The sequence below is a fragment of the Dendrobates tinctorius genome, unplaced genomic scaffold, assembly GCF_039654945.1.
Source record: "Dendrobates tinctorius isolate UK_male_01 unplaced genomic scaffold, ASM3965494v1 ptg000202l, whole genome shotgun sequence".
Taxonomy (NCBI): Eukaryota; Metazoa; Chordata; class Amphibia; order Anura; family Dendrobatidae; genus Dendrobates; species Dendrobates tinctorius.
Window position 1 is genome coordinate 9,617,255 of NW_027361869.1, and position 116,206 is coordinate 9,733,460.

A 116,206-nucleotide genomic window follows, 5' to 3' on the forward strand; every position below is an offset into this window, starting at 1 on the left:
GATCGGCAGACATTCCATACATTATGCATACACCCTGTGTGTACAACAAAGACTATAAAGCCTTTACAACCAGTAATCCCAGTCATCAGCCACTTGTGACAATGAGGAATTCAAGAGGTCACCCACAGACAGGATCCAACACTATCTCTATAGTGCCCCCCCATACAGTCACACTAGTATACACAGTGCCCCCCCCATACAGTCACACACTAGTATACACAGTGCCCCCCCATACAGTCACACACTAGTATACACAGTGCCCCCCCATACAGTCACACAATAGTATACACAGTGCCCCCCCCATACAGTCACACACACACACACTAGTATACACAATGCCCCCCCATACAGACACACACACACACTAGTATACACAGCGCCCCCCCATACAGTCACACACACACACACTAGTATACACAGTGCCCCCCCATACAGTCACACACACACACCAGTATACACAGTGCCCCCCCATACAGTCACACACCAGTATACACAGTGCCCCCCCATACAGTAACACACCAGTATACACAGTGCCCCCCCATACAGTCACACACCAGTATACACAGTGCCCCCCATACAGTCACACACTAGTATACACAGTGCCCCCCCATACAGTCACACACTAGTATACACAGTGCCCCCCCATACAGTCACACACTAGTATACACAGTGCCCCCCCATACAGTCACACACTAGTATACACAGTGCCCCCCCATACAGTCACACAATAGTATACACAGTGCCCCCCCATACAGTCACACACACTAGTATACACAGTGCCCCCCCATACAGTCACACACGTGTATACACAGTGCCCCCCCATACAGTCACACACGTGTATACACAGTGCCCCCCATACAGTCACACACACGTATACACAGTGCCCCCCCATACAGTCACACACACGTATACACAGTGCCCCCCCATACAGTCACACACACGTATACACAGTGCCCCCCCATACAGTCACACACACGTATACACAGTGCCCCCCCATACAGTCACACACACGTATACACAGTGCCCCCCCATACAGTCACACACACGTATACACAGTGCCCCCCCATACAGTCACACACACGTATACACAGTGCCCCCCCATACAGTCACACACAAGTATACACAGTGCCCCCCCATACAGTCACACACACAAGTATACACAGTGCCCCCCCATACAGTCACACACACACAAGTATACACAGTGCCCCCCCATACAGTCACACACACAAGTATACACAGTGCCCCCCCATACAGTCACACACACAAGTATACACAGTGCCCCCCCATACAGTCACACACACAAGTATACACAGTGCCCCCCCATACAGTCACACACACAAGTATACACAGTGCCCCCCCATACAGTCACACACACAAGTATACACAGTGCCCCCCATACAGTCACACACACACACACACACTAGTATACACAATGCCCCCCCATACAGACACACACACACACTAGTATACACAGTGCCCCCCCATACAGTCACACACACACACTAGTATACACAATGCCCCCCCATACAGACACACACTAGTATACACAGTGCCCCCCCATACAGTCACACACACACACACACACACACACACTAGTATACACAGCGCCCCCCCATACAGTCACACACACACACACACACACACACCAGTATACACAGTGCCCCCCCATACAGTCACACACACACACACTAGTATACACAGTGCCCCCCCATACAGTCACACACACACACACACTAGTATACACAGTGCCCCCCCATACAGTCACACACACACACACACACACACTAGTATACACAATGCCCCCCCATACAGACACACACACACACTAGTATACACAGTGCCCCCCCATACAGTCACACACACACACACTAGTATACACAATGCCCCCCCATACAGACACACACTAGTATACACAGTGCCCCCCCATACAGTCACACACACACACACACACACTAGTATACACAGCGCCCCCCCATACAGTCACACACACACACACACACACACGTATACACAGTGCCCCCCCATACAGTCACACACACACACACTAGTATACACAGTGCCCCCCCATACAGTCACACACACACACACACTAGTATACACAGTGCCCCCCCATACAGTCACACACACTAGTATACACAGTGCCCCCCCATACAGTCACACACACACACTAGTATACACAGCGCCCCCCCATACAGTCACACATTAGTATACACAGCGCCCCCCCATACAGACACACACACACACCAGTATACACAGTGCCCCCCCATACAGTCACACACCAGTATACACAGTGCCCCCCCATACAGTCACACACTAGTATACACAGTGCCCCCCCATACAGTCACACACCAGTATACACAGTGCCCCCCCATACAGTCACACATTAGTATACACAGCGCCCCCCCATACAGACACACACACACACACACCAGTATACACAGTGCCCCCCCATACAGTCACACACACACACTAGTATACACAGTGCCCCCCATACAGACACACACACACACTAGTATACACAGCACCCCCCCATACAGTCACACATTAGTATACACAGCGCCCCCCCATACAGACACACACACACCAGTATACACAGTGCCCCCCCATACAGTCACACACCAGTATACACAGTGCCCCCCCATACAGTCACACACACACACTAGTATACACAGTGCCCCCCCATACAGTCACACACACACACTAGTATACACAGTGCCCCCCCATACAGTCACACACACACACACTAGTATACACAGCGCCCCCCCATACAGTCACACATTAGTATACACAGCGCCCCCCCATACAGACACACACCAGTATACACAGTGCCCCCCCATACAGTCACACACCAGTATACACAGTGCCCCCCCATACAGTCACACAGCAGTATACACAGTGCCCCCCCCATACAGTCACACACTAGTATACACAGTGCCCCCCCATACAGACACACACACACCAGTATACACAGTGCCCCCCATACAGTCACACACCAGTATACACAGTGCCCCCCCATACAGTCACACACTAGTATACACAGTGCCCCCCCATACAGTCACACACCAGTATACACAGCGCCCCCCATACAGTCACACACCAGTATACACAGCGCCCCCCCATACAGACACACACACCAGTATACACAGCGCCCCCCCATACAGTCACACACACCAGTATACACAGTGCCCCCCCATACAGTCACACACACCAGTATACACAGTGCCCCCCCCATACAGTCACACACCAGTATACACAGTGCCCCCCCCATACAGTCACACACCAGTATACACAGTGCCCCCCCCATACAGTCACACACCAGTATACACAGTGCCCCCCCCAGTCACACACCAGTATACACAGTGCCCCCCCCAGTCACACACCAGTATACACAGTGCCCCCCCCAGTCACACACCAGTATACACAGTGCCCCCCCCAGTCACACACCAGTATACACAGTGCCCCCCCCAGTCACATACCAGTATACACAGTGCCCCCCCAGTCACACACTAGTATACACAGTGCCCCCCCAGTCACACACTAGTATACACAGTGCCCCCCCCAGTCACACACTAGTATACACAGTGCCCCCCCCAGTCACACACTAGTATACACAGTGCCCCCCCCAGTCACACACTAGTATACACAGTGCCCCCCCCAGTCACACACTAGTATACACAGTGCCCCCCCCAGTCACACACTAGTATACACAGTGCCCCCCCAGTCACACACCAGTATACACAGTGCCCCCCCCAGTCACACACTAGTATACACAGTGCCCCCCCATACAGTCACACACCAGTATACACAGTGCCCCCCCCAGTCACACACTAGTATACACAGTGCCCCCCCATACAGTCACACACCAGTATACACAGTGCCCCCCCATAGTCACACACCAGTATACACAGTGCCCCCCCATACAGTCACACACCAGTATACACAGTGCCCCCCATACAGTCACACACCAGTATACACAGTGCCCCCCATACAGTCACACACCAGTATACACAGTGCCCCCCATACAGTCACACACCAGTATACACAGCGCCCCCCCATACAGACACACCAGTATACACAGCGCCCCCCCATACAGTCACACACCAGTATACACAGCGCCCCCCCCAGTCACACACTAGTATACACAGTGCCCCCCCAGTCACACACTAGTATACACAGTGCCCCCCCCAGTCACACACTAGTATACACAGTGCCCCCCCCAGTCACACACTAGTATACACAGTGCCCCCCCAGTCACACCCTAGTATACACAGTGCCCCCCCATACAGTCACACCCTAGTATACACAGTGCCCCCCCATACAGTCACACCCTAGTATACACAGTGCCCCCCCATACAGTCACACCCTAGTATACACAGTGCCCCCCCATACAGTCACACCCTAGTATACACAGTGCCCCCCCATACAGTCACACCCTAGTATACACAGTGCCCCCCCATACAGTCACACCCTAGTATACACAGTGCCCCCCCATACAGTCACACCCTAGTATACACAGTGCCCCCCCATACAGTCACACCCTAGTATACACAGTGCCCCCCCATACAGTCACACCCTAGTATACACAGTGCCCCCCCCATACAGTCACACCCTAGTATACACAGTGCCCCCCCCATACAGTCACACACTAGTATACACAGTGCCCCCCCATACAGTCACGCTAGTATACACAGTGCCACCCCCATACAGTCACACACTAGTATACACAGTGCCCCCCCATACAGTCACACCCTAGTATACAGTCATGGCCAAAAGTTTAGAGAATGACACAAATATTATATTTTCACATGATCTCCTGCCCTCTGGTTTTTATGTGTGTTTGTCAGATGTTTTTATCACATACAGAAATATAATTGCAATCATATTATGAGTAGCAAAAGGTTATATTGACAGTTAGAATGAGTTAATGCAGCAAGTCAATATTTGCAGTGTTGACCCTTCTTCTTCAGGACCTCAGCAATTCTCCCTGGCATGCTCTCAATCAACTTCTGGATCAAATCCTGACTGATAGCAGTCCATTCTTGCAAAATCAATGCTTTTATTTTGTCTGAATTTGAAGGTTTTTGTTTGTCCACCCGTCTCTTGATGATTGACCACAAGTTCTCAATGGGATTAAGATCTGGGGAGTTTCGAGGCCATGGTCCCAAAATCTCTATGTTTTGTTCCCTGAGCCATTTAGTTATCACCTTTGCTTTATGGCAAGGTGCGACATCATGTTGAAAAAGGCATTGTTGATCGCCAAACTGCTCTTGGACGGTTGGGAGAAGTTGCTCTTGGAGGACATTCTGGCACCATTCTTTATTCATGGCTGTGTTTTTTAGGCAACACTGAGAGAGAGCCCATTCCCTTGGCTGAGAAGCAACCCCACACATGAATGGTTTCAGGATGCTTGACAGTTGGCATGAGACAAGACTGGTGATAGCGCTCACCTGGTCTTCTCCGAATAAGCCGTTTTCCAGATGTCCCAAACAATCGAAAAGGGGATTCAGAGAAAATGACTTTACCCCAGTCCTCAGCAGTCCACTCCCTGTACCTCTTGCAGAATATCAGTCTGTCCATGATGTTTTTTCTGGAGAGAAGTGGCTTCTTTGCTGCCCTCCTTGAGACCAGGCCTTGCTCCAAGAGTCTCCGCCTCACAGTGCGTGCAGATGCACTCACACCTGCCTGCTGCCATTCCTGAGCAAGCTCTGCACTGCTGGTAGCCCGATCCCGCAGCTGAAACACTTTTAAGAGACGGTCCTGGCGCTTGCTGGTCTTTCTTGGGCGCCCTGGAGCCTTTTTTGGCAACAAGGGAACCTCTCTCCTTGAAGTTCTTGATGATGCGATAGATTGTTGACTGAGGTGCAATCTTTCTAGCTGCGATACTCTTCCCTGTTAGGCCATTTTTGTGCAGTGCAATGATGACTGAACGTGTTTCTTTAGAGATAACCATGGTTAACAGAAGAGAAACAATGATGCCAAGCACCAGCCTCCTTTGACACCACTGGACACTTTAATTCTTACTTAATCATGACAGATTGATCTCCAGCCCTGTCCTCATCAACACCCACACCTGTGTTAATGGAGCAATCACTGAAACGATGTTAGCTGGTCCTTTTAAGGCAGGGCTGCAATGATGTTGAAATGTGTTTTGGGGGATAAAGTTCATTTTCTAGGCAAATATTGACTTTGCAAGTAATTGCTGTTAAGCTGATCACTTTTTATAACATTCTGGAGTATATGCAAATTGCCATTAGAAAAAATGAAGCAGTAGACTTTGTAAAAGTTAATATTTGTGTCATTCTCAAAACTTTTGGCCATGACTGTACACAGCGCCCCCCCATACAGTCACACCCTAGTATACACAACGCCCCCCATACAGTCACACCCTAGTATACACAGCGCCCCCCCATACAGTCACACCCTAGTATACACAGCGCCCCCCCATACAGTCACACCCTAGTATACACAGCGCCCCCCCATACAGTCACACCCTAGTATACACAGCGCCCCCCCATACAGTCACACCCTAGTATACACAGCGCCCCCCCATACAGTCACACCCTAGTATACACAGCGCCCCCCATACAGTCACACCCTAGTATACACAGCGCCCCCCCATACAGTCACACCCTAGTGTACACAGCGCCCCCCCATACAGTCACACCCTAGTAAACAGCGCCCCCCCATACAGTCACACCCTAGTATACACAGCGCCCCCCCATACAGTCACACCCTAGTATACACAGCGCCCCCCCATACAGTCACACCCTAGTGTAAACAGCGCCCCCCCATACAGTCACACCCTAGTAAACAGCGCCCCCCCATACAGTCACACCCTAGTAAACAGCGCCCCCCCATACAGTCACACCCTAGTATACACAGCGCCCCCCATACAGTCACACCCTAGTATACACAGCGCCCCCCCATACAGTCACACCCTAGTATACACAGCGCCCCCCCATACAGTCACACCCTAGTAAACAGCGCCCCCCCATACAGTCACACCCTAGTATACACAGCGCCCCCCCATACAGTCACACCCTAGTATACACAGTGCCCCCCCATACAGTCACACCCTAGTATACACAGCGCCCCCCCCATACAGTCACACACTAGTATACACAGCGCCCCCCCATACAGTCACACCCTAGTATACACAGCCCCCCCAGTCACACCCTAGTATACACAGTGCCCCCCATACAGTCACACTAGTATACACATCGCCCCCCCATAGTCACACACTAGTATACACAGCCCCCCCAAACAGTCACACCCTAGTATACACAGTGCCCCCAATACAGTCACACCCTAGTATACACAGTGCCCCCCCATACAGTCACACCCTAGTATACACAGCGCCCCCCATACAGTCACACCCTAGTATACACAGCGCCCCCCATACAGTCACACCCTAGTATACACAGCGCCCCCCATACAGTCACACCCTAGTATACACAGCGCCCCCCATACAGTCACACACTAGTATACACAGTGCCCCCCCCATACAGTCACACACGTGTATACACAGTGCCCCCCCATACAGTCACACACGTGTATACACAGTGCCCCCCCCATACAGTCACACACTAGTATACACAGCGCCCCCCCATACAGTCACACACTAGTATACACAGCGCCCCCCCATACAGTCACACACTAGTATACACAGTGCCCCCCATACAGTCACACACTAGTATACACAGTGCCCCCCAGTCACACACTAGTATACACAACGCCCCCATACGGTCACTAGTATACACAGCGCCCCCATACGGTCACTAGTATACACAGCGCCCCCATACGGTCACTAGTATACACAGCGCCCCCATACGGTCACTAGTATACACAGCGCCCCCTGTAAATACATTTCTTAGCTGCAGCTCTCACATTAACGCCTTCAGCGCTGGATAGGGCCGGTTATTCTCTTTCCAGCTCCGTGCTGCAGCGGCGGCTGTGGGCTCGGTACCGCTAGCAGTGAGCCAGCCTCCCGCTGCTCCGGCCCCAGGGATAAGGGAGGATAACAGCCGGCATTAGTCCCGTTATACCGCACCTAAGGTGGACGTCCTTCTGTCGCCACACACGCTCCATCTTATCTCCGTGCCACACTTCTCTGCTGAGGCCACAAAACGCAACCTCCAGCCGGACGGCCAGCTCAGCCCGGAGTCCCGGCCCTCTAAGTACTCAGCCTCCCATCGGGGCCCCGCCCACAGCAGGAGGAGGGGCGTCACGTGACGGGCAGCGGCCGCCATGATGCTTGTGGTCACTTAGGGCAATTCCTAATAATCATGTACACTGCTAAAAACCCAGTGAAACTGTAGTGTCGGTGGTGGGGTGCCGAGCTGGGGGGGGTGGTCCTACTTTTATACCGCGCAGAGATGACAACAGAGACACGATGGAGGCAGATTCTGGGTGCAACAGGTCCAAGTTTATTTCTTCACTTGCCGTCCGACTGACGGCACACCTCGCGGCCCTCCGTTTCCAGAGCCGCTTCTCACACCATACACTGGAGACGTGTCTGCACACACCGTCCCCTCCTTTACTGTCGACGCTCCTGACAGTTCCGTCACTGTGGCCGCCTTAGGCCCGTAAACCAACAGCGCTTCTACTGCTCAGTCGTCGTGTCACATACGGTGTCTTATACCCAGAGCCTTGTCTCTGCTGCGGTCCTTTCCTGTCAGGACCACCCCCCTGACGTCCTCTCTCCTCAGTCCCCCTGGTCTGGATTCTCCTCAGAGTGCACAGACTGTCGTAGTCCTCCTGTCACTTGAGCTCCCCCTGGGGACTGGAATCTTCTGGAACCCTCCCTCAGTATTTATAACTCCCCCGGTTCCTTGAAACTGTCACTCTAACTGTCACCACGCCCCCCCATGACCAACGGTTTCTAAAGCCCTAAGCTGCTGTAAAGTCCTTTGCTCACACTCCACCCTGCCATCTAATGGTCATCCCAAGGTACTGCAAGTCCACTACACTTTCCTAGTTGTTTCCCCACTGTAATCACTGACTCCTACCTACACTGTGCAAACCTATCTTTCTTCACTCTGACTAGTCCGTCCGTCCGTCAGGTCACCTTCCCTACACTCCCCCTTCCTTTGTCCATTGTCGTCCTTGACAATCGTCATCCCTGCCTTCGTCGTTCTGAATCTACACCTACATTCTGTTGTCGGACCAGAAGTTGAGCCAAACCCACTATCTGCGGGGGCCGAACTATACTGGGAGCACTATGCTCTGAGCAGCCTACTGCTACTCACCAGCGCGCACGCCACATGACAACGTCTTTCAAATTGGGCAAGGTACACCCGTATTCTCTCTACGGCATGTATCTTTCCCCTACTCTCCCCTACTGTTACCTTTCACTATCCGGTACGCCATGATCGAGGCCACTCACCTACCAGATCATTGCCGGCGCCCGCCTTTCCTTCTTCAGGGGTGTCCGTGGTGTTGGGGACCTGACCTAGGACGGCTGTCTTTCTCACGTCTTCCAACTCATTTTCCTTCTTTTAATTACATGTCATGGTCGGCGTCCCGGTCTCCCAGACCTCCTCAACTCTTAGATCCCTACCGGATCTCACACTTTCCTTTGGTCCCGCAGACCTTCCCTTACCCGGACCTGTTGCATTTACTTTGGCATATTATACATTAAACAACTTTATAATAGCACAAGTACCCATTTTTATATTATTTTTTTTTTCATTTTCTTTTGCTTTAAAACTCAACGTTCAACAATAAACATCGCCAGTACTCCTTTTCCCTCCCCCTTCCTTGGACATGAACACTCCCTCTTGTCTTCGTATCCCCGTTCTGTCAAGTTTCCAAATCAGTAAAATAACATCCTGTAAGAGGAACATTCTTAAAAAAAACAGCTTAATCACATAAAACATTTTTTTTTTTTAAACTAGAACTGTTCTTTCAGACTCTGACAGTCCAGGCCATCTCCTGATGGCCGGTAGCAAGGGGCCCACAGCCGTGGAACTCCTGGGGTGAAGGGAGTGTCCAATACAGTCCTCTTTACGGGGGTTCGCGTTCCTCAGGTACCGCCAGTACCGCCACCGCATAATACCCGCGGGGGCAGTATTCTTTATAATAAGAGACAAAGTCCCCTATTTCCAGGGCACGGCCGTGGCGTATGGAGGCTACGTTCACGTATACCTTCTGACCAGTCTGATCACATATGAAGCCATACCCCTGGGCCACATTGGTGTACACCAGCCGCCCCCGGGATCTTTCCACCGCCATGCCAGCCTCCCCTTTTGAATGAAGCAGGCTCCATACCTCCTGCTCTCGAACCTTCTTTTGTTTTACCACCTCCGCAAGCCAAACGGAGGGTACCGCGCCAGTCCCAGAGTCCGGTGGGCGGGACCTTGCCGAGAAGGGGCGCGGGGCAGAGGCGGTCGATGATATCTGTGGCCCAGCAGCCGCTGGGGCCGGGTAGCGGATGGGAGCAGCCGTGATTCCGGAGGGCTGGTCCACAGGGCCCGTTAAACAGACCCTAGCCGGTTCCAATACTGGCATTACCGCAGCCGCAGGGTAGGCCGCATCCACAACTTCCAGCAAAGCCGGAGTAACGGTCGGTTCGGGTGATGAGGCTGACACCGGCCGAGGGAGCGCAACCGCGCCTTCTGTAAATAAGCTCCGCCCTGGTGACTCCGGGCGGGAAGGCTCGGGAACGGGAGCTAGGGCCTTGCTCAATTCCACGTATAGCATAGGGCCCTCCGCAGCCGGGCCTTCCGGTACACTGGAGGCTGCGTGTTGTGGCAAAATGATAGGGGCCGCTTGTGAAGCCGCCGGCAGGGCCAGGGGAACTCTCACCTTCCCCGGCGCCACGGCCTCCGTCACACCACCGCACGGCTCATCCCGCAGCCTCCGCTCTCCAACTCGCTGCTCAGCGGGCCTAGCTTCCAGACTCAGGGGCTCCGCGGGGAGACTCTCCGCTGGTATCAATGGCGGCCGCTCCTTCTGGTTCCGCACGGGCTCCGCACAGATTCCTCTTCTTGCCCATGGACCCGAAGATGACGTCTTCTGTCTCAGCTCGTTCTCCTGCCGCCACTGCCATTCTAGGCGGCCGATGCCCCGACACCTGCAGAGTCTCATACCGTCCGTTGGGCAGCACTCGAATGGCATCAGACAGCCGCAGCCAAGTTTTTCTTCTGTGCCACTCCCTCTGTGAGGTGAGGTGTCGGCAGGCCTCTCCACCATCCTGTCAGGGTCCAATATATGGAAGCGTCGATTTCCAGGCACATACTGCTTCCTTTTGGGGTACGTTGGAGGGGGTCCCAGTCCATTCAACACGACTGCAAACACCCGGACCTCTCCTCTGCGCTGAAGCAACACCGCCATACTGCACAGTACCTGGTACCGCCCCGGATCCTCTGCTGGCCACACAGATCCGCCACAGCGCTTCCCATTTGTATTCCACAGGTAGGTCATTTGTAATCCACAGGTAATTGTAATCCAAACAGAGTAGTCCAAGTCCTTTTCCATTCTTTGAGGCAGGTGTGCCGCAGAAGATGGGGTATTAGCGGCGGCGATCCTGCCGACTACGCCAAATGTAGTGTCGGTGGTGGGGTGCCGAGCTGGGGGGGTGGTCCTACTTTTATACCGCGCAGAGATGACAACAGAGACACGATGGAGGCAGATTCTGGGTGCAACAGGTCCAAGTTTATTTCTTCACTTGCCGTCCGACTGATGGCACACCTCGCGGCCCTCCGTTTCCAGAGCCGCTTCTCACACCGTACACTGGAGACGTGTCTGCACACACCGTCCCATCCTTTACTGTCGACGCTCCTGACAGTTCCGTCACTGTGGCCGCCTTAGGCCCATTAACCAACAGCGCTTCTACTGCTCAGTCGTCGTGTCACATACGGTGTCTTACACACAGTACCTCGTCTCAACTGCGGTCCTTTCCTGTCAGGACCACCCCCCTGACGTCCTCTCTCCTCAGTCCCCCTGGTCTGGATTCTCCTCAGAGTGCACAGACTGTCGTAGTCCTCCTGTCACTTGAGCTCCCCCTGGGGACTGGAACTTTCTGGAACCCTCCCTCAGTATTTATAACTCCCCCGGTTCCTTGAAACTGTCACTCTAACTGTCACCACGCCCCCCATGACCAACGGTTTCTAAAGCCCTAAGCTGCTGTAAAGTCCTTTGCTCACACTCCACCCTGCCATCTAATGGTCATCCCAAGGTACTGCACGTCCACTACACTTTCCTAGTTGTTTCCCCACTGTAATCACTGACTCCTACCTACACTGTGCAAACCTATCTTTCTTCACTCTGACTAGTCCGTCCGTCTGTTAGGTCACCTTCCCTACAAAACCACAGCACCAAGAAGGAAAAGACGCGTCATTACAGCGTGTTACTGATATATGAATGATGAAAAATGGAAATAAGTTCAATACATCTCAGTTTATTCAGTATGGAGTATGAGCGCAACCAGGGCTGGTTTTAGGCAAAGTGGGGCCCTAGGCAAAAGTTTAAAATGGGGCCCCAAATGCTAACATATTGCAAATCACCCAGAAGCATTTCGGTTGTAGTTATGTGCGCTGTGTTCAGGCCGCTAAGCGAGTGTGATCAACAATATTGAAGTTGTTCGCTTGTTTCCCAGCCTCTTTACACCAACTGAGAAAGAATGATGGGAATCGAACAATCACGATTAGATCCCCATACAGTATCATGTTATCAGTAGCACATCTACAGTTTAGGCTAGTTTCACACTAGCGTTACTGGGTGCAGCGCACGGCCGCGCCCCCTCCGGTCAGCTCCTCCTCTGATCGCATGACGTTGCATGCGATCAGCGTACCCTATATTTAGCATTGGATACTCTGGTCATGCGCTGGCACACTTTTGCCAGCACATACGCCGAGCGCACAAAAATGCAACACAGTGCATTTGGCGCACGTCAGCGCAGCGCCAAAAGGGCGGATGCGCCGGCAAAAGTGTGCCAGTGCATGACCAGAGTATCCAATGCTAAATATAGGGTATGCTGATCAGAGGAGGAGCTGACCGGAGGGGGCACAGCCGGGGGCGGAGCTTAGCGGCAGCCGTGCGCTGCGCCCAGTTACGCTAGTGTGAAACTAGCCTTACAGCGGCAATGTGCTGTTGAGAACAATGATTTTTGTTCCAGCATAAACAATCCAATCACTTGATGAATATGCAGCATTTTTCTTGTTTAGTGTAATACACCCCATAGTCCTCCATATAGTATAATACACTACCTATAGGCCTCCATATATTAAAATACACTCTGCAGTCCTCCAGATAGTATAATACACTCCTCATAGTCCTCCATATATTAAAATACACTGCTCAGTCCTCCATACAGTATAATACACTCATCATAGTGCTCCATATAGCATAATGCACCGCCATAGTTATCCATGTAGTACAATTCATTTCCCATATTATAATGCACCCCATAAGTCTTCATACAGTATAATGTATTCCCCATAGTCCTCAATTCAGTATAATGCAGCCGACATATAGCATAATGCAGCCACCTCATAGAGCATAATTCAGCCACCCCACAGAATATAATGCAGCCACCCCACAGAGTATAATGTAGCCACCCCAGAGTATGCAGCCCCCATAATAGTAATAAATAATAATCTTTATTTTTATATAGCGCTAACATATTCTGCAGCGCTTTACAGTTTGCACACATTTCATCACTGTCTCCGATGGGGCTCACAATCTAAATTCCCTATCAGTATGTCTTTGGAGTGTGGGAGGAAACCGGAGTGCCCGGAGGAAACCCACGCAAACACGGGGAGAACATACAAACTCCTTGCAGATGTTGTCCTTGGTGGGATTCGAACCCAGGACCCCACCGCTAACCACTGAGCCACCGTGCTGCCCATAGAATATAATATGCCCCCATAGAATATAATACAGCCCACCTCCCCATAGAAAATAAATTACCTCCCCATAGAAAATAATTTACCTCCCCATAGAATATAATACCCCTTCTTCCAAGAGAGAATGTTCTTACACTTTTGTCCAGAAAAAAGTTACCGTAGGTTTCCTATTCTAACAGAGTGATTGGGATTTTTTAAATCTGATCCAAGATCTGCTTATTTTTTCCTGGTAGATTTGATGGACACAAGGGGCTAGGGGAGACAGGCACAAGGGTGACATAGGGTGGCTAGGGAGCAAGGGAGACAGGCACAAGGGTGACATATGGGGGCTAGGAAGCAAGGGAGACAGGCACAAGGGGACACACAGGGACTAGGAGGAAGGGGATAAGGGCACAAGGGGGCACACGGGGACAAGGGGGCAAGGAAGACAGGCACAAGAGGACACAAGGGGACTCCGAGGGCAGAGTAGGTAGGGACGTACGGGGAGACGGGGCTGCAAGGGGATATGGGAAGATGGGGGGAATCTTGGGAGCAGGGTATGAAGGGAGCACAGGGATTACAAGGACAGGGTAGATGGGGACACGGTGAGAAAGGGTCGCAAGGGGAAGAGAGAGACGAGGGAACAAGGGGATGCAGGGGAGACTTGAGAACAGGGCAGACGGGTCACATGGTGACAAGAGGCAGGGAATGCATGGGGGGTGCAGGAGGACTCAGGGCATGAGAGATGGGGAGCATTGGGGGACCAGGGGAGGAGGGAAAATGCTCGTAAAGGGACCCGGAGGAGCACAATGACCTGAACCTGGAGACTTATGAGGACATGGGGAACGGGAGAGAGCATGGAGCAAAGGCAGAGCATGGAGGAAACAGGGCTTGTGTCACAGGGGCCAATCTGTAAGATGTGGAACATATAGAGACACATGAATGGCCCGGGTATCAGAAAGCATGTATTCACCGTGTGTGCAAAATTACATGTATCATGTAATACAAAATCATTGGTCCAGTGTATATAATGCTGCACAGGACAGCTACGGAAGTTACATTGCTGTATAGCCAAGCACACATACATATGTATTAAGATATACACACACATAATATAATATATATATTATATATACACACACACACACTAAGTATATAAATATTTATATATACACACAGTGTATATATTTATTCATTACATTCAAACATACACGTATAACATACATACACAGATATAACATATATATATATATATATATACACATATGCACTGATATGTACAAACATACACACACTATATATAAATTGACACCCACATATATTCATACATATTTGTTGTTGTTCAGCATGGTGGCTGCAGTACCTTTATCAGATTCTCCCCTCCTCAGCAGACCCCGGGTACTGTGTCCGTGACCTCATCTGTACATGATGTCTGCGCTCCCCGAGTGTCGCGTCCTTCGTATATGTGGGCCCCCCGCCAGGGGGAGCGGAGAGGTGAGAATACCCCCTCTGTAGCTGCCTGTTTAAGGTCCCCGCTGCAGCCACAGGCTCTGCCAATATGGCGGCCGCCATCACCTGTGCAGATGCTGCACTGCCTGGGCCCGGCACACAGCGGACGCACGATGATATGACGTCATCGCACACCCGCTGTGTGGCAGAGGGGAATGCTGGGAGAGGGAGCGTCAACTGACACTCTCTCCTCCATCATTGCCTCCTTCAATGCGGTGGCGGGGGGAGTCGGCCCTGGGGGCAGGCGAGCCTTCCTGACCCACTGGCACCATAGTGGCTGCGGCCACTGGCTGGGGGCCCCTGGGGGGGCGGGGGCCCTAGGCAGCTGCCTGGTCTGCCTGCCCTTAACGCCGGCCCTGAGCGCAACGTGCAGAAATCCTGTTATTTACAGCCTTGGCGGCTATCAATGGGGTTGTTAATGGTTGTCTGAGGACTGTTCTACGGTGTTGATCACATTTGAACAACTCATCAAGATCATCTGCTGGCAACTGCTTTGTAATTGGCGACCTGTGACGTCACAGAAGTGCTCGATGGGAGACAAGTCTGGAGACGCTGCAGCCATGGGAGCACGCACAGACCGCTCACAGTAGTACGAGCAATGAGGTTATGTTGAAAAAAGGCAACTGGGAGACTTTTGAGAAATGGTTGTACCACTAGTCCCACCACCAATCAATGACAAGCCGATCTGTAACTGGTGAGAAGACTAGAGGGCGTCTGGTCACCGTACATGATAACACCCCCAGCATACTCCTGGGAATAGGACCGATGTGACGTTCCCTTCTTAATGGTGTTCCCCACGTGGTCTCCACACCTGCCTCCGGCTACCATTGAGTCCGACTTTGGTCTCGGACTCATCGCTGAAGAGACCAGACCTCCATTACAGCCTCCATTGCCGTCTTCCTCTACACCATGATTGCTTTTGAGAGCGATAGCATGAGGTCAATGAAGGAGCCTTCACTGGGGAACGTCACACCAGGAAACGTCACACCGGGGATCATCACTTCAGGGAACATCACATCGGGGGGCATCACTCCGGGGAGGGTCACATTGGGGAGAGTCACTACGGGAAACGTCACATCGGGGAGCATCACTCCGAGGAACATCACTCCGGGGAACCTCACTCTGGGGAACCTCACTACGGGAAACGTCACATCAGGAAACGTTACTCTGGGTCCATGCCCAAGATACAAGTTAAAAACATCTTACCTACCCCAAAATGGTATCAATAAAAACCACAGCTCACAACACAAGAAAAGCAAGTCCTTACACAACTCCACTGATAGAAAAATCCATAAAAGTTACGAGTCTCGAAAAATGGCAACACTAATAAAAAAATTTTGTTTTTAAAAAGTTCAAAAAAAATTTTAGACACTGAAAAATAAAAAATTAACCTTATTAGTTTGATATTGCTGTAATCATACTGACCTGGAAAATCATTTTGGTAGGTCATTTTTACTGGACTATGAACGCCATAAAAAAACAAAAAAAACAAAAAACAATTGCAGAATTGTGGGTCTTTTCACTTTTTAATATAATTGGATTTTTTGATTCCCGTGTTTCAGTACATTACAAGATAAAATGAATGGAGTCACCTTAAACTACAGCTCGTCCTGCAAAAAAATATGGCCTCATAAATAAAAATAATAATAATAAAAAAGCCCTCATACAACAATAATAACAGGAAAAAAAAGTTATGATTCCTGGGAGAAGTGGAGTGAAAAGACAAACCAGAATGTTTCTCTTCATTGACAGCAAGCAGAGAGCTTGGAAATTATGAAACAAATTTGAGCACAGTATTTAGGAAATTTCCCATATCATGCCCAATGGTAAAATAGACTCCGTTCATCTCATGTTTTTAGGTTTTATTTTATAAGACATTTCAGTTTTGCATCTTTCAAAGATTCTTGGCGGTTTTGTTACAGTCCGGTTATTTTCTCCATTTCTCGGGTCTTGATGGGTTTTTACCGGCGGTGCTCGTGTGCTGGCGATTTCCAGGAACTGCTGTTCTGGTTTTGCCAGGTGTGATTTCTCCTGGACCTATGAAATGACGAAAAATGAGTATATAGTATAATGCAAGACATATTACAGACAAGGGGGTTATCTGACAATCAGAACCCAATTTTAGGTCCAAGGGTCTTGTGATAATTAAAGGCTAAGGAATGAATGCGGGAGACCCCCCATATATAAGGATCAGCACTGATATATTAGTGCAGCACTAAATAAACGTAAATCAATCGCCTGCGGGTGGCGCTAGACGAGGAATAATGCAGAGGATCGGTCCACCAGGGCTCGTTCATATGAGCGTATGATTGGTCCATGTGCCGTCCTGCGAGCCCCATGGACCGTACACATTGAGCATGAAGACCCTGACCCATGATGGCCAGTGTCCTGGTGACCACAGAGCTGCAGACCTGACTGTCCCGGGTTTTAGTACAGCGGTCTGAACCCGGCATTATGTACTTACATTTCAAAACGGATCTGTCAGCAGATTTCACATTACAAACTAAATAGATCTCTTAGACCTGATGAGGCGGGTGTACTAACTTTTGAAAATCCACATCAGACTAGTTGTATAATTTGTAAATGATTTTTTTAAGCATGGACTCAGAAAATACTTATTACTATTCTTCAATGGAAATAAGTACACCGGCCTCATGAGGACTAAGAGATCAATATAACACCTTAACCCTCCATGACGGATATCCGTTACAGAATAGTTCGGGGGGTGCAGCGCGGTCTCAGGAGGTGATAGTGGTTGGTTCCTAGAGGATTCTGAACACTTTGTTTAGTAAGAAGACTCTAGTTAATACTAACAAAATGTTTAATAACATTTTCCTATAATACTTTACTATTTTCCGTCATTACATTTCTCATAAGAGGTTATTTCCTCATGTTCTCCTTTCCACAAACTTTCTCCCCAAATAAGAAGAGAAGAACCCTCCACCAACCACTTATCAATCTAATTACTTTGTAATAAGTAGTAATTCTTTGTTGTACTTTGTTACATTTTGTTTGGCTGTTATTTGCTCTGTATTACAGGTTCTTTAGTCTAATTCATAGACATTGTGACGTACATACATACTCTATACCTTTAGGCTATGTGCACACGTAGCTTTTGGTCCTGCAGATTTTTCCGTGCGGGATTTAGAAAAATCTGCAGGTAAATTCTCAGGTCAAAAGACCTGCGGATTAGCCTGCGGAATCCGCACAAAGAATTAACATGCTGCAGATTTGAGCCCACAGCAAATCCGCGCGGAAAAATCCGCAGCATGTGCACAGCGTTTTTCAGTTTAACATTGAAAACAATGGTACTGTACAACACACCTAAATCTGCTGCGGACCCGCAGAGCCTGAAACGCTGCGGATCCGCAGCAAAATCCGCACCGTGTGCACATAGCCTAAAGTGAATCCAAAACAAACTTCTACTCTTCACGGTTTCACCATGAGCATTAAACTCATGACATATAATGTAAGGGTGTGTGCACACGCTGCGGATTCTGCTGCGGATCCGCAGCGTTTTTGGCCCTGCGGATCCGCAGCAGTTTCTGCTGCGTTGTACAGTACCTTTATTTTCTATGGAAAATGAAAACCGCTGTGCACATGCTGCGGATTTTTCCACACGGATTTTCTGTGGTTTTAAATCCGCAGCATGTCACTTCTTTGTGCGGAATCTGCAGCGGTTTCACATCTGCTCCATTACCAGGTGTCAAACCGCAGGGGGAAACCGCAAGCTAATCCGCAGATAAAATGCGGGTCTTTTGACCTGCGGATTTACCTGCAGATTTAGCCAAATCCGCGTGGAAAAATCCGGAGCACAATCCGCAACGTGTGCACTTACCCTAAAGGTGCTTGAATAGTCCAAAAATAAAAGGTTTACATTGTGGAGAGAAATAAACAAGTCACGTGCCGACTTAATATGCATCCTAGAATCCAAATTTATGAAAGATAACAACCATCCTAAATTCTCCCACAAAAACTTTCCCCACATTTTTTAGTCTAAAAATCCCAAAAAGAAAAAGGGGGGTTCTCACTATCATTAAAAAACACTATCTCATTCAAATTCGTTGAAGAACACAAAGATACCAAGGGAAGAGTCCACATACTAATCTGTCACTTAAACAATCGACTGTGTACGAAAGTCAACACTTGTGCCCCCAACAATGGCCAGCTAAGGTTCATGGACAAACTTCTAAAGAAGGTCACCTCAATCAAAGGAGACTTAATCAGGAGACTTCAGCATAGTCCCTGACGGCCACCTAGATTCCTCACCAACAAACAGACACAAGTCCACCACCCTCAACAATTGGTTGCCCCAAAACAAGCTCTTTGACATCTTTAGGTCCATCAACACCACATCTATTGAATACACACACTTTTCTGATGTTCATCAGTCGGCTTCACGCATTGATCTGATGATTACAGATATATTCACCCTGCCAAAGTTTAAAAAAGTTCCCATTGAAACCAAAACAACTTCTGATCACTCCCCAGTTACAGGAGAATGAAGACTAGGTGCCCCTTTCTTGTGTAACTCTAATCTTTTACATAATCCCACCCATAAAGATACTATTGAATCTTCCTTAAAATACTACTTTGAAGACAATAGCTCTGAAACAATTGATCCATTATTCGATGGTGTGTCCACAAAGCCGTCACAAAGAGGTATAATAATGCAGCTATCTTCCAGAGGAAAAAAAAATATCAGGGCCAAAATCGTTAACCGTCAATCTCGAATAAAAATTAAAGAATCAACACAACGTAATCTTCTCTCCCCTTCAACAGAGACACAATCGAAAATCCTGAAACTCAGGCAAGAACTAAAATCTACAATAGTCTCATTTTATGATTTGACAATAAAATCATCCAAATACAAAATGTATTCGTCCCTAAACAAGCCAACCAGATTCATGACGAATCGAATTAAGAAGAAAAGACAAAACAATAGAATAAATAAAATCATATCCCCAAATGGCACATCCCTATCACACACCAAGATATAGCAGACACATTTGCTAATTATGACCACAACCTATATAGCATAAATCTACACCCATCCTCCCCCCAACCAGATAAAACACCTATTGAATCCTTTTTGTCATCCATTAATCTTCCCAAACTACCCCCCGAAAGACCTGGAATCATTAACATCTCCTTTCACAATCGAAGAAATAGAGGAAAATATTCAACACTTAAAACCTTTCAAATCCCCTGGCCCTGACGGCTTCAGCAACGAATATTATAGAATTTTTAATAAGATTTTATCCCCTCACTTATTCCAAATTTTTTATCTGGCATCTTCTTCAGGATCTTTCCTTGCAGAGATGCTGGAGGCCACCATTATTCTGATCCCCAAACCCAAAGGAGATTTGGACAAAGTTACTAACTATAGACCAATCTCCTTAATTAATTCAGATATAAAGATCTACTCAAAAATCATGGCTAATAGACTAAAAGTTCCCCCCACAATTAATCAACAATGACCCAATCGGTTTTGTTAAAGGACGTCAATCTACAGACTGTATGAGAAGAATTATTAACATTATTACATTGATAAACTCTTCTAAACTTCCCACAGCCATATTCACTCTCGATGCTGTAAAAGCATTCAATCGACTCAACTGGGACTTTTTAAAACTATCACTTGTCAAATTCATCTTCAACGAGAAATTTATATAATCTATAATGGCTTTATACTCTAATCCTAGAGCCAGAATCTATTCTAACAATCATATTTCTAACCCATTTTCAATCACCAATGGTACCAGGCAGGGTTGCCCCCTCTCCCCCCTGCTATTTATAATAGCCATGGAACCTCTGGCCCAATCAATTAGACCAAATCACAACATAAAAGGAGTTGAGACACCATCACATCAGTGTAAAATTAGCTTATTCGTGGACAACTTAATTTTAACCCTATCTGACCCAATAAACTCAATTAAAGAGCTTCAAAACGCCCTTAAACTCTTTTCAGACTTATCCTATTTCAAAATAAATGAGGATAAATAAAAAATCCTCCACTTTCACCTAAGCGACATCCAAATCAAAGATAAGTCATCTTTAAAGGGAATCTGTCACCCTTTTTTTTGGACTATGAGCTGCCGGCACCGCCATCAGGGGCTTATCTACAGCATTCTGTAATGCTGTAGATAAGCCCCTGATGTAACCTGAAAGATAAGAAAAAGGGTTAGATTATACTCACCGGGAGGGCGGTCCGGTCCGATGGGTGTCTCGGTCCGGTCCGACGCCTCCCATCTTCATATGATGCTGTCCTCTTCTTTCCTTCCTGTCGTGGCTCCGGCGCAGGCACACTGCTCTGCCCTGTTGAGGGCAGAGCAGAATACTGCAGTGCGCCGGCGCCAGACCTCTCCCGACACCTGCGCACTGTAGGAATCTGGTCTGCCCTCAACAGGGCAGAGCATTGCGCCTGCGCCGGAGCCATGACAGGAAGGGAAGAAGAGGACGTCATCGTATGAAGATGGGAGGCGCCGGACCGGACCGGACGGTGACACCCACGGACCGGACCGGACGCAGGGGTGAGTATAATCTAACTCTTTTTTCTAATCTTTCAGGTTACATCGGGGGGCTTATCTACAGCATTACAGAATGCTGTAGATAAGCCCCTGATGTCAATGTCGGCAGCTCATAGTCCAAAAAAAGGGTGACAGATTCCCTTTAAGCTGGGCAGACAAAGAAATTACATATCTCGGTATTACGATTGCAAAAAAATCCCAACTCTTTAATTCCCTCAAACCTGAACGCCCTAATTAACACCATTACTAGGGATTTCTCCATCTATGGAGATAGAGATCTCTCATGGTGGGGCAAATCCTTAACAGTTAAAATTTTTATTCTTTAGAGCCCTTCCTCTTACAATTTCAACCTCTTACCTAACAAGCATCCAGTCCTTAATCAATTCCTTCATTTGGAACATTTAAAAAAGCCAGAATTCTTACTAATATCCTTTACAAAAAAAACTATTTGGGGGTCTAGGCCACCCAAATATCTCGGAATATTATTTTGCTAATCTTATCAAACAAAGTATTTACTGGCTGTCCCACGAAGAACCTCCGGCATGGCTAGACTTGGAAATTGCATTAAATAATAACAGACCTCGGCGAGATTTATTATTTAAACATGTGCTACATAAAAGCCCTTATACGCACAACCACCCCATCTTCCCCGCCTCCCTACACGCGTGGAAAAAATTATCCCATCCCAAGAAAGGAACAGACAAAATTAGCACCCTGAAAAAAAACTCCCATTATCTCTCATACTAGCTTTTCACAATCTCATGCTCCCTTCACTTTGGCCAGAACATGGCATAAAGAAACTAAAAGACATTTATGACGGGATAAATTTCTATTCCTTTGGCGACTTAAAGACCAATTTTAATCTTCCCTCATCAGCATTCTTATAAAATGTGATACTAAAAAATCAGATTCAGGACTTTCTCCATTAAAAAAAACCTAATTTTTGGAAGCAACAATAAACCTTTTAAGCAACATCAATCATAATATTTTCTGGAGCTGTAAGAGCATAATACAATTGGTTCAACAAAGACAATGAGGTGGTTAAAAATTCTTACAAGGCGGGGGCGAGGCCTAAGACTGTCATGGAGTGAGAGGTGCAGTCTATGAGCTCTGAGGAACTTTTCCCTAAAGCGACATCCATTCCTGCAAACAAGTGATTTTTATTATCCATCCATTCAAGAGACATCACAAGCTCATCATCTAGAGCAAAATAAGCCCAATATTGTGCAAATTGGTAACGTTTGGACTTAAGGTACTGTCACACTAAGGCTAGTTTCACATTTACGTTTCGGGGCGCAGCGACGGCCAGCGCACGGCCGCCGCTAAGCCCCACCCCTGCCGCGTCCCCTCCGATAGCTCCGCCTCCGGGCGCATGACGCTGCATGCGTCCCCTATCTTTATCACTGAGGATGCAGGCCGTGCGCAGTATGCGTTTGGCGGCACCTGCGTCCTTTTGACGGTGCACCGACCAGAGCCAAATGCAACCTGTTGCAATTTGGTTGCGCTCGGCGCACCATCAAAAGGATGCAGGCGCCGCCAAACGCATACTGCGCACGGCCTGCGCCCTCAGTAATAAAGATAGGCGATGCATGATGCGTGCAGCGTCATGCGCTCGGAGGCGGAGCTATCGGAGGGGGCGTGGCAGGGGCGGGGCTTAGTGGCGGCCATGCACAGGCCGACGCTGCGGTCTTTAACGCAAATGTGAAACCGGCCTAAGCGATATCGCTAGCAATATCGCTATAACTTGTGACGTTATAGCGATATTGCTAGCGACATCGCTGTGTCTGATACTTACCTACGACCCGCTCCCCCGCTGGTTATCAATGATCGCGCCAGAACGTTCAGGACCGCTTCTCGTCGTCAGCTTCCTGTGGAGAGACGTGCGACACGTGGAGCCGGGCGGGAGGACGCATGATCGCCTGGTGTGACAGGTAAGTAGCGACCCCCGTCCTCTGCGATGTCGCTGGTGAGATCTGCCTGTGTGGCAGCTCACTAGCGACCTCTTAGTGATGTACCAGCGATCCTGACCGCACCATATCGCTGGTCGGGATCGCTGGTGCATCGCTAAGTGTGACAGTACCTTTATACCGGCTCCAGCCTGAGGGAGGCCTGCTAGGCCGCATTTCTGAGGCCTAATTACCTCATATGCTACAGCAGCCCTTTATTGTACCTATGAGCCTGCCAGAAGTTTACATCTAAGTTCCTGACATAGTGAACACCAACCGCTGTCATCAGTGAGCTCCACTCAGAAGCAAGTAAACCCCCGCCTGGGCCTTGCGTTCCCCGGTTTAAATGGGGTAGTGACCCCTGTATTCTGCTGGGGATATAAGCGCACATCTATAGAAACAGCTGAGAAGAGTCGCAACTGCTGTTAAAAAAGTGGCTGATAACTGCGAGACCATAAGGAAAACAGCTTTCTCATACAGTAGCGGTATCAAATTTCAATAAGCTCAGGATAAGAGGGGTTACTGCCACAATCATCTCTACCAATATATATGAGTGCACTATATAAATAACCCCTCAATACCACCGATATTGCTTTAAAATCACTTAAAGGGGACGCACTTTTTATAGTTTTATATTCACAAGGAAAAGTGGCTGATAACTGCGAGGCCACAAGGATAATAGCTTTCTCTTACAGCGGAGGTATCAAATTTCAATAAGCTCTGAATAAGGCCGCTTTCACACTTCAGGCTTTCGGTATCCGGCATGGTGCGGCGAAAAACCGGACTGCCGGATCCGGCACCTGTTACGACCAGATCCGGCTTTTTCCACGTGCTGTTTCATTGCTGCCGCAATACGCCGGAAGGCAATGCGGTGCGTCCGTTTTTTTCCGGATCCGAAGAAAATAACAGGTCCGGCGTCTGGAAAAAACGTTGCATGCAACGTTTTTTCCCAACGCCGGAACGGTTTTTCACACTGCGCATGCCCGGAAGACCTTCTCTGCCAGGAATATATCCGGCAGAAAGAAGGATCCGGTGTCTGCGTATGCGGCCGGATCCGGCAGTCCGGTTTTTCGCCGCCCCATGCCGGATACCGAAAGCCTGAAGTGTGAAAGCGGCCTAAGAGGGATTACTACCACAAACATCTCTACCAACATATATGAGTGTACTATATAATTAACCCCTCAATACCATAGATACTGCTGTGAAATCATTTAGAGGGGGCGCACCTTTTATAGTTATATATTCACAGGATCATTGACCCCTTGAAATCTCTATCTCTGAGTCAAAGGGGTCATTTATCCTAAAAAATTTAAGACATAATTTGTCTTGTATAGAACACCAGACCTGACAAAACCCACAAATTGGATTTCATCTTTCATATTGGATCCATTTAAAGGGGTCATATTATCTACAACAACTCATTTATTTTTGAGCACGTGAGCGCTTCGTTTTCTTATCCATAGGCTATCATCACTGAATACAGTTTGAAAGCAGCAAGACTCAGTCTGTCTACCGCATCTACCTACTACCACAAGATAGAACACATCTGGATACCCAGGTTAATCCTTTGTTTTCAGGTTTCTCTGCAGAGACTGCGCTCAATTTCTAATACCATACCAATTGGTCCCCTTAACCCCCTAAAAATTCTAATACCATATTAATTGGACAACCCATTTTTATTTATTCTTTTTATTTTATTATTATAATACCATAATAGTTGGTCATTTGTTTCCACGTTGGTTGATATATTCACCTAACCTTATACCAAACTAGTTGGTCATCTGATACCATATTGCTTGGTTTAAACTTCTAATACCGTATTGACTGGTTCTAGGCTTGATTCCCTCATACCCGCAAACAGTAAATGTCCCAGAAAAATTCAAAATCATCCATCCCTTTAAGAGCTCAAAAGCAAAAAGGCCTTTACCGCAATCTTTCAATGGATGCAATTAACACTCTGAGCCCTACCAAATCAAGGTCTCCCATAAAAGGAGATGAAAACCTACTCTCTAACAAAACTTTAAAATCAAATCAGACAAATAACAGTGGTAAAACACCAAATGAACGAACCAAAGCAACAATTTCTTCCTCCAAAATAACAGATGACATGGACACCTCCATTTCATCAAAGAGAAAAGTCCCAGGAGAATGGGGGGTAAAACCTCTCTTACAATATAACTCAACAAGTGAAGAATCGGATAACTCTTCTCTCTCTTCACCAAACCTCAGCCCTGAAAAATCAAAGTTTAAAAAAGGAGAGCCAGAAATTGAATACCCTAATTCAAATGACAAAAATTCCATTGAGCTATATATAGCTAGTCTCGCTGACAAAATCAATAATAGCCTAAAAATCACATTGAATAACCAAACTAAGATTTTCCAAGAAACACTTGAAATATTCCACAAAAAATTGGAAAACCAGGAAACCAGATTGATAGATGTAGAGGAAAAATTAAACTCCACCCAAAAAGGAAACCAAGAAATAAAGAAAGAGTTACTCAACCTAAAAACAAAATTGGCAGACTTGGAGGACAGAAATCGGAGAAACAATTTAAAAATTAGAGGAATTCCTGAGTCTGTCTCTCCCAATAATTTCGCTGACTACACAAAGAAAGTGTTCAAGAAAATTATCCCATCTTTAACTGACCAGGACCTCATAATTGACAGGATCCATAGACTTCCTAAACCGCCTAACATCCCTAAGGAGGCACCAAGAGACACAATAATGAGAGTTCACTTCTTCCACATAAAAGATCAATTGCTAAATTGTGTCAGACAAAAAGGTGGGTTCCCTGAACCCTATAACCACTTGAGATTTTATGCGGATCTCTCCAAAGATACAATTGAAGGTAGGAAAGCATTCAAGATCATAATGGTACCTCTAAGAGACAATAGGATTTCATATAAATGGGGTTTCCCCCTTAAGCTCCTTGTCCATTTCAAGGGAAAAACGACAGCCCTACTTTCTCCAAAAGATGGTATGGAATTCTTGAAAGCAAACAAAATCCCTCATCGCGACAAAACTACAGCCTCTGACGACTCCAAAGGCACCACCTGAAATAATCTTGATTCTCCTCAAGGCCTAATCTTGTCATTCAGGCTATCAGTCTTAAAGTTTCACATGAGGTTCTAAAGTCTCTTTGTTTCTACTGTTAGAGAAGTTCCTTAGAGCTTGCTACCAAAAACTTTCCCCCACACTAAAGTAGAATCCACAGGAGTGGATTCCTTCTGGAGGACCTTGTTCGGTTTTAGTATTATTTGCTAAAGTTATATTTGCTTGTCATACTGTATATATTTTATCTGAGCAATTTCAGATACAGTTTGATTTAAATTTTCAGGTTTTTTTTTTATCCAAAGTAGTCCATCAGGTGCAATCTACACAAAATGAAACTAAAATTGATGACGTACAATGTCAGAGGGCTTAACAGCCCAAGAAAGAGATTCATAATTCACAATGAGTTGAATTGCTCTCATTCTGACATTGTGTGCCTTCAAGAATCGAAATTCAAGCATAATTCTCATCCCAACTTTCTAGACAAAAACTTTCCTAACATTTTTGAATCTTCCGGTCCAAAGAAAAAGGCAGGGGTAATAACATTAATTAAAAACTCTCTTTCCTTCGAACTTTTGGATGAGGTCAAAGACGAAAAAAGGTCATTTTCACATCCTGATTTGTAATCTAAATCAAGTCACATATACAATAGCGAATGTATACGCCCCCAACAGAGGCCAAATTAAATTCCTTAATAAGCTTATGAAAAAAATAAATGCAATTAAAAAAGGTACTCTACTAATTGCTGGCGATTTCAATATCGTTCCAGACGGCAAAATGGACTCCACAGCAACAAATAGAAACAAATCTGAAACGCTCAGCAAATGGTTGCATACAAACGAATTGTTCGACGTTTTTCGATGTCTAAATTTGACCTCAATTGAATTTAGTCATTTCTCTGACCCACATCATTCAGCCTCTAGGATAGACTTAATTTTGTCAGATGTTTTCTCTCTCCCTAAGTTCTCAAGTATTTCTATTTCGCCAAAAACGATATCTGACCATTCTCCAGTCATTGGTGAATTTTCAGAAGGCGCTCCAATCAGCAAACATTGTCTTTGGAAATGTAATTCCTCACTTTTCAATTCCCCTACCTTAAATATTGAAATTTCCACAGCAATTAAAAACTACTTCAATGAAAACGACTCAAACCTTGTGGACCCATTCATTTGTTGGAATGCCCATAAGGCAGTTCTGAGGGGAGTCTTAATCTACATCTCTTCTAGAATGAAAAAACATAAACAGAGAGAAAATTGTCAATATACAAAATCAAATCAAAACCAAAGAGTCAAACCAAGCAAAAAGATCATCTCCCTGCCCCATCATTCAATCCGAGCTTTCAAAACTCAGACAAGACATGAGAGCCATAATCTTCTCATTCTATGATTCTGCCTTAAAATCATCAAAATTAAAACAATATGAAAATCTCAATAAGCCTTCAAAATATATGACGAACAGACTTCAAAAGCTCAGGATAAGAAGCAGAATAAAATAACTTCTCCAAAAGGTGAGTCACGAAATCATCCCCAAGATATTGTAAAGTCATTTGCAAACTACTATCAAGACCTATACAACATCAACCAGACTAGCCCCCATCTCCAACCAAACAAATCCGAAATTGATGCATTTTTAAAATCAGTGACTCTCCCTAAACTTAACAGCGATGACACAGAATACCTCACCTCTCCTTTTACTGACAAAGAAGTCTTGGATACCATATATAACCATCTTAAATCGCCAGGCCCAGACGGGTTCAACAATGATTATTATAGAACATTTGGTAATCTATTAACCCCTCATCTAGCAAAAGTCTTTAACGCAGCCTCGAAAAGTGGTCGTTTTCCTGATGAAATGCTGGAAGCAACCATCATAGTTATCCCCAAGCCTAATTCGGACACAACCCAAATGAAAAATTACAGGCCTATATCCCTTATCGATAGCAATCTGAAACTTTGCGCTAAAATAATTGCAAATAGATTAAACCAATTTTTACCCAAGCTTATACTAAATGACCATATTGGTTTTATAAAAAAACAAACAGTTGACGGCACAAGAAGGCTTATCAATCTAATAAAATTAATAAAATCTACTAAAACAAAAGCCACTATAATATCCCTAGATGCCGAAAAGGCGTTTGACCGCCTCAATTGGAAGTACCTTCAAGCAGTTCTACATAAATTCGGTTTTCATTCCCAATTCTTAACAACCATAATGGCACTTTACTCAAACCCCAAAGCAAGAGTTTATGCCATTAATAACCTCTCTCAGTCATTTAAAATAACTAGTGCCACCCGTCAGGGTTGTCCCCTATCGCCCCTACTTTTTGTCCTGGCCATAGAGCCTTTGGCCCAATTGATTAGGGATGACACAGAAATTAGAGGTTTAAAGGTGGACACTAGAGAGTTTAAAATCAGCCTTTATGCTGATGACATAATCATTTCTATCTCTAATCTCATGATTCCCTGATAAAAATCCAAAAGCTTCTCCAAGCCTTCTCAAAAATGTCCTACTTTAGAATTAACCAAACAAAATCAAAAATTCTCCCTTTCAATTTATCAATTCTGAGATAGAGGAGATAAAAAAAAAATCAATCCCTGGTCTTGGACAGATAATAATCTCACATATCTTGGCATAGACTTTTGCAAAAATATTGACTCCTTAATTCCCAACAATCTTGACTCCTTGCTTAAAAATATCTCGGATGGCTTCAACATATATAGAGATGGGGAACTATCATGGTGGGGGAAAATCATGACTTTTAAGTCATATGTATTGCCGAAGATTTTATATTTGCTCAGGTCACTCCCAATAAAAATATCGACTTCTCTTCTAACTAGTTTACAAAATAAAATCAACTCCTTCATCTGGGGAAACAAGAAACCCAGAATTGCAAAAAATATTCTATATAATAGTAAAAGATATGGAGGAGCTGGACTTCCTAATATCTCGGCATACTATTACGCCAACTTAATAAAGCAGAGTCTTCATTGGTGGCCGCATTTAGAACCCCCTGCCTGGTATGACCATTTCAATAATAACAAATCTCTAAATCTACTCATCCTAGACCAAATACTACTAAGAAAAGACATTACAAACTCTCATCCTATCTTCCAACCCATACTGGGTGCATGGAAAAAATTCTCTAAACCTAAAAGGGGTCACAATAACTTTGATTCTCTAAAAAATCTTACACTTAATGTCATTTGCTCGTCATTGAAACACATCATAGACCCTCTATGGGAGAAATTAGGGATAAAGAAACTCAAAGACTTGAGTGAAGGACCGGCTTTGTCACCCAATTAGTCTCCTAAAAAAACAGTTTAACATTCCTTCCTCTTCATTTTGTCAGTATCTGGTTTTGAAAAATCATATTGATAAGTTTCTTCTCAAAAATTCTCGTATCTCTGAACCAGCAGTAAACTTGGTCAATAATATTGATCACAGTATATTCTGGAGTATGGAATTCATATATAAATGTTTAAACAAAAGCTATGAATTTGACAAAAACCCATAACATAATAAAATGGGAGGCTGAACTTCACTTAAGTCTTGATCCTTCTGAATGGGAAAAAGCTTGTACCATTTCTTACTCTGCCACAGCTTCAATGTCCTTACAAGAATGCCACCATAAAATTCTTACTAGATGGTATTATACACCTGCCAAACTTTCCAAAATAAACCAAGAACATTCTTCAACCTGTTGGAGAAACTGTGGGCAATATGGGAGCTTAATTCACATCTTTTGGCATTGTCCTATTATTAAGTCGCTTTGGAAAAATATTAATAAACTCAAACTCAATACTTTCAAAAAAGATTCACCTCTCTCCTCAATTGGCACTTCTATCGTTGAACTCAGATCAGATAGACCCTACCTTAAAACCTCTTGTTATCCACATCTTATTAGTTACTAAAAATGCTTTGGCCTATTACTGGAAAAAGCCTGACCCGCCATCGAATCAAAATATTATTGAAAAAGTTAGCCTTCACAAAGAATTTGAACGTAAGCTAGCCATGTTAAACAACTCCTATGACAAATTTACAGTATAAAGAAATGGACTCGTTGGATAGAACTATATCCTTGAACCCCTATGGGCTACAATATATATATTTTTTTTTTAAATATATATACATATATACCATGTTAGTTGGTCATTCGATTTAACATTGGTCGATATATTCACCTAATCTAATACCATATCGGTTGGTCAACTACTATTTATATATTAGAATTGATATAGAATACGTGTACATATGTAGACATCGTCTCTATTCATTTTAAGCCATTCTGCGTCATGGCATGTTTGTATTAACAATGTTTAAAAAAGTTTGTTCCCTATTCCCTCCTGGTACTCCCTTGTTCCCCCCTCTTGCCCTCCCTCTCCATCTCCCTCCCAACCCCCCCTTCTCCCCTTCCTTTCCCTTATAAATTCCAAAACCAATAAAAAAAGTTTGGAAAAAAAAAATTCTTACAAGGCAAGATGGGAGTCAGATCTAAAAGTGTTCTACCAACCTGAAAAATGGGAGAATGCGTTAACCTATTCATACGCTTCAAATATTTCAATGTCACTCCAAGAATCGTGTTTCAAACTTTTATCTGGATGGTACTACGCCCCTGCCGGGTTATCCCACATAAACCCAAATCACTGCCCTTCATGTTGGAGAAATTGTGGCCATTATGGGCCCAAACCGTGGGCCCAGAAATCCATCCCTGTGATAAGTATAGCGTGGCACTACCGCAGGGTGCACAAGTAGGTTACCCAGACCCAAATGAATAGCAAATAGTAACTTGGCACTCAACTTGAATGATCCTTTTTGAAAGAAAATTTTATTATGTGCAGTCTCAGAAACGTTTCGGCCCACAACAGGCCTTCGTCGGTCTGCCGACTGATGTCACAGTGTGGTGACTAAATGCAGGTCCAAAATTTCATATATATTGATTCCTGCTATCAAGGTTGGTGCAAGTGTGCACTGTGCACTCACATGATACTCTTTGCGTTTGGGCTGGTAAACTAGCCTGACTCAATATATATTGATTTTGGTGCGGTATCTAACTCCTTGGATTCAAATTAGGATGACAGCTGTCATACAAGCGGTGGATACCGCGTATTGATCTACACACCCCAACCGACCTCCACAAGTTTAAGGGGTTACCACTACATTGATTACACCGCTTATCTTGTGCTCCCTCTCAGCTACAGTCCTGGATGGACCTCTGGTTCAAGAGCACTTAGTTTTTCATATCAAACGCCTGTCTTATATGGCCAAGCATCTCACAAGGTGCATCATCCTAATTTGAATCCAAGGAGTTAGATACTGCACCAAAATCAATATATATTGAGTCTGGCTAGTTTACCAGTCCATACGCAAACAGTATCAAGTGAGTGCACAGTGCACACCTGCACCAACCTTGATAGCAGGAATCAATATATACGAAATTTTGGACCTGCATTTAGTCACCACACTGTGACATCAGTCGGCAGACCGACGAAGGCCTGTTGTGGGCCGAAACGTCTCTGAGACTGCACATAATAAAATTTTCTTTCAAAAAGGATCATTCAAGTTGAGTGCCAAGTTACTATCAGAAATCCATCCCTGACCCATCACTCGAGTATGCACCTTACTGTTTGAATCACTTGATTTGCTCTAATTGTTTTTCTCATGTAACATCATTGCACATAATTATCATTATTTCTCATACAGTGTAGATAAACGTCATGAATCTCTGAGTTCTCCTTTAGTTGTGACCCTCCCCTCCTCTCCCAATTTTCCCCATCCCCCCATCTCTCCCCTTCCCAATTACCTCATAATGTCTATATGTCTTGTTAATAATAAAAATATTGGAAAAGGAGGTGATGGTGGTTGTGATATACAGTCGTCAACAGCGGACTTGGATCAGATTTCTGCCATTAACCCCTTAGAGTGGAGCTGTCACTCACTGACAGCAGCGTTTAAGCCAAGAGATCAATCACTGACAGCAGCATTTAAGCAATGCGGATCCTGCCCCAGAGTCTCAATCCGGGCACCCATCACCTCCCCTCCCACCCTCGCATTGGATGTGTTGTAGCAGATGAAAGACCCCCCCCATGGACACTATCTTGGCTCTGCTGTGATTAGGACTATATTATATTAATAGAATACTTAAGTTGTAGTATTTAATACAAGTGATCAAACAATTGCAGGTTCAAGCCCCCCCCCCTCTGTGAGGACTAAAAATAAAAAATGAACAGTAAAAAAAAAAAATATTTGATTAAAAAAATCCAAATCACCCATTTTTCCCCCAGTTAAAAAAAATAAAATACATAATAATAATAAATAATAAATTAAGCACATACAGCATTACTGATCTGTGAACATTAAAATGGTTCAATGTGAAAAAAAAGTTTTATCGTAAAATTTTTTAAAAATATTTTTTACATATTTTCGGCCTATTTTAATTTTTTGTTTTTCAAAGTTTTCAGTACATTGCCCGGTAAAGTGAATGGACTCATTAAAATCTTCAAAACACAGGTCCGTATACGTTTCTGTAGATGGTCGCGGAAGAAGGGAAGGAAAAAACGAAAGCGTAAGATTGAAGGGGTGGGGGAGCCTTGTCCTTCAAGGGTTAATGTCGCATACAGTTTATATGGTGGAACAAAAATGAATGGTTTCTTGATCGTTCCCTAGGACTTTTTTGGCCCACGTCAGTTCCTCAGGAGTTTATCGTATGCATTACATAATGATAGTCGGGACAAAGACTTTTAAGCCGCTTAACACTGGAAACATCTGTGAGCGTCATAATAACTCCGGGGACGCCGCTACCTGTGTCATAAAATATTCACAGCCCTGGTTGTTGTTTTCAGGGGGTTTTATATTGATTGGCGTCACGGATCTATTAGGAGATTAACAGTAAGGAGAAAGCTTACATGTTCAGTGGCGGAGCGGATTTACACATCCATTGTGCCATGATCCTAATTAATATTTAAAGAGTATCCGTCGTTTCATATTTTTAATCACAAATTAAGAAAATAAATTTTATAATATCACTTATCAGAGAAATCTTCTTTCTTCTGCTGGATTGATCATCCATTCGCAAATCAAGGGTAAAATGTGTATTCAGTGAAAACAGATTTTCCCATTATTGAGGTAGGAGATGACAGTTGGTGCTTATAAGATTTTATGAAGAAGGAGGAGCCAGAGGAAGAAACAAACATTATGCAGCAAGTTCTCCTGACACTAGACACACTTTAAATGAGCTGTCCAGCTTTAGGGATAATCTTCCAGTCATTTTTTTTCTTACTGAAATGCACGTATTTGAAGCCAAAAGTCATTTTTGACATTGGGTTTCACAGAAATTTTTGCACAATTTGCTTTCTGCTGGATGTTTGTTTTTCTGCACATTCAATTTTTATTTGTTGATGTCCTCTCCAGCGCTGCTGCTCTCCTGCGCTTTGTCTCCCCAGTGCTGCTGCTCTCCTGTGCTTTGTCTCCCCAGTGCTGCTGCTCTCCTGTGCTTTGTCTCCCCAGCGCTGCTGCTCTCCTGTGCTTTGTCTCCCCAGCGCTGCTGCTCTCCTGTTCTTTGTCTCTCCAGCGCTGCTGCTCTCCTGTTTTGTCTTTACAGCGCTGCTGCTCTCCTGTGCTTTGTCTTTCCAATGCTGCTGCTCTCCTGTTCTTTGTCTCCCCAGCGCTGCTGCTCTCCTGTGCTTTGTCTATCCAGCGCTGCTGCTCTCCTGTGCTTTGTCTATCCAGCGCTGCTGCTCTCCTGTGCTTTGTCTTTCCAGCGCTGTTGCTCTCCTGTGCTTTGTCTTTCCAGCGCTGCTGCTCTCCTGTTCTTTGTCTCTCCAGCGCTGCTGCTCTCCTGTTCTTTGTCTCTCCAGCGCTGCTGCTCTCCTGTTCTTTGTCTTTCCAGCGCTGCTGCTCTCCTGTTTTGTCTTTACAGCGCTGCTGCTCTCCTGTGCTTTGTCTTTCCAATGCTGCTGCTCTCCTGTGCTTTGTCTTTCCAATGCTGCTGCTCTCCTGTGCTTTGTCTCTCCAGCGCTGCTGCTCTCCTGTTCTTTGTCTCTCCAGCGCTGCTGCTCTCCTGTTCTTTGTCTTTCCAGCGCTGCTGCTCTCCTGTTTTGTCTTTACAGTGCTGCTGCTCTCCTGTGCTTTGTCTTTCCAATGCTGCTGCTCTCCTGTGCTTTGTCTTTCCAATGCTGCTGCTCTCCTGTGCTTTGTCTTTCCAATGCTGCTGCTCTCCTGTGCTTTGTCTATCCAGCGCTGCTGCTCTCCTGTGCTTTGTCTTTACAGCGCTGCTGCTCTCCTGTGCTTTGTCTCCCCAGTGCTGCTGCTCTCCTGTGCTTTGTCTCCCCAGTGCTGCTGCTCTCCTGTGCTTTGTCTTTCCAATGCTGCTGCTCTCCTGTGCTTTGTCTCCCCAGCGCTGCTGCTCTCCTGTGCTTTGTCTCTCCAATGCTGCTGCTCTCCTGTGCTTTGTCTCCCCAGCGCTGCTGCTCTCCTGCGCTTTGTTTTTCCAGCGCTGCTGCTCTCCTGTGCTTGGTTTTTCCAATGCTGCTGCTCTCCTGTGCTTTGTTTTTCCAACGCTGCTGCTCTCCTGTGCATTGTCTCCCCAGCGCTGCTGCTCTCCTGTGCTTTGTCTCCCCAGCGCTACTGCTGTCCTGTTCTTTGTCTCTCCAGTGCTGCTGCTCTCCTGTGCATTGTCTTTCCAGCGCTGCTGCTCTCCTGTGCTCAGACTCTCCAGCGTTGCTGCTCTCCTGTGCTTAGACTCTCCAGCGTTGCTGCTCTCCTGTGCTTTGTCTTTCTAGCGCTGCTGCTCTCCTGTGCATTGTCTTTCCAGCGCTGCTGCTCTCCTGTGCATTGTCTTTCCAGCGCTTCTGCACTCTTGTGCTTTGTCTATCCAGTGCTGCTGCTCTCCTGTGCTCAGACTCTCCAGCGCTGCTGCTCTCCTGTGCTCAGACTCTCCAGCGCTGCTGCTCTCCTGTGCATTGTCTCTCCAGCGCTGCTGCTCTCCTGTGCATTGTCTTTCCAGCGCTGCTGCTCTCATTTCTCTGGCTCCCCAGCGTTGCTGCTTTTCTGTGCTCAGACTCGCCAGAGTTGCTGCTCTCCTGTGCTCTGGCTCACCAGCGCTGTTGCTCTCCTGTTCCCTAGCTCTCCAGCATTACTCCTCTTCTGTGCTCTGTCTCTCCAGCACTGCTCCTCGCCTGCGCTCCAGCTCTCCACTGCTACTCCTCTCCTTTGCTCCAACTCTCCAGCTCTGCTCCCCTCCCATGCTCAGACTCTCCAGCGCTATTGCTCTCTTATGCTCTGGCTCTTCAGTACTGCTCCTCTCCTGTGCTCCAGCTTTCCAATGCTGATAGTCTCCGGTGTTCCGACTTTCACCCGCTGCTGCTTTCCTGTCCTCTGGCACTCCTGTAGCAGGATGAGACGCGACAACTACAGAGTTTTCATCATGGTCACAGACAAGTCTCGTCTCTGGAGAACACGCTAAACATGGCTGTGGCTTTCTCAGTGGGCGTTTACTGTTTCCCCTCTATGATGAAGCTGTGTTTTAATTGGCAAGCATCATAGAGGAATTCCTCTGGTATACGCCTGGTTGATTGATGGTTATATTTTCATATTGGGTGCCCCTTATTACCAGAGGGCATAACTTTTGAATGGAGGGGCATAGGAAAGAAAATTACTCCAGGATCAATGGTACCTAGTTTAAATGAAAAAAAACAAAAACAAAACAGTGATGGGTCCTTTTTACACCAAGAAAATTGACAAATTATATAATAGGTGATTTTTGTTTTTCTTAATGTTTTCAGATCACATGCATGCTCGGGCAATCTGAGCGTCGCTTGCATGGTTCGGGAAAGATAGCTGCCGACCAAATGAGCTAATTTAATAGAAGCAAATGCGGTCAATCAGAACATAAAGTGAAGGATAACGATTCTCTGACCTTTCACTCTCTTCTGTAGCACTGGGCCTTTTTCTATTCCAGCATTGATCTGCTGGATCATACTGGGAGGTGTCCGGCTGACCTGAAGAACTTGAATAGGGCCTTCCACTGAGAAGATAAATAAATCATATATTTATGTATTTGTTCAGAGTTTCTTGTAAAAATCTGCCGAAATTACATCCACAGTGTCTCTAGGAGCTAGACCCCCCCTGGCTCACACAGCCCCCCTATAGCTGCGCTCTCCATACATAACAGTCTATCATGAGGCTCATTACAGACCGGAAGGAATGAACTGACCGGATTGATCATCGCTGTTCTCCTGCATCCGGGTAGGTGGTGGCACCATCTCAGGAACACTCGTCTTCACCTTGGGCCTCACATAGGTCTTAGTATTTAGCACACTCTTGTCTTTAGAGGTAGTCCTTGTTGGTTTGGTTGGAAAACCAGAAGAAGGTGATGTCTGGTGACTTCTATCAGGGTTTACTCTGCGTATACTGTGCGGCTGTACGTGCGTCGTCTGAAAGAAAGTTTCAGCCACACAGAGGTAGTCACAAGAAGCCATCATACATTACATATGGGTCATTTCTAGAAAGTTCTTAGGAAAAAGCCCACCTCTGGGACCTATAAGATCAACAGGACGAAGGGGCAGCAATATTTATAGCGCCTGTACTGAAAATCAGACACTAAGTGAAGGGAGGGTCAGCGTGGTGTTCTGCGATCATTGGAGGTGCCGAGGAATGGGAAACCTGCCATATACTGGCTGCTAGTCTTTTTCCATACACTAGAGACATGTCTAGACAGAGAGTTGATGATAGATACAGTTGTGCTCAAAAGTTTACTTACCCCGGCAGAATTTTTGCTTTCTTGGCCTTTTTTCAGAGAATATGAATGATAACACCAAAACTTTTTCTCCACTCATGGTTAGTGGTTGGGTGAAGACATTTATTGTGTTTTCTCTTTTTAAATCATAATGGCAACCCAAAACATCCAAATGACCCTGATCAAAAGTTTACATACCCAAAAGTTTTCGTGTTATCATTCATATTCTCTGAAAAAAGGCCAAGGCGGCAAAAATTCTGCCGGTGTATGTAAACTTTTGAGCACAACTGTAGATAGATAGCTCAATAATAGATAAATAGATAGATAGGTAGATACATGGGCTTAGCCACCGTGGGGCAGAGGTGGGCAAGTGCCCCCCCTAGAAACATGGGCGTGCCGCACGTGCACCTATCATGATAAGGCCACCCGGTCTGCCGGCCCTTTAAAAGGTGCTTGGCTGCGACGCACATACAGTAGGGGTAAGGGGTTAAGAACGTTCTTTGTCTGCGGAGAGAGCGCGCTCTGCTCTCCCGCCCCTGGCTGCAGGTCTGCTGCAGCAGTTGGTTGTGAGGTGTGAGCGCTGCAGCCTCCCTACCCGCGTGTGCCTGGTGCCTGCCCTGCCTGCTGCAATCGCGAGGCGCAGGTATAATCATCACATTCTGATCAGTGACGACGGTCTCTCTGGGACTGGGTGAGTGAGTCACCCAGACTGAGTGTATACTATAATACTAATAATTGACAGTAAAATACATCAGCCCAGCCCCCAGCTGTAAATACAGGTGCTGGGCAGGAGTTGGTGACGTACAGTCATGGCCAAAAGTTTTGAGAATGACACAAATATTGTATTTTCACATGATCTGCTGCCCTCTGGTTTTTATGTGTGTTTGTCAGATGTTTTTATCACATACAGAAATATAATTGCAATCATATTATGAGTAACAAAAGGTTATATTGACAGTTAGAATGAGTTAATGCAGCAAGTCAATATTTGCAGTGTTGACCCTTCTTCTTCAGGACCTCAGCAATTCTCCCTGGCATGCTCTCAATCAACTTCTGGATCAAATCCTGACTGATAGCAGTCCATTCTTGCAAAATCAATGCTTTTATTTTGTCTGAATTTGAAGGTTTTTGTTTGTCCACCCGTCTCTTGATGATTGACCACAAGTTCTCAATGGGATTAAGATCTGGGGAGTTTCCAGGCCATGGTCCCAAAATCTCTATGTTTTGTTCCCTGAGCCATTTAGTTATCACCTTTGCTTTATGGCAAGGTGCGACATCATGTTGAAAAAGGCATTGTTGATCGCCAAACTGCTCTTGGACGGTTGGGAGAAGTTGCTCTTGGAGGACATTCTGGTACCATTCTTTATTCATGGCTGTGTTTTTAGGCAAGACAGAGAGAGAGCCCATTCCCTTGGCTGAGAAGCAACCCCACACATGAATGGTTTCAGGATGCTTGACAGTTGGCATGAGACAAGACTGGTGGTAGCGCTCACCTGGTCTTCTCCGAATAAGCCGTTTTCCAGATGTCCCAAACAATTGAAAAGGTGATTCATCAGAGAAAATGACTTTACCCCAGTCCTCAGCAGTCCACTCCCTGTACCTCTTGCAGAATATCAGTCTGTCCATGATGTTTTTTCTGGAGAGAAGTGGCTTCTTTGCTGCCCTCCTTGAGACCAGGCCTTGCTCCAAGAGTCTCTGCCTCACAGTGCGTGCAGATGCACTCACACCTGCCTGCTGCCATTCCTGAGCAAGCTCTGCACTGCTGGTAGCCTGATCCCGCAGCTGAAACACTTTTAAGAGACGATCCTGGTGCTTGCTGGTCTTTCTTGGGCGCCCTGGAGCCTTTTTGGCAACAAGGGAACCTCTTTCCTTGAAGTTCTTGATGATGCGATAGATTGTTGACTGAGGTGCAATCTTCCTAGCTGCGATATTCTTCCCTGTTAGGCCATTTTTGTGCAGTGCAATGATGACTGCACGTGTTTCTTTAGAGATAACCATGGTTAACAGAAGAGAAACAATGATGCCAAGCACCAGCCTCCTTTTAAAGTGTCCAGTGGTGTCATTCTTACTTAATCATGATAGATTGATCTCCAGCCCTGTCCTCATCAACACCCACACCTGTGTTAATGGAGCAATCACTGAAACGATGTTAGCTGGTCCTTTTAAGGCAGGGCTGCAATGATGTTGAAATGTGTTTTGGGGGATAAAGTTCATTTTCTAGGCAAATATTGACTTTGCAAGTAATTGCTGTTAAGCTGATCACTCTTTATAACATTCTGGAGTATATGCAAATTGCCATTAGAAAAAATGAAGCAGCAGACTTTGTAAAAATTAATATTTGTGTCATTCTCAAAACTTTTGGCCATGACTGTATACAGGTGTTGGGCTCAGGGCTGGGCTGGTGGCATATACAGGTGCTGGGCTGGGGCTAGTGACTTATACAGGTGCTGTGAACATAAGGATGAGTGACCTCATGGAGATCAACATCCAACACTGCGGAGACACCATCACATGTTTCTCAACGCAGTGATCTAGAGCAATGCCCCCATCCCTTATGGGAAATATGCAAAAGCATGTAAATCAACAGCCGCGGAGACACCATCACATGTTTCTCAACGCAAGCAATGACTAGCCAGGTCTTTCCCCGGGAAGGAACAACCACGGGAAGGGCAGTCTCCAATGAAGGAAACTACCTATGCCAAAACATGGTATCCATCCACAAACAGCTGTTTCGGGGTATTGCCCCTCATCAGTGTGGAGTAGGAAACTGGCTAGTAGGAGCAATGCCTAGTGAAAGGCTATGAACATAAGGATGAGTGACCTCATGGAGATCAACATCCAACACTGCGGAGACACCATCACATGTTTCTCAACGCAGTGATCTAGAGCAATGCCCCCATCCCTTATGGGAAATATGCAAAAGCATGTAAATCAACAGCCGCGGAGACACCATCACATGTTTCTCAACGCAAGCAATGACTAGCCAGGTCTTTCCCCGGGAAGGAACAACCACGGGAAGGGCAGTCTCCAATGAAGGAAACTACCTATGCCAAAACATGGTATCCATCCACAAACAGCTGTTTCGGGGTATTGCCCCTCATCAGTGTGGAGTAGGAAACTGGCTAGTAGGAGCAATGCCTAGTGAAAGGCTATGAACATAAGGATGAGTGACCTCATGGAGATCAACATCCAACACTGCGGAGACACCATCACATGTTTCTCAACGCAGTGATCTAGAGCAATGCCCCCATCCCTTATGGGAAATATGCAAAAGCATGTAAATCAACAGCCGCGGAGACACCATCACATGTTTCTCAACGCAAGCAATGACTAGCCAGGTCTTTCCCCGGGAAGGAACAACCACGGGAAGGGCAGTCTCCAATGAAGGAAACTACCTATGCCAAAACATGGTATCCATCCACAAACAGCTGTTTCGGGGTATTGCCCCTCATCAGTGTGGAGTAGGAAACTGGCTAGTAGGAGCAATGCCTAGTGAAAGGCTATGAACATAAGGATGAGTGACCTCATGGAGATCAACATCCAACACTGCGGAGACACCATCACATGTTTCTCAACGCAGATTGATCTCCAGCCCTGTCCTCATCAACACCCACACCTGTGTTAATGGAGCAATCACTGAAACGATGTTAGCTGGTCCTTTTAAGGCAGGGCTGCAATGATGTTGAAATGTGTTTTGGGGGATAAAGTTCATTTTCTAGGCAAATATTGACTTTGCAAGTAATTGCTGTTAAGCTGATCACTCTTTATAACATTCTGGAGTATATGCAAATTGCCATTAGAAAAAATGAAGCAGCAGACTTTGTAAAAATTAATATTTGTGTCATTCTCAAAACTTTTGGCCATGACTGTATACAGGTGTTGGGCTCAGGGCTGGGCTGGTGGCATATACAGGTGCTGGGCTGGGGCTAGTGACTTATACAGGTGCTGGTCTGGGGGCTGGGCTGGTGACCATGGTTTGCTCTCCCCTAGTTTTGATCCTGGGTATGCCCATGGATAGATAGATAAATATTAGATAGATAATAGATAGATATTAGATAGATATAAGATAGATAATAAATAGATAATAGATATATATAAGATAGATAGATATAAGATAGATAATAGATAGATGATACATAGATAGTTACGCAGAGGCATTGTGACGCGTGTTACGCAGAGGTATTGAGGTCTTGCCTCCACTTTATGACTTTTTTATCACCTGGAAGCTTCTTTTTATTGTATCTGAGATGTACATAATAACAGAAATCCTTTACCGGTCAGTAATAAATAGCCATGTCCCTAATGGCGGTGTCAGGCTGTCAGCCATTGTTTTTTTATTTATTAACTTGAATTAGTTGAATGAACTTATGTGAAAAGAACGACCTGAGAAATCGCATATACATCAAGATCTTTACACCTTTGCTCCACTCTGGTGCCGCTTATCTAAGAGAAAAAATACATTTTCTAATGTTTTCTTGACAGTATCTGCGACCTCTTGGTGCGGAGTAAGTAATTAATAGGGCCCTTTGGCTCCAATGTTGCTACACTGCTACCAGGAGGTTTTTCCCAAGGTGACCCCAAAGGGGTTGTCCAGGAATTTGATACATGGATTTTTGTGATAACTCACCGTAAAATCCTTTTCTCCGAGACGCTCATTGGGGGACACATACTGTGGGTGTATGCTTCTGCCGCTAGGAGGCTGACACTAAGTGAAAAAAAGAGGTTAGCTCTTCCGTCATATACACCCTCGACCCTATTGCGGGTGGAACTCAGTTTGGTGCCAAAGCAGTAGGAGGATAACAAAATCAGCCTTAATACAGGTACAACATGTCCAGAAAAGGACCACCCTTATCACATAAATAAATGCGTATTAACTAAACAAAAACAGAGCCAACTGGCTAATAAGGTGGGTGCTGTGTCCCCCAATGAGCGTTTCGGAGAAAAGGATTTTACGGTGAGTTATCACAAAAATCCATGTTTCTCCTTCGCCTCATTGGGCGACACAGATACTGTGGGACGTCCTAAAGCAGTCCCTGGGTGGAAGACTGACTCACCGATCCAAGCTACATGCACCTCTTGTTTTAAAAGGTGCGCCACCTCTGCTTGGAGAATCCTTCTACCCAGGCTCGCATCCGCCGAGGCCAGACTATGGATATTATAATGTTTGGCAAATGTGTGCAGGCTGGACCATGTTGCTGACTTGCAAACCTGTTCCGTCGAAGCCTGGTGCTGAAGCGCCCAAGAGGCGCCCACTGCCCGGGTAGAGTGCATTCTGATCCCTGCTGGAATCGGCGTGCCTCTAATGCGATAGAACTCCTGAATAGTCAAACGAATCCATCTGGCTATGGTCGATTTTGAGGCAGCGAGTCCCTTCCTGCGCCCTTCGGGGAGCACGAACAGCGTGTCCGTCTGACGAAAGGGTGCCGTCCACGACACGTACCTCCGGAGGGCTCTTACCAGGTGTAACGTGTGAAGAGCCCTTTCCCACACGGTGTACCAGTGCTGGACAAAATGAAGGCAAAATAACATCTTCATTATTCTGACAAGAGGACACAACTTTTAGCAAAAAAGGAGGGGCTGGTCTGAGCACCACCTTATCCTTATGGAAAGTGAGGAACGGAGCTCGACAGGATAGGGCCGCCAGCTCTGAAGCCCGCCTGATGGAAGTGATGGCCTCTAGGAACACCACTTTCCAGGAAAGGTACCTCAAAGATATATCCTGAAGCGGTTCAAATGGAGCTTCCTGCAGAACACTTAGGACCATGTTAAGGTCCCAGGCGTCCATAGGCGCCTTATAGGGAGGTACCAAGTGGGAGACTCCCTGAATGAAAAAGTCTTCACCTGCAAATTGGTAGCAATTCTGCGCTGGAACAGGACGGATAAGGCCGATATCTGTCTCCTGAGGGAACTTGGGGCAAAGCCCAAGTCTAATGCTCTATTGACTGAGCTATCCGGGCTCTCTAAGCCCGACTGGAGAAAAGCCAAGATGTTGGGGATCGAGAATCTCAGTGGAGAAACACCGCGGCCTCGTTACCAAGCAAAGAACACCTTCCAGGTGTGGTGGTAAATTCGTGCTGAAGCAGGCTTCCGGGCACTAATCATTGAGCGACCACCTCGCTCCCGAACCCTGCCTGGGTTAGAATCCAAGATTCAATGGCTATGCCGTCAAACACAGGGTCCCTGAGTTCGGGTGGCAAATCGGCCCTTGAGACAGTAGATCTGGGCGCTCTGGTAGGCACCAAGGAATGTCGGCGAGCAGCTGCATTAGATCTGCGTCCCACGCTCGACGGGGCCAGTCTGGGGCCAGCAGAATCGCCGGCACCCCTTCCGTCTTGATCTTTTTATGACTCTCGGAAGTAGTGGCAGTGGGGGAAATAGATATGGCTGGCGAAACTGGTTCCATGGCAGAACCAACGCGTCCACCACGCATGCCTGCGGGTTCCTGGCCTGAGCGACATATGCGGGCACCTTGACATTTACTCTGGAAGCCATCAGGTCCACATCCGGAGCTCCCCACAGTTGACAAATCTTCTGAAAAACTTTGGGATGTAGAGACCACTCTCCGGATGCAAGACCCTGCCGGCTGAGAAAGTCTGCTGCCCAATTTTTTACGCCCCGGAATGTGGACAGCCGAAGTCACCGAGTGGTTTGCTTCGGGCCCCTGAAGAACGAGCCCCACCTCACACATGGTTGCTCTGCTGTGGGTGCACCCTTGAGGATTTATGTAAGCCACCGCTGTGGCGTTGTCCGATTGAATCCGGACGGGGCGGCCTGCTAGAAAGTGATGAGACTTCTGCAGAGCCAGCCGAATAGCTCGTATCCCCAATAAGTTGATCGGGAGGCGTGCCTCCTGTGGCGACCACCGTTCCTGGGTTGTGTGGTGGCGAAACACCGCTCCCCCATCGTCGGTTGTCATTACCAGCCAATGATCTGGGGGGAAAGGTTTCCCCTGGGCCGGCGAGGAACTGGCTATCCACCGTCCGAGCGACTGCCTGACTTGAGAGGACAGTCGGCACTGCCGATCGAGCGTGAAAGGATTCTTGTCCCAGGCTGACAAGAGGGCGTGCTGCAGGGGGCGAAGGTGGAACTGGGCGACAGGAATCGCTTCCATTGCTGCCACCACTTTCCCTAGAATCCTCATCCTGGATCGGATGGTATGAGGGACTGGTTGGCGAAGTGTCCGGATTCCCTGCCGGAGAGCTAGTGCCTTTCCCTGAGGGAGAATTACCAACCCTCGGCAAGTGTCGAAGATCATTCCTAGGAAGGAGATCCTCTGAGCTGGCCCAAGGGATGACTTCTTTGCATTGCCAACCATCCTAAGCGGGCAAGAGTATCTAGCGTGATGTTGAGCTTTTACTCGTATGCCCGTATTGATGGCCCCTTGACCAAGAGGTCGTCCAGATAAGGCAAGGCGACTATGACCTCAAGAATGCATTGTGGCCATGACAACTGCCATAACCTTTGTAAACACTCTGGGAACCGTGGCTAGCCCGAAGGGTAGCGCTATGAAACGTTGATCGCCGATGGTGAAGCGTAGAATCCTCTGATGAGGAGAAAAAATGGGAATATGCAGATATGCGTCCTGGATGCCCATTGAGGCCAAGTATTCTCACTGCTCCATGGCCGATATGACTGCACGGAGAGACTCCATCCGGAAATGTCTGATCCTGATGAATTCGTTCAGAAGCTCCAGGTCCAAAACAGGCCTGACACACCCGTCCTTTTTGGGAACCGCAAAAAAGGTTGGAATAGAACCCCTGAGCTCTTTCGTGTTCCGGCACTGGAACAATGACTCCGTTGTGCTGGAGCAATTTGATGGCTCCCAATAGAGCCCTTGCCTGGGGTATCCACCCTGGGAATCCGGGAAATAAAAAACCATCTTGGAGGATATCTGACAAATCCTATCTTGTAACCTGAGGCCACCAATTCCTTTCCCCATACGTCGTGAGCGACATTGACCCCCGACGTGGTTAAACCCGAGTTGGCGGCTGCCCACCTTGCCGGTGTCGTCTGGCAACGGCCTCAAGTCATTTGTCCGACGATCTTTGGGATCTGGATCCCCTCGATCTGGGCTGCTGAGTATGCACATTCTCCCCAATGGGTTGGCTCTATATGAGACCTGCCGCTCCCTATCGTGGTTGGGGCGGCCTGAGGCGGCGGAATTGGCCTCTGTAGTCCACCCGGGGTTGCTAAAAGGCCTGAAACGTGCCTGAAAACGGGTGCCGAAAAAGCGTTTTGACCTTTTGTTGAAGGAGAAAACCCGCTCTTCCCTCCTGTGGAGATGGAGATAAGTTGATCCAACTTCTCCCCAAATAGGTGGCCACACTGATAAGGCAGGGAAGTCAAGGACTTCTTAGAAGTAGAATCAGCTCGCCATGTCCTTCACCATAGGGCTCTTCTGATAGAAATTGCATTAGGGGCAGCAAGTGCCAAGCAATTGTCCGCATCCAAAGAAGCATTGATTACATAATCTCCGGCCATCGCCATCTGACCTGCGACCTCCGAAATCTCTGCAGGTAGATTCTGCTCCTGCGCCACCTTGTTTAATGCTTCTGCCCATGATATCATAGGCTTGGCTACCCAAGTTGCTGTGAATGAGGGAGCGAGCGCTGACCCTGACGCCTCATATACTGAATGAGCTAAGCTCTCTATAAGGCGATCCGTGGGATCCCTAACTGACGAAACACTAGGGACGGATAGCAGGGTCTTATTGGCTAGGCGCGAAACCGGAGGATCCACCATCGGGGATTCCATCCATTTTTTACGGAGGTTCGGAGCAAACGGATACCCTGTTTTGAGTGACGCTGGAGTATCCAGGTCAAGGGGCTCGTCTGAGACGCAATCTGAGGTCTGCTCGCTATCAACCACTGGTGACGGGGAGCGAGAAGCAGAACTTACGGATGCCGAGGCACTGGATGGACTGGGCGACACCGTGTGGACTAGTTTCCCTCGGGTCTGCCTGGAGTGAGAGCGGCCCCTGCAGGCCGGATCTCTTGTGAGGTGGAGGTCCCCTCTAAGGCCGGCGAGCCACTGTCCCTGCTCCCACCTGAGGTCTGAAGGGACTCAATTGCATGAACTGAGACCGTGATAGGGCCCACTCTGGGGGGCTTGGCACATTGGTCGTGGTCGCAGTGGAGGACGGACACTGAGGTTCTGTTAGGCGTCGTGTTCCGGGCGCTGCACAGCGGGAATCCCGAGCCTTGTCCTCTGCGGTCTGCCCACACCATTGTGGGTTCGGTCGCAGGGGAGGGCTCCTGGGCGCGTTCGGAGTCACAGGTTTCACATAATTTTTACCTCTGCGCTCGTGGAAAAACTGGCCCAACAGGAAATGCATGCGGCATAAAAGGAACGTGTACGATTTCCCTTTTCCGGTCATATTGCTGCCAAGCTCAATAACCCCCTCTGTTTTCTATAAGAGGGTTGAGAGATGGGAGGAGGAGGAGGAAACAAACCCCCTTTTATCGCACGTAGCGCGGCTCCAGGGTCGGGGGGGTCGCACTTACCCTGATCCTGTGTCCCCACGTGCTCCTGCCTCTGCGCTGCGCTCCTTTCTCCCGAGTAGGCCGAGACATCCTCCCGGTTGCGGCCTACCCTGTGATGAGACTGGGGGCTCAATTTGTTCGCGTCTGCCCTAGCCATGGGGGGGCGGCGCCGGAAATGACATCATGCCGGAGGCGGTACTTCCACCCGTGGCCTAGTCACGGCTGAAGCCACGGGCTAAATTTCTACCCCTGCGCGCTGGCGGCCCCGCAACCATGGCGATCCTGTCGGCCCTTCTCTGACCCGCTCCATGGGCCGACATCCGTGCTGGCGGCCCCAGCCTGGGGGGGTAGGAGGGAGGAAAGGAAATGCTGGACCAGGTGAGCACAACCTTCCGCCTGGAGCCTTCTCAATGGAGCTCCCGGAACGCTGACGCAGGGCCCTCCCCAGTCCTCCATACCTGCGATAACCTCCGCTACAGATCCAGCGCACCAGGTAGAGGGGATGGGGTAATTTTCTGGACGTGCAGGCACCCTAACTCCGTCCCCCCTGCAGGGGCGAGGAGAGGGACCGTCCGCCGCCATGCAGCACCGCCGTCTAGCGTTGGTGCAGCAGTGGGGGCCGCACAGACTAGTCTTGTGCCTCTGTGCAAGCCCATGGTTTCAATACCTAGGGGTGGACAGGGCTAAGTCCGGCATTATGTCCCACGTCGCGGGAGAGGATACGTGGAGGGACACTCGCACGTGCTCGCCCGTTGATGGTTTGGGGAAATCGGACCCTTTCAATAGGATGTGTTGCCCCTTTCTTATCTTCATAAAATAAAAAAGAAAAAATAGAAGTCTGGGGAAAAAGACCCAGATATGTCCCACGGTGCGGGAAAGGATACGCAGAGACGATACTGAACGCGGGCTCGCCCGTTGATGGTTTGGGGAGATCGGACCCTTTCAATAGGATCCGTCGCCCCTGTCTCATCTTCATGGGAAGAAAAAAAAAAAATAGTCACATCCAGACGTGTGTGCCTCTTAAAGACACTAAGCAAAAAACTGAGTTCCGCCCGCAATAGGGGCGAGGGTGTATACGACGGAGGAGGCGCTAACCTCTTTTTTTCACTTAGTGTCAGCCTCCTAGCGGCAGAAGCATACACCCACAGTATCTGTGTCCCCCAATGAGGCGAAGGAGAAATCGATGGCCTATTCTAAGTATAGGTTATCAATATTAGATTGGTGGGGTCTGAAATTTCTGGACCACCCCTTTAATCTCACAGTTGCGGTACACTTTAGTGTACTTACCTTTGAAGAGGCAGCACCAAAGGAACGTGACCTTTTTCCCCAAAGGCTTTTTTTGATATGGAGTCTTTTGGGGCTGGTTAATGAGAGAAGCTTGGCGTCCTCATCTTTCCTTGGAGCGATGACGGTCAGGCTCTCGGCGCTCGCAGCCTTCCTGACCGGTGGACGAAGTACAATCCTTGGGGTCCGAAGCACGTTCAGCGAGGGGAGGGCGCTCTCTTTCTTTAGGATGAATGAAGACTCAGTGCTGGCAACTTTTGATCGTCTTCTCGCCGCAACCAGGGAAATACTTTTAGTTCCGGCTGTGATTTCTTCGAGGGCGTCAGGGCTGAGGGGCAGGACTGACAGTGAACGTTTCCGATCAGTTTCAAAGGAATTTGTGAATGCCATGGTCACCGGGCTTTCTTTAAAAGGATTGCTAACTGACTAATGGAAGAACAGGAAAAATAATAGACCAGTATTTTGTCATCTGCAAAATCATGCAATAAGGCAAAATTAATATATGCTGTTCCTGGGACCCCCATAACAAATAAAAAAAATGTTCCCCACCCTGGTGCTGGTTTGTACCAACTCAACTCATTCATCAGTGTATAGTGGGACACCTGTCCAACTGTTCCTGCACCAGTTCTTCTCTTACCCCATTTGCTAATGTTGCATTGCTGCACTGCCATACACCGAGGGATCAGATTACAGCTGCCTATTAAAGTCTATGAACAGGAAAAAGCACAAAGAGGCACAGATATACACCTCAGTGCTGGATTCACAGTTACATTGCTCAGTACAGGCAAAAAGTGACCTCCATGCTGCTGCTGCTTCTCTACATGTACTACATAGAGACAGGAGAGCAGGAATCCCTCATGTCTGGGTGTGCTCACATGGCGGCTAGTTTTCCCCAACAAATTCAGAGATAAAAAAGCTGTTTAGCTCACCCCAGTGCTGGATTCACAGTTACATTGCTCAGTATAGACAAAAAAGTGATCTCCATGCTGCTGCTGCTGCTTCTGAACATTCATTACATAGAAACAGAAAAGCAGGAATCCCTCATGTCTGTGTGTGCTAACATGGCAGTTGGTTTTCACCCACAAACTCAGAGACAAATAAACTGTTTAGCTTATGCCAGTGCTGAGTTCACAGTTACATTGCTCAGTGCAGGCAAAAAGTGACCTCTATGCCGCTACTGCATTGGAACTTGTACTACATGTCTGGGTGTGCTGACATGGCGACTAGTTTTTACCCACAAGCTCAGAGACAAAAAGGTTGTTTAGCTCACTGCAGTGCTGGATTCACAGTTACATTGCTCAGTACGGGCAAAAAGTCACCTCCATGCTGCTACAACTGAACATATGCTACATAGAAACTGGAGAGAAGGAATTCCTCATGATTGTATGTGCTGACATGGCAGCAAGTATTCCACATCTCAGGGACAAATACACCAAGGTTACTTACCGGTAGCCGGTTTTTCCGGAGCCCATGACGGCACACATGAGAGAGGGGATCCGCCCAGTCAGGACAGGAACCCTACTGAAGATAAAAGGGCGGTACCTCTCCCTCACTTCAGTTGGTTTACAGAGCATGAGAGGCCCCCTGGGTTAGTACACATGGTAAAACTATCACCACATTATATCTAACTAAAAAAACACCCAAACTATAGTGCACACCAAAGAAGTGAAAAGGGGGGGAATATACAGGTGCCGTCATGGACTCCGGAAAAACCGGCTACCGGTAAGTAACCTTGGTGTTTTCCCGTCTCCCATGACGGCACACATGAGAGACTTTTGTAGAATAAGACACCTTAGGGAGGGACCACCGCTTGCAGCACCCTTCTACCAAAGGTTAGGTCAGTAGAGGAAGACAGATCAAGTCGGTAGTGCTTAAAAAAGGTGGAAGGTGAGGACCAAGTAGCGGCTTTACAAATTTGTTCAATTGATACTTCAGCCTTCTCTGCCCAGGAGGTAGCCACGGCTCTGGTGGAGTGAGCCTTGATGCCTTCTGGAACCGGAGCGCCACTTGCGGAGTAGGATAACATAATGGCCTCCCTGATCCATCTGGCAATGGTACTCTTAGCTACCCCGTACCCTTTTCTACTACCCTGAAAGGCTACAAAAAGGGACTGATCTTTCCTCCACTGACTAGTTACTGACATATATTGTAATATGGCTCTTCTTACATCTAATGTATGGAACTTTTGCTCCCCAGGGTTTCTAGGATTGTTACAGAAAGATGGCAAGGAGATCTCCTGAGTCCTATGAAACTTTTGGACTACCTTGGGGAGATAGGCCGGGTCTGGTCTTAGAACCACTCGGTCCTCCAAGATCTGTGTATATGGAGGACACATAGACAGAGCTTGAAGGTCGCTGACTCTTCGGGCTGATGTTAAGGCTACCAGTAAGACAGTTTTAAGTGTAAGTAGCTTTGGTGACAGTTCTAGTAGTGGTTCAAAGGGGTCTTTGGTTAAGGCCTCTAAGCAGCGTCGGACTGGCCCACCGGGGAACCGGAGGATTCTCCGGTGGGCCCTGGCATCTGGTGGGCCCTGGCACCTGCAGGCATACAGGGCCAGCAGTTGCCTAGGGCCCCCGCTGCTCCAGGGGCCCCCAGCCAGTGGTGTGTCGCACACCATGCATCTGCTATGGGGGCCCCTGCCAGCGGAGCAGCAGCGGGTGACAGGAGGCAGGAGCCCCTGTCCCCGCTGCTAAAGAGAAATGAATATTCACTGCGAAGCAGTGAATATCATTTCAGGTCTCCACCCCCAGAGGCCCCGCCCCCAGCCCAGTAAGCCGCTCTGCATCAGGGCCGGCGCCGCCCTCAGTCCTCTCTGCTCCTGGCTCACATCGCGCACCCGCTGTGTGTCTGGCAGAGGGGGCAGCTCCTGACACTGAAGCCGGGATCAGCGTGGGAGCGAGGAGGAGAGGTGAGTATTGTGTTTTGTTTTGTTTTTTTATATCTCTCGCTCTCTCTATCTATCTCTATTTCTCTATATATCTCTCTCTCTATCTCTCTTATATCTATCTTTCTATCTCTATCTATTATCTATATCTAACTATCTCTATATCTATCTCTATCTATTATCTATATCTATCTATTTCTATATCTATCTCTATCTATTATCTATATCTATCTATATCTATATCTATCTCTATCGCTCTATCTTTATATCTATCTTTCTATCTCTACATCTATCTCTATATCTATCTATCTATCTATATATCTATCTATATATATATCTCATCTCTATATCTATCTATCTCTATATTATCTCTATATTTATTATCTATCTAGCTACCATCTATATCTATCTATCTTTATCTATATATATCTCTATCTAATATCTATATCTATCAATCTCTATACCTATCTATCTATTTATCTATCCGTTATCTATCTCTATATCTTTTCTCTGTATCTATCTATCTCTATATCTATATCTCTCGCTATCTATCGCTCTATCTCTATATCTATATCTATCTCTATATCTATCTTTATATCTATATCTATAAATCTATCTCTATCTATCTCTATATCTATCTCTATTTCTCTCTATATCTATCTCTATATCTCTATAGCTATCTATCTATATATCTCTATCTATCTCTATATCTATCTCTCTGTATATCTATCTATCGCTCTATCTCTTTATCTGTCTTTCTATCTCTGTCACTGTAAACAATGTTTCTGTTTGTTTTCACTTTCACCCCAATAATCCTTCACTTTCTGCTAATTCCCCTAATCCCTACTCCTAGTAAGGAACTGTTCATCTCTTCTTCAATCCTCCCCATCCACCTCACCTCCGCCTCAAAACTGTTCCTTAACATACAATCCTCTGTCGCCAAACACAGACAGCCCCCTCATGCCCTCTCCTGCTCCCACCTGCTAACACTTTCTCTGCTCCTTCTCACTGCTGGTGATATCTCTCCAAATCCTGGTCCTCCTCACCACATTCCCACAGTCATTTCTACCTCCCATCCACGCTCTATCACAACCTTCCGTAACCTCTCCAACCTTATACCCATTCACCCAGCCCCCGCTTCCCCAGTCCCACTAACAGGAGCTCTGTGGAACGCTCGCTCTGTCTGCAACAAGCTTTCCTACATCCATGATCTTTTTGTTACTACCAAACTCTCCTTCCTCGCCATCACCGAAACCTGGCTCACCCCTTCTGACACAGCCTCTCCTGCTGCACTTTCGTATGGCGGCTTCCACCTTTCTCACACCCCCCGCCCCAGCAGCAAACATGGTGGAGGAGTTGGTTTTCTCCTGTCAGATACCTGCTCCTTCACCCCAATCCCACTGCCACCCTCTGTTACCCTCCCTTCCTTTGAGGTGCACTCTGTGCGCATCTACTCCCCCTCCAACCTCCAACTGGCTGTCATCTACCGCCCCCCAGGGCCAGCCACCACCTTCTTTGACCACTTCACCACCTGGTTACTTCATTTCCTTTCCGTGGACATCCCTACTATCATCATGGGCGACTTCAACATCCCCATTGACACTTCCCTCTCAGCTGCCACTAAACTTCTATCTCTCACTTCCTCCTTCGGCCTCACTCAATGGTCTTCTACAGCCACCCACAAAGATGGTCACACACTGGACCTCATCTTCACCCGCCTCTGCTCCCTATCTAACCTCTCTAACTCACCTCTTCCTCTCTCTGACCACAACCTGCTCACATTCTCTTCCCTCTTCACTCCATGTCTACAATCCCCACCCCACAAACTTTCACACCCTCGCAGGAATCTTAAACACCTTGACCTACACTCATTCTCCGAATCCCTCCTCCCTCTTACAGATATAAGTTCCTTACACAATGCGGATGACGCTGCCGCTCTATATAACACCACAATAGCTGAAGCTTTGGAATCCGCTGCCCCACTTACACATACCAAAACTCGCAAAATCAACAGACAGCCCTGGCACACCAGCCTGACCAAAGAGCTGAGGCGAGCTTCCAGGGCTGCTGAGCGCAGATGGAAAAGATCCCACTCCAACGAGCATTTCATCGCATTCAAACAGTCCCTCACTACTTTCAAGACCACACTCGCCACAGCTAAACAAACCTACTTCTCATCTCTCATATCCTCCCTGTCTCACAACCCTAAACAGTTATTCAACACCTTCAATTCTCTCCTCCGCCCCCCAGCACCTCCTCCCTCCCCACTCATCTCAGCTGAAGACTTTGCCTCATTTTTCAAGCAGAAAATTGATAACATCAGGGACAGTTTTGGTCAACAACCCCCAGAGCCCTTCCTCCCGACTTCCCAGCCCTCCACCTTCAAAACCAACTTCTCCACCATTACAGAAGATCGACTCTCCACTCTACTCTCAAGATCACATCTTACCACCTGTGCACTCGACCCGATCCCATCCCACTTCATCCCAAACCTCACCACAGTCTTCATCCCAACCCTAACCCATCTCTTCAACCTATCACTAACAACTGGTGTTTTCCCCTCAAGCTTTAAACATGCCTCCATCACACCTATCCTCAAAAAGCCCTCTCTTGACCCATCCTCTGTATCTAGCTATCGCCCTATATCACTTCTCCCATACGCCTCCAAGCTACTGGAACAACACGTCTACCTTGAACTGTCCTCCCATCTCTCTTCTTGCTCCCTCTTCGACCGCTTACAATCTGGCTTCCGGTCACACCACTCCACTGAAACTGCCCTTACTAAGGTCACCAATGACCTCTTAACTGCCAAGAGCAAGCGACACTACTCTGTCCTCCTCCTCCTGGACCTGTCGGCTGCCTTTGACACAGTGGACCATTCCCTATTATTACAGACCCTCTCATCCCTCGGCATCACAGACTTGGCCCTCTCCTGGATCTCATCATACCTAACAGACCGGACATTCAGCGTCTCCCACTCACACACCACCTCCTCACCTCGCCCCCTATCTGTCGGAGTCCCACAAGGTTCAGTCCTAGGGCCCCTGCTGTTCTCTATTTACACCTTTGGCCTGGGACAGCTCATAGAATCTCATGGCTTTCAGTATCATCTTTATGCTGATGACACACAGATCTACATCTCTGGACCAGATATCACCTCCCTACTAACCAGAATCCCTCAATGTCTGTCCACTATTTCATCCTTCTTCTCCACTAGATATCTGAAACTCAACATGGACAAAACAGAATTCATCATCTTTCCCCCATCTCACGTGACCCCCCCTACGAACCTATCAATTACAGTAAATGACTGCCCACTCTCCCCAGTCCCACAAGCTCGCTGCCTCGGAGTAATCCTTGATGCTGATCTCTCCTTCAAACCACATATCCAAACCCTTTCCACTTCCTGCCGACTTCAACTCAAAAATATTTCACGCATCCGTTCATTCCTCACCCAAGAATCTGCAAAAACCCTAGTCCATGCCCTCATCATCTCTCGCCTTGACTACTGCAACCTCATGCTCTGCGGCCTCCCCTCAAACACTCTCGCACCCCTCCAATCTATTCTAAACTCTGCTGCCCGACTAATCCACCTGTCCCCCCGCTATTCCCCAGCTTCTCCCCTCTGTCAATCCCTTCACTGGCTCCCAATTGCCCAGAGACTCCATTACAAAACCCTAACCATGACATACAAAGCCATCCACAACCTGTCTCCTCCATACATCTGTGACCTCGTCTCCCGGTACTTTCCTGCACGCAACCTCCGATCCTCACAAGATCTCCTTCTCTACTCCCCTCTTATCTCCTCTTCCCACAATCGCATACAAGATTTCTCTCGCGCATCACCCCTACTCTGGAACTCTCTACCACAACATATCAGACTCTCACCTACCATCGAAACCTTCAAAAAGAGCCTGAAGACCCACCTCTTCCGACAAGCCTATAACCTGCAGTAACCACCGATCGACCAAACCGCTGCACGACCAGCTCTACCCTCGCCTACTGTATTATCACCCATCCCTTGAAGATTGTGAGCCCTCGCGGGCAGGGTCCTCTCTCCTCCTGTACCAGTTATGACTTGTATTGTTTAAGATTATTGTACTTGTTTTTATGTATACCCCCCTCACATGTAAAGCGCCATGGAATAAATGGCGCTATAACAATAAATAATAATAATAATAATAATAATATCTATATATCTATCTATATCTATTTATCTCTATATCTTTTCTCTGTATCTATCTCTCTCTATATCTATCTATCTCTATATCTATTATCTCTATATCTATATCTATTTCTCTCTATATCTCTCTCTATATCTATCTATTTATCTCTATCTCTATATCTATCTCTCTGTATATCTATCTATCTTTCTATCTCTATATCTATCTATCTTTCTCTATCTATTTATCTCTATCTATTATCTATATCTATCTCTATCTATCGCTCTATCTCTATATCTATCTTTCTATCTCTACATCTATCTCTATATCTATCTTTCTATCTATATCTATCTATATCTATATCTATCTATTATGTCTATCTAGCTATCTCTATTATCTATATCTACCTATCTCTATATCTTTCTATCTTACTCTATCTCTATATCTATCTGTTATCTCTATATTTATTATCTATCTTTATCTATCTATCTCTATCTATTATCTATATCTATCTCTCTATCTATTTATCGATCTCTGTATCTATCTCTCTCTATATCTATCTCTCTATCTACCGCTCTCTCTATCTCTATCTATCTCTATATCTATTATCTCTATATCTATCTACCTATCTATCTCTATATCTATCTCTATATATATATATATCTGTTTCTCTCTATATCTATCTCTATATCTCTCTCTATAGCTATCTATATATTATCTCTATATCTATCTATCTATCTATCTCTATATCTGTTCTCTATATCCATATCTATCTTTCTATCTAACACTATATCTCTATATCTATCTCTACATCTCATTATCTATCAATCTCTATCTCTAGCTCTTTATCTATCTATCTATCTATCTATTGATCTATCCATCTATCTCTATATCTATCGCTATATCTATCTATTATATCTACCTATTATCTCTATTATCTATATCTATCTATCCATCTATCTATCTATCTCTATCTATCTCTATATCTATCTTTCTAACTCTATATCTATCTATCTCTATACATATCTCTATATCTAGCTATTATTTCTATATCTATCTCTATATCTATCTGTCTCTATATCTATCTCTATATCTATCTATCTATCTCTATATCTATTATCTCTATATCTATCTATCTCTATATATCTCTATATCTATTTTTATTTATAGCCATCTATCTATATATATTTATCTCTATATCTATCTATATATGTCTATATTATTATTATTATTATTATTATTATTATTATTATTATTATATCTGTATATCTCTATCTATTATCTATCTCTATCTATTATCTATCTCTATCTATATATCTATCTATCCCTATATCTTTCTATCTATAGCCATCTATCTCTATATCTATCTATCCATTATCTATTTTCTATCTATCTCTATATCTATCTACCTATCGATCTATCTATCTATATTTCTTTCTATATCTATCTTTATATCTATCTCTATCTATCTCTATCTATCTCTATGAATCTTTCTATCTCTATCTATCCATTATCTACTTTCTATCTCTATATCTATCTATTTCTACATCTATCTTTCTATCTATATCTATCTAACTCTATATCTATATATCTATATAGCATTATACCCTATGAGGAGGCAGCATTATTCCCTATGAGGGGGGCATTATTATACCCTATGAGGGGGGCATTATTATACCCTATGAGGGGGCAGTATTATACCCTATGAGGAGGCAGCATTATACCCTATGAGGAGGGCAGCATTATACCCTATGAGGGGGTGCATTATTCCCTATGAGGGGGGCAGTATTATACCCTATGAGGGGGGCAGTATTATACCCTATGAGGGGGCAGTATTATACCCTATGAGGAGGCAGCATTATACCCTATGAGGGGGTGCATTATTCCCTATGAGGGGGGCAGTATTATACCCTATGAGGGGGCAGCATTATACCCTATGAGGGGGCAGCATTATACCCTATGAGGGGGTGCATTATTCCCTATGAGGGGGTGCATTATTCCCTATGAGGGGGTGCATTATTCCCTATGAGGGGGTGCAGTATTATACCCTATGAGGGGGGCAGTATTATACCCTATGAGGGGGGCAGTATTATACCCTATGAGGGGGTGCATTATACCCTATGAGGGGGCGCATTATTCCCTATGAGGGGGGCAGTATTATACCCTATGAGGGGGGCAGTATTATATTCTATGAGATGGCTGCCTTATATTCTATGAGATGGCTGCATTATACTATGTGAGGGGGCTGCTTTATATTCTATGAGGGGGCTACCCCAACTCCTGCTACATAATTAAGACATGTACAACCTTATACCCGGATATTAGTGTGTTTTACTGCATAATTGGTGGTCTGGTATTTAACTCTATGCAGCTACATAGTGGGCCCCAAGAATGATTTTCTCTGGTGGGCCCAAGGTGTTCCAGTCCGACGCTGCCTCTAAGACTAGGTTGAGGTCCCAGGGTGGTATCTTTGGGATAATGACCGGCCTTGACCTGCCACAGGACTTTATGAATCGGGACACCCACCTATTGGCTGCTTAGTTGCAGTTATATAGGGCCCCCAAAGCTGAGACTTGAACTTTGAGTGTGGTAGTGGCTAACCCCAGTTGTAGCCCCGACTGTAAGAACTCTAGGATAGGTCCCACTGGCGCTACATCCCCCAAGGGTTCCCCCAGGAAGTCTAGGAACTTTTTCCACTTTCTACCGTAGATTTGGGATGTTATAGGTTTCCTACTTTTCAACAGGGTGGAGACTAACCCTGGAGAGAATCCCTGGCAACTCAGTAGCGCCCTCTCAAAATCCAGGCTGCCAGATGGAAGCCCCCCACCTGAGAGTGGACCACCGGTCCCTGGGAAAGTAGGTCTGGAACCTCTGGTAAGAACCATGGATCCGTCACTGACAGGAGTCCCAGAAGGGAGAACCAAGGTCTCCTTGGCCAAAACAGAGCTATAAGAATTATTCTTGCTCGATCTACCCTGATTTTCCGGACTACTACGGGGATCTTTGGTATCAGGGGGGGAACTTATAGGCCAGGGAGAACTTCTAGGGTATTTGTAGGGCATCTACTGCGAAGGGATTTTCTTTTGAATTCAGTGAGCAGAACTTCCTGACCCCGCTGTTGCGTGAGGTGGCGAACAGGTCTATTTCTGGTTTGCCTCAAGCCTGAACTATTTGTTGGAAAACTTGGGGGTTTAGGGACCATTCCCCCTGTCTTAGGTGTCTGCGACTCAGGAATTCTGCTTGTATTTTCGACACCCCTTATATGCAGTGCCGTGATGGACAACAGATGTTGTCCAGCTAACTGGAAAAGTAGATTTGGTATTTTCATGAGGCCCCGAGATCTTTCCCCTCCCCCGATGGTTGATGTAAGCTACCACTGCACGATTTCCTGTCATGACTCGGGTGTGGCGGCCCCGAAGCAAGGGGAGAAAAAGTTTCACGGTTTTCTCTACTGCCCATAGTTCTTTTACATTTGAACCGTGATCCTTTTCTAGCGAGGACCAGGTTCCCTGTATCGAGTGGGATCTCAGGTGTGCTCCCCACCCTGTGGCACTTGCGTCGGTTGTAATGAAGTCCTCGATTGGTTTCTGCCACGGGACACCGGCTGTTAGATGCTCTTCTATAGTCCACCAGAGTAGGAAGTTTCTTACCTCCATGGAGGGACATAGTTTGCCCTCTAAACGCCCTTTCAATTGTTTCTGCACTGACAGAACTTCCCACTGCAGTTGTCTTAAGTGGTACTGTGAAATGAAAAAACACAAAAAGAATTGTCCTAAAGCCAAATTGGATATAATTCCACACCAAACATAACAAAGAGGGTGGACAAAAGTATTGGCACTGTTTGAAAAATCATGTGATGCTTCTCTAATTTATGTAATTAACAGCACCTGTAACTTACCTGTGGCACCTAACAGGTGTTGGCAATAACTAAATCACACTTGCAGCCAGTTAACATGGATTAAAGTTGACTCAACCTCTGTCCTGTGTCCTTGTGTGTACCACATTGAGCATGGAGAAAAGAAAGAAGACCAAAGAACTGTCTGAGGACTTGAGAAACCAAATTGTGAGGAAGCATGAGCAATTTCAAGGCTACAAGTCCATCTCCAAAGACCTGAATGTTCCTGTGTCTACCGTGCACAGTGTCATCAAGAAGTTTAAAGCCCATGGCACTGTGGATAACCTCCCTAGATGTGGCCAGAAAAGAAAAATTGACAAGAGATTTCAACGCAAGATTGTGCGGATGTTGGATAAAGAACCTCCACTAACATCCAAACAAGTTCAAGCTGCCCTGCAGTCCGAGGGTACAACGGTGTCAACCCGTACAATCCGTCGGCGTCTGAATGAAAAGGGACTGTATGGTAGGAGACCCAGGAAGACTCCACTTCTTACCCCGAGACATAAAAAAGCCAGGCTGGAGTTTGCCAAAACTTACCTGAAAAAGCCTAAAACATTTTGGAAGAATGTTCTCTGGTCAGATGAGACAAAAGTAGAGCTTTTAGGGCAAAAGCATCAACATAGAGTTTACAGGAGAAAAAAGAGGCATTCAAAGAAAAGTACACGGTACCTACAGTCAAACATGGCGGAGGTTCCCTGATGTTTTGGGGTTGCTTTGCTGCCTCTGGCACTGGACTGCTTGACCATGTGCATGGCATTATGAAGTCTGAAGACTACCAACAAATTTTGCAGCATAATGTAGGGCCCAGTGTGAGAAAGCTGGGTCTCCCTCAGAGGTCATGGGTCTTCCAGCAGGACAATGACCCAAAACACACTTCAAAAAGCACTAGAAAATGGTTTGAGAGAAAGCACTGGAGACATCTAAGGTGGCCAGCAATGAGTCCAGACCTGAATCCCATAGAACACCTGTGGAGAGATCTAAAAATGGCAGTTTGGAGAAGGCACCCTTCAAATATCAGGGACCTCGAGTAGTTTGCCAAAGAAGAATGGTCTAAAATTCCAGCAGAGCATTGTAAGAAACTCATTGATGGTTACCGGAAGCGGTTGGTCGCAGTTATTTTGGCTAAAGGTAGTGCAACCAAGTATTAGGCAGAGGGTGCCAATACTTTTGTCCGGCCCATTTTTGGAGTTTTGTGTGAAATGATCAATGTTTTGCTTTTTGCTTCATTCTCTTTTGTGTTTTTTCATTTAAGACAAATTAAATGAAGATAATAATACCAAAGAATTTGTGTTTGCAATCATTTTCAGGAAGAAACTGAATATTATCTGACAGAATTGCAGGGGTGTCAATACTTTTGGCCATGACTGTATATCTCTGTCTGAGGAGGCTTCTGAGGACTGAGTACAGGAAGGCTCCTCAGATGCACTCGTGACACTTTTCCTGGACGTGTCAGAGTCAAGCTGGTCGTGTTTACAACTGCCGCTCCTACCACTTGAGCGGCTACTTCTGGCATGCTGGCGGCTCGGCACTGCATCTGGCGAGAGCTTTTGCTGCTGCTGTCGCTGCTCTCTTGCCCCACTTCCCTTGTGAAGTTTTCTGGGCATGAGTGCGTCTTCTGTGTTCATCCCTCTATCCGAGAGGGATCCACTGCACTCTCAAGCCTCCTCCGGTGCCCATTCACAGCCCCTCACCCCTCCTGCCACGCCGCTGGGATGATCTTTTGCCGGCCAGCGTTTTCCTCATGGGCGCCGCCATCTTGGATCCCAGCGCCGCCCCCTACGTCACACGGGCACTCCCAGCGTGCCTTGCGAGTGACGTCAGAGGGGCGTGACCCAGGAGCGGCCGCCCCTCCTGGAGCTCCTGGACATCGGCAGAGGGGGGAGGGCGGCGCAGCAGCCACGGAAGAGCCCCTGGACCCCTGACCGTGCTGCGCTGACGCCCGCTCGGACGCTGAGCCCCCGGGGGACCCGCGGACGGCGCTTCCACCCCGGACGCCCAGCGCACAGGCTCTGCCTGATCTTCCACGCTGGCACGGGGGTGGGCAGGTACAGACATCTTGACACGCCGTCTTCAGCACACGGGTCCCTGTCAGGACAGGAAACCCAACTGAAGTGAAGGAGATGTACCGCCCTTTTATCTTCAGTAGGGTTCCTGTCCTGACTGGGCGGATCCCCTCTCTCATGTGTGCCGTCATGGGAGACGGGAAAAAGTTGGTCATAATACCCCTGAGTAATTGCTCATTTTTACTGACTATAACACATCAATGGTTACAGGAGTAACCTGCATGTCATCTATGACCTTGGATGCTCTCACCTAGCTCTTAGGCAATATATACACCAATATGGATCTCAACAAATACTTATTTCAATGTTCTTATCCAAGGCAAACCCCCCTATAACTGACCGGATGTATCGGGGTCCTCAAATGGTGAAAAGGTGTCAGGCTCAAGGAAGAATTCTGTCTTGGGGGCTTTAATCCAGGGGTTGATTTTGACGTCCTACAGTCACTGGAGTAAAAATATAGACATGGTAACTTTTCATGTTGATTTATAGTGGAAGGGATTTCAGCACTTGGTCATCATCTAAAAACACTGTAGTTGTAGTCGTCTTTCAAGATGATGAGGGATTAATATGTGATATAGGTGCAGTAATCTCCTTGTTATATTATGGCACTACAGACCCTGAAAAAGATCAAGATGATGCTTGCAATAAAGGGATTATCAGCGATTGGAAACACATTATCTGCATTTCTCCAAAAACAGCACCACTTTCACACACAGGTTGGATGTGGTATTACAGCTCAAAATCATTGCACTGATCAGGACTGGACTGCAATATGGCACAAAACCTCTGGACAGGTATGGTGGTTTTTTTTCCAGAAAACATACATATACAAGCAGATGTCCAACATCTGCTAAATGGGGGACATGAATTGTACAGTAAATGGACACTAAAGATACAATATGAAAAAACTATGACTTGATAAATTATTAAATGGAATGTGCTCATAAAGTAGGACATTTTAGAAATAAGGTACAATACAGTATATGATCATAAGTATTGGGACCAACCACATTACAAATGACCTCCCATTCTACATCCAGAGACATTAATATGGAGTTGGTCCATTTGTAGATATAACCGCTTTCGCTCTTCTGGAAGGATTTCTATAAGATTTTGGAGGTGTCTGTAGATATGTTTGGCCATTCACTCAGAAGAGCATTTGTGAGATCAGACCCTGATACTGGAGGAGATGTTGTGCTCACAATCTCTGTTCTAGCTCAACCCTAGGGTGTTGGATGGTGTCTGGTCTCTGTAGAGCCGGTCATGTTCTTCCACCAATCCCCCAACCATGTCTTTATTGACCTTGTGCATTGGGCACAGTCAGGGGAAGCAGTAAAGGACCTTCCGCAAACTGTTCCCACAAAGTTGGAAACTACAGTTGTCAATAATATCTTGTATTAAAATTTTCTTTCACTGGAACTAAGATGCCGTGGCCGACCCCTGAAAAACAACCCAAAGCATTATCCCTCCTCCATCAAACTGCACAGCAGGCACAAAGCATTCAGGCAGGTAGCGTTCTCCTGGAATCACCAAACCCAGACTCCTCCCTAAGATGCCAGATAGAGAAGCTTGATCCATCACTCCACAGAACACATTTTTCCAGTGGAGCCAGCCTTCTTCAGCCAGTGAGATTTGTCACCACTCCTGGGAGACTGCGAGACATCCCCTTTTTTTCGGTAGCCATCTTGACAATTTGAGGGAGTTAGCAAGTATTGGCTGGACTGGTCCACCAGAGGATCCTCTGGTGGGCCCAGGAGCTGACACAATACTAAGCCACAAAGGTTCCATAGAAGATGAACACATTTTAGCAATTTTTGGAGACAATCAAATGCCACTAGGGTCTTCTCAGAAAATTCACAAATAACCTTACAGATGATATAAGCTGCTTAAAGACTACTCATTTGGACCAGAGGATTCACAGATCCACCTCGACAGGTGGGATGAATTGCACAGGAGGTGCACATGGCATAATCCTAGACAGGGAGAATAATAAGTGTCATACCTGTCTGAGTCCATGGTATAAGGAGACAGGTTGTATCTTGTGCGGTTATCGCCACTCTTCTTCCGGTCACTGACTGATCTTTCCGGCTGTTCTATATCCAGGTGCAGCAGTGACCCCCCATAAATCTCTGGGTCAACCCCATTTTGCACAGAATCATCCTGTAAAATAAAAACACGGTTATCGGGCATGTTATCAATAGCCAGGGACTAGCATTGGCATCAGGTGGCAGAAGCCATGGCCCATTGGGCTTTTTGGGCGTAACTATAGTGGGTAGAGGGATTGTGGTCGCACTCAGGATTTGGAGCCTTGGGGGACCCTAAGGTCCTTTTTGTCCATTCAAGATGATCAAAATTATTCATGACCTAAGATGGTTTGGAGGACCTGTTGGTGATTTGAAGTTGCAGCCCAGAAGCTTCAAGTTACGCCACTACATGGACATCTATGTAAACCTGTCAAGCTGAGTGTATGATAAAACAGAGGAGCTGCTGTGACTGATACAATCACCGGGAGGTGGCCCAAAACCGGGTGATCGATCAGACACCCTAAAATGGATAGGATTTATTCCCAAATGAATAATATAGGACCTGATATACAAGACACGGTGTCTACGATCATAATGATATACCTCCACTCTGCCTGATAACAGAGAGTGCAGCTCCTCCAGCCGGCTGATCGTCATCTCCATGGAGCATAAATGATGAAGCTTCTCCAGCAGCTCCGGCCCATGAACCCTATCATCTATAGGTATGAAAATGAAATGAAAAATCTGTAAATGAGGAAAATTATTATTATTTTTTTTTTTTTTGCATGTTACAGAGAAAATACCATGCAATGGGTCAAGGAAGATGAGACATTTGGAGTGGTTTGATGGGGTCCCCTTAATGAGCTTGTCCATGTCCAGTGAAAACAAGTTATCACCTATCCTGCCGATAAGCGAAAATTTACTGATTGTTGGGGTCCGACAGGTGGGACTTGCACCAATTGGCAGATTGGGAACATTTTACCTCTCTAACAAAATAGAGCAACAGATCAGATGTCTAACCGCCGTGTCATTCATTCCCTATAGGGCTGCCGCAAAAAGCCAACCACAGCAGTTGGCAGCCCCAAAGAAAATGAATGGAGTGGCAGTCTAGTATGTGCTCTGCTGCTCCATTCTAATGAGGATTAAAGTGCATCGTTCTGCCGAAAGGTGCAGGTCTGGGACTCCCACTGATCAGTAAGATATTGCCTATTCTATTCTGTGGCATCACCTATCCTGTGGCATCTCCTATCCCATGGCATCACTTATCCTGTATCATCACCTATCCTATGGTATCTGCCCCCCTTCCAGTTGACCAGTACTGTGTGCCCTATATTCTCAGGATATGTGGAGTTTACAGAGGTTGCTTTCCCACTGATTGTAAAGTGATGGTATATCCTAGTGATATGAGAGAACTTCTGTAATTTTCTTTTACGTGGCCTGATCTCCCCCATCATACCAGTGGCGTGTGGCCAGCATTAGCCGGTCTTCTCCTACCACCTTATTATTTTATACAGGTTCAAGTTCCAGATCATTAGTTGTCACCTTCTATCAGCGCCTTTTGCAGATGGATGATTTTCTCACATAAGGATCTGTACTGCTGATGGCTCAGGATCACAAAGTCCTTCTGGTACAGGACGCTATTATCTTTGCAGTCACTCTGGGCCCAAAGTTCTGTATTTGAGACCTGCAACTCGTGAAGTTTGCGCAGCAACCTAAAGATCTCGTGCTGATCAGTAGTAAGGTGGTCTAGGATCATCTGCTCCAACTGAGACGTTCTCATGTTAGCTCTTGCCCAATGTTCTTCCAGTTTTTCCTAGGGATAGAGAAAAAATATTAATAATAGTCTACATAACAGCAGTATCACAGTGATATCAATGGAAAATTAATTTATTGGTCTCCATTTTTGGTTTAAAAAAAAAGATGCCCTCTCACACTAGTGTAAATTGCACCTAAAAAAACATTGGTAACAGAGCCAAGCTTACATTTCCCAAAATCTGTTCTTCACGAGTGGAGTGAACCACAAGGATCCAGATGGGAGGCGAGAACCAACCTGATGGTCAAGTCGGAAGGGAGGATGAGCCAGTACTTTGACCTCCTGACAAGGGATGGAGGTGGGCAGAGTGTCCTACCGTGATGAGACCATCACTCCTATAAGGTGGGTTTGCCAAGTGTATGACCACATGGCATGGCACACATATGGCTATGACATTGTGAACCAGATAGTCTTCCTCTCTAAGTAGACTCAAGAGGTCTAAAACATGGATTTTTGTGATAAAATCACCGTAAAATCCTTTTCTCCGAGACGCTCATTGGGGGACACAGGTACTGTGGGTGTATGCCACTGCTGCCTGGAGGCTGACACCAAGTGAAAAAAAGAGGTTAGCTCCTCCTCCGCCGTATACACTCTCGCCCCGGTTGCGGGCGGAATCAGTTTGATGCAAAAGCAGTAGGAGATCAAACAAAAATCAGACAACATCAACCTTAATGCAGGTAACAACATGTCTAGAAAAAACACCACCCTAATATCATTCAAAAAAGTATATTAATTAAACAAAACAGAAGCCAACTTGGCTAACAGGGTGGGTGCTGTGTCCTCCAATAAGCGTCTCAGAGAAAAGGATTTTACGGTGAGTTTATCACAAAAATCCATGCTTCTCCTTCACCTCATTGGGGGACACAGGTACTGTGGGACATCCTAACGCAGTCCCTGGGTGGGAAGTTGACTCACTGATCCAAAACTACATGCACCTCCTGTCTAAAGGTGCGCCACCGCTGCTTGGAGAATCCTTCTACCCAGACTCACATCTGACGAAGCCCGAGTATGGATATTGTAGTACTTTGTGAATGTGTGCAAGCTGGACCAGATTGCAGCCTTTCAAACCTGTTCCGCCGATGCCTGGTGCCGAAGCGCCCATGAGGCACCCACTGCCCGAGTAGAGTGTGCTCTGATTCCCCCTGAACTGGTGTGCCTCTGATGCGGTAAGACTCCTGAATAGTCAAACGAATCCATCTGACTATGGTCGATTTTGAGGCAGCGAGTCCCTTCCTGCGCCCCTTGGGAAGCACGAACAGCGTGTCCGTCTGACGAAAGGGTGCCGTCCGTGACACGTACCTCCTGGGAGCTCTCACCAGGTCCAACGTATGAAGAGCCTTTTCCAGACGGTGTACCGGTGTTGGACAAAAAGAGGGCAGGATAATATCCTCATTAATGTGAAACGAGGAAACTACCTTCGGCAGAAAAGGCGGGGCTGGCCTGAGAAACACCTTATCTTTGTGGAAGACCAGAAACGGAGCTCAGCAGGATAGAGCTGCCAGCTCTGAGACCCGTCTGATTGACATTATCGCCACAAGAAATACTACCTTCCAAGAAAGGTAGGTTAAAGAGACCTCCTGTAACGGCTCAAATAGAGCCTCCTGTAGAACACTTAGGACCAGGCTAAAGTCCCAAGCGTCCAGGGGCGCCCTATAAGGAGGTACCAAGTGGGAGACTCCCTGAATGAAAGTCTTCACCTGCAGATTGGTAGCAATCCCGCGCTGGAACAGAACGGATAAGGCCGATATTTGTCTCCTGAGGGAACTTGGGGCCAAGCCTGAGTCTAGGCCAGACTGGAGAAAAGCCAAGATGCTGGGAATACAAAATCTCAGTGTAGAACAACCATGGTTCCGACACCATGTGAAGAAAACCTTCCAGGTGTGGTGGTAAATACGTGCTGAGGCCGGCTTCCGGGCGCTAACCATTGTAGCGACCACATTGCGGCTAAACCCAGCCTGGGTTAGAATCCAGGATTCAACGGCCAAGCCGTCAAACACAGGGCCCCTGAGTTCGGGTGGTAGATTGGGCCCTGGGACAGTGGGTCTGGGCGCTCTGGCAGATGCCAAGGAACGTCGACGAGTAGCTGTACCAGGTCTGCGTACCATGCCCAACGAGGCCAATCTGGGGCCAGCAGAATCACTGGCACCCCTTCCACCTTCATCTTCTTGATGACCCTCGGAAGTAGTGGCAACGGGGGAAATAGGTATGGGAGGCGAAACTAGTTCCATGGCAGAACCAGGGCATCCACGGCAATTGCCTGCGGATCCCAGGATCGAGCGACAAACGCTGGTACCTTGGCGTTCACTCTGGAGGCCATCAGGTCCACATCTGGCGTCCCCCATAGTTGGCAAATCTGCTGGAAGATCTCGGGGTGAAGTGACCATTCCCCGGATGTGAGACCCTGCTGGCTGAGGAGGTCTGCAGCCCAGTTCTCCATGCCCGGGATATGGACTGCCGATATCGTCAAGTGGTTTCTCTTGACCAAATGAAGTACATGCCCTACCTCGCGCATGGCTGCCCTGCTGCGGGTGCCCCCCTGATGATTTATGTAAGCCACAGCTGTGGCGTTGTCTGACTGAATTCGAACGGGTCGGCCTGCTAGAAGGGGATGAAACTGTCACAGAGCTAGCTGAATTGCCCGTATTTCCAACAAGTTGATTGGGAGGCATGCCTCCTGCGGCGACCACCGTCCCTGGGTCGTGTGGTGGCAAAATACCACTCCCCAGCCGAGGAGGCTGGCGTCGGTTGTCACCAACAACCAATGGTCTGGGAGAAAAGGCTTGCCCTGGAGAAGTGAGGCACTGGCTGTCCACCACCCGAGTGCCTGTGTGACCCGCGTGGGCAACCAGCACCGGCGAACGAGAGAGAATAGGTTTTTGTCCCAGACTGATAACAGGGCATGCTGCAGGGGCCGAAGATGGAGCTGGGCAAACGGAATTTCCTCCATTGCTGCCACCATCTTTCCTAGGATCCTCATGCAGAAGCGGATGGTATGAGGGGCCAGTTGTCGCAGCTTCCGGACTTCCTGTCGGAGAGCTAAGGCCTTGTCCCGAGGAAGAATTACCAACCCTCGGGAAGTGTCGAAGATCATTACTAAGAAGGAGATCCTCTGAGCTGGCAGAGGGGATGACTTTTTCAGATTGACCAACCACCCTAAGCGGGAAAGAGTATCTAGCGTGATGTTGACACACTCCTCGTATGCCCGAAAAGAAGGGCCTTTGACCAAGAGGTTGTCTAATTAAGGAAAAACAACCATGCCCCGGGAGTGCAGAGTGGCCATGATGACTGCCATGACTTTTGTGAATACCCTGGGAGCGGTGGCCAACCCGAAGGGCAGTGCTGCGAACTGAAAGTGTAGACCCCATCTTTTTTGGGCACCGTGAACAGGTTGGAGTAGAACCTCTGATATTTTTCGTTCTCCGGTACGGGAACAATGACTCCGTTGTGCTGGAGTAAATTTTATGGCCTTGAGTAAAGCCCTTGCTCGGGCGATTACTTTTGGAGGATGGGAAAGAAAAAAACCATCTTGGGAGGTATTTGATGAATTCTATCTTGTACCCCGAGGACACCAGCTCTGTTACCCATGTGTCGTGTGAGACGGAGATCCAGGCGTGGCGAAACCAAAGCAGGCGGCCACCTACCTTGCCGAAGTCGCCTTGAGATTGCCCCGCGTCATTTGGCTGCAGACCTCTGGGACCTAGGTCCTCTTGATCTGGGCTGGTGGGTACGCATTCTCCCCAACGGGTTGGCTCTATATGAGACCTGCCGATCCCTGTGCTGGCTGGGACAACCTGAAGCGGCAGGATTGGTCGCTGCAGCCCACCCGGGGATGCGAAAGGACCGAAACCGTGTCTGAGGTTGGTGGCGAAATGGCTGTTTAACCCTTTGTTGAGGGAGGAAACTGCTCTTTCCACCTGTGAAATCAGATGAGCTGATCCAACTTCTCCCCAAACAGACGCCCGCTCTGATAGGGCAAGGAAGTCAGGGATTTCTTGGAAGTTGTGTCTGCCCGCCATGTCCTCAACCATAAAGCCCTCCTAATGGAGATTGCATTTGCCCCAGTGAGAGCCGCGCAGTTGGCCGCATCCAAAGATGCATTAATTAGGTAGTCCCCGGCCAAAGTGATCTGATTTGCGATCTCTGATACCTCTGCTGGTAGGTCTATACCCTGCAGGGCTCTGTTCAATGATTCTGACCAAGCCATTATGGCCTTTGCTACCCAGGTTGCCGCAAATAAGGGGGAAAGTGCTGAACCTGATGCCTCAAATACTGAGCGAGCTAGGCTCTCTATGAGACGGTCAGTGGGGTCCTTGATGGAGGACCCACTAGGTATGGATAACAGGGTTCTAGAGGCCAAGCACGACACGGGTGGATCTACTGTTGGGGACTCTGCCATTTCTTATGGAGATCAGGGGCGAACGGATACCTCGCCTCGAGCGCCTTTTACCTTGAGAACCGTTTGTCGGGCCGCTCTCTGTGTTGTTGTACTATGTCCTCAAACTCTGGGTGAGAACTAAACATTCTATGCGGCCGCTTTGCTTGCTTAAATGAGACCTTGTGACCTGAGGCCAAGGTGGAATCATCTTCGATCCCAAGGGTCTGGTTGACGGCCTCAATGAGACTGTCAATTGTTTCCCGGTATTCTGGAGTACCTGAATCAAGCGGCTCACCCGAGTGGTAATCAGAGCTCCCGTTAACGACCCTTGGTGAAGGTGAGCGAGAGGCCGAACTTAAGGATGCCGAAGCACCAGATGGACTGGGAGACGCTGTGTGGGTTCGTTTCCCCCACGTCTGCCTGGAGTGAGAGCGGCCCCTGCAGGCCGAAGGCTCCTGTGAGGTGGAGGACCCCTCTAATACAGGCGAGCCGCTATCTCTGCCCCTATCTGGGGCCCGAAGGGACTTGATTGCTCTCGTAAGTGATGCCATGGACTGCGACAGAGCCCATTCCAGGGGGCTCGGTACACTGGGCTCAGTCATAGGGGAGGGCTCCTGGGCACGTTCGGAATCGCAGGCTTCGCAAATCTGCTTGGTTTGCACCCGTGGGAAGGCGGACTGACAGGAGGTGCACGCAACATATAAGAATGTGTGTGCCTTAGCTTTTCTGGACATGATGGCTGCTAAGTAATATGCCAAGGAGCAAAATGCTGCTTAGCCTCTGGAAAACACACAGAGGGTGGCCTTCCTCCAGGGGTAGCACTTACCCCAGTCCTGTGTCCCCGGTCCTGGACCTGTCAGACGTCCGTCCCGCCGACCAGCAGTTCCTTCTTTAAAAAACAGCACGCTCCGGTGTGTGGGCGGGTCTCCGGACGAAGAGGCGGCCCCGGGGCATCATGGGGCGGAACTTCCGTCCGCGGCCTAGTCCCTGGCAGAAGCCGGGGACTAAATTTTTGCCGTCCGTCTGAGGCCCCGAGGGGCGTTTCCACTAGAAGTGGCCGTGTCACGGGGGCGGGACTTCCGCCCGAGGCCTAGCTCCCGGAAAAGCCGGGGACTAAATTTCCGGCGTGCGCCCAGACTCGGGGCGGGACCGCTGGACACCAGGCCTGGCCCGAGGAAGCCTGCGCCACCAGCTGCCACGCTATGTGGCGCACCCAGGGAGCCCGGGGATGCCTGAAAATGGCGCCAGGAGGCCAACCACTGGGGTCCACAGGAGCCCTCCCAGCCCACCTCCTTCCATGCCTCACCCCTTGACGTCCATCTTGATCCTCAGGTTATGGGGAGTATGGGGGGGCCGAAAAAAAGTTTAAGGACGGTGCAGGCACCCTAGCTCCATCTTCCCTATAGGGGATGAGGAGAGGGACCGTCCGCCACCTTCCATCACCAGGTAGCCTTGCCTGTCATGGTGGCTTATTAATATGATTTTAAAACCTTCCTAATAAATGTGAGTTTTATCTTTTTTTCACTATTTTTGGTGCTGGAGACCCCCTCTTTTTTCCTTTGGATTTGGATTTATAGTGCCAGTTGAACCGCACTGGATATCTCCTGGCATCAGACCGCTTATGGACACTGATGTACGGTAGGCTGAAAAGATTTTTTCCTCTTTTTTTGCTACCATCCATCACGGCTGTCTGGCATTGGTAATGCAGTGGGGGCCGCACAGACTGTTCACAGGCCTCTCTACAGCCTAGGGTTTCACTACCTTAGGGTGGTCAGGGCTCAGTCCGGCATCATGTCCCACGTAGCGGGAAATGATATGCGGAGGTGACACTCGCATGTGCTCGCCCATTGTTGGTTTGGGGAAATCGGACGGTTTCAATAGGATCCGTTGCCCCTGTCTTATCTTCAGGGAAAAATGACAGAGTCTGGAAAAAAAGACCAGACGTGTGCCTCCAATGGACACTAAGCAAAAACTGATTCCGCCTGCAACTGGGGTGAGGGTGTATACGGCGGAGGAGGAGCTAACCTCTTTTTTTCACTTAGTGTCAGCCTTCAGGCAGCAGTGGCATACACCCCACAGTACCTGCGTCCCCCAATGAGGCGAAGGAGAAATGCCATGTTAGGCGTCGGGTTCCTGCCACTGCACAGCAGGAATCCTGAGCCTTGCACCCAGCGATGTCTCATTCTTCTTCGGCCGCAGAGTAGCTTGCTCAGCAGATTCGTCGGTCCCGGCGCTCTGCCCAGGCCAACTCTGTGGGTTTGCTTGCTGCTGCCACCTCTGGCACAGCTATGACAATGCATGCTGCTCAGCAGCGAGATTCTCCAGGGACTAAGTCCTCATGTCGGGCCACTGAGCATGCCCGTGGAGTGATCTCCCATTGGAGATCGAGGGTCACGTGCTCAGGTCCTGCTCGTGTTCGGATTGGCCCATCCGAGAAGCCAGGAAGGTCCCGGACGCCCGTGGCTATAAAAGGTTTGCATGGCCGCTCGCCCATGCGCTAGTATAGACTGTATTTACAGACTATGTCGAGTGAGTGATGTATGCATGTATGAATATCTCTGGTGAATGACTCATTAAGAAACCCCTACCCTTGGTATGCATGTGTTGTGCAGCCTAGCCTGCTAGCGCCCAGGCTTAGGCGTAGGTAGGTCTGAGGTTGAGTCAGGCATCTGGCCTCACCAGGGACTCGGTACACCTCAGTGCACGTGCTCTATAGCCAGCGTCTATAGCGGCGCTCGCGCCAGCGACGCCGCGCGTTTAGTGGGCCTAGAAGGACTCTAACCCCATGTCCTTGGGGTAGAGTTCTGTGGCCGTACACTGTGCGCTCTTTTGGCCGAGCTCTGTGAGTTAACAGGCTCCGGCATCTACTTTCAGCGGTGGTGCGGCTCTGTGCAGAAACAGAGTTCGCCCTGTTCACATTGGGTGACGTAACCCACGTGTGACTGGTCTCACACCGCTTAATTCTTCCGCCATTACCTAGCAGCACTGTACCACCTCTGCACGGTGGACCCCGGGCTGCGAACGCACCTACTATTATTTTATAATTTGGTGCATTCCGCCAGCCCTAACATGCCATTGTTCCTGGTCATTACTTGACCAGTTCTTAGTGCTATGTGAAACGCACAAGTTTAACCCCAATTTTATATCATCCATATCTTCTAAACCAGTGGTTGTCACAATACACAGGGAATAACATGCCAAAGCTTTAAGGGGTATGCACAGGAACCGAAAAAAAACCCCTAAATCTCCCTTTTCTCCATGGGAACCAGCAAGGTAAGAATATTGATGGCAGATAAGCCACCGCCACTGAAGCAGCTCCAAAAGCCCGTCCTCCTGTGGCACCTTACCTCTGCATTTTGGGGCACTGAAAATACCGAGAGGGCATGTGTGCTGGGGTGAGTTGGAGGTGAGAGGGGCATTAGAGGCTAGTAGTTGCAGCCACTTGGGTGAGATGGAGGTGAGAGGGGCATTCAAGTCGAGACTGGTAGTTGCAGTCACTTTGGTGAGAAATTCTGTTCTGGTGTGAGGAGCAATTTGGAGTTGAAGATATTGTAAATTCATGTAGGGCTGATCAATATCGTTCATGTGGCAAGGGCCTTGCGCTGCATGGGAGGAAATAATGGGCAGTGGTTATACTGTGAGGGTCTGTTTTCTTGGTGGAGAATTGTGCAAGGTGGTGGTTACAGTTACCGCAGTTGGGGCCTGTGCGGTGGAGGTTGGATGGCCTTGGTGATATCAGTGTAAAGCAGAATCTGGCCTGGAGCTCACATTTATTTATGAGGTCCACTGAGAGGTCTCTATCCATTTTGGGGGTCTACTGAAAGGGGCTACATGTACTGTGTGTGACAGTGTCATTTAGCAGCAACTGCTAAATAAATGGTCAGAGTTTATAATATGACTTTCTGTGGCGTGCTACAAGCTCACTTTTTCTCAGCAAATCCGTGACACCCAACAGGTGCCAATGCCGCCCCCTATTTATAATAGAGCTTATTGAGGGGCTAATATGGTGACCAATGCATAATTTAGATGGGAAGAATGATACTGCATGCTGCACTCGAATCACAACTCCCTGCTGACGGGGATCCAAACAACTGAGCATTGCCTATACTTTGTTAACATTTCTAGACAATGGGAGGTGTGCTTGATTGGAACGTCACAACATTAGGGGGTACTTGGCTTAAAAAGGCTGAAGACCACTGTTTCATACCATCATAGATGAAGTTTTCTTCTGCTCAGCAAGAAGTGTATTAATTTCTTCTCTGGCTAGTATGATTCCTGGAGGCTCAGCTACATTCGCCTCGTCATCATCCTCTTCGTCCTCTGAACCTATCACTATGTCTTTTTTCCGCCTTGTAGAATCCCAAGCTTTCTCCTTTTCCCAGCTGTATCATAGAGGTACAAAAAAAGGGACAAGATGTCTAATAAGGTAAAATATACCATGAACTGATTTGCAGTAATGATACAGAGTTTTACAGTAAGTTATAGTTGCAACATCGGACAACCCTACTTAAGTGTTACGTTCCCCAGTAAAATTATAAAAATAACAGATACTCACCTCCGGCTTTTGCTCTGTCCCAGCGATGTGGGCACAGAGTCTGAGCACTGCAGACAATCAGTGGTCACATCTAACACTTACTTAGGTCATTTGAGGTTTGGAAGGAAGTGTGAGCATTATTAGCAGCAGATTGTTTATGCTACATGAGCACTGTAGCAAATGTCACGCAAGCCCTGAGATACCCGGCTCCAATTTTGCTGGAACAATTGGAGATGTTTATTTTTTTTATTTTATACCGGGCAAAATAGTATTTTTCTGGAAAAAGGACAACTCTTAAGTAGAATTAAGGATAAAATGTACAATAATCAATGATAACAACATATAAAAAAATGATCAAATCCTGTGTGGTACACAAGTTCATGTTATGTGCAAAATACAAAAAAGAACTACATATCTAATATTAAAGGAAAACATGGTAAAAAGATAATTATCTGAATTCCATAATCATAGTCAAATGGGCAAATAGTCATAAAAAATATGAAAGATAAGGCCCCCATTAAACAGTATAGAGCCATGAGATCATGTGTAGATGGCGTCCTGTAGTAAAAATAAAAGGAGCAAACACTTCCTTCACTCTCTAGGAAGTATACAGTAGAAGGGAAAATAGATGATAGGAAGGAGAGAGATGCTACAGCAGTTTCCATCTCTATTTTATTGCACCTCTACTTTATTGCACGTCTACTTTATTGCACCTCTACTTTATAGCACCTCTACTATAGTGCACCTCTACTTTTTTGCACCTCTACTTTATAGCACCTCTACTATAGTGCACCTCTACTTTTTTGCACCTCTACTTTATAGCACCTCTATTACCAGGTTTCCATATGTAACCATATGTGAACTGTATAATATCCACTAAAACACAAAACTACTCACTCAGCAATTGTAGCCAGATGTCTGACAGCATCCAGGCGCATCTCCATATTAGCATTGTTCAGCTGCAGGAGGCTGCGTCTCACTTCCATGTGCTCCTGAAAGGCATTGATGAGATGGTCTTCTAAATTGATATGATCTTGATCCGAGAAGTCATTCTGATGCTTATGCTCTGTCAAACATAATAAATTACATGTATCTGGAATTGTTCCATAAAATCTGCATATTTATGGCCCTAAAGTTTCTTCCCTTTATTTATTTTTTTTTTATTATTCCTGGGGAACTCATTGGAGGTAATATGAAGAGGACACATAAAAACGGAGTTTTACTGGTGAGGATACCTTTCCTATCTTGGATCTTTAGTCCTATGTTTTTGAGCTGTCTCAGCTCTCGCTCGTGTTGTCTGATGTTGCTCTGCAACTGACGAATCTCTTGTTGAAGGTTGGACATTAATCCACCGTAGTGAGTAATGTGTTGTGTGACGCTCTCATAGTTTCTCTTCACCTGGAGGACGGAGGTTTCAGCAAAGATTTATTTATAGGAACGTATAAAAAGAACACAGTATAATGATCTGCAAGTCTACGGAATACGTATACGGTAATAACAATGTGATCTTACCCCGAGAAACCAGATTTTTGTCTTATTGCAGTCTCCAACAGGCAAGTCATAGCTAGTGATTGACTAGTAATAATATCCAATATCCCATAAAAAATATTTAACTTCAGTCATATCAGAGTAAAGTTTTCCTTTTTATGCTTTAAAGCTATGTGCAAATTTCCAATCATTTTTTTTTCATACCTTCATTAAAAGTCTATTTAGTGTACACAGCTCCTATGCAAAACTATGAACACCACGTTGATGGCTTGATTCCCTGGCCACAAATAATCCCTGTATGTATACTGATTCTGCAATCTTGTGTGACTCCCCTGCTTCTTGCAAATTTCCTTCTAGGTATTGTAGAGGTTCCTGAGGTCCCACCAGATCAGAGTTTTTAACATATGGCTTGTTAGATATTCTTTTTTTCAGAAAAATCATACTTTACACAGCCATGTCAGTGAAACAGAGGGGAAAAATGAGAATAAATGAGTTTATAGGTTATAGCATGGAGAGAAGAGAAAAAGGAGAAAACCAGCTGAGCCCTGAACTTGCAGCTCCACAAGCAGCTATGTCAAAGAAAGCAGTAAAATATTTTTTTCCAATGAAAAAGGTGCACATACCCTATAACATGTGATCCTCTATCCCTTCATTGTGCGTTGCAGTTGATATGGCTTACCCTTGTCTTGATGTTCTTAGCTCTGCTGGCGTAGATCAGTGTGGTGCGGGATTCCTCAAATGCGGCAGCTGCGGGGCTGATGTGCACGATCATGACTGTTCTGCTGTTCCCACCTAGCGCATCCTGTAATAAAGAAAGCATTCGCTGCCATTAGCATTTGTAATGAGAATTTTACAGATCTACATTGTATCTTCCATTTAATTAAATATCCATAATTATTATAAATTGGTCCCGGCTGGGGGATATTCATGGATTATTAATAAAGATTTGTTTTACTGTCTTAATAGCATCAATATTCTGTAATGAGCCAACCGTGGGTTATAGGAAATTGTAGAAATGTATTCATGTGCATCCGCAGCTTGTGGGCCATCAACGGTTGTGAAACTACAACTCCCAACAGGCCACAAGGCATAAAGTAATAAAGTATTTAATTTAAAAAAAAAGTCCTCTTATTATAGTCAGAACATAAATGCTAGATCAGCGGGAGTCTGACCACTGGGACTCCACCGATTGCCAAAATATGGGACACGGGTTATCCTTCCTCCTTGTTGCTAGACCACGGCTAGGAGAAAGTGCTCACCTATTTCCGTAAGTGGCAGAAACTCAGAAAGGCACATGCTCTGTCAGTGTACCATTCAAAGTCTTCCTAGCCTTGGTCTGGAGGCCTGAGGACCTGGAGAACTCTCACAAATTTAGCATTTGGCTGATCATGGGAGAGGCTCACTGAGCTCTGAACTTGCAGCTGCACAAGCTCCTCCACCATCATCTCTGAAACCCCCAAACCAGCCCCTTTGGTACAAAAATTTGCATAAACCATGCCCCTTTATGAATGTTATCCAGTATGACTATTTCTGTTAGTGGCACCGACGCAGAAGGGCACATGCTCTATCAGTGCACCATTCATCAAAGTCTTCATAGCCTTGGTCTGAAGGCCTGGGGATCTGGAGGTCTCCCACCAATTTAGCATTTGACTGATGGTAGGAGAGGCTCACTGAGCTCTGAACTTGCAGCTGCACAAGCTCCTCCACCATTATCCCTGAAACCCGCAAACCAGCCCCTTTGGTACAAAAATTTGCGTAAACCTTGCCTTGGAAAGAGATATTCTCGCCAAAAGCATTTATCACTGGCATTATCGTCCCATGCTAAGTTCTCATATAGGCGGTCACTTTCATTTCCTAGACCCTCTAAATGACTAATAGTGGAAACAGGACCTCGGGAAAGCTAGTTGTCAATCAATGTGGGAAATATAATGTTGGCTACTTAAGTTGTCAAATATGTCGGGTATACTAGTTTTTCGTAGACCCTCTGACACCAGAGAATTTTACCTTTAAGAGTCGCGTCAATTTGCTGTCTCGGTAGTTGATGTGATGAGTATGACTTCCGCCTCGCTCGCTCAGGGCCGTTATACAATTTCCAAGTGCTAGCAGGGAGCGGTTAATGTGCGCCCCTTCTTTCATCCTCTGGCCTCGGTTTTGTGTCTGGGGCGATAATACAAAAAACGAAAATGAGTAAGTACGTAAAACTCCGGAGCAGGACTAATAGAAAATAATAGTGGCAATGTATTATGGCCAATACAAGTCTATGATTTAGGGTGACAAGAAGGAATCATTCTGGGATTTTTACAATTATATAACCAGTAGATGGCACTGTTTAATTGTGTTTATGGGGTTATTGTAATTTAAAATGGGGTCTTCCCCCATGATTATTGCCACAATCAATTGTCTCGGTGTCCCCCTTGTAACCAATGACGTCCCAGGTATCTTAAAGGGGTTTTCTGATCCCTTAAAGTGATTATTGAAGAGGGGTCCATATTCTGGGATGCCAACCAATCCTGAGATTACCATTTGGTCCCTTGGTTGCACCAATGGCATGTCCACTCCTGGTCCAAGTGCTGTCCAGGTGATGAAAGCACATAGACCAAAAATAATGTCTGTGTGAACATAGCCATAGAGATACAGTCCATTGGAGTCTTATTGGTATACAATCTGCAAATACCTGGGCCGCTCTCTCTGACCCGGCAAGATCTACCATAAACAGCTTTCCGGTTCTCAGCTCATCATGGACCTTTTGTGATTTACTCCTGTGCTTCACAATGACTTGCAACACTGCGTGGGATCGGGAGGACGTCTTGTTGGCGGCAGTAGGTTCTCGTGTCCGATGTCTATTTCCCTTTTTTAACAAGACTATGGCCTAAGAAAGAAAAAACTAATATCACGGCAAGTGCATGATCACGGTGAAAGACAACACCTCTGTAACAAAGCCGGAGGTCGACCGCACCAGGAACTCTCCAAAAACACTCAATGGTTAAAAAATCTGAGACTGCATCATTTTTAGAATGAATTCTGAGAAGTAACTTCTTATACTACTAATTCATTTTGCAAATAAACCTAATTTAATTAATTATCCAATGAGAACGGTGTCATGGAAAGTATAGAGATAAGTGAGGTTGTCCCATTGTAGCCCAGTGGTGCATCGTGGACAGTTGGTACGTTTTGCAACCAAGAATTTAAATATCTCTCTCCAGACACTAGGGATGGAAATATCAACATACTAGACAATAGGGAGGTAATAAGGCCCAGGAACATATTTATTGACCCATTAACAAATATTTAAATCTTTAAGATTAGATATTAAAAAAAAGTTTTGACAGTGAGATAGTGAGGGTGATCAATGAGTGGAACAGGCTGCCATGAGTGGCGGAGAGTTCTCTTTCAATGGAAGTCTTCAAACAGAGGCTGGACAGACATCCGTCTGAGATAGTTTAGTGAATCCTGCTTTGAGCAGGGGGTTGGATACGATGACCCCGGACAGGTTCCTTCCAATTCTAACATTCTATGATTTGTGTAGCTAATCATTAATCCTGAAATTATCCTAACATTGTGCTAAACCTTTAGAAGTGTCTGATCACACTTGTACAACCTCCGATTTGTGGCTCCCATGCACAAATTGTCAATGGTTACATATTTTTTTCTGGGGCTCCAGTCGATTAACTGTGACGGCCTCTCCAGAATATTACAGGACTACTACCTCTTGATCACCAAACCATCGCCATGCTTCACCAAAAGCATCAACAAGCCAGTGCCATGCTTCACTGTAGACATCACCGAGCCACTGCCATGCTTCACCATAGGCATCACCGCAGCATCATGGAGATACCACCCTGCTTCACTGTAGGTATCACTGAACCACCACCATGCTTTACTGTAGGCAGGATATTCTTTTTAGCATATTCTTCATTTTTACTCCTGCAAAAATACCACTGATCCATTGGTACAAAAAGCTTTATGGGTGAAAACATTCAACGGTCTTGAGGATATTGGAGTCAACTTTTCTTGTGCTTTTTTTGTGACATCTTGGAGTTTATGCATGGAGACATTCAATATGCTCCTTACTATGCAAACTGAAACCTCAGTTCTCCTGCTGCCACCAAATCTTTCTACAAATGTTTTTCAGTCGGTTGAGAGTTTTGACCATCTATTTCCTCAGGAATCTGGTGGCAGTCGATGACAACTTCCTCTTCCTGTCACATCCAGGTAGAGCAGCTGCTGGTGTTCCCATAACTTTAAACTTGAGATCTCTTTCATCAAAATCTCTATGAACATTCAATGCATTTGTATATCTTATTGTCCTTTCCTTTGTTTGTGCAATGCAGTGATCTCTTAACTTTTTGGATAGAGAATTGGATCATTCTGAGACTGAGGTACTGTTATTTGTGATGAATGGGAAGAAATGACAGTAGCCTCTAACATACATTTTCATCACAGGTCACTGCAGAGTGTGTGTATTACATCTGTCTGGAACACCAGCCGCCGGAGTGAGATCCGATTACTGCTGCAATAAAATGTCTCACAGTGGAATTTTAACTGACAATAACTGACAGCGGATTTTAAAATGACAATAACTGATGTCGGAATTTAAACTGATGACAAAATTTAAACTGACAATAACTGAAGGTGCAATATAAACTGACAATAACTGACACCAGGAATTTAAACTGACAATAACTGATGCCGGAATTTAAACTGACAATAACTGACGGCGCAATATAAACTGACACCAGGAATTTAAACTGACAATAACTGATGGCGGAATTTAGACTGACAATTAACTGATAGCAGAATTTAAACTGACAATAACGGACACCAGGAATTTAAACTGACAATAAGGGAAGCCAGAATTTAAACTGACAATAACTGAAGGCGGAATTAAAATGGTCAATAACTGAAGGTGGAATATAAACTGACAATAACTGATGGCAGAATTTAAACTGACAATAACTGACGGCACAATATAAACTGACAATAACTGACACCAGGAATTTAAACTGACAATAACTGATGGCGGAATTTAGACTGACAATAACTGATAGCAGAATTTAAACTGACAATAACTGACACCAGGAATTTAAACTGACAATAAAGGACGCCAGAATTTAAACGGCCAATAACTGAAGGCGGAAATTAAACTGACAATAACTGACGGCGGAATTTAAACTGACAATAAATGATGGTGGAATTTAAACTGACAATAAAGGATGGTGGAATTTAAACTGTCAATAACTGACGGTGGAATTTAAACTAACAACAACAGCAGAATTTAAACTGATGCCAGAATTTAAACTGACAGTAACTGACGGCGCAATTTAAACTGACAATAACTGAAGGCAGAATTTAAACTGACAACAACTGATGGCGGAATTTAAACTGACAATAACTGACGGTAGAATTTAAATTGTTAATAACTGACAGCGGAATTTTAACTGACAATAACTAATGGCAGAATTTAAACTAACAATTGACAGCAGAATTTAAACTGACGCCAGAATTTAAACTGACAATAACTGACGGTGGAATTAAAATTGTCAATAACTGAAGGCGGAATTTAAACTAAGAATAACTGATGCAGAATTTAAACTGGAGGCAAAATGTAAATTTTCAATAACTGACGGTGAAATTTAAATTGACAATAACTGACGGCAGAATTTAAACTGACTGCAGAATTTAAACAGAACAGTTGACAGTGACATGCACTTGCTCCCTTCAGCCCCATGACTAATTGCAGGGAGTTACTGGTTTACCATGGCAGCTGAGGTCCTGCTGAAGGCCCCATGGTTGCCATCTTAGTCCTACTGTGAAGCTCTGACAATTACACTACATATAGTATAAGTGATCAAACGATCGTAGGTTCAAGTTCCCAAAAGGAACTAAAAAATAAAAAAAAATGTAAAAATTTAAATTGCCACTCTTTTCCTCATCCCCCTATCATTATGTCAGAAAAAGTCCAATCTAACAAAATATAACATTTAAAACATACAATAAACACTGAAAAGGAAATAAAAAGAAAAAGCCAGTATTGCCTTTTTGTGGTCATTGCACAAATATTTTATGTACACCAAAATTGTGTTGCTAAAAACTAAAGCTTGGCATGCAAAAAGCCAAGCCCTCATCCAGCTCCATGGAAAAATAAAAAAATAATGTCTCTCAGAAAAAAATATAACCACTATAAAAAATAAAATCCTATAAGTTTGGTATCGCCGTAATAGAGCTGACCTGAAAAATCCTATTGTTATATTTCACTCAATGAACGCTTTAAAAAAAAAAAAAAAGATGGTGGAATTGTGAATTTTCTTCATTATGATATTTTTCCCATTTTTCAGTACATTGTACGATAACATGAAGTGTGCTGTTCAAAACTACCACTTGTCCAAAAAAAGGTTCTAATATATATGGCTATGTCAATGGGAAAATACAACAAAAAGATATGACTCTTGGAACAAGGGAAGAAAAAAAAAATCAAAGAACAAAAAGAAAAAAATGTCTGGGTCCTTAAAGGGTTAAATTGTTCTTGTTTGATTGGTTTACTGCAAATATCACAAAGCTTTTAAGTTTTGAGAATAAACCGAATTTGCAATTGGGGGGGCGAGGGGAGTGTGAATAATTTTTAAGCAGTTGTATAAAATTTTCATGTTTTAGATCAATAATCGACTACAACTTTAATGGGTCAGAGCGACGTCAGCAGCGTGATCAGGTTATGTGATCATGCTGCTGACATCTTTCCCCGGCGCCCAAAGCAAACACTGGTGGTAAGTGTGCTCCACTGTGGAGCTGAAGAACCACTGAAGATGGGAGATGGGGGGGTTAATGAGTGGAGGTGGGGGGGTTAATGAGTGGAGATGGGGGTTAATATGTGGGGGTTAATGAGTGGAGATGGGGGTTAATATGTGGGGGTTAATGAGTGGAGATGGGGGTTAATATGTGGGGGTTAATGTGTGTGGGAGGTTAATGAGTGGAGATGGGGGTTAATGTGTGGGGGGTTAATATGTGGAGATGGGGGTTAATGTGTGGGGGTTAATGTGTGGAGCTGGGGGTTAATGTGGGGTTTGGAGTTAAAGTGTGGTGGTTAATGAATGGGAATGGGGGTTAATGAGGGGATGGGGATTAATGTGGGGATGGGGGGTTAATGTGTGTGGGGGGCTAATGAGTGGGGATGGGGGTTAATGTGTGTGGGGGGTTAATGAGTGGGGGGTACATAATGAGTGGGGGTACATAATGTGTGTGGGGGATTTGGGAGTAGGGACGGGGTTATTGAGTGGGGATGGGGGATACTTAATGTGGGGGGATTTGGAGTGGGGATGGGGGATTGAATGTGTGGGGGGATTTGGAGTTGGGTTGGGGGGTACTTAATGTGTGGGGGGGATTGGGGAAGGGGGATTTGGAGTGGGAATGGGATTTAATGTGTGTGGGGAGATTTGAGGACACAAAATGAAGAGTATGTATGAGGGCATGTATGAGGAATACTGTAGAGAATGGGGTGCTCACTGCCAATTTAGGTGCTCAGAGATAAAAGACATATATTGTACAGTAGAAAAACCTTGGCACACAAAATTTATAAAATATAATTCCCAACTTTATAAGACTAAAGCAATTCTGATAGTTATTTCAATACATACAGTCATATGTTAAAGTTTGGGCACCCCTATTAATGTTAACCTTTTTTCTTTATAACAATTTTGGTTTTTGCAACAGGTATTTCAGTTTCATATATCTAATAACTGATGGACTCAGTAATATTTTTGGATTCAAATGAGGTTTATTGTACTAACAGAAAATGTGCAATCTGCATTTTAACAAAATTTGACCGGTGCAAACGTATGGGCACCCTTATCATTTTCTTGATTTGAACACTCCTGACTACTTTTTACTGACTTCCTGAAGCACTAAATTGGTTTTGTAACCTCATTGAGCTTTGAACTTCATAGCCAGGTGTATCAAATCATGAGAAAAGGTATTTAAGGTGGCCACTTGCAAGTAGTTCTCCTATTTGATTCTCCTATGAAGAGTGGCATCATGGGCTCCTCAAAACAACTCTCAAATCATCTGAAAACAATTCAACATAGCTTTTCAGGGGAAGGATACAAAAAGTTGTCTCAGAGATTTAACCTGTCAGTTTCCACTGTGAGGAACATAGTAAGGAAATGGAAGAACACAGGTACAGTTCTTGTTAAGCCCAGAAGTGGCAGGCCAAGAAAAATATCAGAAAGGCAGAGAAGAAGAATGGTGAGAACAGTCAAGGACAATCCACAGACCACCTCCAAAGACCTGCAGCATCATCCTGCTGCAGATGGTGTCACTGTGCATCGGTCAACAATACAGCGCACTTTGCATAAGGAGAAGCTGTATGGGAGAGTGATGCGAAAGAAGCCGTTTCTGCAAGCACGCCACAAGCAGAGTCGCCTGAGGTCTGCAAAAGCACATTTGGACAAGCCAGTTACATTTTGGAAGAAGGTCCTGTGGACTGATTAAACAAAGATTGAGTTGTTTGGTCATGCAAAAAGGCGTCATGCATGGAGGCTAAAAAACACAGCATTCCAAGAAAAACACTTGCTACTCACAGTAAAATTTGGTGGAGGTTCCATCATGCTTTGGGGCTGTGTGGCCAATGCCGGCACCGGGAATCTTGTTAAAGTTGAGGGTCGCATAGATTCAACTCAGTATCAGCAGATTCTTGACAATAATGTGCAAGAATCCGTGACGAAGTTGAAGTTACGCAGGGGATGGATATTTCAGCAAGACAATGATCCAAAACACCGCTCCAAATCTACTCAGGCATTCATGCAGAGGAACAATTACAATGTTCTGGAATGGCCATCCCAGTACCCAGACCTGAATATCATTGAACATCTGTGGGATGATTTGAAGCGGGCTGTCCATGCTCGGCGACCATCAAACTTAACTGAACTGGAATTGTTTTGTAAACAGGAATGGTCACAAATACCTTCATCCAGGATCCAGGAACTCATTAATAGCTACAGGAAACGACTAGAGGCTGTTATTTTTGCAAAAGGAGGATCTACGAAATATTAATGTCACTTTTATGTTGAGGTGCCCATACTTTTGCACTGGTCAAATTTTGTTAAAATGCAGATTGCACATTTTCTGTTAGTACAATAAACCTCATTTGAATCCAGAAATATAACTGAGTCCATCAGTTATTAGATATATGAAACTGAAATAGCTGTTGCAAAAAACAAAATTGTTATAAAGAAAAAAGGTTAACATTAATAGGGGTGCCCAAACTTTAACATATGACTGTATGGTCTTGTGACAACGAGCTTCTCATCCTGCTTTCAGTTTTTTACTGAACATTGAGAGCATTGTGCAAGTCGGATATGTACTTGGGGGGGGGCGCCGAACCAAGTTCTAACCCCGGGTGCCAGAAAGCCTAGATACACCTCTGCCCGGCGGTCAGAGCTTCAATTGTACTGGCATATGTGTAGACGCCAGTACAATTGCAGTCTGGGAGCCGGCACGGCCTCCTTCTCTGCACCGGCTGTTGACAGCCGTCAGAGAGAACAGCCGACTTGAAGGACAGGGAGCCGCAGAACGCAGCCGCCGGTGGGAGACACTGCAGACCGCTGCATTAGGCGGCCCGACTGAGCCCCTCTGCTGGCTGCGCCCGGGGCAACTGCCCCGACTGCCCCCCCTGGATACACCTCTGACTTTATGATGGGAGATGTGCTTTGGGCAGCAGCTGGAGATACACAGGTAATGTCCCACAGCTTCACATTCAGTACTCCTCACATTTTCTTTGCACACAGTGCCAACTGCTGGATAAGTATGAACATTACATGCCTTTACACTAAACTTGTGTTTCTAGTGATACCCACCTCCGCCGCACTGTAAGTGTAGAATTCAGTAATGCCGGCAATTTGTACGTTTCCTTTCGCGTCTTCTCTAAGTTCCAAAACCCCAGAAGAAGGGTTTAACAGGTCACGGATTAATTCATTGTAGATCTGAAAATTAGAAGACACTGCCTCAGTCTAGTACCATCTATATGCTGTATGCTTATTACATCCAATTATACATCTCTTCTCCAGGTCACACCCTTGCTATTCTAGAAAGTACCCGTGATTGTCCACATGATCTCATTCTTTCTGAAACGGAATCTTCCCAAAACTGATCTTTTTGCATTTCTTCCCACTATTAACCTGCCTATACCCGATATTGCCATTATCATGTGTGGTTCTACTATAACATATCCAGAGTTCTCCCCTTTTCTCACCTTCAAAAGTGCAAAAACACTTACCGCCACAATTATTCATTCTGAAATTGACTTCTACTAATCGTTCTCCCACTTACTAAACTCTCCTCTCTCCAATCTATCCTGAATGCAGCAGTCAGGGTCATATTTCTGTCCAGCCGCTACACAGATGCCTCTTCCCTGTGCCAGTCATTGCACTGGTTGCCTGTCTGTCTACAGAGTACAAAATAAATGGTCAAGCTCACCAACAAAGCTCACTACAGTGCTAAATCTCCTCCGCATCTCTGTCTACCACCCTACCCATAATATAGTCACTCTTCTGCTAATGATCTAAGACTAACATCCTCAATAACCCCAAGATCCTCTCCGATCTCGAAGGTCTTTCTTGTGCTGCCTCAGTTCTCTGGAATGCGCTACGCCTGACAAGGTGGTTAATTCTGAGGGTCTACAGTTTCAAACTTGCCATAAAAAAAAATCTTTTTCAGAAGACCTATAAAATCATTAACTAATCTAACTTTTACCAGCTCTTTCTTTTGATCCCATATTTCATCTGATTACGCACCCTCCCCTCCATGCACCCAGTAGCACCTTATATCCGGACACATACAGATACTGGCTGGTGACCACGTTCATACAGATTTACATAAAAACTTTTATTTATTATAAAAATGGACTGAACCCTAGAAGACAAACACTTTTTACCTTCTATGTCACCCGTATTTGTCATAGATTGTAAGCTCTTGTGATCAGGGCCCTGACGCCTCTTGTGATGAATTATAGGTCACTTTGTAAAGTCTAATATTGTCTATACGTGTCCTCTCTGTATTGTACAGTGCTATGGAATATGTCAGTGCTATATAAATAAAATCTATTATTATTATGCTATTAGATTGTTAAATGGCTATCCAGACCACATGCTAGTACATTCCATTTTCATTTTGGGATTTCACCCCACTTGGATTTTTCCACCCAGTTTCCAGTATATTATGTGGCAAAATGAATGGTGTGCTTCAAAACTTGAAATCGTGAGGCAAAAAAAAAAAACCTTAAAAGGCTATGTCGACTGAAAATGGTAAAAGTTATGGCTCTTGGAAGAAAAGGAGGAAACAAAGAAAGTGCAAAAATAAAAAATCTCTGGTGATGAAGCCTCAAGTAATTGGTGTATATATCGGAATATGTGATATATATTACCTCTAGGTAGGACACTGATACAGAGTAGTCCATGCTGTCGCTGATCTCCTCGATGGTCGTGAACAGATCATTCAAAGTTCGGATAAATATTCCCGGCTCGCCATCCATTCCCAGCATTGTGTATGTCTTACCTGTGCCTGATGTATATATAACAGGTATTACATGCATCGAAGTGGAAGGAACGTCCAAGAAGGTTACTGTGACCGCTCTTGAACAATGGAGCATACAAAAAAAAAATCAGTCCACGTCACGTTTTTGGCCTACGGTTAGCGAGTAGAGAACAACCGACACACCCGCTAGTCGTGTTAATAAAGCTCATGTCAGACAAAGGACAGTTCTCATAGGCTAAGAAAAAGTCCAACTTTTTGGCCTCCTTTTCACTCATAGACAGATAGGAACAAATAATAGAATAGAGCCGCCTCTGTGATGTGCAAACAATGAATATAAGAATTTTGGATGGAATTACAGCTGTAGTCATATGTTAAAGTTTGGGCACCCCTATTAATGTTAACCTTTTTTCTTTATAACAGTTTTGGTTTTTGCAACAGCTATTTCAGTTTCATATATCTAATAACTGATGGACTCAGTAATATTTCTGGATTCAAATGAGGTTTCTTGTACTAACAGAAAATGTGCAATCTGCATTTTAACAAAATTTGACCGGTGCAAATGTATGGGCACCCTTATCATTTTCTTGATTTCAACACTCCTAACTACTTTTTACTGACTTCCTGAAGCACTAAATTGGTTTTGTATCCTCATTAAGCTTTGAACTTCATAGCCAGGTGTATCAAATCATGAGAAAAGGTATTTAAGGTGGCCACTTGCAAGTAGTTCTCCTATTTGATTCTCCTATGACGAGTGGCATCATGGGCTCCTCAAAACAACTCTCAAATGATCTGAAAACAAAGATTATTCAACATAGCTTTTTGGGGGAAGGATACAAAAAGTTGTCTCAGAGATTTAACCTGTCAGTTTCCACTGTGAGGAACATAGTAAGGAAATGGAAGAACACAGGTACAGTTCTTGTTAAGCCCAGAAGTGGCAGGCCAAGAAAAATATCAGAAAGGCAGAGAAGAAGAATGGTGAGAACAGTCAAGGACAATCCACAGACCACCTCCAAAGACCTGCAGCATCATCTTGCTGCAGATGGTGTCACTGTGCATCGGTCAACAATACAGCGCACTTTGCATAAGGAGAAGCTGTATGGGAGAGTGATGCGAAAGAAGCCGTTTCTGCAAGCACGCCACAAACAGAGTCGCCTGAGGTATGCAAAAGCACATTTGGACTGATGAAACAAAGATTGAGTTGTTTGGTCATACAAAAAGGCGTTATGCATGGAGGCTAAAAAACACAGCATTCCAAGAAAAACACGTGCTATCCACAGTAAAATTTGGTGGAGGTTCCATCATGCTTTGGGGCTGTGTGGCCAATGGCGGCACCAGGAATCTTGTTAAAGTTGAGGGTCGCATGGATTCAACTCAGTATCAGCTGATTCTTGACAATAATGTGCAAGAATCAGTGACGAAGTTGAAGTTACGCAGGGAATGGATATTTCAGCAAGACAATGATCCAAAACACCGCTCCAAATCTGCTCAGGCATTCATGCAGAGGAACAATTACAATGTTCTGGAATGGCCATCCCAGTCCCCAGACCTGAATATCATTGAACATCTGTGGGATGATTTGAAGCGGGCTGTCCATGCTCAGCGACCATCAAACTTAACTGATCTGGAATTGTTTTGTAAACAGGAATGGTCACAAATACCTTCATCCAGGATCCAGGAACTCATTAATAGCTACAGGAAGCGACTAGAGGCTGTTATTTTTGCAAAAGGAGGATCTACAAAATATTAATGTCACTTTTATGTTGAGGTGCCCATACTTTTGCACCGGTCAAATTTTGTTTAAATGCAGATTGTACATTTTCTGTTAGTACAATAAACCTCATTTGAATCCAGAAATATAACTGAGTCCATCAGTTATTAGATATATGAAACTGAAATAGCTGTTGCAAAAACCAAAATTGTTACAAGGAAAAAAGGTTAACATTAATAGGGGTGCCCAAACTTTAACATATGACTGTAGAATATACTATAACAATTAAGGAACTTAGCGCATAAATTGGCTAATTTATGAGAGCCCACCAGCCGTGACAAGGTGTACCTTTCTTTGCATACATCTTAGTGCTTACAGAGGTGGCTGTTTTCTTTTCTTTGCATATTATGCAGTCATAGGAGTTTGCACCTGCTCACACTTGCTTTATTCTGTTCAGACGGACTGGTCAGAGATTGGACCCTAACATCTCACAAATAAAGGTACGCCTTGTCATGACTGGTGGGCACATGCGCATTGGCCAATATGTGAGCTAAGTGCCTTAGTTTTATAAATATATTCTATATAGCATTAGTGCAGTTTGTATTTCATATATTCAATGATTGCATATATCCTGGTATGCACAGTGGGTGGGAAGGAAGGTAGGAAGGAAGGAAGGGAAGGGGAGGAAGGAAGGGAAAGAAGGAGGAAGGAAGGAAGGGAAGTGGAGGAAATAAGAGAAGGGGAGGAAGGGAGGGAAGGATAAAAGAATGGATGCAAGAAAGGAAGGGTGGATGGATGGATAGATGGAAGGAAGGGTAAAAGAATGGATGGAAGGAATGAAGGGAAGATGGAAGGGAGGAAAGGAGGGAGTAAAGAAGTAAGAAAGGAAGAATAAAAGAATGGAAGGAAGGAAGGATAAAAAAATGTATGGAAGGAAGGGAGGGAGGAAGGAAAGAAGGATAAAAGAATGGAAAGAAGGGAGAATGGAAGAAAGAAAGGAAAGATAAAAGAATGGATGGAAGGAAGGAAGGGTGAATGAAGGAAAGAAGGAAGGGAGGAAGGGAAAAATGGGAGGATTGGAGGGAGGGAGGGAGGAAAGGAAGGTAGGACGGATATAGTGAAGATAGATCGATTTTGCCTGGAGTACTGCCCATCTTGGAAGATTTAGATTGATCAAACAGATAAAAGTGAGATACACAGATTACCTGTAGGGCCATAAGCAAAAACAGTGGCATTGTACCCAGAAACAATTCCTTCCACCAGGCTTTTTGTAGTGGACTCATACATCTGGTCCTGTAAAGGAAACAGGTTCATTAGCTCTATAGTACTAATTACATTGCACAGCGGTGGTTGGATCCGTGCAGGTCTCTTCAAAAGATGACGGACAGGAGAGTTACCTGGGAGGCGCACTGGTCCAACACCTCATCAAATATGAAGGTCCTCTGCCTGGCACGACTCGCTCTATAGTCATCGGCATCTTCATTCGGATCCTTCAGCAGTAACATCTGAAATAGAAAGAAAGACTCAGGTGACATCCGGCCATTTATACATTATTCCTTCCATCCCCAGTAAAGCGATATACGCACCCAATCACAGCGATTTGTCACTAATTACTAATATTATGACATATTAGGAATCAATATAGTTTCAGATCAAGCTGCACACAGAGAAAAGAACTCAGAGAATAGGTAGCACCAATGCAAAATCTAAGCAGGCACATGGACACAACCAAAGCCAGAGGCTTCATGGGCCCGCTCAGGTAACAAAAACCCTGTGCAGTCAGGTCTCCTAGACCTATTACAGTGGCTTGCGAAAGTATTCAGCCCCCTGGAACTTTTCAACCTTTTCCCACATATCATGCTTCAAACATAAAGATACCAAATGTAAATTTTTGATGAAGAATCAACAAGTGGGGCACAATTGTGAAGTTGAACGAAATTTATTGGTTATTTTAAATTTTTGTGGAATTCAAAAACTGAAAAGTGGGGCGTGCAATATTATACGACCCCTTTAACTTAATACTTTGCTGCACCACCTTTTGCTGCGATTACACCTGCAAGTCGCTTGGGGTATGTCTCTATCAGTTTTGTACATCGAGAGACTGAAATTCTTGCCCATTCTTCTTTGGCAAACAGCTCGAGCTCAGTGAGGTTTGATGGAGATCGTTTGTGAACAGCAGTTTTCAGCTCTTTCCACAGATTCTCGATTGGATTCAGGTCAGGACTTTGACTTGGCCATTCTAACACCTGGATATGTTTATTTGTGAACCATTCGATTGTTGATTTTGCTTTATGTTTGGGATCATTGTCTTGTTGGAAGACAAATCTCCATCCCAGTCTCAGGTCTTTAACAGACTCCAACAGATTTTCTTCAAGAATGGTCCTGTATTTGGCTCCATCCATCTTCCCATCAATTTTAACTATCTTCCCTGTCCCTGCTGAAGAAAAGCAGGCCCAAACCATGATGCTGCCACCACCATGTTTGACAGTGGGGATGGTGTGTTCAGGGTGATGAGCTGTGTTGCCTTTACGCCAAACATATCATTGGGCATTTTGATGTTGGTTTCATCTGACCAGAGCACCTTCTTCCACATGTTTGCTGTGTCTCCCAGGCAGGGCCGCAGCTATAATGAGGCAAGTTGAGCCAGGTGCTGAAGCGGCAGGCAGCAGGGGGCGGCATTATGCGCTCCTCTACCCGCAGCACCTACAATTTAGCCTCTGCACACTGGTGCTACGGTCATGCAAGAGGCTGTAATTGATGAGATCACAGGAGGGAATGAGTCAGGGCCCCCTGATCATGTGACCCCAGACTCCTCCCCTCCCGTGACCTCATCACAGGTCCTGTAGTCGTTCCTCTCCTCATGTGTAACGTCTTCAATCCGGATATCATGTGACCCTGACTCCTCCCCTCCTATGACCTCATCACAGTTCCTGTGCGCATCAGCCCTTGTTTTATGCAGGACTCTGCTGTATGTGCTGGCTGTCATCATCCTGGATGAGGGAAGTTTATTTGTGGGGTCAGGGGGGTTTACAGGGTGTATGTAGCAGAGCCGCGAGTGTGTGAGGTGTACAGAGCAGAGCCGCAAATGTGCGAGGTGTACGGAGCAGAGATGTGTACGGAGTGGAGCTGTGTGTGTGTACGAGGTGTACGGAGCAGAGATGTGTACGGAGTGGAGCTGTGTGAGTGTACGAGGTGTACGGAGCAGAGATGTGTACGGAGTGGAGCTGTGTGTGTGTACGAGGTGTACGGAGCAGAGATGAGTACGGAGTGGAGCTGTGTGTGTGTACGAGGTGTACGGAGCAGAGATGTGTACGGAGTGAGGCTGTGTATGTGTACGAAGCAGAGCCGCGAGTGTGTGAGGTGTACGGAGTGGAGCTGTGTGTGTGCGAGGTGTGCGGAGCCGTGTGTACAAGGTGTAAGGAGCAGAGCCGCATGTGTACGAGGTGTGTGGAGCGGAGCCGCGTGTGTATGCAGTGTAAAGAGCAGAGCCGCGTGTGTACGAGGTGCACGGAGCAGAGCTGCACGTGTACGAGGTGTACGGAGCAGAGACGCACTTGTACGAGGTGTACGGAGCGGAGCCGCGTGTGTACGAGGTGTACGGAGCGGAGCCGCGCGTGTACGAGGTGTAAGGAGCTGAGCCGCGTGTGTACGAGGTGTAAGGAGCTGAGCCGCGTGTGTACGAGGTGTAAGGAGCGGAGCCGCGTGTGTACGAGGTGTAAGGAGCGGAGCCGTGTGTGTACGAGGTGTAAGGAGCGGAGCCGTGTGTGTACAAGGTGTACGGAGCGGAGCAGCACGTGTGAGAGGTGCACGGAGCAGAGCTGCACGTGTACGAGGTGTACGTTGTAGAGATGTGTACGGGGTGGAGCTGTGTGTGTGTATGGAGTGGAGCTGTGTGTGTACACGGAGCGGAGCCGTGTGTGTACGAGGTGTACGGAGCAGAGCCGCAAGTGTGTGGGGTGTGCGGAGCTGTGTGTGCAAGGTGTAAGGAGCAGAGCCGCATATGTACGGAGCAGAGATGTGTACGGAGCAGAGACGTGTGTGTGTACGGAGCGGAGCCGTGTGCGAGGTGTACGGAGCAGAGCAGTGCGTGTGCGAGGTGTACGGAGCAGAGCAGCGCGTGTGCGAGGTGTACGGAGCAGAGCAGCACATGTGCAAGGTGTAGAGAGCGGAGCCGCACGTGTACGAGGTGTATGGAGCAGAGTCGCGTGTGTGTGAGGTGTATGGAGCGGAACCGCGTGTGTACGAGGTGTACAAGGTTTACAGAGCGTGGCCACGTGTGTACAAGGTGCACGGAGCAGAGCCGCATGTGTACGAGGTTTACGGAGTGGAGCCATGTGAGTACTGAGTGGAGCCGTGTGTGAGCGAGGTGTACGGAACGGAGCCGTGTGGTATGAGGCATAAAAAGCGGAACCGTGTGTGTATGATGTATGCGGAGCCATACGTGTGCAAGGTGTATGGTGGGGAGCATTCATACCTCCCAGCGGGACAGTCCCGATTTTGATAGAGATTCTGCCCCACTGCCCCGGCTGGGAGCTTACTTTTCCCACGGACACAGGAGTGCACGACGGAGCCCCGAGGAGCACTTTAAAATTCGCACGTGACGTTCCACCAGAAGTGACGTGCTAGAAGCTGACTGGAAATGAGGTAATTTCGGGAGGAGATTGTGACGGAACCATGGAGGCACTTCAGGGAATGCTTCAGATCATCACCGTATCCTCCCCCAACAGCGCGGACAGCAGGATCGCCGTGGACTCGGGATGCCGGCCATGTGAGCGGATCATGATATGTCCTGCATCGGGAGGCTCAGGTGGGCACTACAGTGGGAGCCGGGCTGCTGTAGTATCTTTATAGAATCTTTCTCTCTCTGTTTCTTTCCTTCTTCTTTCTTTCTCTGTTATTTCTTTCTTTCCCCTCTTTCTTTCTCTCTCTCTTCTTTCTTTCTCTGTTTTCTTTTTCTCTCTGTTCTCTTTCTTTCTTTTCCTCAGTACCAGTCAGTGTGCCCACAGTACCAGTCAAATAAGAGGGGTAGGAAACTAGGTGGCACTGGTCACATTGAGCCTCTCATACTTTTTACTGGTGTATAATCATATGCCCTGAGCACCCCCATAAAGTGGGCCAGCGCCAGACAACAGGGTACAAACAAATCACTATTACTATCAGGCCAAGTGGACAATTATATAGGTAAAGTTAATGATGTCCCTGTGCCAAGCACTGCGGAGTATCAGAATACACTGAGGAGACCAGAACAGCGGGGTTTGGGTAGAAGAATTATATGGGGCCTATCACACTGTATGAAGTAATATATGGTGCCCATTCTTCTGTATGCAGTAATATATGGTGCCCATTATGCTGTACGAAGTAATATATGCTGCCCATTATGCTGTATGAAGTTATATATGGGGCTCATTATGCTGTATGAAATAATATTTAGGGTCCATTATACTGTATGAAGTAATATATGGTGCCCATTATACTGTATGCAGTAATATATGGTGCTCATAATACTGTATGAAGTAATATATGGGGCCCATTATACTGTATGAAGTAATATATGGGGCCCATTATAATGTATGAAGTAATATATGGGGCCCATTATACTGTAAGAAGTAATATATGGGGCCCATTATGGTGTATGAAATAATATTTGGGGCCCATGATACTGTATACAGTAATATATGGGGCTCATGATACTGTATGAAGTAATATATGGTGCCCATTATGCTGTATGAAGTAACATATGGGGTCCATTATACTGTACAAAGTGATATATGGGGCCCATTATACTGTATGAAGTAATATATGGGGCCCATTATACTGTATGAAGTAATATATGGTGCCCATTATACTGTATGAAGTAATATATGGTGCCCATTATACTGTATGAAGTAATATATGGTGCCCATTATACTGTAGGAAGTAATATATGGTGCCCATTATACTGTACGAAGTAATATATGAGGCCCATTATACTGTACGAAGATTAATATATGGTGCCCATTATACTGTACGAAGTAATATATGGGGCCCGTTACACTGTATGAAGTAATATATGGGGCCCATTATACTGTATGAAGTAATATATGGGGCCCATTATACTGTATGAAGTAATATATGGTGCCCATTATACTGTATGAAGTAATATATGGGGCCCATTATACTGTATGAATATATGGGGCCCATTATACTGTATGAAGTAATATATGCCGCCCATTATACTGTACGAAGTAATATATGAGGCCCATTATACTGTACGAAGTAATATATGGGGACCATTATACTGTACGAAGTAATATATGGGGCCCATTATACTGTATGAAGCAATATATGGGGCCCATTGTGCTGTATGAAGTAATATATGGGGCCCATTGTGCTGTATGAAGTAATATATGGTGCCCATTATACTGTATGAAGTAATATATGGGGCCCATTATACTGTATGAAGAAATATATGGGGCCCATTATACTGTATGAAGTAATATATGGGGCCCATTGTGCTCTATGAAGTAATATATGGTGCCCATTATACTGTATGAAGTAATATATGGGGCCCATTATACTGTATGAAGAAATATATGGGGCCCATTATACTGTATGAAGTAATATATGGGGCCCATTATACTGTATGAAATATATGCTGCCCATTATACTGTATGAAGTAATATATGGTGCCCATTATACTGTATGAAGTAATATATGGGGCCCATTATACTGTATGAAGTAATATATGGGGCCCATTATGCTGTATGAAGTAATATATGGGGCCCATTATACTGTATGAAGTAATATATGGGGCCCATTATACTGTATGAAGTAATATATGCTGCCCATTATACTGTATGAAGTATTATATGGGGCCCATTATACTGCATGAAGTAATATATGCTGCCCATTATACTGTATGAAGTAATATATGGGGCCCATTATGCTGTATGAAGTAATATATGGGGCCCATTATGCTGTATGAAGTAATATATGGGGCCCATTATGCTGTATGAAGTAATATATGGGGCCCATTATGCTGTATGAAGTAATATATGGGGCCCATTATACTGTATGAAGTAATATATGGTGCCCATTATGCTGTATGAAGTAATATATGGTGCCCATTATGCTGTATGAAGTAATATATGGGGCCCATTATACTGTATGAATATATGGGGCCCATTATACTGTATGAAGTAATATATGGTGCCCATTATGCTGTATGAAGTAATATATGGTGCCCATTATACTGTATGAAGTAATATATGGTGCCCATTATACTGTATGAAGTAATATATGGGGCCCATTATACTGTATGAAGAAATATATGGGGCCCATTATACTGTATGAAGTAATATATGGTGCCCATTGTGCTGTATGAAGTAATATATGGTGCCCATTATACTGTATGAAGTAATATATGGGGCCCATTATACTGTATGAAGAAATATATGGGGCCCATTATACTGTATGAAGTAATATATGGGGCCCATTATACTGTATGAAATATATGCTGCCCATTATACTGTATGAAGTAATATATGCTGCCCATTATACTGTATGAAGTAATATATGGGGCCCATTATACTGTATGAAGTAATATATGGTGCCCATTATGCTGTATGAAGTAATATATGGGGCCCATTATGCTGTATGAAGTAATATATGGGGCCCATTATACTGTATGAAGTAATATATGCTGCCCATTATACTGTATGAAGTATTATATGGGGCCCATTATACTGCATGAAGTAATATATGCTGCCCATTATACTGTATGAAGTAATATATGGGGCCCATTATGCTGTATGAAGTAATATATGGGGCCCATTATGCTGTATGAAGTAATATATGGGGCCCATTATGCTGTATGAAGTAATATATGGGGCCCATTATACTGTATGAAGTAATATATGGTGCCCATTATGCTGTATGAAGTAATATATGGTGCCCATTATGCTGTATGAAGTAATATATGGGGCCCATTATACTGTATGAATATATGGGGCCCATTATACTGTATGAAGTAATATATGGTGCCCATTATGCTGTATGAAGTAATATATGGTGCCCATTATGCTGTATGAAGTAATATATGGGGCCCATTATACTGTATGAATATATGGGGCCCATTATACTGTATGAAGTAATATATGGGGCCCATTATACTGTATGAAGTAATATATGGGGCCCATTATACTGTATGAAGTAATATATGCTGCCCATTATGCTGTATGAAGTAATATATGGTGCCCATTATGCTGTATGAAGTAATATATGGTGCCCATTATGCTGTATGAAGTAATATATGGGGCCCATTATACTGTATGAATATATGGGGCCCATTATACTGTATGAAGTAATATATGGGGCCCATTATACTGTATGAAGTAATATATGGGGCCCATTATACTGTATGAATATATGGTGCCCATTATGCTGTATGAAGTAATATATGGTGCCCATTATATGACGACAAAGTATAGCAAAAATTCACTGATCGGGGTGATGAGTGCTATAGTTTGTGGGCTGGTGGGATTTGTGTGGCAGGGCTGCATTTTTGTCCCAGTCCGGCCCTGTGCCAGGCCTACCATTGCCATTATTGACCCTTGTTCTGGATACTTCTGTGTTGTTCTTGTATGTGCGTGTGATGGCGCTGACATCCTTGTGTTTGGACACCTTTTTTTTATATTTATCTAAATCAAAATGTCCACTATTGTACTCCGTTTTACATGAAAATTTACTTTGTGTGCGGGGGGGGGGGCGTCATTTTGCTGTTCGCCTCTGGCAGCAGAGAGGCTAGGTTCACCCCTGCAGGTGACTTGTTGCAAACTTTAAACAACACTTTTTATGGATATATTTGAGAAATGGCTTTCTTCTTGCCACTCTTCCATAAAGGCCAGATTTGTGCAGTGTGCGACTGATTGTTGTCCTATGGACAGACTGTCCCACCTCAGCTGTAGATCTCTGCAGTTCATCCAGAGTGATCATGGGCCTCTTGGCTGCATCTCTGATCAGTCTTCTCCTTGTATGAGATGAAAGTTTAGAGGGACAGCGGGTCTTGGTAGATTTGCAGTGGTATGATACTCCTTCCATTTCAATATGATCGCTTGCACAGCGCTCCTTGGGATGTTTAAAGTTATGGAAATCATTTTGTATCCAAATCCAGCTTTAAACTTCTCAACAACAGTATCACACACCTGCCTGTTGTGTTCCTTGGTCTTCATGATGCTCTCTGTGCATCAAACAGAACCCTGAGACCAGCGTCGGACTGGCCCACCGGAGAATCCACCGGTTCTCCGGTGGGCCCTGGCACCTGCTGGCATACAGGGCCAGCAGTTGCCTAGGGCCCCCGCTGTTCCAGGGGCCCCCAGCCAGTGGTGTGTCGCACACCATGCAGCTGCTATGGGGGCCCCTGCCAGTGGAGCAGCAGCGGGTGTCAGGAGGCAGGAGCCCCTGTCCCCGCTGCTAAAGAGAAATGAATATTCACTGCGAAGCAGTGAATATCATTTCAGGTCTCCACACCCCCAGAGGCCCCGCCCCCAGCCCAGTAAGCTGCTCTGCAGACTACAGCTGTAAATCAGGGCCGGCGCCGCCCTCAGTCCTCTCTGCTCCTGGCTCACAGCCAGTGCGCGATGACGTCACTACATCGCGCACCCGCTGTGTGTCTGGCAGAGGGGGCAGCTCCTGACACTGAAGCCGGCTGCCGGAATCAGCGTGGGAGCGAGGAGGAGACGTGAGTATTGTGTTTTGTTTTTTTATATCTCTCTCTCTCTCTCTCTCTATCTCTATATCTCTCTCTCTCTCTATCTCTCTTATATCTATCTATCTTTCTATCTCTATCTATTATCTATATCTATCTATCTCTATATCTATCTCTATCTATTATCTATATCTATCTCTGTCTATCGCTCTATCTTTATATCTATCTTTCTATCTCTACATCTATCTCTATATCTATCTCTATCTTTCTATATATATATCTCTATATCTATCTATTATGTCTATCTATCTCTATATCTATCTATCTTACTCTATCTATCTCTATATCTATTATCTATCTAGCTACCATCTATATCTATCTATCTTTATCTATATATATCTCTATCTAATATCTATCTCTATACCTATCTATCTATTTATCTATCCGTTATCTATCTCTATATCTTTTCTCTGTATCTCTCTCTCTCTCTCTCTCTCTCTCTCTCTCTCTATATCTCTCTCTCTCTATATCTCTCTCTCTCTATCTCTCTCTCTATCTCTCTCTCTATCTCTATCTATATATCTATCTATCGCTCTATGTCTATATCTATCTTTCTATCTATATATCTATCTATCTTTCTCTATTTATCTATATATCTTTTCTCTGTATCTATCTCTCTCTATATCTATATATATCTATTATCTCTATATCTATTTCTCTCTATATCTATCTATTTATCTCTATCTCTATCTCTCTGTATATCTATCTTTCTATCTCTATATCTATCTCTATATCTATCTATCTTTCTATCTCTATCTATTATCTATCTCTATCTATCGCTCTATCTCTATATCTATCTTTCTATCTCTACATCTATCTCTATATCTATCTATATCTATATCTATCTATTATGTCTATCTATCTAGCTATCTCTATTATCTATATCTACCTCTCTCTATATCTTTCTATCTTACTCTATCTCTATATCTATCTGTTATCTCTATATTTATTATCTATCTTTATCTATCTCTATTATCTATATCGATCTCTGTATCTCTCTCTCTCTCTATCTACCGCTCTCTCTATCTCTATCTATCTTTATATCTATATCTATCTCTATATCTATTATCTCTATATCTGTTTCTCTCTATATCTATCTATCTATTATCTCTATATCTATCTATCTATTATCTCTATATCTATCTGTTATCTCTATATCCATATCTATCTCTATATCTATCTTTCTATCTAACACTATATCTCTATATCTCATTATCTATCTCTATCTCTCTCTTTATCTATCTATCTATTGATCTATCCATCTATATCTATTATATCTATCTATTATCTATATCTATCTATCCATCTATCTCTATATCTCTCTCTATATCTATCTATCTTTCTAACTCTATATCTATCTATCTCTATACATATCTCTATATCTAGCTATTATCTCTATATCTATCTCTATATCTATCTGTCTCTATATCTATCTATCTCTATTATCTCTATATCTATCTATCTCTATATATATATATATATCTCTATATCTATTTTTATTTATAGCCATCTATTTATATATTTATCTCTATATCTATATATGTCTATATTATTATTATTATTATATCTGTATATCTCTATCTATTATCTATCTATCTCTAGCTATATATCTATCTATCTCTATCTCTATATCTATCTATCCATTATCTATTTTCTATCTATCTCTATATCTATCTATCTATATTTCTTTCTATATCTATCTTTATATCTATCTATCTCTATCTATCTCTATGAATCTTTCTATCTATATCTATCCATTATCTACTTTCTATCCATTATCTACTATCTATCTCTATATCTATTTCTACATCTATCTTTCTATCTATATCTATCTAACCCTATATCTATATATCTATATAGCATTATACCCTATGAGGGGGGCAGTATTATACCCTATGAGGGGGCAGCATTATACCCTATGAGGAGGGCAGCATTATTCCCTATGAGGAGGGCAGCATTATTCCCTATGAGGGGGTGCATTATTCCCTATGAGGGGGGCAGTATTATACCCTATGAGGGGGGCAGCATTATACCCTATGAGGGGGGCAGCATTATACCCTATGAGGAGGCATTATACCCTATGAGGAGGGCAGCATTATTCCCTATGAGGGGGTACATTATTCCCTATGAGGGGGTGCATTATTCCCTATGAGGGGGTGCATTATTCCCTATGAGGGGGTGCATTATTCCCTATGAGGGGGGCAGTATTATACCCTATGAGGGGGGCAGTATTATACCCTATGAGGGGGTGCATTATTCCCTATGAGGGGGGCAGTATTATACCCTATGAGGGGGGCAGTATTATACCCTATGAGGTGGGGGAAGTATTATACCCTATGAGGGGGTGCATTATACCCTATGAGGGGGTGCATTATTATACCCTATGAGGGGGCAGCATTATACCCTATGAGGAGGCAGCATTATACCCTATGAGGAGGGCAGCATTATTCCCTATGAGGAGGGCAGCATTATTCCCTATGAGGGGGTGCATTATTCCCTATGAGGGGGTGCATTATTCCCTATGAGGGGGGCAGTATTATACCCTATGAGGGGGCAGCATTATACCCTATGAGGGGGTGCATTATTCCCTATGAGGGGGGCAGTATTATACCCTATGAGGGGGCAGCATTATTCCCTATGAGGGGGCAGTATTATACCCTATGAGGGGGGCAGCATTATACCCTATGAGGAGGCAGCATTATACCCTATGAGGAGGCAGCATTATACCCTATGAGGAGGGCAGCATTATTCCCTATGAGGGGGTGCATTATTCCCTATGAGGGGGTGCATTATTCCCTATGAGGGGGGCAGTATTATACCCTATGAGGGGGCAGCATTATACCCTATGAGGGGGTGCATTATTCCCTATGAGGGGGGCAGTATTATACCCTATGAGGGGGCAGTATTCTACCCTATGAGGGGGGCAGCATTATACCCTATGAGGAGGCAGCATTATACCCTATGAGGAGGCAGCATTATACCCTATGAGGAGGGCAGCATTATTCCCTATGAGGGGGTGCATTATTCCCTATGAGGGGGGCAGTATTATACCCTATGAGGGGGGCAGTATTATACCCTATGAGGGGGGCAGTATTCTACCCTATGAGGGGGTGCATTATACCCTATGAGGGGGTGCATTATACCCTATGAGGGGGTGCATTATACCCTATGAGGGGGTGCATTATTCCCTATGAGGGGGGCAGTATTATACCCTATGAGGGGGGCAGTATTATACCCTATGAGGGGGGCAGTATTATACCCTATGAGGGGGGCAGTATTATATTCTATGAGATGGCTGCATTATACTATGTGAGGGGGCTGCTTTATATTCTATGAGGGGGGCAGTATTATACCCTATGAGGGGGGCAGTATTATATTCTATGAGATGGCTGCATTATATTCTATGAGATGGCTGCATTATACTATGTGAGGGGGCTGCTTTATATTCTATGAGGGGGCTACCCCAACTCCTGCTACATAATTAAGACATGTACAACCTTATATTATACCCGGATATTAGCGTGTTTTACCGCATAATTGGTGGTCTGGTATTTAACTCTATGCAGCTACATAGTGGGCCCCAAGAATGATTTTCTCTGGTGGGCCCAAGGTGTTCCAGTCCGACGCTGCCTGAGACTATCACAGAGCAGGTGCATTTATACGGAGACTTGATTACACACAGGTGGATTATATTTATCATCATTAGTCATTTAGGACAACATTGGATCATTCAGAGATCCACAGTGAACTTCTGGAGTGAGTTTGCTGCACTGAAAGTAAAGGGTCCGAATAATAATGCACGCCCCACTTTTCAGTTTTTGAATTTCCACAAAATGTTAAAATAACCAATAAATTTCGTTCAACTTCACAATTGTGTCCCACTTGTTGTTGATTCTTCACCAAAAATTTACATTTGGTATCTTTATGTTTGAAGCATGATATGTGGGAAAAGGTTGAAAGGTTCCAGGGGGCAGAATACTTTCGCAAGGCACTGTATATTGTTTTTTTAAAAAATGCTTTGTTACCTGTGTTTTCTGATTTCTGGTTAGTTCTCCAACAGCCAGTAGTCAAAAAATCTCCAACCTTCTTCCCATGCTGCGTCTTTGACTTTTTTTTCTCCATGCATTTTTACAATAGATAAAAAGCAACATTTTACATTACCAGTAAAAAAAATTGTATTTCTAAAATCTCAACCACATTGTTTGCTTTTTTTTTTTCTTTATCTCCTGTGTGTTTTCTAAACGTGCAGCATGTCAACTCTTTCAGCGTTTTTGCAGTGTTTTTCATTCAAATGGATGGGAAAAAAGCACCTGCAAGAACGCATCACAAACGTGTGCGTTTTTCCTGCAAACACTCTGATTTTTGGTGCGGAAAAATCTGCTGCAAATACTCAACAAGTGCACATAGCCGTAAGGTCTCCATACACAATGGGCTAATATTAGCTAAACCCGCTGATATCGACGGCTTCGGCCAACAGATGGTTGGGGGGAGGTGTCGATCAGGTATGTCCGACTTCAGACTGCCGATCACAGTGTTCTCCCTGATGTAAGCCCCCAGTTGAGCGAGCGCTTCTGTGTATGGAAGAACCAGCTGAGATGGCTGTCGACAGAACGATCCGTAAAAGGATTGTTTGGTCGAAAGCCAGATAATGTGTATGGCCAGCCTAAGAGAGGTTATCCCGTCCCATATAACTCCTTTAAAGGATTTATCCCACCCATAAAATGTATCACCTTTCCAAAAGATACATATAAAAAATGTTGGGGTCCGATCTCTAGGACTCCCGCAGATAACCAGAAAAGAGAGTCCCATCTTCACCAAGTGAATGGAGAGATAGAGCACATGCGCAACCATTGCTTTATTCACTTCTATGGGTCTATGGAAGCAGTAGTGCACAAATCTGACCTCCATTTACTTCTATGGGGCTGCAGGAGTGGTAGTGCACAAATCCGACCCCTCCATTTACTTTCAGGCAACAGTATTGGTAATGCGCATGTCCGACCAACGCTAAAGGAGATGGGGTCACTTATTTGTCCTACTGCTCTGTACACATGGGGGACTGTCACTATCATCATAACCATGGATCCCTAAGCTACTGCAACGCCCTGCACATGGGGTAAGTTACATAGTTTATCAGAAGAACTATACTACATTTCCAATTGGAGGTATTTGGTAGCATTATTATTACACCTGCTACAGTACATATTGGGATAGGATCTTAGAGATGGCAAAGTGATCCAATTCCCCAGCATGTAATTGAGCTTGTATCTTATGTGGGAGTAATATGTTACTTTCAGATAAGGAAAGTGACAACACTAATATGAGGACTAATCCGCTCCGTAGGGAGGTAGCGTGCAGTACAGCACAAGCTCTCTCTCCAGGGAATAGAGACTTTTCAGAAAATGCCGTCTGTCATTGGCTGAAGAAATATGAACATAAGGATGAGTGACCTCATGGAGATCAACATCCAACACTGCGGAGACACCATCACATGTTTCTCAACGCAGTGATCTAGAGCAATGCCCCCATCCCTTATGGGAAATATGCAAAAGCATGTAAATCAACAGCCGCGGAGACACCATCACATGTTTCTCAACGCAAGCAATGACTAGCCAGGTCTTTCCCCGGGAAGGAACAACCACGGGAAGGGCAGTCTCCAATGAAGGAAACTACCTATGCCAAAACATGGTATCCATCCACAGACAGCTGTTTCGGGGTATTGCCCCTCATCAGTGTGGAGTAGGAAACTGGCTAGTAGGAGCAATGCCTAGTGAAAGGCTATGAACATAAGGATGAGTGACCTCATGGAGATCAACATCCAACACTGCGGAGACACCATCACATGTTTCTCAACGCAGTGATCTAGAGCAATGCCCCCATCCCTTATGGGAAATATGCAAAAGCATGTAAATCAACAGCCGCGGAGACACCATCACATGTTTCTCAACGCAAGCAATGACTAGCCAGGTCTTTCCCCGGGAAGGAACAACCACGGGAAGGGCAGTCTCCAATGAAGGAAACTACCTATGCCAAAACATGGTATCCATCCACAGACAGCTGTTTCGGGGTATTGCCCCTCATCAGTGTGGAGTAGGAAACTGGCTAGTAGGAGCAATGCCTAGTGAAAGGCTATGAACATAAGGATGAGTGACCTCATGGAGATCAACATCCAACACTGCGGAGACACCATCACATGTTTCTCAACGCAGTGATCTAGAGCAATGCCCCCATCCCTTATGGGAAATATGCAAAAGCATGTAAATCAACAGCCGCGGAGACACCATCACATGTTTCTCAACGCAAGCAATGACTAGCCAGGTCTTTCCCCGGGAAGGAACAACCACGGGAAGGGCAGTCTCCAATGAAGGAAACTACCTATGCCAAAACATGGTATCCATCCACAGACAGCTGTTTCGGGGTATTGCCCCTCATCAGTGTGGAGTAGGAAACTGGCTAGTAGGAGCAATGCCTAGTGAAAGGCTATGAACATAAGGATGAGTGACCTCATGGAGATCAACATCCAACACTGCGGAGACACCATCACATGTTTCTCAACGCAGTGATCTAGAGCAATGCCCCCATCCCTTATGGGAAATATGCAAAAGCATGTAAATCAACAGCCGCGGAGACACCATCACATGTTTCTCAACGCAAGCAATGACTAGCCAGGTCTTTCCCCGGGAAGGAACAACCACGGGAAGGGCAGTCTCCAATGAAGGAAACTACCTATGCCAAAACATGGTATCCATCCACAGACAGCTGTTTCGGGGTATTGCCCCTCATCAGTGTGGAGTAGGAAACTGGCTAGTAGGAGCAATGCCTAGTGAAAGGCTATGAACATAAGGATGAGTGACCTCATGGAGATCAACATCCAACACTGCGGAGACACCATCACATGTTTCTCAACGCAGTGATCTAGAGCAATGCCCCCATCCCTTATGGGAAATATGCAAAAGCATGTAAATCAACAGCCGCGGAGACACCATCACATGTTTCTCAACGCAAGCAATGACTAGCCAGGTCTTTCCCCGGGAAGGAACAACCACGGGAAGGGCAGTCTCCAATGAAGGAAACTACCTATGCCAAAACATGGTATCCATCCACAGACAGCTGTTTCGGGGTATTGCCCCTCATCAGTGTGGAGTAGGAAACTGGCTAGTAGGAGCAATGCCTAGTGAAAGGCTATGAACATAAGGATGAGTGACCTCATGGAGATCAACATCCAACACTGCGGAGACACCATCACATGTTTCTCAACGCAGTGATCTAGAGCAATGCCCCCATCCCTTATGGGAAATATGCAAAAGCATGTAAATCAACAGCCGCGGAGACACCATCACATGTTTCTCAACGCAAGCAATGACTAGCCAGGTCTTTCCCCGGGAAGGAACAACCACGGGAAGGGCAGTCTCCAATGAAGGAAACTACCTATGCCAAAACATGGTATCCATCCACAGACAGCTGTTTCGGGGTATTGCCCCTCATCAGTGTGGAGTAGGAAACTGGCTAGTAGGAGCAATGCCTAGTGAAAGGCTATGAACATAAGGATGAGTGACCTCATGGAGATCAACATCCAACACTGCGGAGACACCATCACATGTTTCTCAACGCAGTGATCTAGAGCAATGCCCCCATCCCTTATGGGAAATATGCAAAAGCATGTAAATCAACAGCCGCGGAGACACCATCACATGTTTCTCAACGCAAGCAATGACTAGCCAGGTCTTTCCCCGGGAAGGAACAACCACGGGAAGGGCAGTCTCCAATGAAGGAAACTACCTATGCCAAAACATGGTATCCATCCACAGACAGCTGTTTCGGGGTATTGCCCCTCATCAGTGTGGAGTAGGAAACTGGCTAGTAGGAGCAATGCCTAGTGAAAGGCTATGAACATAAGGATGAGTGACCTCATGGAGATCAACATCCAACACTGCGGAGACACCATCACATGTTTCTCAACGCAGTGATCTAGAGCAATGCCCCCATCCCTTGGCATAGGTAGTTTCCTTCATTGGAGACTGCCCTTCCCGTGGTTGTTCCTTCCCGGGGAAAGACCTGGCTAGTCATTGCTTGCGTTGAGAAACATGTGATGGTGTCTCCGCGGCTGTTGATTTACATGCTTTTGCATATTTCCCATAAGGGATGGGGGCATTGCTCTAGATCACTGCGTTGAGAAACATGTGATGGTGTCTCCGCAGTGTTGGATGTTGATCTCCATGAGGTCACTCATCCTTATGTTCATAGCCTTTCACTAGGCATTGCTCCTACTAGCCAGTTTCCTACTCCACACTGATGAGGGGCAATACCCCGAAACAGCTGTCTGTGGATGGATACCATGTTTTGGCATAGGTAGTTTCCTTCATTGGAGACTGCCCTTCCCGTGGTTGTTCCTTCCCGGGGAAAGACCTGGCTAGTCATTGCTTGCGTTGAGAAACATGTGATGGTGTCTCCGCGGCTGTTGATTTACATGCTTTTGCATATTTCCCATAAGGGATGGGGGCATTGCTCTAGATCACTGCGTTGAGAAACATGTGATGGTGTCTCCGCAGTGTTGGATGTTGATCTCCATGAGGTCACTCATCCTTATGTTCATAGCCTTTCACTAGGCATTGCTCCTACTAGCCAGTTTCCTACTCCACACTGATGAGGGGCAATACCCCGAAACAGCTGTCTGTGGATGGATACCATGTTTTGGCATAGGTAGTTTCCTTCATTGGAGACTGCCCTTCCCGTGGTTGTTCCTTCCCGGGGAAAGACCTGGCTAGTCATTGCTTGCGTTGAGAAACATGTGATGGTGTCTCCGCGGCTGTTGATTTACATGCTTTTGCATATTTCCCATAAGGGATGGGGGCATTGCTCTAGATCACTGCGTTGAGAAACATGTGATGGTGTCTCCGCAGTGTTGGATGTTGATCTCCATGAGGTCACTCATCCTTATGTTCATAGCCTTTCACTAGGCATTGCTCCTACTAGCCAGTTTCCTACTCCACACTGATGAGGGGCAATACCCCGAAACAGCTGTCTGTGGATGGATACCATGTTTTGGCATAGGTAGTTTCCTTCATTGGAGACTGCCCTTCCCGTGGTTGTTCCTTCCCGGGGAAAGACCTGGCTAGTCATTGCTTGCGTTGAGAAACATGTGATGGTGTCTCCGCGGCTGTTGATTTACATGCTTTTGCATATTTCCCATAAGGGATGGGGGCATTGCTCTAGATCACTGCGTTGAGAAACATGTGATGGTGTCTCCGCAGTGTTGGATGTTGATCTCCATGAGGTCACTCATCCTTATGTTCATAGCCTTTCACTAGGCATTGCTCCTACTAGCCAGTTTCCTACTCCACACTGATGAGGGGCAATACCCCGAAACAGCTGTCTGTGGATGGATACCATGTTTTGGCATAGGTAGTTTCCTTCATTGGAGACTGCCCTTCCCGTGGTTGTTCCTTCCCGGGGAAAGACCTGGCTAGTCATTGCTTGCGTTGAGAAACATGTGATGGTGTCTCCGCGGCTGTTGATTTACATGCTTTTGCATATTTCCCATAAGGGATGGGGGCATTGCTCTAGATCACTGCGTTGAGAAACATGTGATGGTGTCTCCGCAGTGTTGGATGTTGATCTCCATGAGGTCACTCATCCTTATGTTCATAGCCTTTCACTAGGCATTGCTCCTACTAGCCAGTTTCCTACTCCACACTGATGAGGGGCAATACCCCGAAACAGCTGTCTGTGGATGGATACCATGTTTTGGCATAGGTAGTTTCCTTCATTGGAGACTGCCCTTCCCGTGGTTGTTCCTTCCCGGGGAAAGACCTGGCTAGTCATTGCTTGCGTTGAGAAACATGTGATGGTGTCTCCGCGGCTGTTGATTTACATGCTTTTGCATATTTCCCATAAGGGATGGGGGCATTGCTCTAGATCACTGCGTTGAGAAACATGTGATGGTGTCTCCGCAGTGTTGGATGTTGATCTCCATGAGGTCACTCATCCTTATGTTCATAGCCTTTCACTAGGCATTGCTCCTACTAGCCAGTTTCCTACTCCACACTGATGAGGGGCAATACCCCGAAACAGCTGTCTGTGGATGGATACCATGTTTTGGCATAGGTAGTTTCCTTCATTGGAGACTGCCCTTCCCGTGGTTGTTCCTTCCCGGGGAAAGACCTGGCTAGTCATTGCTTGCGTTGAGAAACATGTGATGGTGTCTCCGCGGCTGTTGATTTATTGGCTGAAGAAAGACACGTCTTATATTATCACTAGGAACAAACGAGCCCAAGGGGACTTTCATCAGTACACCATGCTTGATTATGTCAGCGTTCCGATTTCATAAACACAATGTACGGGAAGCAATTACACAAGAAATCGCCTGCTGTAATGACATTGTACCCGCTTATTATAAAATGCATTAAAAAAGGCAAAGTTTATGTCTAATGGAAAACTAAACCTAAAAATGAGTGATCAATCACACAAGAGTTCAATTTGCCCTACCCTTCAGGCAGTAGGATTTTCTGCATCTTCCCCAAATATAAAATTTAACAGAAATTCTACAAAGAACACAAGGGAAGAGATCAGGGTGCGGAGATAGAAGCAGGGTGAGTGACAGCAGCGTCACCCCACAGTTTCCATCATGAGCCCTCAAACGAATCGTCATCAGTGGGCGGCAGGGTGATAGATGCTGCAAAGGAGTGAGTGCAGTCCCAGCCTCCTTGGATGTCTCCCCTCAAATGAAACATCACAGGAAGTTGAGTAAAAAAAAAAAAAACCATTTAGAGATTAGCTGTATAAGGAGAAGTGTAGGATATTGTGTAATAAAACAAGTTACAAAAGTGCTTTGGGTGTCTAAATAGATATTTAGAAAATACATTTTAGGTATCGAGCCATCCTTTACCCTCCTGCTGATTAGGATGGGAAAAGCTGAAGGGGGTTGATCTTAAAGAAATTTCTGCCTCCTGCGATCAAGACAGAGGGGGCTTCTGCTGCAGGCAGTTGCCTTACAGCCAGACACAAGTATTAAAGACACTCTGTCTGCAGGATTCACCCCCGAAACTTTCTATATGGGCAAGTAGTTCTTTCAAAGATACTTTTACATGAACTCCGCTACTGAAACATCAGCATTTGCATTGATATGCAAATGCGTCTGAAGAGCTATTTGTAGATCTGAAGCCTCTGTCACTCCAGCTCTACTCCCCACACAGCACCACTTCCTCCAGCTTGATTGACCACTTCTACTGTATGATGTGTATCATCAGGCAGAGGAGTCCAACAGGACGTCTCTGGGCGGAGGAATAGAGCTGGAGTGACAGATGCTTCAGATCCAAAAATAGCCCTTTAGCTTCATTTGCATATCAATATAAATGCTGATTTCTCAGTAATGGAGGAACGAACTGGCCATGTAAACGTACTACTTGACATGTTTGCTAGAGCTACATGATATATAAATAGTTTGGGGGGGGGAATCCTGCTGACAGATTCCCTTAGGAAAAGGAAACTTAGCTTTTGTATGTATATATTTTTCAGTATTTTTTTGTAATTTGAGACAAAACAGGATGAAATTTAAGAAGACGATTAAGATAAGAACTGCTGAGATTTTTCTTATTTCGTTTTGTGCATTTTTTAGTTCTTTTCGACACGACACCACTCGACATCTGTTTTCGGTAATTCTTCCTTTTCCCCATTAAATAAAAATTCTGGGTCTTCCATTTCTGTAGCTTAGTTGTTCTCTTTATACGGAACTTATGTATAACATTTTATTAAGGAATGAAGAAGCTACATCCATAAATCTGGATCAAGGACAACATCTGCAAGGAGTTTGTATGTTCTCCCCGTGTTTGCGTGGGTTTCCTCCGGGTACTCCGGTTTCCTCCCACACTCCAAAGACATACTGATAGGGAATTTAGAGTGTGAGCCCCATTGGGGACAGTGATGAAAATGTGTGCAAACTGTAAAGCGCTGCGGAATATGTTAGCGCTATATAAAAATAAAGATTATTATTATTATTATTATTTCTAATAATGATAATTAGCTGTGATGTTCCCTCTGCTATTCCTCCACCTAGAAATGTAGATACATCGACAACAGGGTGTGGTCATTCCCCATGCAAAAGGGTGTGTCTGACACTGGAGGCACTGATTGGATGTCAGACTGTGTAGACACACCCCCAACTGGTAACACCCAGATTTAAAGGAAAAGTACACAGAAGAGTCCAAGAGAAATACATAGCTAGAGACACAGAGGGAGCAAAATCTGTTCCAGCTGCCACCTCAGTAGTCCGTGGCCTCCGGACCAGAACCCTGCCAACCTCTTATGCCCTGGACACCTCTTATGATTGGCAGACCGCTGTGACCTCATTATGTTGTGGTGTGAGGCTCGCATGACATCACAGGAGCCGACTAATCAGAAGAGGTGCCGAGGATGACCAGGTAGGTGGTTTGCTGGACTCCGGGTCAGGCGGCCACGGACTGTCAACATGGCAGCTGGACCAGGCTCTTGTGAATCTTTTTTCTTTAAACTCTATTATTCAGTCGTAAAGAATAAATCTCATGTCAATCTACATTTTTGGAGCTTCGGCAAGTTCTTGCCATCACCTGCGAACAGAATAAAGCAGGTGTGAACAGGTACAAGCTGCAGTGACTGCCTAATATACAAACCAAAGAATACAGCAGCCTCTGTAAGATGTGTGTAAACACTGAAAATATGAAGGTACTTAGCGTAGACATTGGCCAGTTCATGAGAGCCCATCAGCCATGACAAGGTGACCTTTCTTTGGTGGGACTCTAAATGTAATATTTATCAAACATGGCCTATGGGAGATGTGCACAGTCAGAAAAGGAAGCAGTCACCATCTCAAACAGCTTAATACAAAAAACTGCCTATAGCAAGTGTGAACAGGTGCAAGCCGCTCTGACTGCGCTTAGTACCTTCATTTTTATAAGGATATTCTATATAGCAGTAATGCCATTGAACTACTGTATCGTATATTCAATGTTTGCATGCATCATAAAGCTTACAGAGCGCTGCTGTATGCTTTTCATTGAATATTATGCGGCCTGAGCAACCTGCACCTTTGCACACCTGGTTTATTCTGTTCCGAAGGGCAGCTCAGATTTTATTTTTGGGTAGATTAGATAGATATACAGTAGTGATGAGCAAACTTGCTCGGATAAGGTGTTATCCAAGCATGCTGGTGTGCTGAGTGAATTGCCTTTTTGTCAGATAATCCCTGCACGTGTTGCGGCTGTCGAACAGCCGTGAGACATACAGCTGCGAGGACTCAAACATATTTTTCGGGCATATTGAAGTCACCGGGTTAGCACCCGAGCATGCTCAGATAACACTTTATCCCAGCATGTTCGCCTATCACTAATAGACAGACTTTCCTTACTTGTTCTCCAAGCTTGTACGTTATACTTTGCATCCCCTCCTCCACTTCCGTCTGATTCAGCGGTCGAATACGCACGGCGACCTGTAAACATACAGCAAAACACTAGCATCATACTCCGAAAAATGCACCAACCCCCCCAAAAAAAAAATCTTTAAAAAAATGACAATAGCACTAGTTAACCCCTTAATGTTATGCTTCACAATGAAAAATTTGGAAAACATAATGGGACCCCTTATAACATGGGGGTCACAGTGGCAGGTCGGTCATGGCTTCCTTTAAAAACAGAAGCCATAGAAGGAATGTGAACAAGGCCTAAAGTCTACATTTAGCAGATGATGTGACCGTAGGTGACAGCCGACGCTCGTCAATGGGGGATCTCATTACTGGAGATAGTGACTACAGGGGTAAGGATTTTTCTGGACTTTCGATCAGCCATCATAGTAAAGAATGATATATTAAAGTCAGCGTGGCTGATAACAGGGAACAGCAGCTTGCACATAGAGAATACACTAACCGTGATCGGACGGTACTGACAGTCATCTTTTGCATTCTTCATGGTCCCGAGTTGTGTAGCGAGGGGCAGTAATCTGCGCTAGGAGCGGCGATCAGCTGCGGATCCTCCTACACGGCACAGTCAGGTAGAGAGACGCAGCTGAAAGCAGAAGGTCCCATGGCAGCATGACATCAACACTGGGTCCTTAGGGTTTCTTATTCCTCTATGTGGTGCCCGTGTCAGCAGGATTTGAGAAGGTAAACGCAGAAATGATTACACCATCGCCCAGAAACAGGGAGGCCGACACGCGGCAACCGCCGTCTGCCACCAGCACAGTTTGCAGAGCAACTGTCACTGCAGGCAGAAAAATGCCGTACGACGTTGTGATCTGTTCAGCCTCCTGCCATCATTAGGTCGCACTAAAGTCCAAAACTCTGCATTTTTTAGTATATAATAATAGATGTCGAGACTTATTTTTTTAGTTCCAAATCCCCCTACGTAAACCTAAAAAGTACATGAAAAAATGCTACCTCCCTGCAGTCACCACTAGGTGGAGCTCATGAATTTATATTGTGTAAGCTGTAAGTAGCTTTTGCTCCCCCTAGTGGTGGACAAAATATCATGTATTTAAAGGGAACTGCTTTCCTGTCTTGCTCTACACAAGAAGAAATGCGTAGAGCAAGACGGGGGGGGGGGGAGCAGGTGAATAAGCCCCGCCCAGCGGACCGGACCGTGGCAGTTTACATACATCTGAATCGATATAAAAAAGATATTTATGCATGAAAGGTGCGGGGTCAGGGGGAAGCAAAAGCACTAAGAGAATCCTTATGTGACACACAATTGAATATCATTATATGATATCTCAAAAAAGGGGTGACAGATTCCCTTTAACCCCTTGGTGATGCACCATGAATGTACAGCCGATGTGCACCATCACTGTATGGCGCGGCACCCATTTATACAGGCAGCATCCAATTTCAACAGTTTAATCCCTAAGATGCCGCTGTCAATAGTGGCAGAAGCATTTAAAGGGGTTATAGGAAAGCAAAATCAGTCGTTTCCGATGCCAACCCTCACGACGTGATCACAAGGTGCTGAAGGGCTCTTGTAGAAGCCAGGGGCCATTTAAAGGTCCCAGTGTCTTCCATGGAGCACAGTCTGTGGCTGGAGGGCCTAATAGGAGATCATCAGTTTACCAAAATCCGGTAATATTGAAGTTTACTGTATAGGCAGTGAAAACATTGCAAAGTCCTAAGGGGGACCAATTAAAAATGTATATAAAAACATTAAAAATATAAAAAAAGACAGCAAAATGTGAGTTTAAAGAGTAACTAATTTTTTTTTTTAATAATTTTGTCCAGCATTTATCTTCAGCCATGTAAAAATGTGAGTGGCTTTCACACCCCTGCTTTTCCCCCCAATCTATTTGCTTATCATTAGTTGCGCTAATCTCAGAATATGCTCATTTGGGGTACAGATGATGAGAAAGTTCTGATGTCAATGGAGCTAAAGGCGGGCAAAGAAGACTGGGGAAAAGAAGGGTTTGGAAGTCACATATTTTACGTGAATGAAGACAGAACCCCCAATAAAGTCACCTGCAAAGTTCCATATTTAAAATAAAAATTTGTCCTTAATAAGCGTGTAAACTTCGAAGCACATCGACAAAAAAAGGGAAAAAAAATTTTTCAAAAACTTTGTGTACTTGGACTTGCCTATCCACCCACCAACAGCGCAGAACATCCACAACTCCTTTTCTTCACCCACGTTTATGGTCTGAAGACCGTGAATCTGCAGCAGCCGTGATTATTTTCTCTAAAATGAGGCAGCAATTTAGTGTTAAAAGGACTCTCGTCAGCACAAAATGACTGTTCAAACAAAGCACAAGTGCTTGGGGAATCAGCCCTTCTCGGGCTTCTGTAAAAACAGAGCCGTCAGAGAAAAGCAGATATGCAAAGCTAGTAGGTCTATATCAAGGGTGCGACCAGGTCCTGTGCCTGGTTTGAACAGTCATTTTGTGCTTAGCAAGACTCCCTTCTAAAGGGGTTTGCCCAGGATTTGGTAAATATGTCTGAGTGTTGAGTGCGTAATATATACATTTACACACACAGCACACTCCCTGACAGAAGTTATGTCGCTTATCCATGTTATGTAAATAAAAGCTTATAACCTGATGTTAAATTCATCCATTGGTTGTATAAATTGTTCTTTTGAAAGCTGAAACCCTCCAAAATGTGGTTTAGGTTAAGAAAATAAATTGGCATCGATGCAGAAATATTGATCATTGAATGGACATAGAATGGTCAGATTTTGGCAAGACAAAAGTTTTGTCGCCTGGTCCTATAATGCACCCAATCGTAGTTTACATCCTCACCTGTGCTCAGTAAATGATCAGTTAATTAGTGGGTGTGTATAAAAAGAAACCCAGCACCCCAGACCTTCACTTGAGCTGCAACTTGAGCTCTGACAACATGCCAAAAATCTACCCTGCGACCAAAGCCTGGATAATCAAGAGGCTGAAGACCAGATCCAATGCAGAGGTGGCTGGCACCTTTAATGTGTCTCAGCGCCAAGTACAAAGAATTAAAAAAAGATTCGAAGAGACTGGAGATGTGTTTGACAAGCCCAGGTCCGGCAGACCCCGCAAGACATCTGCTCAGGAGAAACGTTTGTTGGTTAGAAAATCCAAAGCAAGCCCCTCTTCCACTGCAGCAGAGCTTCAACAGGCTTGGTCACCTCAAGTCCCTGTGTCATCTAGAACAGTTTGTAGGATTCTGCCTCGAAATGGCCTCCATGGTCGAATCAGTGCCCAGAAGTCAGCACTAAACAAAAGGCAAACTGTGTGGCATTTGCAAAGTCCCACAGTCTGCTAAACAGATGGAAGCTGGAAAAGTGGCAGAAGGTGGATTTCTCTGATGAATCTTCAGTAGAATTACACCACAGCAGCCGCAAATACTGCAGGAGACCTACTGGAGCCCATATGGATCCAAAATACACCCAGAAAAGTTAAATTTGGTGGTGATAGATCATGGTCTGGGGTTACATTCAGTATGCGGGTGTGCGAAACATTTGCAAGGTGGAAGACAGTATTAATAGCCTAAAATATCAAGAAGTATTAGCTATCTCTTATATTCCAAATAATAAAAGGGGTCAAATTCTGCAGTTGGTGCTCCATCTCATACATCCATCTCTACAACAAAGTTCCTCCAGGCAAAAAAGATCAAGGTGCTCAAGGACTGGCCAGCCCAGTCACCAGACATGAACACCATTGAGCATGTTTGGGGTAGGAAGAAAGAGGAAGTTTGGAAGACAAAACCAAAGAATCTAGATGAACTCTGGGAGGCATGCAAGACTGCTTTCTGTGCTATTCCTGATGACTTCATTGATAGATTGTATGAGTCATTGTTGAACCGCATGAATGCAGTCCTTCAAGCTCATGGAAGTCACACAAAATATTAAATATGACTAATAGCACCACAACTTCATTCACCAATGTTATGCAACATATTTTTTTATTTTAAAATTATTTGTTTGAATATCACATTACTTTCTGTGGGCGACAAAACTTTTGTCTTTCCAAAAAACTGACCATTCTGTGTCCATTCAATGATCAATATTTCTGCATTGATGCCAATTTATTTTCTTAACCTAAACCACATTTCGGAGGGTTTCAGCTTTCCAAAGAATAATTTATACAACTAATGGATGAATTTAACGTCAGGTTATAAGCTTTTATTTACATAACATGGATAAGCGACATTACTTCTG

General features: G+C 45.5%; 2 protein-coding genes across 3 annotated transcripts in view; both read right to left on the reverse strand.

The window, feature by feature from the left end:
- The window catches only part of CHST12 (carbohydrate sulfotransferase 12), a 12,960-nt gene extending 4,756 nt beyond the window's left edge, over nt 1–8,204 (reverse strand). Inside the window, exon 1 of one of the 2 annotated variants that reach the window (XM_073553731.1) lies at nt 8,051–8,204. The gene's annotated coding sequence lies outside the window, so the exon portion shown is untranslated. The other variant, XM_073553732.1, reaches the window with a different exon arrangement.
- An 8,864-nt stretch (nt 8,205–17,068) lies between these two features.
- Nucleotides 17,069–112,504, reverse strand: LOC141057190 (kinesin-like protein KIF19). The gene is made up of 20 exons (XM_073553733.1): nt 112,463–112,504; nt 111,949–112,029; nt 90,226–90,333; nt 90,034–90,121; nt 87,011–87,147; nt 85,446–85,571; nt 78,275–78,469; nt 77,605–77,757; nt 76,280–76,402; nt 75,348–75,510; nt 75,010–75,178; nt 73,786–73,960; nt 64,933–65,203; nt 63,994–64,106; nt 63,369–63,526; nt 61,707–61,809; nt 48,365–48,787; nt 37,074–37,293; nt 36,777–36,884; nt 17,069–17,372 (listed from the first exon to the last, which is right to left on the reverse strand). The coding sequence occupies exons 1-20, from the start codon at nt 112,502–112,504 to the stop codon at nt 17,263–17,265; spliced, it is 3,066 nt and encodes a 1,021-aa protein (XP_073409834.1). The 3' UTR covers nt 17,069–17,262.
- Between the last annotated feature and the right edge of the window lie 3,702 nt (nt 112,505–116,206).

Coding starts and splice junctions, on each gene's coding strand:
- LOC141057190 (XM_073553733.1), bottom strand. CDS start 112,504: ATGAAGAATGCAAAAGATGACTGTCAGTACCGTCCGATCACG. Junction 61,810..63,368: donor TATACCATGGACTCAGACAG/GTATGACACTTA, acceptor TTTTTACTCCAG/TGACTGTAGGACGTCAAAAT. Junction 48,788..61,706: donor TGAGGACCCCGATACATCCG/GTCAGTTATAGG, acceptor TTCTTCCATTAG/TCAGTTAGCAATCCTTTTAA.